This window comes from Sarcophilus harrisii, chromosome 1 (genome assembly GCF_902635505.1).
Source record: "Sarcophilus harrisii chromosome 1, mSarHar1.11, whole genome shotgun sequence".
NCBI lineage: Eukaryota > Metazoa > Chordata > Mammalia > Dasyuromorphia > Dasyuridae > Sarcophilus > Sarcophilus harrisii.
Window position 1 is genome coordinate 463,803,134 of NC_045426.1, and position 144,179 is coordinate 463,947,312.

At 33.9% G+C, this 144,179-nt stretch overlaps 1 protein-coding gene across 2 annotated transcripts; it reads right to left on the minus strand.

Moving 5' to 3' along the window:
- Positions 1–16,206: 16,206 nt before the first annotated feature.
- UBXN2B (UBX domain protein 2B) lies at positions 16,207–54,236 on the minus strand. 2 transcript variants are annotated; one of them, XM_031946376.1, is made up of 8 exons: positions 53,750–54,232; positions 47,372–47,478; positions 40,794–40,953; positions 39,710–39,793; positions 31,185–31,294; positions 19,418–19,555; positions 18,844–19,005; positions 16,207–18,238 (listed from the first exon to the last, which is right to left on the minus strand). In XM_031946376.1, exons 1-8 carry the CDS (start codon positions 53,906–53,908, stop codon positions 18,076–18,078), a joined length of 1,083 nt encoding a protein of 360 aa, XP_031802236.1. In that variant the 5' UTR covers positions 53,909–54,232; the 3' UTR covers positions 16,207–18,075. The 2 variants fall into 2 exon arrangements, with proteins under 2 accessions (XP_031802236.1, XP_031802237.1); XM_031946377.1 differs by lacking the exons at positions 16,207–18,238; positions 18,844–19,005 and adding an exon at positions 30,623–30,712 and having other exon boundaries at positions 19,434–19,555; positions 53,750–54,236.
- Between the last annotated feature and the right edge of the window lie 89,943 nt (positions 54,237–144,179).

The window sequence follows — 144,179 nt, forward strand, 5'->3', positions numbered from 1 at the left end:
GGGAATATAAGCTTATTTAAATTTAGTATAGGGGTAGGTAGGTAGCACCATAATGCTGAGAGTACTAGGTTTGGAGTCAGGAAGATTGATCTTCCTGAGTTTAAATCTGGCCTCAGATGCTTACTTAGCTATGTGACCTTGGGGAAGTCATTTAATTATGTTTGCCTCAATTTCCTCATCTGTAAAATAACCTAGAGAAGGAAATGGCAAACCACTCTGGTATCGCTGCAAAGAAAACTTCAAATGGGATCACAAAGAGTCAGACATGATTAAAATAACTGACAAACCTAGTATCTCTTCTAGTAATTTAACAGTGTTTTGCACATAGTAGATACTAGTAAATGTCTTTTAAAAGTATATGTTTGAATTTTTATTTTAGTAATAGATAAACTGAATAGATTTAATAGACTGAAGTCAAAGAAGGAATTGAATAAGCAATTGAGTTTAACTTGAGTGGGAAGATTAGGAAGTATAGGGAAATGATACTCCAGTTTTTGCATGCATTCATTGGTTTCTCTTGCCAGCTGCCTTGGCATTTTAACTTCCATGGTGGGTTGGCGATAACTCAGATTTGGCTAGTATTAAGAACACACTTAAATGAAAACACCTAGCAGGTGGAGACTGGAAGAAGAAATCCCTGTGTTTTGAAGCAAAAACTGTGGTCATGCTGTTTTGTTCACTTAGCCTGTACTGCCTTCAGGAGATATTCCTAGAATGACCCAAACTTTTTTATTGCATCAGTGTGAAGTCATTCCAGCCCAGTCATTGGTAAATAAAAAGCTCTGAATCAAAGCTATAGGGAACAAAAGGGAACTGAATGTCTGAGTTGACATTTTTTATTTTTTATATATTTTTATTATATATTATATATATTTTTAATCCCCCTGCTCCTCACTTCCTCCTCCAGTTTGGAGAACTACTTTGAGCCCTAAAGGGACAGGAGCTAGATATAATCACATTGGGTGGAATTGGTAATAATTTATTATGATTTGTACCCTGTAGTAGTCAAATGCCCTTTTAGAATAAATTCTTGTAAACTTAAATTAAACACAAGCAAGAGATGAAGGAAGGTCTCATTTCTTGTCAGCTACACTGCTTTTAAACTTCTCTTAAATTGCCTAACATTTTATAGACCTGGCCTTATGGTTTCCTTTTTCTCTTTTTCCCTCCTTTTCCAGCTTCTTTTTATGCATAGTCTTCCTCCACTGTATTGTAAGCTTTTTAATGCAAGGGCTACCTATATTTATTTATATTTGTGTTTTTAATCCTTACCTCAGTACCTGACACATAGTGCCTAGACACTTAAAAAGTTTATTGATCAATTGAGTTAGTGGGACTGGCCAATGAGTGGATTGGGTCAGAACTTGAGGGAGCATACAAGCTAAGAGTTCTGATAGGAAGCCATAGATATACTCCTAAACTGAAATAACCTAATTTTAACCACAATGAGGCAGAGCTAAGGGATGCCTGACAGCTAGCTATTTAGATTAGCTACAAGAGACACAGAAAGGCTCTTTAGCACAGAATGCCCTCTTGTGGTAGATGGTACACCATGCTATGTAATATTCTAGGTATTTTGGAGATACAGAATCAAAAAAATAGTTTAAAATGTAATTCAAGAAAGACATTAAGAGAAACAATATAATATAATATAATTATAATATAATATAATATAATTAGTAGAGACTTTTTCTGGTTACATTCTTGAAAGAAAAAAAAAAGCAAGTAAAAAAAAGAGGAAAGTAATGGCTTTCAGTAAAAGGAGACCTAAAGAGATTTATGGCTAAGCAAGATAATCAAGTAGAATTAATGACTATTTTTACTTACCGATAGCCACAAGCTACTAGAGATTGATGTTATTGCTTTAAAAGGTCGAGAACAAATAGAAAGGAATAAATGTGGAATGAAAGTTCAAAAATGACTCCTTTTTCAAAGACTACCTAGTAAGAGCACCAAACAAGCAAATACCGTTAATAAGATTAATTTCAGAGGGAAGTTTAAAAAAAAACAAGAAAGGGGAGAGAAGCCAAAGATTCCTGAGTGCCAGTAAAGAGGAAAATCATACAAATGACTTGAAAATTCTAAGAATGTGTAGTAATAATAAGAGCTCATGTTGACATGGGGTTTTAAAACTAAGTTTTCCTTATGAAAACCCTTGAGGTAAGTAGCACCATTTTACAAATGAGGAAACTGATGTTCTTCCTACAATATCTTCCTATTATATAGCATCTATGAGCATGACAACAGTAAGTGAGAAGCTTAAGGAAACTAAAAGCTTCATAAATTTGAGTGACATAGAGATTAAATGACTTTCTGGATGTCATCTAGAGAGTAAGTGTCTATGGCCAAATTTAGACTTTAGGCCTTCCTGACTCCAGGCCCATTCATGTGAATTCTATTCATGTGAAGCTACTGAGGCTTCTTTAGATGAGTACTACAACTATTATTACTACTACTTCTCTTTTTCCTCTTCCTCCTCTTTCTTCTCCTTCTCTGTTTTCTTCTTTTTCTTTTCCTTCTTTATCCATTTTGACATTTAAGCCAGGGGCATACAGAATTCTAATACTTTTCATAGATTAGAACTAGAGAAATTCAGAGCTGGAAAGGATCTTGGAGGCAAAATAATAAAACTCATTCTTAATGATAAAATGGAGACATGGAAACATAAAGAGGAGAAATAAGTTTGTCAAACTCCCAGTTATCCCATGCAATTTAGGTGAATTGAAGCAAGGATTTGGATTACCTTAAATTTGGATAACCTTATATCTTCATATTAGCAAATGCTTTTGCTCTCCTCATTCTAATTTTTCAGAACAATGCAAATAAACTTGAGTGTCTAAGTGCATTTACATAGCACTTTTAAGATTTGCAAAGTGCCTTACAGATATTATTTCATTTGACGCTACCAACAAAAGTATCTTATTTGCCCTTAAAATATTCATATGAAGTAGGTGATAGTATTATACTATTTTTTTAAACAAATGAAAAGACTGAGGCAGACAGGGATTAAATCATTCACCCAGTGTCTTGCAGCTACTAAGTGTCTGTGGCAGGACTCTTTAAGTTTCACACTCTAGCCACTGTGTCACTTAGTTGTCAACTGAATAGTGCTCTATTTTATAACTAGCTTTCCTATTCATTTTCTCATATGATCTTCACAATAACCCTATTGTTAATTTCAAAATTCCTTAAAATGAATCAGCTTCTCTAGATGAAAAGGAAAAGCCTGGATGTCACCTTGGCTGGAGCTGTCCAAAGCATGTCATACCAGCCAGAAGAGTATCTCCTTCCTCAGAATTCACAGGATTCCTTCCTTATTCCTTCCACACAACTGGTAGGAAAACCACACAAGCAAAGGAAACGGTTATGGGAATGTGCTCTCCTGTATTATCTCCTATTTGTCCTCAAGTAGTTCTAGGAAGGAGCCGTTGGATTTTTTAGCAGGAATTGTGGGAAAAGACCCATCTGGATTTAGATTTGTTCTTACCTGAGAGTTTTGCCTACACACATTTTCAGAGATACAAGTGAAGATAAAATGGGAAAAGATAGGAATCACAGAGTTTGTGCGTTGAACAACCTCTACATGAAAGGAATCTCCACCATAATATACTGGACATCTGACCTCCACTTAAAGACTTCCAGTAAAGGTGAACCCATCACTTCTCAAAGTAGGAATTTACCTTTATTGTGTAACAATACAGGAATAAGATCTACGATTTCCTTTTCGTTATGGATTGACATTTAAAAACCAGAACTTAGGTCTTTTATCATCTTATGCTCTTCCTCTTGCATGGAGTTCATGTTTCCTATTGGACCCTGATGCTCAGAAGCTTGTCTTTAGTATCTTTCCACCTCCTCACAATTCTTATACCTCTTCTACATTTTTGGTGCTTCTAATTCTAGTGTTCTGAGATTTCCCAAAGTAGCATAACCCACCAAGCCTGCCATCTAAAAGAAAGTAACATATGGGAAACTCCCACTCAACCCCAGTAAAAATTTCAGTTCTTACTGTAGCTTACTTTTCAACTAGATATTAAAAAAGAAAAAATCTGATAAAATAATTCAGATCAAGGCCATATTAACTAATCTCAGCATTAGTATTATTCTTGTCTGTTATATCAATATTTTGAAAGAACTCTTTGGAAGGCAATATCTTAATCAAAAGAATAACACTGTGAAATTTTATGCAGTCTCTTTGTCAAGGAGTGAGGTGGGAAGGATACTAGGGAAGGCATTTTTGATAGAGTTCCTCAGTTTAAATGGCTGATGTATAGGATTAGATCTACTACAATTTATCACTTATAGACAGTACCTTTAAGGCCTATGAAGCCAACTTTCTTTTTTGTGTGTGATATGGGAACATAATCCTGAAATAGGTAGAATATTTATGATATTTGCTCATTCACAGTTTGACTATAGGAAAGGAAAAAAGCATAATATGCTCAAAATGAGTAATAAATTTAAAGTTGGATAAAGATCTGAATTCTGAATTGAATATTTTAGCCCACTTATTAATTGACCATAAGTAAGCCATACCCTCTTCATGGGCCTGAGCTTCTTTATCTGTAAAATAAGATGGTTGAGTTAGATGATCTAAAGAGCCAAGCACTCAGGGAAAATGGAGAGATGATAATAAGGTTAAAGAAAATTAATATATCAGATAATTTGATTTTTTAAATATCATTGCATCTTGAATGCCAGTTGACTAAGCAAATTAAACCTCATCCTTCAAATGCAGTACTGAGTGTTCAGAAAAATAGGACTTATTTGTAAATCATTGTCAAAGTGAAATAAGTGAACCTCTGTGTATTTACTTCTTGAATTTTTTGGATAGCAAAAAGGTAGTTTGAAATAGAAATGGATCAAGAGATTTAGCAAAAAATATCAAAAGACTGTAGAACTTGGTTCAAGTAAGTGAAAAAGGCAAGGAGAATTTTGTTGTGATCTGCAAAGAGAACTATTGGACAAAAATATCCCTTATATAAACATTCTATATCCTGACTTTGTCTCCCATAACACTCCCTGTAAGAGGTCCTGCCTGACTTCCTTCAATTATTGGTACCCCTCAAATTACTCTGTATTTTTTGTCTTCTCCCCCTCAACATGTATATTTTTTATTTATATATTTTATACATAAGGTCTCTGTCTTCCTTTATCCCCCAGCTAAGTGTAAGCTCTTTGAGGACAGAAACTACTTTTATTTTAGTCTTTGTATCCTTAGGACTTAACACAATGTTTGGTACATAGAAGGTATTCAAGAAATGCTTGAGTTCAAGAATTGAACTGGAAAAAAATCAAAATCATACACTTAATTATGAATTTTTACAAGTATTTTGAACTTTTATTGTGGAGTGTAAGAATAATGACCTACTCCTTTAGCTCTTTTCAGAAATTCAGTCACCTTAAGAAGTTTGCCATGTAATTTTTTAATATGTCAGGTTTTTTCCCTTCCAGGGATAGCTGTTATTGTAAACTGTTTTCCAGCTCTATTTCTCTCTCTCTCTCTCTCTCTTTTTTTTTTTTTTTTTGGAAGCAATAATAGTTAAGTGACTTGATGAGGGTCACATAGCTAATTAATAAGTATCTGAGGCTGGCTTTAAATTCAGATCCTCCTGACTCTAGGGCTGGTGTTCTATCATCTCATCCTTATTCTTAAACCAGTTTATCACATCCCTTTTTCACCTGGACTACTACAATAGCTTTTTAAAGTAATTAAATTCAATAAATCTTTAATATGCTATGCCTTCAAAAAGTTTACAATCAAATGGGGAAAGATAATACAAAAAAGCAACCTGGAAAGGATTTGGGGAAGAAACTTACAGGTATATAGAATTGAAACCAAGCAGAACTGCCTAGGGAAAGCCACATAGCTTTCAAAATATTTTCCAGAGGTTTAGGCAGCATGCTTATTCACTCTTTTGTTCAACAATCATCCGTGATTCCCTTTTAACTTCAAGATACAAACTCTTTAACCAGTCCCTGAATAATATAGTTATAGTTATCTTTCCAGGTTTATTTTGCATGACTCCCCTAAATACTCTAAATACCCTAGCCAAGCTGAACTATTATCTATTTTGGAAATTGATGTTCCATCTTTCTTACTTCTGGGCATTCGCATGAACTAGCTCAAACCTGGAACAAGCTTTCTTCTTGCTGGTTATTTAGAATCCTTTTCTTTTTTTAAAGAAATACTTCAGGTGCTACCTCCTCTAAGTCTTTCCCTTATTACCATAGTCATTGATACTTCCTTTTTCAATTACCTTATATTTATCTGTATCCATATTGTCTTCTCCACTAGAATGTTAATTTCTTGAGGACATCCACTTATTTTTCATCTTTGAATCTCTAACAGCTACCACAGTTTAGATTCTAAATATGGTTCTGGATAGGTATGGTTTATTTCAAAGAAACAGAGTAGCTAAAAATACTATTGTATACTAAGAACATAAACTCTTGCAAAAAAATCTAGGCGGGTAGGTGGTTCAGCAGATAGAATGCTGGAATCAAGAATCAGTGCTGGAATCTTCCTGGAATCAGGTAAAACTAAGGTCAAATCCAGCCTTTTGTGCCTCCTAGATGTTTGATCCTGATTAAGTCACTTAACTTGTCTGCCTCAGTTTCCTCATCTATAAAATGTGGCTAATAGTAACTTTTAACTCCCAAGTAGTTGTGAGAGTATGAGATAATTATCATAACACATTTTACAAACCTGAAAGTACTTTATAAATGCTAACTATTAATTATTAAATCTAGTTACCAGATGGAAACATGGTGAAGATCATTGTGGGAAGAAACAAGTAATTTTGTAATTATAACATATTACAGACCATGGGGGCAGAAAGAGGCAATAGATTAGAAATTATGATCCTAGAACAGAAACATCAGATCATAGAAAAGAGAAATTTCAGTTACAGATTTATCAGTCCAGACATGAACTAGAGCTCTGTCTTTGCTAAAAAGAGAGCAGTTAATAGGGTCTTGCTTGCTTGAATGATAATTTCATCCTTTAAAATGCAAAAGTACTAACTAGAGGAAATTCTACTATGTATCTGATTCTCTCTAATAGTGAGAAATTGCTTGCTGGGATGGCACTCAAAGAGAAGTTGTTTTAATGGTTCAAAGTCAACTTGGCAGGTTTCCATTGGAATGCCTCAGGCACCTGTTCTTGGCCTTGCATGATTTAGTTATTTTTTTAAAAAATGAATTAAGCAAAAAAAAAAAAAAAAAGAATTAAGCACATTCTTATTGAAATATTTAGTTGTATGATAGATTTTTTATTAAAGCTTTTTATTTTCATAATATATGTATGGATAATTTTCAACATTTATCTTTGCAAAACTTTGTGTTCTAAATTTTTTCCCTCCTTTCCTCCTGACCCCCTCCCTTAGACAGCAAATAATCCAATATATGTTAAACATGTGTAATTTCCCTATACATATTTCCACAATTATCATGCTGCATAAGAAAAATCAGATCAAAAAGGAAAAAATGAGAAAGAAAACAAAATGCAAACAAACAACAACGAAAAGAGTAAAAATACTATGTTGTAATTCACACTCAGTTCCTATAGTCCTCTCTCTCAGGGCAGATGGCTCTCTTCATCACAAGACTATTGAAAATGACCTGAATCATGATACAGATTTTTAAAATACATTTTCTTAGAGGGCTGAAACTCCAAAAAGGTGTGTTTAAATCAGACATTGAGCACTTAAGGCTAATTATCTATTCTGCTGTGAGACAATGACTCTATTATATGTTTGGATAAATGGCTCTTCTCACTGTTGGGTGCTTGCTGAATGTTTGGTGTTAACATAATTATAGGCAAGAATTGGAGGTCAGAGAGAGAGAGAGGGGCTAGAGAGTCACTTGGTGGCAGGACAAGGAGGAGAGAGGCTGGACTCAGGACTCCAGGATCCAGGAGAGATCTTTGGCAAGCCTCGTGGCAGTTTGTCTGCCTCCTTCACTTTTCCCCCTAAAGACCAAGGACTTTAATTTATTCTGACTCTGGCTGACTCTGAAGCCCTCCAGGAAGCTAGCCCGTACTTTACACATTTTATTTCATTAAAATTCAACATGAAGAGAGAAATTATAACACCAAAACTTCCTCTCTTGTGATTATATTAGATTCTAAATTTATATTAATTTCAATTCAATAGCATTCATTTTTTTCAATCAGTATTCTCAGATTTACATAATTTTTACATTTTTCAACTAGTTAAATCTTTATATGCTTTTAAAAATCTTTATATACTTTTAAAAATCATACCTTGAGCCAACAAATGTCTTCATTAAATTTCTTGTGATGTTGTTCAAGAATAAAATCTCAAAAATATAAAGCACCAATAGATATCAGATGCCACATTACTTGGAGATTTCAGAATAAAATTGGCGATAGAATGCTTCTTTAATGAAATCTTCAGTCAAAATTGGACCTAAAATAAAAGCCAAAACAGTGTTCCAACCACCTGATTTTTAAGCAGATTTTTAAGTTTAGAAACATTAAGAAAGAGAGGTTCATTTATAAATATGCAAGGAACAAAATACCACCAATCCTGAGTCAAAATAATATTGTTAAGAGAGAAATATAAAATTTAAGCTAATTTTGCTAGATCCCACAGTTACATAATTCCCTCAGCATTTGCTGAGAATGTTGACTCTTGAAAGTGGAATATGGAAATTGCATAGAACTTTCATGTAACACTGCCAACACAGTCCATTATTAAGTAAAATATACTGTAGAAAAATCGGTGGCCCCAATCCTATCCTGCCCACTACTAACCTTGCCAATTACACATAAAAGAGAACAGATATATGAGAGAGACCATAAAAGACACAAAAAGATCCACCATGATCTGAATTAAGATTCGAACCTAGGTTTTTTCCTCTCAAAGGTAAAAGTCTAGTGTCAGCTCCCTGTAACACATTGCTCATTTTATAAAAAGAGAGAGGGAATCACTGAGCTTAAGGAACTAAAGATACTGGGAGCAAAAATAATGATCCAAACTCAAAATTTGTAACAGGCAATCATTAGATGTAGTAATCCTTAATTTTCTTAAGAATATAAAATTTGTAACTCTCAAGGAAAAGAAACTTTTATGTTAAATAGGAATTCCTGACTGATCCATAAACAAAACACTCCCTTTGGGCTTTGGATATTTTCTTTGAGTTATTCCCCCATGTCTGGAATGCTCTTCCTTCTACATACCAACTACTGATTTTCCTGTCTTCCTTTAAATCCCAACTAAAGTCCCACTTTTTATAGAAAGACTTCCCCAATCCTTAATTCTAAGGTCTTCCCTCAATTATATCCTATTAATCTGGCTTATAGCTTAATTTGTATTTATTTTTATGTACTTCAAAATAAGTATACTATGATAATACCTGGGGCTTTCCACATCTACAAGATGGTGGGTATCTAAAGCATTTAATAGAAATTAATTAGAAAACTGCCATCATTATTTGTGTTTGCTTTTTGTATTTTTCTTAATCAACTCTGCTGTTGCTATTGATTCTCAGCAAAACTATTAATGAAATAGTATTGAACTGAGTAATCTGGCAATCAAGACACTAAAGCCCCTCAGTCTTTTGGATTAATGAAAATAATCCATTTAGACAGACATGTAGAACTGTGATTTACAAAGACAAAGTCACACATTTTTCAGGCTTAAAACCTTTTCCAAGAAGATTATTGCGAGAGATCTGACTTACATTAATTTCAGAACTAATTTAAGAAAATTCTGGTTCTGGAGGGATGTAACTAGTCCAATAATCTGGACTGATTTTATTAGATTGATCTAATAACCCAAAGGAGTCAATGGTGATGTAGTGGATAGAACCTGGTTTCAAGTCATAAATTCCATTCACTCAAGTAACATTATTTGCAATTAACATCATCTTCCATGTAGGAAAAAAATGCATCTTTAGCTGCTAGATCAAGCTCACTTATCAGAATTTCCAGGATCTGATATGGCTGATAGCTGATTAATATTTAACTAGAAAATCCAGAGTATATAAGTAAAAGCAATCAAAATTCATACACCTCATACAACTGTTGTCCAATCATGTCTTTGTGATTCCATTTGGGGTTTTCTTGGCAAAGATACTGGAGTGGTTTGCCATTTCCTTCTCCAGCTCATTTTACAGATGAGGAAACAAAGACAAAGAGGGTTAAGTGATTTGTGTAGAGTTACACAATATGTGGCTGAGGTGCAATTTGAACTCAACTCTTTTTGATTCCAGGCCTGGAGTTCTATTTAGATGCTGTCTAGCTTCTCCATACAATGTGCTGCTTCTTTTGGGAAAATTTCATTAAGGAATTCTATTTCTTCATAAAAATTCCTGTGTGGGTACCCTTGGTGGAAAGTTTTTATGAAACTTTTATGAAAAGAAACTTTTAATTGAGTTAAATATACTGCATTCTGTAGCAAGTTCCAGCAAGGAGATTAGTGCTCTCAAATTCAGTGATTGTATGATTTCTTAATACCAAGTTTTGTTGAGAAAGATTATATATTCTGAATACTATTTGAACTACTTTTTGACTAGCACAGATCTTTAGTACTTAATTAACTGTTGATTTTGAGATTTTTAAAATAAGAAAATGTTGCATTGTAAACAACCAAAATAATTATATTATATAATAAACAATAATAATCATATAAGAACACCAATATTAATGTAACTACATAATTTTTTTAAAGTAAAAACATGGAAACTAACATGCATTGATCTTCGCTCTTTGGAAATTTCTAACTACAGGTTATTATTATTTTTTTTTTTACTGCTTGCGTAGAAGATTAAGCAATGAATTCAATTTAAAAAGAGAATGACAAACAAATCATGACAAGTGGCAATCTCTTCATAAGATCAGCCAAAGGGACTTGTTGACAAAGCCAACATTCACTTCAAGCTGGCTTGACTTCTATGTTATGAGTCACACATGACTGCAGCTGCAGTGTCATTTGATTTTCTACAACACTGTGTTTATTTTTAAGTTATTGTCTGTACTTTAGCACAGTTTATTAGCACTAACCGTTATTAACCTTATATTGATTTGAGATACCAGAAGAAAAGTCATAAAACATAAATTACTAATAAAATATCAGTGATTTCAAGTGATATAGTATTTGAAAAAGGAAATTAAAAATATTACCTAAATAGTAGCTGGGACAACTCCTGCCCATCATGTGTCATCCCCAGAAAAGTTATCTCAAGTTTAAGGAACTCTCCAGAGTCATATTCACATGAACTTGATTTTCTCCCACAACTGTCTTTACTTTCACCAGTTACTCAAAGGACACAGCTAGTTAAAATTAAATGCATTTAATGAAATAGCAGTACTTGCTTTAAAGTAATAGTAGAATATTTCCCTCTTCTCCCACATACACACACTAGGAAGAACGTACACACTTAAGAATGGACACACCTTAGGAACAATTATGAAGGGCAAACAATTATTAAAGAGCATTCAAGATCATGTTGTATACATGTAGGGAGCACTGATGAAATGAAAATTAGTTGCCAGATATATATGTGAAGAAACAAAGAATGTTTCTAATACCATAGGACTGCTGATGTATTCTTGGTGATAATTATGCCTTTCACATTATTGCTGGGCTTATATGGTGTGCAGTCTCTTCTTGATAATGCTTCATTAGTCTAATGATTATTGATGGTTAATACTCTAATAGTTTTATAATCACTGCCAGGTGGAATTCCATTAGAATAATATGGAAGGAAACACACAGTTAATTTTAACTGTGAATGTGCATGGGATGAAAGCAGAAGTAGACAGCTGACTGGATTAGAAACCATAAGCCAACAATGTTCAGTTTATAAGAAACACACATGGAACAGAAATATACCCACAGAATTAAAATAAAGAGACTGGCACAGAATCTTTTATGCTTCTGAAGGAAAAAATGTGGAGGTAGTTGTTACGATCTGAAACAAAGTAGAAGCAAAAATAAACCCAGTTAAAAAGATAAATAGGGAAAGTACATTTTTTTAAAAGATAGTTTTAGACAATAAATTGATATCAATGCTGAACAGATAAGCACCAAATGGCATAGCATCTAAATTATTAGAGGAAAAGTTAAATGCAATACAGAGAGAAATTGTAATATTATAATGGGATGGGGACCTCTTTTAATCCCTCTCAGACTTAGGTAATTATTAGCCATAAAATAAGAAAGATGTAAGAGATGAATAGAATATGATCAGAACAGATATGATAGCTATCTGAAGAATACTGAGTGGAAATAGAAGAGAGTCTACTATTCTCAGGCAATGTAGCACAACATAAAAATCTCACCACTGTAGAATTAAATAAAATTAAAGGTGATTACAGTAATATATAACAAAGATAATACATCATGACTAAGCTTATACTAGGAACATAAATCTGGTTCAATATTAGGAAACTATAAGCAAAATTGACAATACAGATAACCAACCCCCATTCCAAATCATATGATTGTTGATAGAGAAGAAACTTTTGACAAAATAAAATATCCATTCCTATTGGTTGATTATTTAGTTGTTGAACTTTGATCTTGAAGATGACTTCAAGTTACAGTGTCTATGACTATGATCAGACTAATGTGAGCTTAGAATGCTCTATCACAGGTCAGACATAGTCCATGTGAACACTTGGGGTGGATTCTTTAAATTTGTGTATCTCATGTTTCTTTTTGAGCTGCTGTAATTCTACTTTGTTCACAGAGTATAGTGCCTTCTTTGAAGCAGACATGTCATGCTGGACAGTCTTTTGCCAGCATCTCTCATGTCACACAATCAATTCTTCAGCGACTTCTTAAAAAGACTTGTATTGCTTCTGTTGATCACCATGAGAGTAACTTACTTGCATGAGTTCTCTTTAAAATAGCCTTTTAGGCAAGTCGTTTAGAAGGCAATGGAATAAATGGAGGTTTCCTTAAAATGCTAAGTTATATCTATCTAAAGTCAATTGTAAGCATTGACTATATTATGGATAATACAGGAGCCTGTTCCAAAGGATCAGAAATGAAGCAAGCATGTCTATTATCACCATAATTATTCAATATTGTACTAGAAATGCCACCTATTGATATAAGACATTAAAAAGAAATTTAAAAGAATAAGTGTAAACAATGAAAGGAAGAAAAAACTATTACTTTTACAATGATATGATAGTTTACTTGGAGAATCCTAGAGAATCAATTAAAAAACTAAAACACTAACTTCAGAAAAGTTTCAGAATATAAAATAAACTTACACAAATAATCAAAAACAGTATACTCAGAGGAATTATATGAATACAGTTACAAAACATTCCATACAAATAAGGCCACAATGAAATAATTGGAGAAATATTAATTGCTCATGAATAGATGAAACCAATATAACAATAGTACCTAAATTAACTTATTCAGTACTATGTGTGGGGAAAATATCTTATTATTAATAAATTGAACCCATCTTTCTCCTATCATTTCAGTTGTGTTGGACTCTTCATGGAATCATTTAGGGTTTTCTTGGCAAAGAATGGATTGCCATCTTCTTCTCCAGCTCATTTTCCAGAGAAAGAGCTGAGGCAAACAGGGTTAAGTGACTTGTCCAAGGTCACACAGCTTGTTAATAAACTGAGGCTAGAATTGAACCTGACTCCAGGACTGATACTATATACACTGTGCCATATAGCTGCCTATGAAACTAGCTTAATGTCATTTAAAGTTATTTAATCTGGACATGTTGACCTCAGAGATATTCTGGGGAAATTCTTGTTTTTGGATCAACCCAAAACACTTATGTTTTTAGCCATCCAACCCGGGGCTTAGGTCCATCCAAAAGATTGGTGATTTTATGTTGTCCAAATTTTATTGAATATTTATATTTATATTCTGATATACATCTCAAGCTACCTTACCTGGAAGTTGCCCTTTTCTGGAGAATGTCTATTTCCTATATATGAGTCTACCAGCTGCTTGTCCTTAATGTTCTTGTTTGAACTTCATACAGTGTGAAAGTAAGAAAGACTCTATGAGACACACTTTTTTCCCCCTCTTCTTGGCTCTTTCCTCTATTCAATTAATTTAATAAAATTCTTTTTAAAAAGTTTCTTAGATTTGGCTTTTGTTCTCAACTAACATTTGTAAGGTTAGCAATGGGATCTTTAAGAGCTTATTCCCATTGGCAGGATGACCACTATGGAATCAAATTGGGCACTGCAAGAACCCTGTGAGTAGATTGATACTTGGGTGGGTTGAGAACTAGCCATTATTCTTATCAGCGAATTAGTAGTTTTCTTGCATTTTGTTTCTATACACAAATAATGTTGAAATGTGTTTTGTATGCCATATTTGTATATTTGTAACAAATTTTGTTTTCCTTGCTTTTTCAATGGATGGAATATGAGAAAGGAGGTATATGGAACAGAAAAAATAATTTTTTAAAATGATAGTAAATTTTATATTCGATTCTGGAGGTACCAGAAAAAAACTGGAATTTATTAAGTGGGTAAGTAACACAGACTTACATTTTAAGAATAATACTTGGGCAACTGGAGGATGAATAGGAGTAGGGAAAAGATAAAGCAAATAAAGGCACTAGAAGACTACTGCAATAGTCTGGGTGAGACATAATGAAGGCCTATATTCATAATTAATAAGCATTAGACTTCTGAGCATTCTAAAAACTTGGCCTTTAAGAAATTTCTCAATCTATAAGCACATATTCAAACACACACACACATACATATGAGTATGTACGTGTATATCTATCTATCTATCTATCCTCTCTCCTAGTTTTAAATTGAAATCAGCAAGTTAGCATAACACATATTTGACTTGGTTTGGTGGATCATGCATTTAAAGCTTCAAAGGAACTTAGAATCTACCAATTCCATTTATTTGGAATTTTACCTCATTTTACAGATGAGGAAGCTTAAATCTAAGGGAGTAGAGTGACCTCATAATTTCTGAATGGTAGAGCCAGAGTTCACACAGAGGATTCTAAATTTCTATATTCCATAATAATGCCTTTTAATAATTTAGTTCCTTTACTTCATGTTAGTTATGTTAGTTGCAAGAAATGTTAGAATGTTAGCTATGATTATCTTCATGATGGTTTTTTAATGTATACTTATCAACAAAGGCAAGATGATTAAAGGTCCCATGAAATAGTTGCAGTTAGATGTTCAATGAGATGAACTTGTTCAACTTTTACTTTTCTCTAAGTTGAACTTGTAAGTTCTTCTATTCAGTTGAAATTAAAAAAGAAATTAATCTCATTAAAGTGAGCATATCAGTAGTGTTGAATGAATAAAGAGCTCTTATTAAATATTTAAAGTAAATATTAAATATTTACATAATATTTGCCAGGCATTGTGCTAATGACTGGGGAAACAGATACAAAAGCAAGATAGTCCCTGCATTCAAGGAATTATACCTTAGGGAAAACAATACAAATAATGGAGTAGTGGTCAGGGAAAAGTGTGGGCCTGGAAAGTCACTAGACTGGTTGTAATCAATTGATAATTACTTTCCAGAATCAATGGTAGTGTTTATTCAGTCACAATTTCCAGAGCTAGAGAAAGCTGAAAATATGTATAGATAAAGATTGGAAGCCTGGAAAATGATTAGAGACAAGAAGAGACAATATATAGTGAAGTTTCACTAATCAGGACACCCCTTCCAATAATCTACAACTACACAAAGATTCTCTAAAGCTTGTCAACTCAACTTGGAATATGAACAGCTGGTTTCTATACTGTTTATCAATATACAGATAGTTTTGTTCTTAGGATACTATACACCTCTTTCCACCACCTTGTTACTAGCACTACAGAAATGAAATAGGACTATAAAGGACATTTTCTTTCTTTTGTTATTGCTGGCTTTATGAGCTGCTGTAGTTAAATAATTCAGGTAATAACCTTATGTTATTTCTTCTAGGTCTTTAGTGTTTGGACAGTAGGCTGAGTCTGGGGCTGGGACTATATTCAAATTCTTTTCAACTTAATAAAATCTAACAAAGCCTGTGTTTTGCACATCTTGGATCTATCCTAATGATGTATCAAAGCAAAGTTTTTGTTGAAGACAATTATCATATATTTTGAACAATTAATTAAATATACATACCTGCATATATACATCTAATGATTTAATCTGAATCCATTCAAATAAAAATACATATCAAAGAAAGTTTGAGTAAGAGAAACCAGTGAATTTATTAAGTACAAACGTCTTTATTGATTAGCATAAACTCAAAAACATTGTTTATCATGCAAAACAACTATGACCTATTTTTTGAGGTCCAAATTTCAAATAAATTATATTAACTCAATAAGTAAAAGATCCTTCAGGAAAACAACATTCAACAAAGTAAAATAATATAAAGTATATGGTAAAGTTATCTCTTTTGAGGGAACGATTTTCTCTTCTTCCATGGGTCCAAGTATTTAGGAAGACTGTTAATTCACAAACATGATAGCCAATTTTATACATTCAGTTATGGCCACTCTCATCAAATGTAGAAAGAAACCCACAAAAATGAAATTTCAAAGAATAGGATTTGGGTTAAATTTCTTCACAAATTTTCATTTGCTTTTCACCAAAATGGTTCTTTCAAACTATTGGCAAAGTGTCAAGTGTCTCCTCTACTCTGAATATAATTTGGGGATGAGAGGAGAGGGAATTCTCTCTCAAAGGGAAAGATTAGTGGTCTCATTATTAAACTTTCTTGTAGAGCCAGGATGTTTATGTCCAAAGAAAGAAAAAAAAATGAACTGCTTTCATAATAGCTTTGTAAAGCTCACTTGCCCCAGTATTACAAATTTAGTAAAATGGCAGTGACAAAGCAGAGACCTACATTCCTAAATGCCCTTCTCATAGAAAGTGCTGGGGAAAGTTATATAAGCAAAAATGGTAACTTGGAAAAAAAAACAACAACAAGAATTTAAACCAACATTTCACATGTAGCCATTCATAGTCACTTATTCCTCCCATTTCATTTCTAGTAACTTTTTAAAATATCTATGTGGACAGTATTTCAGATTAGAAGTAACTGAAAAGGACTACTATAATAGTAAATTTCAAAGCAGCTATAGGAGTTAGCTCTTTTTCTGGCAGTTCTGTTTGGGGTGGGGTAGGGCAGGAGGTAGTGTGTCCTAAGTTTGAACATGACTATAGATGACTTTAGGAAACAGTACATAGTTCTACTGGTTTATAGAATTTGCCCACATCTCTACCTCTAGTACTGTTAACATTTATGTATTTTTGTTTGGTGTCTGAAATAGTAAAATAGAATGGAGAAAAATTATATATGCTTGAAGATCAAACTAGATTATTTGATATCACCAATATACCCAGTGCTTGATGGAGATACATATGTAAAAACTTAATGTGTTGAAAAATGACTTTGCATAATCAATCTGCTTCTAAATCAGAATATAGCTATATTTTCAATATAAATTATGGTAAAATTAAATTTCATTTAAGCTGATCAAGAAAGTTTTAAATGGCTTTTTGTCAACATAGCATCAAAATACTTTAGCATAAATCTTACTATATATAAGGTATATATTCAAAAACATGGTTCTAGTTTGTAAGAGTTATGCACATTTTAAAAAAAACTGTCATGTCACTGTGGAAGTAATTAATTTTTAATCCAGGAATATGGAATTTATAAACATAAGAAGGCTCAGTTATAAAAAAAGTCTAAAAATCCGAATGAATAATTACTGTATTGGACCAAATATTGGCTACTCCTGGATACAAGCTGTATCCCTCCTTTTTTCCCGTTCAAAAAGATCTATAGCTGAATATTGGGGGAAAACTATAAGCTACATTCAGGTATTATGCAAGCCATATTTGGAGGGAAAGTGTGGCCTTTATTTGAACCAACACAGAATAGAAAAAGTCTATTCATAAAATGGATTTAGGTACGCTGGAGCTGGAAGACAGAACAATAAAACTAAGATTGATCTGGGAAAAATAGTTATGGTGATCCTATTTTTTTTCTGCTGAAATGCTTTTTTTTTCTTTTAAAAAATATGGCACATTATTTATCCCACATGCTATTGCAGAGATAGGAGCAAGATTACTTTAGCTGTTGAAGAATCACAGTGTTAAGAATATCTGCTTCTTGAAGTGTCAGACTTTCATCAGTTAGCTCTTTGTTTGGAAATGATGTAACAAGAACAAAGCCAAGAGTTGCAAATTCAGGGCGGGATTGTACAATAAATTCTCGGACATCCATGATCCTGAAGAAAGAACATCATAAGTTATGATTGAAAAGTGATTTTTTATTTTAAAGAGATTGAAGGTATTTGAAAATAGAACCACAAATGTTTTACTAATCTTATTTTATATGACTAATTTTCACTGTGTAGATTTTACCAAAAAAAAAAAAAAAAAAGAAACAAAAGAAAAACAAGTTCAAATCAGTCGATTTTAGATTGATCATAAATTTTCAATTAGTGAAGTTCAAAATTAATAAGAGTTACATTATTAAACAATGATTCATATATTTATAATTCCTAAATATTTAATTCATCAATAATGTCTTTATATATTCTAGATCTCATATTTTGGAATTTATGGGGAAACTACATTCTTTCTTGCTTTATTTTTGTCTACGTACTAAGATGCAGAAAACTACTTGTCATGTGTAAAAACATTTGCTTCTTACACACTTAAATACACTTTTATTTTTCATTTTTTCAATGAATATTTATTTCAAAGGTAGTATACAAACCATTTATATGTTTCTATACTATTAAAGTCATTTACTATTTTGTACAATTTTAAATCAGCATAATATATATGTATTTTATCTGATAGTTTAGACAGTACTATATTAGCTTACCTATGTGTGTGGTTGAATCTTTGTATCAAGCGGCTTCCATCTGCTAACCTGATTTGAATTTTTGTTGTTGGCACTGAATCATCAACAAGAACAACTGCATTTACTATTGACTTTTCCTCCTCTTCAGGGGAGGAAGGTGTACTGACTATTTCAGGTGTAAGGCTAGGAGAAAACAGAAAGTAAAAAGATTTCTGAATCAAAATTTGCAAGAAGCTAAAATTTTAAGCAAAAATATAATTAAATAAAACACTAACATTTCAGAAGAGAGAATTCAATCCCCCTCCCTCAATTAATGTAGGAAAACTGATGTCTCAATCCTCCCCTACCCCCCGGGAAATTGTTATACACAATGCAACTTCTGATTTTGCTGTTTTTCACTCTCTTCTTAGATTTTCAAACATAAATTTCATGGAATGGCTTTCATAATTCAAGAACAATGTCTCATCATTGATATTTTTATTTTTCCTCTTTATTCCCTCCCCCTATGCCATACATACACATCTATCCCCTGTGCCATACACAGCTATCTATCTATCTGTCTGTCTATAAAGAATTGTCTTTTTTCATGTTTTACCTTCCAAGTTTTTGCCCTTCTCCACTAAAAGCCTTGAATCGCAACCTAGGTTTTATGTATTCTTGTTCTTGGTGATCTTCCATATCCAAATTCACTTGTCCACCATGAACCAGTCGCTGAAGCTCCAGAGGAATTTCGCTGGGAAGGGGTTGGAATTTAATGATTATTATAACCAAATGGGGTGATGAGATAAAAAATTATTAACACAGTAGTATTAAGTATAAATTTTCCATAAGGAAATTACAGATTGATAATATTCATTTCCTGAAACTATACTGGTTCATTAGATCATTCTAGAAGCTACCTTTAATTTTTAGCAGAACAAGTTATATTTGAATTTTTACTGATAAAAAAATTATGGCAAAATTCTGATTGATTTGAAAAAAAACTATTTTGTGATATAAGAATAACTCACATAGTTCACATGAGGTCACTTAGATTTACACATTATATTATGCCAACCCATGTTTTTCCTGTCTCTCACCATTCCTCTCTTCAGTGTCAATTCCTATTGCAGTGAGAAAGCATCATACTTGCTATTCACTTAGTAGCTGACTAGCTGAAGACTAGCATTGACCTGCTTCCAATCCCTGGTGCTGTCCCAGGCCACGACTGCTCCTAGTGAGCCTCTATATCCAAAAGGCTGAAGAACAACTCTTCAGTCTTGGTTCCTGGTAGTAACTAAGTGGTTTATTGAGTATCACTATTTGATAATGGCAGGACGGGTTAGGAATTAGAAAAATATTAAGGATCTCTTGTAGCTTGTTCACAAGCATTTTTACTTGGGAAAAGAGTTCTAAAAGTTAAAGGTGAATTTAAATAGGGAGTTAATATGGCACTCTATTTACCTCAGTTCAAAAACTCTGGATCCTCAATCTGTATTTCTTTCTAAAGACGCTTAACTAAACTTTCCTTATGTTTCATTGACAGTGTTAGCAAAGAGATTATTAATATATATTTAAAACATCAAACAGAAATGAATAAGGTTTAAATATAAGAACAGTGTAGTTAGCAGATACCTTCAAGATTGATTAAAGTACAAATTCAAATCAAAAAGTTCCTGATAATTTGTGGGAAAGGAATATTTCTAGTGTTTGAGATCTACTGATGAAAGTTGAAACTAAACCAAAGTATTCAGTCTCAAAAACAATGCTTAAAAGTCTTAAACTGAATTGAACTTTTTTATTTATTAACTCTCTCACACCTATCATTTACCCTCACTGAGATGTCTAGTCCCTTGACTTCTCTCCACTCTGTCTTTTACTCAGTTCCTCTGCTCCATTTTTTTTTTTCTGGCTTTATTCTGTTAAAATTTAAATTTGGCTACTTTTAAAACTCTCAATATCACTTGCCCTTGGATTTTTCTGCCACATCTTTTTTGCTAATTCCTAGCCCCATACAACCTCAACTTGCATGAGTATTGCTCTGAAGACAGTGATTCATTAGTCTACTGCAAATTCATGCTATCTGGTCTCAGCTGAGGAGCCTCAATGAAGCTCTAAAGCTTTCATTAACTTTGATTAACTGTTTCGTGTTTCCAACATCAGCTATTCTAAAAGTTTTACTCTCTCCTTCAGTCTCTCTAATGCTACCCTTATATATTTTTGGGATTTTCTGAGCATATTCCTTCCTTACATAACATCCCAAATGTTTCATAGACCTAAAAACAAACTACTGGGATAAGGCCTCTCTAGTCAACAACAACTGACAGGAAAACTGGAAAGCCTTTTTAGCAGAAATTAAGTTTAGATCAGCACCTTTTACACCATAAAGCATGATAAGCTCAAAATGTACCTGAAATGAAATATTGCCCCCCAAAGTTTTTACAAGAGAATGGAAGGAAATATCTTGCATGGCTACACTTAGGAAGATAATTCTTCTGATGAAGTATTTTATATTTTCTTCTATTTTTAATTTTTTTGGTTTTGTTTGATTCTTGATGCCTCATTGAGTTATTCACTTTGATTTGTTCCATTCTAATTTTTAGTGAATTACTTTCTTCAGTTAGCTTTTTAAATCTCCTATTGCATTTGACCAGCTGAACTATTAAATCAGTTGCCTTCTTCATTGAACTTTTTTCCCCATTTCACAAATTTTGCTTTTCAGAAAGTTGTTTTCTTTTTCCTTTTCACCAAAATTATTTAAGGAGTGATTTTCTTCAGACAATTTCTGTTTCCTTTCCAAAAGCTTTCCCCATTTTTCTTCTTGTTTAAGATCCTTTTTGAATTCTTCCAAAAGAACCTTTTGAGATAAAGACCAACTTATATCACCCTTTGAGGCTTCATTTGGAGACATTTCGCTTTTAGTGCCCTCAGGATTTGAAGTCTGTCCTTCCCTGTCTCCACAAAAGCTGTCTATAGTCAGAGCTCTTTTTTTGCTCATTTTAAAAGGTTGAGATCTGCTCTTAAAGCAAAGGGGATATTATCTCAAGCATCCTCTACAGGAGACTACATAGCTGCCCTGGTGCCACCAGCTTCCATCTCTACTGGGTAAGTGTGGCTAAGTTCCACTTATACTGAGCTGTAGGAGCTCACTATTTGCCTTTTGCAGTTGTGTTGGAGGTCTCATAGCTAGTCTGCTGATCCATTAGCTTCTGAACCAGCTCAAAGTAACAAATGCTATTTTGGCTAAGAGCCTCTCACTAGATTCCCTCTGCTTGCAGAGGTCTCTCTACCCTGTATCTCAATCTCTATGACTAGTTATGCTACATCTGCACTAGGCTGCCATCCACCCCCTGCCTGACTGAGACAAACCTTTCCTGAAATGCTTTCAAAATATCTTCGGCTGGAAATTTTTTACATTCCAAATATTTGTAGGTTTGGTCACTCTAAAACCCATTCAGAAGGGAAAGCTCAAAGACCTGTTTACTCCCTGCCATCTTGGCTCCACTCCAGGAAAATAATTCTTAATCAAATATGGCATACATGGAAGTAAATATAAAAAGTTACCCAAAGTAAAGGGCTTGAAAGAAAAGCAATTCAGATAGAATGAAAAGTCTTCAAAGCAAGTATCTTTGATAAAAACTAAATATCCAAGACATATAGGGAACTGAAACAGATATATATAAGAACATGAACAATTTTCCAAAATTTAAGTGGCCACAGGATTATAAAGAAATACACTATCAACAATCATCAGGAAGAATGCTCCAAATCACTAAAAATAAGTTAAATGCAAACTTAGACAACTCTTGAGATTTCAACTTATACCCATTACACTATCAAAAGTGAAAAAAAAAAGACGAAAATGTTAAATGTTGGAGGGACTGTGGAATACAGGTTCTTTAATTTACTGTGAGTACAATTAAAAATTTATTCAACCATTTTGAAAAAAAAACTGTAAATATGCTAGAAGCCACTAAATTGTACATACCATCTAACCTATCACTATCACTGGCACATAGGCCATCAAGGTCAATGACAAGAGAAAAGAAAAATTAACACAGAGAATCATCATAATTCTAATCAATGAAGCTTTCAAATCTTGATTTCAAAAGAAATAATGCACAATGACCAGGAGTAGAATTTATTAGAAAATAGGTATAGTAATCATTGATTTCAGACAAAGTCAAACTTTAAAAAGACTCAATCACAGAAATTGAGGCATATTAATATTGTTTTGGATGTATGTATGCTTTCTTCAAATGAAAATTTTGATTGTTACATATTTTGAAATTTCCTGATTTTTTTCTGGGCGTAAGACAATATTTTTTCCTTTTTCTGTCTTTTTTTTCTTTTTCTATTTCTTTTTTTTTTAATTCTGTATTTAAGTTTTAAATAAATGCCTTAAGAATGGGGGAAAAGAATGATTCATTACTTCTCAAAAAAAAAGATGACCATCTGTAGATGTGCAATGTGATGCACGTTAGTCTTGATTTATTCTGCCTAACTGTACACTTATAAAAGGGAAGGTGGAGAGGGAAGTATCACCAGAAAGTGACAGACAGTTTTATTTTATTTATTTATTTGTTTTGTGCTGAGGCAATTGGGGTTAAGTGACTTGCAGAGGGTCACAAAGCCAGGAAGTGGTAAGTGCCTGAGACTAGATTTGAACTCAGGTCTTCCTGATTTCAGGGCTGGTGCTCTATCCACTGCACCACCTAGCTGCCCCAAGAGACAGTTTTAAAAAGAATTCTAAAATATTAATGAAAATTAATTTTAGAAAAGTATACAAATTCAAAATTTCACAATATTTTCTTCAAATATATCCATTTCCTTCCCTCCTAAGAGAATTGTCTCTTACATATTTTCCCAGACCAATCCCTCCGATTTATACTCTTTAAAAATATTTATATAAGTATGTGTGTATATATGTATGTATATAAATATATACATACATATGTACACACACATATATACATGCCTGTATGTATAGGGGTGTGTGTGTGTGTGTATTCTTTCTTCTCTCAATTTGGGCAGCCAGATGGTACAGTGGCTAGAATGCTGGACCTGGAGTCAAGAAGAGGAGTCTTCCTCAATTCAAATGTGATCAGATGCTTACTAGTTGTAAGACCCTGGGCAAATCACTTAATCCCATTTTCCTTAGTTTCCTCATCTGTGAAATGAGCTGGGGAAGAAAATGGCAAATTACTCTGGTATCTTTACCAAGAAAACCCCAAATGGAGCCATGAAGAGTCAGATGTAACTGAAATGATCGAAGAAACCAAATAACAACCCCCACCCCACCATTTTTCTTCCCAATTCAGAATGGAAGAAAAACAAAACTTCTGTTACAAATAAATATAGTCAAGCAAACTAAATTTCCACATTTGCCATAGTAAAAAGGTAAAAAAGTCTCTTTCTGTACTCTGAATCCTTTAGATCTCTATTAAGAAATGAATAGCGTGTTTTGTTATTAATCTTCTGAAATTTTGGTTTATCTTTATATTAGGTTCCTAATTCTTTCAGAGTTGCTTGTCTTTACCATGTTGATTGTCACTGTATTTGAACTGTTTTTGTGGCTTTTGTCCCTTTACCTGTATCAGTTTATATAAGTATTCCCAGGTTTCTCTGAAACTGTCTTCTTTATCACTGTTTAGAATACAATAATGTTCCATCACATTTGAATACTATTACTTGTTTGATCATTCCCCAGTTGGTGGATACCCTGTCAGATTCCATTCTTTGCCATCTCAGAGGAGTTACAGATATTTTTGCATATTCACTGTTGAATCTGTTTTGCTTAGGACTAATATTTTTCCTTCATTTAGCCTTCTTCTAGGATTCTCATTCTTTTCTTCTCCTTCTTTTCCTCTGATGAATAAAATGTATTTTTATATAATATACATATGCATGTGTGTGTATTCTTCCCTTTAATGACCAATTTGGTCTGAAGATGTCAAGTGCTCTTCCCAACCCTTCCTCTTTCTTTGTAAATGTTTACTGTGTAACTATAAGAATGTCTTTTGCCTGCTATTTTAAACTTTTTATTCTTTTATAGTGGAAGCTGCTAATTCATATGTGAACTTTCTTTTTGGCTGCTTGTAATATTTTTTAATTTGACCTGGAAACTCCCGATATTGGTTATAATGTTTCCAGAATTTTCATTTTGGGGTAACAACTAGGAGTGACCAGTGAGAATCCTGTTATTTCTATTTTGTTTATGGTTCTAAGATATCTTAATAGTTTTCTTTTTAAAATTTCTTAAAACTTTGAAGGGAGGGAGAATATGGCTTCAGGTAATAAAACGATCTTTAATTTTTTTTTTCTCATTAGATTTTCTTTAAAATTTCTTTCCCTGAACAATCCAATATATTCTTTTCCCTCTTTTTTCCATTCATCTCCTGATTATGAAGATGTTAACAGAATTCCCAGCTCTTATTTAATTAGACCTGTTTCTAAGATCATTGATGAAGAAAGAGTTCTAAAAGAACACATCTATCAGCTCCCCATATCGTAGTTTAACATTGTTTAGTCCCTTGAAATTGTCCATTGATATTTAATTTTTATGTTTCCCCTTGATTTTTGTATTTGAACTTCAGAGTTTTTATGTATTTCTGGTCTTTTCACCAGAAATGTTTGGAAGACCTCTATTTCATTAAAGATTCATTTCCCCCCTCCGGGATTATACTTGGTTTTGATGTACAAGTTATTCTTGGCTGTAAGAGTATGTTCTTCACCTTTTATTCTACAGCTTTTTCATTCTTTTATAGTGTTAGCTGCTAAATCATATACGATAATTCTTTCTGGCTGCTTGTAATATTTTCTAATTTAACCTGAAAGTTCTGGATATTGGTTATGATGTTCCCAGGAATTTTCATTTTGGGGTATCTACTAGGAAATGATCACTGGGAGTCCTATTTTCACTTTGTCTATGGTTCTAAGAAATCTTGTCAGTTTTTTTAAAAGATTTCTTAAAACTCTATTTTTTTTTTTGGACATGGCTTTCAAGTAGTTCAATGATTCTTCAATTTTTTTCTCCTTTTTCCTTTTTGTAGGTCAACTGTATCTGCCATAAGATCTTACATTTTTGTCTCCTACCCCAGTTATTTTGTCTTTGTCATAACATTTCTTGTTGTCTCATAGTCACTGACTTCTATTTGGTCCATCCTAATTTTCAGGGAGTTTGTGAATGGGATAAGGTCTTTATGGTAAAATAATCTAAGATAATCTCCCATGCCAAACTCGGAATTCTTTTTTCAATTCTTTGTTCTATAGCTCTTATTTCTTTTCCATTTTTTTCTTTCAGTAAGCACTCTTATTGAATTGATAAAAACATTTTAATTCTTTTTTAAAACTTTTACTTCAACTCTTCCAGGAATTGTAAACTTGTGCCTAGGAAAATTTGTGGAGAGTTCTTTTTATATTAATTACTATGTTAATTAGGCCTCGGTTTCATTATTTTCCTTCGGTCTCTCTCTTCACTGGAATCAGCAAGGTATAGTAGTTTGTTTGAATAATGATTATGAATTCTAAGAATTTAAGTTCAAATCTTGCATATAACAATGGACAAAATCAGTGATCTCCAGGGATTTCAGGCAGTGATACAGTCAGTCCGGCCGTGATACATTCAGGCAGTCAGTCATCAAGGATTTATTAAATGCTTTACTAAAGAAAAGCACAAGCATATTATTTCTTTCTTTCTAATGAACTGAAATTGTAATGAGGGAGTCACTGTGCAAAAACAAAGAAACAAACAAACAAAAAAAAACTATACACATCAGATAAAGAGTAAGTGGAAGATAATCTCAGAGGGAAATCTCTAATTGGAGGTGGTGAAGAAAAGGAAACCCAAAAGGCCTCTTGTAGAAGGTGGGATTGGAGCTGAACCTAAAAAGAATATGAGAAGTCAGGAGGTAGAATTAAGAAGAGAGAATGTTACAGCCATGGGGGATAACCAGTGAAAAGAAACAGAGTTGGAAGATGGAGTTTGTGATAAAGAGCAAGAAACTAAGTGTTGCTTGATCATAAGAATATTATATGAAGAGTATGAAGAGGGACAGCTAGTGGATAGTGCACCAGCTCTGAAATCAGGAGGACCTGAGTTCAAATCTGAACTCAGACACTTAACACTTTCTGGTTGTGTGACCCTAGGCAAGTCACTTAACCCCAATTGCCTCAGGAAAAAAAAAAAGAATATATGAAGAGTAAAATTTAAAAAGGCTGAAAAGTTAGAAACAGATTCAGGCTAGGAAGGATTTTAAAAGTAAAAAAGATTTTAAGTTTGCCCCAGGAGGTAATAGGGAGGCATTGGTGCTTACTATATAAAAGATAGAAGAATTAGGTGACAAGGTCAGATTTATACTTTAGTAAAAGCCTTAAAGGGTGTTATACTAAATGGTCTGTAAAGTCCTTCCTAGTTTAATATCTATTATCCTAAAAAATTATCCATTCTATAAGAAACAAGAAATGAATTTCCAGGAATATTTGGAATCAATGGTTCTACAGGTACTCAAATTGTTTTTTGCAAATCTAGATTAGATAAAATATAAAAAGAAAAGTTATTTTCCATATCTTTCTATATTTTATAGGTATAAATATGTTTATTGCTAGCAATGTTAATTTTAAAAACCAAATCTATATTTCTTGTCTCATTCAGTTTGTAGAACATAAATTTAATAGATCTAGGACTTATTTTCTCCTTTTTTCTTAGTTATTCAATTATTACTATGATAGAACAAAACTTTAATTAAAACTCTTTTTTAATACATAAATAAGCAAAATTAAATTTGAGAAACTACCAAATAGAAAACCTTTACTGTTAATGGAAAGAGTTTATTAATATTTGTTTAAATTAATATTTATATTTTAAAACAGCTGTGGTAAGATTCTACCAAGGTTTCTCCTTCTACCAGGCCAGGGAAAGATTAAGGTTAATAATCTTGAGTAATAAAAGTTAAACTAGGAAAATTGGGGAGTTGTTAATCCAAGTGAGTTCTTACTCCTGGTACCCTGGACTTCTGATTTATAAGCATTTTAAACATAATTTTAAGTTGTTTGATTCAAACCCAACATGCCATTTCTTAGCTATCTCTCTTATCAATTTCATACTCACATTTATCTTTTGTATAAACAGTTTTGAATGCAAAAATCAAATCTATACTACAATCCTGAAAGGTTTGTCAATAAATTACCCTGTGATTCTTATCCTCTGACTTTTCTGTCCAAAATGATTCACCTTCCACTAAAATATAAGCTTCTTGAGGGGAGAGACTTACAGTCAACAACCTTTTGCTAGGAACACTCAATATAACTATTTCTAGTCATATGAAAAGATGCTCCAAGTCATTATTAATCAGAGAAATGCAAATTAAGACAACTCTAAGATACCACTACACACCTGTCAGATTGGCTAAGATGACAGGAAAAAATAATGATGATTGTTGGAGGGGATGTGGGAAAACTGGGACATTGATGCATTGTTGGTGGAGCTGTGAACGAATCCAACCATTTTGGAGAGTAGTTTGGAACTATGCTCAAAAAGTTATCAAACTGTGCATACCCTTAGATCCAGCAGTGTTACTACTGGGCTTATATCCCAAAGAGATTATAAAGAAGGGAAAGGGACCTGTATGTGCACAAATGTTTGTGGCAGCCCTTTTTGTAGTGGCTAGAAACTGGAAACTGAATGGATGTCCATCAATTGGAGAATGGCTGAATAAATTGTGGTATATGAATATTATGGAATATTACTGTTCTGTAAGAAATGACCAACAGGATGATTTCAGAAAGGCCTGGAGAGACTTACACGAACTGATGCTGAGTGAAATGAGCAGGACCAGGAGATCATTGTATACTTCAACAACAATACTATATGATGACCAGTTCTGATGGACCTGGCCATCCTCAGCAACGAGATCAACCAAATCATTTCCAATGGAGCAGTAATGAACTGAGCCAACTATGCCCAGAGAAAGAACTTTGGGAGATAACTAAAAACCATTACATTGAATTCCCAATCCCTATATTTATGCCCACCTGCATTTTTGATTTCCTTCACAAGCTAATTGTACAATATTTCAGAGTCTGATTCTTTTTATACAGCAAAATAATGTTTTGGTCATGTATACTTATTGTGTATCTAATTTATATTTTAATGTATTTAACATCTACTGGTCATCCTGCCATCTAGTGGGGGGGGGGGGTAAGAGGTGAAAAATTGGAACAAGAGGTTTGGCAATTGTTAACGCTGTAAAGTTATCCATGCATATAACCTGTAAATAAAAGGCTATTAAAAAAAAAAAAGCCTAATTACAAAAAAAAAAAAAAAAAAGAGGTTTTGGCAATTGTTAACGCTGTAAAGTTATCCATGCATATAACCTGTAAATAAAAGGCTATTAAATAAATAATAAAAAAAAGGAACACTCAATATATGCCTGGCATTGTGCTAAACAATGAGGATACAGAGTAAAAACAAACAAAAAACCAGTTATTGCTCTCAAGGAACTAACCATCTAATGAGGGAAACAACATGCAAATAACTATGTACAAACAAAAACTGGGAGAAAGTTTCAAAGGAAAGGCACTAATATCAAGGAGGTCTGGAGAAAGGCTTCTTGCAGAAGTTAGGTCTTTCACTGAGACTTGAAGGAAACCAGGGAAACCAAGAAGCAGAAAGTTACAGGGATGGGAAATATTCAGAATTCAAAGATGGAATATCCTGTATAATATATAATAAAGAGAACAATATCCCCGGATCACAGAGTACATGGGGGTGGGTAAGATGTGAAAAGACTGAAAAAGTAGGAGAGTTCCAAGTTATGAAGGGTTGTAAAAGCCAAAACAAGGTTTTTGTATTTCATCTAGAGATAACATGGAAAGGCAAATTAAAACAACTCTGAGGTACCATGTCACATCCATTAGATTTGCAAAAATTACCGAAAAGGAAAATGACAAATGCTGGAGAGGATAATAGAAAATAAGTATGCCAATACAATGCTGGTGAAGCTTTAATGGTGAATTAATCCAACTATTCCAGAAAACAGTTTGGAACTATGTCCCAAATGCTAAGAAACTGCTGATAACTTCAGATCCAGCAATACTGCTTATGGGCTTATTACCCTAAGAGATGAAAGAATGAGCAAATGGACTCATTTGTCCTTTTTCATAGCAATTCATATTCATATCAGTTTTTTCATGGTGGCAAAAAATTAGAAACTAAGGGATGATCATCAATTATGGAATAATTGATGTAGTCTTGACATATTACTATTGTACTGTAAAAAATGTTGATAGTCATGATTTCAGAAAAAATATGGGAAGACAAATGAACTGATACAAAGTGAAGTGAGCAGAACCAGATCTACATAGTAACATCAATTTTATAAATAAAATCAACTGTGAAAGACTTAGTAATTATTATCAACATGATGACGCAACATGATTCCAAAAGACACTGAAAAATGTTTTTTCACCTCTGTAAGGAAAACTGATGAGTGAAGCATAATTTCTCTCTTTCTCAGAAAATGACTAATGTGGAAATTTGTTTTATACAAGTTTGCATATGCAATGGGTTTTATATTTCTTACCTTCTCAATGGATGGAAGGAGGTTGTAGGGAAGTGAGAGAAAATTTAAAACCAAAAATAACATAAAACTGAATGAAAAAAATATGGTGCAGCACAAATTACATTATTATCAATTCATATTTGATAAGGGCTTCAAAATAACCTCTTTACAAATCCCTAACTACAGAGTATCTGAGTATAATTTGATTACATTTTTAAAAACTGAAAATATCTAACATTATATCCTCTTCTCGCACTAACCTTTTGAAATCTTCTGCCAGTAGTAAATGCCACTTAATAGATTTCTAAATAAGTTGCTGAATTTCAGGCATACATGCACTGAGAGTCACCCTGTCAACAGTAAGCAGGACAGTGGCTTAGTGGATGGGAAGCTACATACTAATCATTTAGTGAATAGTATTAAATCAGCAAGATCAAACAGATTTGGCATAAAAGAAACAAAGTACTTTTTATGAAACAATTTTTTTGTGAATTTTCAGGAAATGGCAATAATTCTCCCTCCTACTTCCCAAAGTTATTTACATTAACTCTGATATAGTTCCTATAGCATATAAGCATTTATAACATTGGCAACTTTATGGTAAATAAATTAAAGAGTAAAATAAATTATATATTTAGGCAGTAACCTCTTGATTAGGAAGAAACATATAATGATTGTTCCTAGTATACCAAAAGCTTGACGTTTCAGTTGCCACTTCGTGAAAACTCTTAAGTACACTATTGAATCATATGGTTTAACTAAAAAAAATCCCCATTTTTCAATACTGAATAAAAGACAGAATATCACTAATATATATCTTACCCTCTTTTAACAGACTCCAGGAATTGAGCATTTGTTGGATCAGTATAAGATCTTAATTCTCCATCATCTAAACTAAAGCCATTGCTCCAAAGTTTGAGCAAAATTTGCACCTATTGAGCAAAAACAAATAATTGAAATTTATTGTAAAAACAATAAATTTTGATCAAATAACTATCTATATTTCAAATATAAACTTACTTAACAACAAACTGAGTAATTAATTTTTAGGATGCACTGATATTTATGTCAGTGCCAAGAGACAAAACATTAAAAAACATTCTTTTTCTTGACAGATTATATATATCTAAATTGCAGGATAGATATATTTTGCCAAAATTATTTGTGAGTCATAGAGTCCTGGATAATGTCTTTAGATGCAAAACTATGTAATAAACTACACATCTTGCTCATAAAATTAACATTAATTTCATTTTTTACAATCAATAACTTGGATATCTTATAAGGGTAGATTTTATTAAAATATGCACTTCATCAAATAAGTGATACTTTTTTTGGTACTGTGTTTTTTATTCTAATCTGTACTGAAATATATACATACTTTCAAATTCATAATTTTCTAGTATATCAGAGTTGGAAGAGACCTCAGTGTTCAACCTGGTAAATTATAAAGTTGAAAAAGAATTCCTTATATAATACCATAGTACTTGATCATTCAGCCTGTTTCAAAATCTCTAGATATATCATTCTTTCAAACTTGAGTGAACTAGATCTTTTTTCTCTTTAAAAATAAAAAAAAAACTCCCAAAATGAAGTACCCAAACTAAAACATGCTCTAGCCCCCAAAAGAAAAAATATTAATAATCCTTTTTGTTATTTGTCATTTTCTCCATCAGTCTCAGCTCATTTTAAGCTTTTAGCACTCTGAACACTATTATTACAATATCATGTCACACATTTATGCTCATGTATCACATTCTACATAGTCTTTTCTGATTCTCCAACTACTAGTGCCCTCAGTCCTTAATTAATACATATTTACTCTCTCTATACTTACATATGTACTTTTTCCCATTAGAATATATACTCCTTGAGTGTAAGGATTGTTTAATTTTTGGTATTTGTATGCATAGTGCCTAGGACAGGGGCTGGCACAGAGTACAAATTTATTGTTTGTTGAATGAAATTATTTTTTGTGTTTTGTTCTAGCTTTTGTGCAAGAACATTTATAAGTCCACCAACACAAAGTTTTATTCTGATGTTCTTAAGGGTAGACAAGTAGAGCATAATCTCTGGCAGATTCTATTATGGTGGGAAGGCTCAGCATATAGGTTTGGCACCAGAAAGCGTCTATTTTGCAGTCAGTCTAGTTAACTAATGAAAGTCATAAAGAAGTAGCCAGGCCACCTGGTAATGAATCTGTTTGGTTTAGGAAGCAAAGAAACAAAGAAAAAAGTGGCTTTTAGTTTTCTGCAGCCTGCTTCTACATTTTTAATGATGGTAGCAGAGAGGTAAAACATATTGAAGGGTGTGAAAAAAATCAGTTTTCAATATGTCAACAAACTTTAATTTGCCTTTGTTATTCTAAATTGTGAGATGCCTGTCAAATGACCAAATGAGAACATATTGCTGAAAAAATCCAATGAAATCAATCTAGACATTCTTGTTATAAATGAAAATAGAAGAAAGGAGGAAGGTATGGCAAAATGGAGGAATGGTTTATTGCTAAAGTTGCTGAAGATGAAAAGAAAGGAGTTAATGGAGAGGATTTTACCATATACATCAAGATAACAAGAAACACAAGAAATTTATCATCAATTTATTATAGCACAAATAATAAATATTTGTTAAAAGGCCAACATGAAAATAACTGCAGTTTACCAAACAGATTTGTAAGGATGGAGATCTAGATTAATTCTGAAAAGAAACTTCCACAAAAGAGATCAGAAAGAGTACACAAAGCAAATTAGTTAGCCACAACAACCTTACTTGCCAATTACATGATGATGGCTATCAACCATCTGTAAGACAAAACTAAGGAAGAATAAAAACTAATTTGTAAACTCTCACAGAGGATGATGGACAATTATGAGCAGCATTATTTCATAAAGCAAGAGATTCAGTATAGGATAAAAACCAGTTTAATAAAAATTGGCAAGATATCCAATTAATCAAAATTACTTCAAGTGCATTAAAGAAATGAAAATAGACTATAAACAGAAGAAAAGTGGGGAAGATCTTTAGAAATAAATTAAGTTTTAATCATCAAGAACAAAGAAATCACTGTATTTGGATCCTAATACCACAGACCCCGACATTCTTTTAAAGAAAATAGAAATAGCATTATAGAGAACAAAGATGAGGAAAGCAACTGGAATATATCAAATGTTAGAGGGGAGATCCATGCTGAAGGAGATGTAATTATGAGGACAATGAAGGTCCTAAAAGCAGAAAAAGTTAAAAGGAGGGAAAATTTTCTAGATTTTATTCATATTGAAAAAGGCAACTGAGAGAATATCAATAACTGTTAAATTATACCCCTAATGTCTTATCTAAACAAAATCCTTACGAGAGTCATCTACACACAATTGGGAGTATCTTTGTTATGGATATTAGTAGGGAACAAACAGGTTTATGCAAATAATATTCAACAATAAATCATATATAGATTCCTGTGCTTACTGGATGCTGATTATTAAAAAGCATTTGAATTAGAAGAACAAAATGCTTCCTTAAATTTTATAACAGATTGTTTTCCTTCCATTCATCAAAATCATTCAAGACTCTTTGGAAGACTTAATAAAAGAAATAAACCTCTTCAATAGTCACTTGAGAATAAACATCAGGCGAGGCATAAAATAGGAAGATGTATGCTCACCAAAAGTATTCACTACTGTGAAGAAAAGAGATTTAGTGCAGAGTCCAGGTCAAAGAGAGATTTCTTAGGGATGGTGAGATCCTCCATATGCTTCTGTCTGCAGACTGACACTGTGCTGATTGCATCAAGCCCCAAAACATTGCAGGATCTCCTGGAAGAGATCTATAATCACTTAAGAGAATTTGTCTACCATGCACATAGGTAAAATCAGACTGATGAAGAATTTTATTGTTCAGGACATAAACATATCTGAACAAACAACTTGTAAAGTTTGTTCATCAGAATCTATTATCTGGAATAGACAACATAGGTGCATGATGAGTTTGGTTCCAAATTAAACAGGAGGAGGAAAATAACTTGGATGATATTCAGAAAATTTGCAAAGTTCCTTTACTGACCTCAAAATTTACATGTAAGCAAAGGGCTACCTTTTAATATCTGCATTCTACCTAGTACTGCTATATGGGAGTAAGACATGGAACATGATGTTATCCAGTGATTTAACAAATGAATGCTTTGATAAGAGCAATGGAGAAGCTTGTATGATGTGAAGAAGCTACCACACTTAACCAGTAAAGAATTTGAAGAAAGCAGGAGTAAAAGATACCATCAAAGGATTGATAAGAAGAGAAGATGGTCTGGTTATATGGCAAGAGCAAGGGATGGCAGAGAGTCAGCAGGAATGCCTTACTGTTGTCTTCATACTGTCAGGACTGTTAAGGAAGGTGGTTTGAACACTGGGTAGACAGCCAGTAGCAAATTTATGTGAAAGCATGGACAAGACTTGCACAAGAGGAAAGGCATATGTGGGCAGCAATATGCTTCATTGAAGGAAACTTCTATATGAGTGTGATCAAAGATTTGAATTATTTAAAATCTAATTTAAATAGAACACTGAATAGAAACTGAATTAGCAGCAACACTGGTCTCATTAGACAATTCCTCTATTTCTTCCTCATTAGGATTGTTTCTTTTTAAGTCTAGAGGATTTCATTCTTCAGAGTTTGTCATCCCTCCTAGGCAGAATTCCCTTGTAGTACATTAGGTCAAAGGATTGCATCTATCCTTTGTTTTTTGAAATCTTTAAAATATGCTCTCCAAAATATAAGATACATATTGAATCATTTCTAATTTTCCTTTCTTTTTCTGTCACAAATTTTAAGACAAAGTGGCCAATTTCTCCTCAAGGGTCTTACCATTTATAGCTAAGAAACCAGTTCTTCCCTGTTGGTTAAACAGATACAAGAAAGATTGATGGTTGTTCTTCAGCTTTTTGAAGGATGAAATAATCATTAAGGAAACCACAGAAGGCACTCTAACATATATACTTGAAAGATGGAACATATAATATGGATAGTCTGGCCCACAGAGCATGCATAGAAAGTCTCTGCTTTGGTCCAGTTTACCATATGAAACTTTGGGTGCCTGCTTTTTGGCCATTTGTGACTGAAAGACTTATACTATGAGATGATGAAGAGTCCCAAAATTGGCTGCTGAGCTAGAAGAGCAGATGACTCAAGAATTTGCAATGGGAGATGTCAAAAAATTCTCAAATCAGTTGTGAGCCAGAACTCAATAGATACACAATAGGAGCAACTTGCCTCTCTGTACTATTTTTTCCTTCACGGCTATGACTGAGCTACTTCCCAAGAATTAGATGGGGGAGGGGGAGGGATAGTAAGCTTCTTTCTTTCATATGATTGTGGCAACCACAAACACATTACTACCCTGCTTTGTACTCATTCCTTTTTGAATTTCAGTAAACAAGCAGCTCAGGATTAGAAATGTCCAGGCAACTGTGAAAAGTATGAATATTCTGATAAAATTTTGATGTGGTAGTTGTGGTATCCCAGCATTGGCAGTAGCTGATGACAGGGGAAATGTCTGAAGTGAGAATAAAGAGAAACAATAAAGTCATATGGGTGTACAGAAAAGTTACCCAAGGAATGCAACTCTTGTAGGAAACACAACTTCTCACAACAGAGAAAAATACTGGTTATATACCCAAGAAAGGAACTGATCCTTGAGATCCATATGAATAATCTGCCCATCAGAGAGCTACGTTCAGGAAGAAATGTATGTGGATTCTATAAAGGAAGAAAGGTTATCAGCAGTACCAGGAGTTGTGATTTATCCGTCTGTCACAAGTATTCCTCACTTCATGTGCTTTACTGCCATTGTACTCTTAAGTTTGAATCTACTCTTTCCATGGATGCAGTGTATATTTGTGAAAGAATAAGGCAAGGACTGGAAGGCAAATGTTCTATACTAAGTGTTCTTACTATGTCATTTTGATAAATATCTTTCTTAAAAGCTAGTTAAGCTTATTGATTATTTGTTAGAGGGAAGCATATTAGTGGAGGTAAAAAAAAATATAGGTTGAGAAGTACAACCCTATAAAGTTATCCCTAGAACCTGAGAAGAGCAGGTATCCGCTTAGGTTCCAACATTAGAGAGAGAACTGGGGGAGTGATAGAGGAGAGGGTATTAAATAGTAAGCAGGTATAAAATTTATGAAATGTATTGTTCCCTTGGGCAAATCACTAATCTCTAAAATAAAGGTACTAGACTTGATACCTCTGGGGTCCGTTCCAGCTCTAGATCTCTGATTCAATGATGGGAAGCTCATCACCTTACAAGAAAACCATCTCTATTTATGGATAGCCTTATTAGTAAGTTCTTTCTTACTTCTGCCTCTCTGTGTTTTTTACCTATTAATTAACCTTATTCTTATCCCTTGCAGCTATATAAAATGCTTAATCCTTTTTCTGGATAGTTCCTTTAATAATAGTAGTATTGATATAGCATTATAAGGTATTGCAAAGTGCTTTACATATACCATTTCATTTGGTCCTCATGACAATCCTAAAAGATAGGTGCTATAATTATCTCATTTGCAGATGAAAAAGTGAGGCATAAAAATTAAATGACTTGCCTAGGGTCACACAGTTAATATATGTCTAAGGTAACATTCAAACAGATCTTCTATGCACTATACTACCTTGCTAACTACAATATTTGAAACAGATGTTAGAACCCACTGAAGTCTTTAGCTTAGGCTAAAGAAACTTAGTTCCTTTAAGTATTTTTCATCACCTGGTTTCAAGTCAATTACTTAATGTAATTAAGCAATCAAGAGTAAACATTCAACTTTTTATTATTCAGAGCCAATTTAAACTAATGAAGCAGATGATGTAGATACATTTTAAAAATAATTTATAAATTATTCCCTTACATCTCTCGGAAATAGGCAGTACAAAAATATTAATTATATAAATTATATTTCATCTTCTTCAAATTATTACCTTTCAAAGTTCCTGAATGATAATATTGGAAAAGGACTGCAAAGAGTAGTTTTTACAAACATTAGTCACAAGATGAAACTTCAGTCCCACCACCCCTACTATGAAGCCTCTAAGGTCTTTGGGGATATATAGCATAGAATAGGGATTTTTTTTTTTAAAGGGAGGCCTTCAATGGTACAAAAAGTTCTAGTTGGGGAAACATCCTATAACAGTGATAATGGGCAATTAAAAACTAAGAAGTTCTGCATTAGCATGTATTGGCATGACACTGACATAATTAAGATTCCAGACTCAAGTTTTTTATTCCCTCTGATTCTCTTCTTTTTATTTTAATTTTTACATTTTTCTTTTGCTTCTTAGCACCAAAATTTTTTCTCCAATCAGAAGGCAAACTCATTATTTGCACAATTCATTTATTTACCTTGATAGAGCATAATATTAAAATTTGCTTAGAAATTTAAACTTTGTTCCACTTTAAAATTGTACTTAACATTCTTCCTTAACTGGAACATTAAACTATGACTATTTTATTTAGGAATCATTAAAGAATCTTAAAATTCTTTAAAGAATTAAATTAAGTTGATCAGATAATTTACAGTTAATGGAGACCATTATATTTTAAAAGCATCATCTCTTATGTCCAACCATCTCAAGTCCAGTTTAAACTTAAGCCCATGACTCAGTCTAAGAACTAACCAATGGTCCTCTAAGATGCCATTTTATAGTATTATCTTCCTATGATATTTGGATTTTGCAAGATTTGGAATTCCTGCTATCAACTTTCAAAACCATTTTGATAAATGGTGGAATACTGCAGAAACAATAGCATCTCTTCTCATAAGCCAAGATCCTGGGACAAACAGATTTTAATGCATAATACATTATTTCCTACTAGCTTCACTGTAAGAAAATGCAAACTGTTGAAAAGATATAAGGCAAGCTAATATTCTGCTACAACAGTACTTATAATAAATGAAAGCAACCAGTATGTTGTCACAAACAAAAAAATTGAGAAAATTACAAATATATACTTGAGTATAATAGATTTACAGTTTGAAGTGACTTTGAAATCAGTCTTAGAACACAATTCTCAGAGTACTTGTCTTGGTATCAGGAAGTTCTAAGTTTAAGTTCTCAGGCTGACTTTGTTATATGCAATTCATTTAAACTTTTTGGTTCATTTTCTCAGTTGTTATATGGGCATCATAACTCTAGCATTTATTTCAAAGTTGTTATAAGGATTAAATTACACACACATGCATACACACAGACTCTACAAGCTTTAAAAAAGTGCTATATGAATATTGTTTATTTTTTAAAATATTATAGTAACTGATTTGATTAGCTTAGGTTTGGTAGTATTTTGGAAATATTATAAGACATATGTAAGTTCCTTAAACATTTTTAATGATTTATTTATATCACTTAAAAATATTAGGTTCTCCCTCCCCCCAAAATTTTTGAAATATTTTTTGCAGTAAAAGTTGTGAGTTTCATCTAGAATCTTGATAGCTTTTTCTACAGAGTTAAAGCAGATAATGATAAGATTAAACTTCGAATATCAGCTGGGATTAAATATATGGAACGACATCTTTAAACCCCCTCCCATAATGAAGGACTTCAATATCAATAGGCAGCCTAAGATTATGGAGTACTTATTTAAGCCTTTATCTTTACAACTGGAAACAATAAATAACAATAAAAAACAAAACAAAACAAAAACAAAACACAGACTTGAAAAGTATATAGCTTATAAATTATTTTTAATTATTAATTTTACTTTGGGGGCAGCTAGGTGATGCAGTGAATAGAGCATCAGCCCCGAAATCAGGAGGACTTGAATTCAAACTTGGCCTCAGACACTTGACAATTTCTAGCCATTTGACACTGGACAAGTCATTTAACTCCAATTGCCTCAGGGGAAAAAAATCATTAAAAAATTTACAATGAACAATTTTAAAAAGAAGACAACAGTAGTAGGGATTCAATATATCTATGTGTGTGTGTATATTTTTAGGAAAAGTGTAATATAAAGTGTACTACTTTGTAGTAAAAAAATCTAAGTTCCAAATTCTAATTTTTCTATTATTCTCATTATGATTTTTAGCAAATCCCTTATCCTCCTTGGCCTAAGTTTCTGCATGTATAAAAATGAATGGGAGGAATAAAATGGCCTAGTGACTTCAGCTCTAATTCTAAATTCTAAGATCCTGTAAAAAATTCAAAAATACTATAAACATTCTTAAGTAGATAAAACAAACCAGAACCCCCAACCAAACAAAATCTTCCATCTATAGAAAAATCATGATATTCTTTAAATCATAAAATACTGGTAACTACAAGTCAATTTTTAAAAATTTGTAAATTTAAAATATTTCACTTACATCTTGCAGCTGATTTTCTCCATAGACATATTCTGATCTCTTTCGAGAAGAATCACCCAATCGATATCCACCACCCAAAAATGACTAAAAAAATTAAATTTATGTGTAAGCTCAAATTTTATTTAGTTTCAATGTTAATTAACACAACAATTTAAGAATTAAAATTATTTGTAATTAGGTATGTCTAATTAAATAAAAAAGCTTAATGTGAGGTCAGAGATCTGTGATAAAGCATTAAGCTAATTTTTCTGTGGAGAAAAAAACAAGAGACTTAAAAGTTGATGATTCAGTTTAAAAAATCTTAAACACTGAAAAGGGAATGAAGTAAATACTAACATTTATTTACTATGTATATTGTATATCAAATTAAATTAACTGTAAAAAACTTTAAAAGTAATGGTTTTAGAATAATAAATATCTCAAATTTGATTGAGATACCACAGAAAAGCGCCAATTTTACATGTAGTTTTTACAAGTTATTGGAAAACTGACATTGAACTTATTTTTAAAAATAGTTTTATTTCAATGTGATGACTCAGCTATATCTGCAGTTTTTCAAATTTAAGGTAATATAGTTTATGAGGTAAAAACAAGTCATATGTAATGAAATCATCTACCTTATATTCATAATTTATGTTCTTGAAGATGGTTACTGAATAATTCTAAATTGATTCTTCTTCAGACCACATTTAGTTATTCTTCAACACTGACAAGAAATTATTTAAAATTCTTAATAGAATATTTCAATGTGATCGTTAACAGTGAACTGAAAACTAAAACTTAAACTTCATTTGTAGCATATAAATTATGCAAGCACTGAGATAATGAGCATTCTTCACAATGCTCATGGAACAATCTTAATAATTATGAAACCACCATAGACAGTTTGAATGAAATGAAATATTTTAAATGTCTGTAAGAACAAAAAAGAAACATATATAAAAATAATAAAATGAACATGTATAAAAATACTGCATTATAATGCACAAAGATTACAAAAGTGGAAGAAGTAATCCAAATGAAAATCTTGTACCTTCTAGATTTCAATTAAGGTCTAGTTAAAAACATTATATTTGTCACTTACTTTAGATTTGTTACTATCACCTGAAGCTCTTGTGTTTTCATTTAGAGGAACTGCTCCATGTTCCTTTGCCTCTTTGAAAAGTTCATTCACAATTTTTCCAGTTGTCTTTGAGGATCCTGATATATGTAGCCCACTGTACTCTTGTTCACTTGAGTATAATCTTTAAATATATGAATATGAATAGAAACTATTAACAGTAAAAGTAAATTACTTTTTAATGAAAACACCTAACTTTCCATCATATTAACAAATGTTAATTTGTAACAAATCACTCTGTAAAATAAGAGTCATTTAATTAATTTTCTTGGTACCTTGTAATGTACAATGTTTATTAAAGCCTGTGAAGAATAACAAATTATTTTCTGAGTTTACTAGAAAGCTGGCAGAGGGCACAAACTGACATGTTTGTATAGAAAACATCATAAGAAAAGGTATAATTTTGAGATTCTTTACTAGTACAGCTACTTTTTTTGCTTTCATCTACATATTTGGAGCTAAAGCTTAGGTAGGTGACTATTTGTGTATGCAGACGTAAAAATATGTAACAAAGTTATGGAAGCCAAAGCAAAAATTCAGATTATCAGATTATTCAATTTACTATTAGGCTTAGTTTCCTTGGATTATAGGACATCATCAATCAATCAATCAATATTTGTTACAGCCACCTAAGTGTCAGGCATTAAAACGGATTTTAATATCAAGCCAAGATTCATAGATTAAGCATTAAATTTATTTAAATATCATATCTTATTTGAGGAACAAGGAAAACACATTAAATAAAAAAAGAGAAAAGGCCAATATTCTAATGAATAGGTATGAGATATATTTACAACTTTTTATCTTTTCAGATTCATGTCTCACTCTTATCAAAGATTTCAGATCCTTGCTCTGCTTATCTTTCAATATTTTAATGTTGTTGTCTAAAAACCTTTGTTATTTGGGTACCTTTGATGAATCATTTCTGAACGTTCAGTCACCCAAAGTTGGTGTAATCTTCAGGCTGTCACCCATAAATGTGATGTCACTATTACTATGTTATTTCTAAGATCCTGAACTCTGAAATGCCTTTCTCTGATCATAATTTCCTGCCCTTCCATCTATCCCTTTGGCTCATTCCCCCAAACTCACTTTGTCTTCACAATGATCTCCAGTCCTTTCATTCCTCCCCTTTTCACTAGTCTAACACTGTTGCTCTATTCTCACTTGTCTTTTTCATTCTTGATCCTGTATGAACCTATTAATCTATGTATGTAGTGCTCAAACACTGACATCCTCCACCTCAATCCCATGTACTGAGATTACTCATATCCGCCTTGATAAATCTCAGGTTATCCTCATCATCTGCCTTTGACACAGAATTATTGATATTATGAAATTGATCACTGGATGCTAACATCTTGTTACAACATTCATGTCTCATCGTCTAGGATTACATCAATGAAACCATGGCAGGAGGTAGAAATTGCAAAATTCCCTGTGTACATTAGCTCTGACAAAATATTGATTCATAATGAAATTTAGCTTCTAGTTAAAGAAATTTAGATTAAGTTCTTCCTTTCTTCTCTCTTTTCTTTTGACCTTTTAAAACTTGTCTAAGTATGCTATTTTTATAATTACCTTTAAACTTCAAAAATTTTAAAAATAGCTTTCAAATACTGACTTCATTACATATTTTAAAATTTATATTCGTTTACTTTTATAGCTTTTCTTTCTGGTTGTTGTCTGATGAGTTTATATTGTTAAATGCTTTACTCATATCAGTTTATTGTTTCCAAAGAAGACTCAAATTCCTCTCTTTTCTTGAATATACACCTTTTTGATGATCAAGCTTAGATTTGTAGCCTAAGTTATATGGAGATGGAATTGAATTTTGTTTTTTAGAGTATATTATAATTTTTTTCCTTTGATTTTGGCAAAGCAATAATTATTTTTTGAGATTTGACTTTATTATTCTTAACACATAAAGGGCTTTCCAGATGTCAATGACATTTTGACACTATATTTCTGAAGTTTGACCACACTGTTTCTCAGTAATTTTTATTATCTTTCTGTAGCTTACTATTAGGCTTAGTTTCCTTGGTTTACAGGACACCATCAATCAATCAATGTTTGTTACAGCCTACTAAGTGTCAGGCACTAAGTAAGCATAGAGGATACAAAAAAAAGAGCAAAAGTCAATCTTTGCTCTCAAGGATCTTAAACTCTAAACAAAACAACATACAAACAAATATATGCAAAGCAAGCTATATAGAAGGTAAATAGGAAAAAAAACTGAAGAAAGACCCTGGAATTAAAAGGAAAGGAGTAAAGTTTCCTATAAAAATGGGATTTTAGTTGGGACTCTAAGGAAACGAAGTAGAGAAAGAAGAACATTCCAAACATGAAAGACACCTGGAGAAAATGCCTAGAGCTGAAAGATGGAGTCTCTTGTTCATGGAAAGCCCAGGAGGTCAGTGTCACTGAACTCAAGGGAGTAAGGTATTAAAAAGATTTGATAAGTTAGGTTATACAGGATATATATATAGGATAAGTTAGGATATATATAGGATCATATATATATATATATATATATATATGTATAATGCCAACATACAACTTTGTATTTGTTCCTGAAGGCAAACAGAAAGCCACTAGGGTTATATTGGGGGGGGGGGGGAATGAAGTGATCAAGCTCTCATTTTAGTAGCTGAATGGGGTATAGACTGGAATGGGAAAAAGCTTGAGGCAGGAGGGAGGTATTGATGGTTTGCCCTAAAATAATGTCTGTAAAGGAGGAAGAAGGGGAGTTTTGGAGAAATTTTGCAAAGGTGAAGTTGACAAGCCTTAGCAACAGATTGGATCAAGGGTATGTGTGTGAGACATACTGAGGAATTCAGGATGACTCCTGGGTTACCAAGCACAAGGGACTAAAAAGATGGTGGTATCCTTTACAATCATGCATTCATTTTTCCAAAAGCATCTTTGTTTTGGTCTTCATATTTTCTTTCCATCTCTGCATATTTTAAATATCAAATCAATTTATGTTTTCTTCTTTCAGGAAATATGCTGTTTTGGAGAGGTTTTCTTATATTGTGTACTTTAAATCCTCTATTATCTTGTTTGTTTTTCTTAGCTCCTTCTTTGAGATCTTTAATTTCTTTCACCCTGACAGCCATAATTGATTGTAAAATTGAATCTAAGATTTCTTTCATGCCACAGCATTTATCATAACTAATGTTTTTCTAATTGGTTTGCTGTGTTCCTCCTCCTTTATCAATCTCTATTTTTATTTTTTTCTGGTGGTATCCTTAAATTCTTTGTTTTTTGCTAATATTGATTTTTTCTATTTGGTGCAATATTTCTTTCTTTAAGTTGGTGATTTCTTATACTTGATCACCTAGCCAGAAGTCAATGAAGTCTCGATGAAGTATTTTTCATGCAGCACGGTACAATGACTAGAGGGCTCTTTGAAAATATTACCCTGGGATACTTAAATTATTTTTATCTTCTTTAAAATTCTGGTTAAGTAACAGTAATTAGAAATCTTTTCATAAAATATTAAGATTCTTGCTAAGTCAAAATGGTTTCTTTGATCTCTTTTATAATTATATTCCATTTCCTTTTGTAAGTTGTTTTAAAACAATAAATATTTTAAATACATTGTCTTTTTTTTTTTTTTAACAACAGCCTAATGAATTGTTATAACCCATAATACGGGTTTACAATCCATTAACAATCTTATAGTTATTTTCATATATAGAGATTTCTTTATCTCATCTTTAGTATAAAATACAGAATATTCAAACTCTTACTTCTAAAAGGACCTAATGGAGGTCACAGTATAAAGTGAGATTAATAAGATATGTCTGGGCCCTGGGAATCCTACTTTACAAGATCTCCAGAGGAAACCAGAAAGGTAAGAAGTGGGAAAGTGAGGTACAGAAACACCTCAGTCTACTAGGTTCACAGTTCAAGAAACTGTATCAATGCTGGGCAGACCCAGATTCTTCTCTATTCTACTTCTAACACTCCCTATATTCCCAGGATTATATACAAAATATTTCCAAATATTAGGGGGGAAATAATTGTGTAGGAGAATCTGACTATGGTCACAGTCTGAGAAATATCCATTTAGTCTTCACAGAAATATCTATATGCTTTAAACTGATGAGGGTGTGGTCCTTAGTACTTTATTCCTTAAATGAGTACTGGTCAGAAAGATACCATATCTTCCATGCCACAGATGGTCAAAGGAGGATCCCCAGATCTTATACCTATGAGACCATCTATGCTAGAACAAGGAAATCATGCAACTTAAAAGAAGAATATATAGTCAGTTTAAACTTAGAAGAAAAGCTCTGTGTCTATTCAGTAGCCAGAGAGGAATTCTAACGGATCAGAAAAATGAAAGGTATATAGTTTCCTGGGCTTTTCTTCCACAGTTTACAGCCAAAGTATGACAGACAAGGTTCTCTTTACCTTCTGAAAGTTCAAAGGTGTGACTATGAAAATTGGGTACAGGACTAACAGTGACATAGATTTCATTTGTGCATTTCTTTTCAACTCATATAGAGTTAACTGGCTTATTTTCCTAACTCTTCTTATATGTTCTCCAGTCTTAATACTTCACAATTACAGTATCATGTAAATGGCCTGGACAAGGGTTAAATATAAAAGCTATTTATTTCTACATTTCTTCCTCTTCTTCAGTACCGAAAAGGTAGTGACTATATAATTTCTGAATTGATGGTAAGAAAATATTTTCAGAGCTTCTCAGTGAGGTAAGTTAACTGGCTTCAAATTGCTTTGTTTTTGTTCACAAAACCTTTGTCAAATACTACTAAGTGATACTCTACGTTATAGGTATATCCCTCATCATCCTTTGTCAATTGAATCAATTTATACTTTTTATCTGGCTTTGTCTTCTCTATAATAGCTGGTATGTTTTCTCAATAGGAATAGGAATTAATTACAATCTAGCACTTCTCCCTTTCTCACATTGTCTAATTCTAGGCTTTCAGAGATGTACCCCTGGAAGCTTGGGTTTCATCTGCTGTATCAGGATAATTTAGTACTTTGTCAACAGAATTTCACATTTCCAAGAAAGACAGTATAATTGCCAAAGACAAAGACTCAGAATTGAGATACCAGAAATGTTAATCAGACTGAGCCTCAAAGAATCCCATACAATGTGAGGAAACAGATGAATTCTTTCAGTAAAATATTCAGTAAGCTGCTTCACAGCTCTAGAAGTCACTCAATATCAGGAAGCCATCCAACTTGATTAAGAAGCTCTCCACATTGGAATTACAAAATCCTCTTAGAAATAGAACAAAGTTGAAGAGAAAAAAATCTAGATTTGGCAGAAAGGGTGAGCATGGCCATAGGGGTCCTCACTGGCTCACACCCATCTTGTTCTAATGGATGAATCCCTATGGAACTCAATGATCTGTTTACAACTCATAAGACCAGGGCCAAAATCAAGTCTATTGGGGAAGACTGCTCTTGGTACCTTATCAGAAATTCAGGATCTCTTCTCTAGGACCTATATATTTTCATATGATCTCTCATTACAACAATCCTTTGAAGGAGTAGGTACTCCAGTTATTATCATCACTCCAGATATTATCCTCCATAGAGATTAAGAAACTGAAGCTCAGAGAAGTTAAGTGACTTGAGACTAGGACCCTCTTCACTCCAAAACTAACATTCACTCCATACCACACTGAAATGAAAAGAACATATTTCAGGAAATCAGGTAAGAAAATTTCTCCAAAATACTGAAAATAAAAGGCAGATTGTAAATTGATAGAACTCATAACTTGCAAGGATTAGGCTAGAAGTAGAATGATGCTGATGATTTCAGTAGTTTTGGGTTTACTCATTTGTTCACAGCAGTTAAGTGGAATTGCTATTGGTAGTAGTGGAGATGTTGAAACTTTTTTCCCCAAAAGGATGGCTCCCTCCGATCCTGTCTGCAAAGATCTCAAGGCTATTTATAAGGCTCTTGCTTTTATTATCTTAAGTTATCTTCATTACAAGCTGAGAGGATACAGTGGGTCAAGGTGATTTGATACATCATATGTTTGGTACCTCCTTTCTATCTTAGGATGTTTTGCTGTTTCAGCTAGCCTGGTTCGCCTACTTTGTCAATAGTATTTAGTCATTGGTTGTTATTTAGGGATGATAAATCCTTTCTTCACAGTCACAACCTTGATTAATATTGCAAGGACTATTATGGACACAGAGACAGGACACTAAGGAAACTGTTATTCCTGAAACTTTTGAGATTACTTATCTCTTTGTGGTACTTGATTGCTCGTGTAATAAGGGTAATAAATGCTTTAATTGACAAGGATCTTTACAAATATGGAAAGAAATGACTGATATCAAACAGAAATGGGGTTACCAAAAGGATTTTTAAAAATGGAAATAATATGTTGCCTATGTTGTCATATGTAAAAATCTAGGATACTGGGATGACTCATGCTTATCATGCTTTAGTGAAAAATGACTTGAAGTTATTTTTTCCTAGTCTAAATTTCTAAACTTATTACAAACAGAATAATAAAAAACTTTAGGACTTAAAGAATACTTACCTTTGAGGTGGTGTTCTTGGACTTTTAAATACTTTAGCTTTGGGTTTGTCAGACTGAAATGATGATCTGCACTTAACTTCATCTTCATATAATTCTGCTAAGGCCAACTACAAGATAGAAAATGCTTGTTGTAAATGTATTTTACACTAGAAATAAACTTTTCTGGTCATGTAAAAAGTCAAAGACACACAAAAAATATATATTACTAATGAAATGGTAAAGGTTCCTTCTCAATCAGAACATGAATACTTGACCCAACATATATGAGAAGAGAAGAACATTTTTCTTTAAGATATAAATATAACTACTACTGAATGAGTTAGTTTAGAAATACACCATGAAGAAAAAATTAATAATATTGTTATATTTAATTTAATGCTTAATGTTTCCAAATTCTAAAATATAGTAAAAATGATGTTACTTTTAACTAAAGAAGTTTTTACTCTCTTAAATGCCTTTGTAAATTTTTTTCTAGATTCTAAGATTAAATTTTTTCCTCTCAAATTCCATAAAATTATTTAATTAAGCTATTAATTACTGAAGTATAAATACTAAATAAACTCTAAGGTATTTGAATAATTTAGTATTCATATTTTATCTGTCATATTTAAGTTTAAGAAAATAAGTATTTAATAACAATACATGTAGTTATAATAATATACAACCATCTTACCACAAAGGCATAGCCTAGTTCAGAGTACCACTTCATGTTTAAAACAATATAGAAGCCTTCTAACTGATCCCCCTTCCTTCGATTCTCTCCCTTCTTTCACAAAGCTACCAAAATAAAAAATTTCCTAAGGAATAAATCTGATCATGTATTCCTCTGTTCAAAAAAATCTTCCAAAATTCCTCTGAGCTAATAGGATAAAATAGAAACCTCTTAGTCTGGCAGACCTGGCTATTGCTTAACTTACTAGTGCTTTTTCACCTTATTCTACTTCAATCAATCAATTAGGATTTATTATTTATCATGAGCCAGGAACTGAGGATAAAGGACAAAAAATAAAACTATATCTGTCCTCAAGGAGCTCACCTTGTATTGGAGAAATCAACATGCATCTATAAATATGTACAAAATAAATATAAGATAACTTGGGGATGAACTTGGGGATGGAAGGAAATTATGGACTCTTAAAAATCAGAGGTGAGGAGAAAGTGAATTTACCGAATGGAGATGGTAGATGGAGTATCCTGTACATACAATGAGCAAAAATGCCAGTTTGGCTGGACAGTACCGAATGGGAAGCGGAGTAAAATATATAAGACTACAAAAGTGAGTTGGGACTGGGTTATAAAAGGTTTTAAAAATAAATGGAGGAGTTTAGATTTCATCCTAAGGGAGCCACATGAATTTATTAAATAAAGGAGGGCCATGATTAATCCTAGGTGATTTGAAAGATGAACTGAAGTGGGAACAAGAGACTTGAAACAGAGAAACCAAAGAGAAGGCTATTACAATAGTAAAGAGAAAAGGTAAATGCTCCATGCTTTATGTGGACTAAAGTACTAACTGTTCACCAAACCTGTCATAATATCTCCTTCATGTAATCATGAATGTACTCCCTCCTCATCACACCTTTCAAAATATTTCTCACTTGAGTTCTGGTGTTACAACTGTGATCTTCCAGGTGAAAATGTTCCTTACCTCTTCATATTTTCCTTTAATACTTGGTTTTTATTTCTCCTTTATGCTCCCAATATCTTGTACAATACTTATTTACATATATCTCTTCCTCCTCTTCCAACCAAGCATAAAATAAACTCTTTGTGGGGAGGGACTATGTCATTTTTTTCATCATTGAAGTTCTAGCATCTGGCACAGCATGTACAGAGTCATTGCTTAACAAATATCTGTAGAGTGAATGGATCCAAATATTTACATACAGAAGTAAAGATAAATTTGGTTTTGAAATTGAAATTCAAGAAGGTTTTTTATATATAATACATAAATGTATATATATGTATTTACATATGTATACACACATAAATATATGATTGTATACTATATCTGAACAGAGTATAAAATAGAAACTGAAAATAAAACTCTGGTTCTGGGAAAAGCCTTTAGGATCATCTAACTAATTTCCTTACTTAACAAGGGAAGAAACTGAGGCCCAGAAAGGTGATTTGCCCAAATTCACATAGCTAGTTAATTAGTAAGAAAGATTCCAAATAGGTAAAGGAGAGTGAAAAATTGAAGAATGCTGAGATTATGAACCTGACTGATTGGAAAGATGATGGTACCTTTGACAAAGAAGGAAATCTATAAGAGAGGAAAGTTTCAGGGAGATAGAGAATGAATTTAGTCTAAATGGGTTTAAGAGTCTTTAGTATATCCAATTTTAAATGTCCAATGAGAAATATGGGCAGCTAGCTGGTATAGTAGACCACCCTGTAGACAGGAGAATCTGAGTTGAAATTCAGCCTCAGACATTTATTTAGCTGTGTGATTTTGAACAAGTCATCTAACCCTGTTTGCCTTAGGTTCCTCATCTGTCAAATGAGCTGAAGAAGGAAATGGTAAACTGATCTAGTATCTTTACCAAGAAAATCCCAAACAAATTCACAAAAAGTCAAATATAATGAAAATGATTCCATAACCACAAAAATATGAGACTGAAGTTCAGGGAGAGACTTGTGCTAGATATAGCTGATGAGATTACTTAGAGGGAAAAGGCCTAAAAAAGAACCTTGAAGAACTTTCACACTTAGGGGGATGGTATAAATAATGAGGCAGCAAAGGAGACTAAGAAGTAACAGAGAGGTAAGAGGCAAACTAGTAGAGAATAGTGTCATGAAAATCCAGGGGAAAGACAAGTAGAAGAAAGTGGTTAACAGACTCAAATTTGACAGGTTGATTAAAAGGAATCAGAACTAAGAAAAAAAAAAAACTATTAGATTTGGCAGTCTTTGCTCATTTGAAGAGAATCAATTCAGTTAAAAGTCAGATTGTAGAGGAGGGACAAGGGGAAGTGGCAGGAACAAGCTTAATTAATTATTCAAGCAAGGCAATTTTTTAAAAAGGCGTTTGGGTGAAAAAAGCAAAAGAAACACAAGATAACTGTTTTGGGAGATAATGAGATCTAGTGAAGGTTTTTTTTTTAAATAACTTTTTACTGACAGAACCCATGCCAGAGTAATTTTTTACAACATTATCCCTTGCACTCACTTCTGTTCTGATTTTTCCCCTCCCTCCCTCCATTCTCTCCCCCAGATGGCAAGTAGTCCTATACATGTTAAATAGGTTACAGTAGATCTTGGATACAATATATGTGTGCAGAACCGAACAGTTCTCTTGTTGCTCAAGGAGAATTGAATTTAGAAGGTATAAATAACCTGGGAAGGAGAACAAAAATGCAAGCAGTTTACATTCATTCCCTAGTGTTCTTTCTTTGAGTGTAGCTGCTTCTGTCCATCCTTGATCAATTGAAACTAAGTTAGATCTTCTCTTTGTTGAAGAAATCCACTTCCTTCAGAATACATCCTCATACAGTATCGTTGTTGAGGTATATAATGATCTCCTGGTTCTGCTCATTTAGTGAAGGTTTTTTAAAGATGGGAAGACGAGAATGTTTGAAGGCAATAGGAAAAAAAAAAAAAACTAGTTGATTAAGAAAGGCTGGCTATTTGGAGGAAGATGTCAATGATTGAGGATGCAGATTATTGTGTATAGTTGTCCTTAGAAGAAGATAGTGTACTGGGCTTAGAATCAGAATAACTCATCTTCTTGAGTTCAAATTTAATCTCAGACATTTACTAACAGTGTGAGGGGTAAAGTCACTTAACCCAGTTTGCCTCAATTTCGTCATCCATAAAATGAGTTGGAAGAGTAAAGGGCAAATCACTGTAGTATCTGCCAAGAAAAACCCAGGGAGGGTTACAAAGAGTCAAACAAGACTAAAATGACTCAATAAAATTATATATATGTATGTGTATATATATATATGCATAAATATGTATATCACAGCATGGTTCAAAGGTTCCAGAAAAGCCTTTCTTCCTGAGCCTAACTAATTCAAAAATCTATTCAACAGAACATTAAATCAGGTAGAAAACTTTTGATGCCCTCCTTCCCCGCCCCACCTCTAAAGTGTTGAGAGGGTAAAAGACAATCTAGTAAGCTAGTAGGCTACCAAAACCATATTAGACAGTTAAGGAATTGAATTCAGAGTCAGAACTACTTTTATTTCCTGGATGAATATGTCATGAGAAAGTAATGATAATTTAAAAAGTGATGAAGTCATAATTTATTCAAAACACAGTATTAAAAGAGAAAAATAATTTGTGGGGCTTTAACAGTTAAGTCTGATGCCAAATTGATAGACTGCAAATTGTCATTCTATACCTATGTCCTGCCTTAACAAAACACTACTCCAAAAACAGCAACTTAGAAAAAAATTAGGGAGGGTACAGTGTATTTAAAATTTTTTCTTTTCTTGAAAAATATTCACCACAAAAAAGTTTTTATGTAGCAAATTCACTGCAAAATGCCGACTAACAAAACTAAAAATAAAATAAATTGAGCAACACAACTATATTTATAGCACAATGGAATCATATTAGATTGTGAAGTTTTACAGTCTGATACATCAAAAAAATTATCTGAGTGGCTATATGAAGGATGTCCTCTACCAAATGAGTGCTGCTGGCACTCTTTCCTCATCAGAACACATCTGGAATATTATATTCAGTCCTGGGCACCACATTTTAAATAGAATTATTCTAAGGTATGGGAGGATCTAACTAAAAATTACATGGAATAAAAAGGGTTGGATAAATTGAAAAGAATATATATTAATGAGAATATGAATAACCTAAAGATTTTTTTTTTATTTAAGAATTGTACTTAATTCAATAGTAGATTACTGACGTAAACTGAATGCTTTTCCCTGAGATACAGACTTTCAAGGCCCAAAATTGTAACTAGATAATGAACGTTACTTAGTAGAGAAGGTAAAGTTTTGAATTTTACTATACTGTGAGCTTCTTTCCCCCTTCCCTCTCCCCCATGCTGGCATTTGTATATAACAACTCTATAGTATGAAACTGTTTCTCTCAAGGATGTTTTCCAATCCAACTATGTTTCTCTCAACTGTATTCAAGGCTCATACTTATAGACTTTGACTTCATTTCTTTAAATTTATGAGCTGGTGGTGATGGCGGTGGATCAGCTAGATGGTAAAGGGCTATATAGATGCAAAGATTGTCACTGAACTTATTAATTTCAATAGTGGAATTTGAACCCAGATCTTCCCTATCAGAAACTCTATCCACTACTTTTCTGTCTATTGGTTTCCTTAAAATCTCAAACAAAATGTCATCTTATATAGGACACCTTTTCTAGCCCCTCAATCCTAATGCCCTCCTCCTCTTAATTATTTCTTATATTTCCTGTATATAGCTTATTTGTGCACATTTATTATTTATTAAATTATGAATTCCATAAGGGCACGACTTGTCTTTTCCCTTTTTATATACATGCCCAGCGTTTAGTACCACTGTCTGAATTCCAGCAGACAATAAATGTGTACTGATTGACCAGGAACGCTACCCCTTGAGCCTCTCAAGGCTCAGCTATCACCTACTAAAATGGAAGGAAAAAAGGTTATCTAGGAAAGCCCCTAAATTACTTTAAAAAATTTCACAGCTTTAAAACAAAAGGCTACAGAAAAAACCAATAATTGTTTTTTAAGTAGTAATGCTTCTATATGTCATTTTCTACATGAAAGTTTTTTTCTGGATAAAATTTGTAGAATCCGTGAGATCATGAAATTGGGGCCATAAAATATTCCAAAAAAAAGCTTCTAATCCGGTTTCGACAACGGCATATAGAGATAAAATATGTTGAGCTTAGAGGAATAGGAAGAGATGAGAAAATAAGATCCACGATCTAATTTCCACTAAGTTTTAACTTCCATAAGGTGACACTGGCCCTCATTCCTCCGGACACACACACGGATTATAACACGGCGACGGTGACAATGGAAAAGGCTCCGGGTGCCAGGGAGAGACCCCGGCCTGCACTTTCCCGCGTGTTCCTATGGAGTTCAGTCGGTATCTGAACCACTACCCAACCCCGTGCCCGTACCCGTGCCCACTGGGAGCCCGATAGGTGGATGAAGAGGGTGAATAAAGCCACGAGCCGGGGGCGAGGAGGGGCTCGCCGCGTAGGAAAGAGGGAAGGAAGGCGGATTTCTGCGCAAGACTTGAACCCCAATCCCAGCCGGGTGCAGGAAGAGGAGAGGGCACCCGCTCGTGGGGGGAGGGGAGGAGGGTGGGCGGGAACCGCAGCCCCTCCCCTCTCTCAGCCTTCTCCCTTCCCAGGCTGGGCCCCGCTCCGCCGAGGCCGGCTCCGGTGCTCCTTTCCTTCCCTACCTGCAAATCGCGGGCGGTGGGGGGCCTGGGCCCAGCCCGCGACCCCGACGGCTTCTTTTCCTGGCGGTGCCCGCCGGGAGTCGGCGGGGCCGAGGCCCGGGCCGCTGCAGCCTCCTCCTCCCGGTCTTCGCCCGGGGGAGCTGCCCCGCCCTCCGCCATCTTCCGCAGGCACCGGAGCCGCCGCAGCGGATGCCGCTGCCACTGCCGCGGGTCAGGCTGCCTTCCTCGGGACTCTGGGGACTTCCGGTAGTGGGTTACCCAGGCAACCGCCGCCTCCCCAGCAGGAGGACGCACCTGCTCCCCGTGGGAGGACTCCTCCTCCCCTAATCCCGCCTTCCCTCTACTTCCCTCCTCCTGGAAGAGCTGGGACCGAGAGGAATCTTCCCCCACCGGTCTCTGTTCCCGAGTCTATTTCCCCGCTTTTTCGGGGCTACAGTGGGGGGAGAAGAGGGTGAAGGGAAGAATAGTACACTGCTCTGGCTTCACCTTCCTAGAATGTCTGGGGGGGACACCCAGAAAACTCTTACGTCATCCCACCTGTCTCCTGGCTCCGCCCCCTCGGGGCTCCTGCCCTACTTCTGGCTGCGGGCGTTGGGGAAGCGCGCTTTATGGGCGAGGAGTTGGGCAGGGGGCGAATTTATCCGGGTACAGAACTTCTGAGTTTGTAGATCGTTTCTCTCAAGTACAACTCCTGAGCTTGTGTCCGACCACCTTCTGGTCTTTTTTGGATATCTCCTTTTATCAGTCTGGTAAAGCAAGCCTATGGACTCCTGCTTCATATTTTTAATAGAAAGTAGCCTTTCTTTTTATAATAAACATAATAAACATAAAAATTTTTTGTGGTGAATATTTTTCAAGCAAAGAATTATGTTGAAATATAATAACCTATATGTATATGTATGTATGTGTACACACACATAATATACACATCCACACACTCACACTCACAAATGTATTTTACAAAGAATTCCTCAACTGGTTTCAAAGCACATGCATATATTGTATACTGAAAGTAGGGACCAGTATGTGATAGAGTTTCTAGCTTAGGTTGTGTGCTTCGGGTAATAATAAAGCAATCATTTTTTGCCTGATAAGAAATCATTACTTCTTCAGGGATATTTATAGATACATTGTATTGCCATGTAAAGTCTCAGACAAAAATGCAAACCACAAGACAATGGATTAGACCCCTATGTTAATCTTCCTTATTGGAAAGGCATTTGATACCTTTAACCTAGTCTTTACCAAAATCAATCAATCAACCAACCAGTAAGTAATTATACCTAGACTCTGGAGACATCAATACAATGAATCAAAGAAACCCAATTTTCAGTGGATTTACATACATTTTTTTTCTTTTAACCCAACAGCATTTGTTAAATACATTTTGTCTATGAAGCCCTGTACCTGTTAATAAAGATGCAGAGATTAAATAAACATAGTTGAGGGCAGGAGGGTAGAAGTAACAAAATAAATATACAAGTATCATATGTGGTAGTATGAGATTTGAGAAGAGATAAATTGCTTACATAACCATAATGATTATGTATGTCCACAAGGGTAGTCTAAATATAGTTTGCAGGGAGGCATAGATATCTCTATTTGGAATCTGATGTATCCTTATCCAAAACAAACTGTGACTCATGCCTTAAGGGGAACAGTAGAAGGGCCAAGACTGGCCACTCTATTTTCCTCAAAGATCTTATCAGACTAGATTTGAGGAATTCAAAATGGCTTCAGGAAGGAGATGATACCTGACCTAAAACTTAAAAGAAGGGAAGGATTTCAACAGGCACAGATGAAGTTGGGACATGGTGGAGAGGATTCTTTTTCAGGAATGAAAAAAGTTGGAGGAGTTAGAAGAACTTATAGAGGACAAAAGGAATGGAAAATTTCAGTCCAGTTTACTTGATTCATAAAGTATGTGAAAGAGTGCTGACATTATGAACCTGTGAAACTGGAAAGTTGGCAGTGCTTTTGATAGAAATAGGGAAGTTAGGAAGAGGGAAAGGTAATGAATTCAATTAAAGTGCCTCCTCTGTGCCAGGCATTGTACCTAAGCACCATGGATACAAAGAAAAGCACCCCTCCTAAAGATAAACAGAAACAAAACAGGAGCTCACAGGAATGGACATATATAGTTTGAAATGTCCAATAGGCAATTTGAGACTTAAACTTAAGGTATCCAGTTGCATAGAAATGGCAGTTAAATCCATAGGAGCTGATAAGATTACTGAAAAAGTGGCCCTAGCTCATTTGTTGCCCCCCTAAGAGCATTATTATTATTAGAGAAACAAAATGATATAAAAAGAATCCCAGATTTAAAGTTGAGAGACAAGTTCAATTATTAATTCTGATATTGGTATGACTTCTTATTTTCTTATTTTCCTCATCTGTAAAATGGGAATAATAATACCTTTACTTAACAAGATTATTATAAGTCTTAAGGGAGGTAATGTATTTTGAGTGCTTTGAAAACTTAAATTTTTTTTTCCTTTGAAAATTTTAAGATGTCAATTACCCATATAAGAGAGGCACCATGTTACAGTACATAAAATCAGCATTGGAATCTGAAAGAATTGGTTCAAAGTCTTCCTCTGATACACACTAGCTTTGTGATTTTAGATAAATATTTAACCTCTGTGTGTGGTCTAATGAACTCCATAAGATTCTAAGTTACATAGTTGTTGTATGAAAGAAATTGTACCAGTTATTATCATTACCATCCCTACTCTTTGTATGAGGAAACTGAGGCTAATGGAGATTATGACTTATGCTATATTACCTCTCATTTTGATGAGTTAGTGGATATGCGGAATGTAGAGAAAGGGAAAATCAAAAATGGCCCTAAGGTTTTGTGATTTTCTGTGAGACTATTTAAGCTATCAGCAGAAATAGGGAAACTCATGGGGTTAAAGGAGAGGCTGTTGAATTGAGTGTGATGATGAGTTTAGTCTTGGACATATTGACTAAAGTAATACTAGTAATCCAAGGTACAGATTACCAGCAGTTAGTTGGAAATGTAGGATTAGATAAAGTTCAGGTAGAATGTTTAGAGATTTAAATATGGTATTTGTGTTGAGATAGTAACTGAATTCATTGATGTAAATAAAGTTCCCCAAATGAGGGAATATACTGAAGAGAAAACTTTGGGGAATACTCAATTAAGGGCGATGAGGAGGAAGAATAGAACCTAAAAGATATAAAAAGAATATGATGATAAAGAATATTCTTTCTATACACTAGTACTGTTTGTCTATAGCATCAAAAAGCAGATTAACCACCTATGGCTAGGATTGACTATATGATTTCTGTATGTTCTTAGCGTGTTTCATTTGAATTGGGATTTAGCTAAAACAGTGATCAATTTAACTGCCAACATGTATAAACTCCAGTAATGCAAAGAGGGATAGATTAATTTAAATAAAAATTATAAAAACTTTCCTTCTTTTCTTCTTTAGTTTTTCCTTTCCAAAACACTTTGCACATGTTATCTCAATTGATCTTTACTAGAATTCTGTAAGACCTGTGTGATTATTACCCCATTTGACATATGATGAAACTGAACCAGAGAGATATAAAGTGATTTGGCCAAGGCCACACAGCTCCTCAGTTTCTGTATCTTATTAGTCACAGGATTATTGTAAGGATCAAATAAGATAGTGGGTCCATGAATATTTGTGTGGAGATTTCTATTCACACATATCAGAATCTCTCCATGCCTTTTCACGCAGAATGATCTTATGTTTTTCTATTTACTCTTCATATAGAATCTCCCCAACTATCTAGAAGTCTTTCTCTTGTTCATTTAATGTCTCTGGGGTGACAGATTCATTTTACTTTGTTCAAAAATGCTTTCAAAATTGCAGAAGAGGCAATTGCCATTGAGCAGCAAAAATCAGGTGGCTCAGTATATAGAATTTGGACTTGAAATCAGGATGCTACCTGATTCAGAATTCTACCTTAGATACTTATTAAGCTGTATGGTCCTGGGTAAATGACTTAACTTTTCAGCTTCAGTTACCTTATATGTAAAATAAATGTATCCAGATTAAGTGAGATGTTTATAAGTGTTTTTCAAAGCTTAAAATGCTATATAAATGCTAGCTGTTATTATAAGCTCTGTTAATGAGTGATTAACAGTCATGCTGAAAAAGCAAATCTTACTTTAATGAGCTTCATGGAAGGATTATTATTATTTTTTTTTGTGTGTGTGGGCAGCCTCAGACATTTGCTAAGGGATTGGACAGCAATGGGGAATGTTGTGATTCTTCTGTATCATATCTCTGGACCAGCTTTTTAAGACCTCATAGGTAGCTTTGGTCTTAGGTCTTCTTAGGAGAACTATCAAAGTATGGGGTAGTATCAAAGATGATTCTTAAGCTTTTCTGTTTGATATAGGAAAGACCTCATATTTGTTATATGACAATAATATTTCAATGTTTCATCAGCACTTCCCCTCACTTTTTTGGGGTGCTGGAATAGTGATTGGTGAAGCAAAAAGGTAATGTCTTTCACCTCTATTCCCAGATCTATGATTTGGAAATGATGAGTAAATATTTATTAAGAAACTACTATGTATCAACTACTACACCAGATTATGGGGATATGAATATGAAAGTGAAATAGTCTTATGATTACTTACTGATATCAGCATCTTTCTAAAAAAAGGAAAATAATGTTTTTCAAGAAGATTTTTTAAAAAACCAATCTCTTATCAGTAATTAAATAAAAAAATAAAGATTTTTATTCACTTTTAGGGTCTTTTCAGCATTAACTAGGTTATCACAGTATGTCAGATGCTGGACAATATCCATTAACAAAACCATATGTGAATTATAGCTGAGGTAATGTAACTGTAGTTGGAGAGGAAAAGACTTTTGTGTGTTTTTTATCATCTATTTTTTTCACTTAGAAACAAATTGGATAACTTGAGACCATAAGTGAAAATATTTTCTAAATGCCTTGAATTATATTTTAATAATACCTCCTAATTTGAAAACCAGCAAACTTAAAAGATCTGTTGACAAGATTTGCTGTAATTTCCGCATTTTAAAAGCTGAGTTACAGAAGTTATTAATATAAAGAATTATTAATATAAAATAATATATTATAAAATATATTATATATTATATAATATAATATGATTATAAAGTTATTAATATACAAACATTTATGTTTGTATAACACTGCACAAAATACACTTGCTAAGCACTCTTCTCATAATAACCTTGTGAGAGATAAAATTCTACTAACTTCAGTTTACAGATGAAGAAACTGAGGCTCTGGGAAATCAATTTATTTATTTATAATGATGTACACAGGGTCTGAGACAACTTAAACCTGGGAAGGCATTGTGAACTGCAAACTTATTTTCTTAACTTTGCAATATGGCAACCAAAGCAAAAAAAAAAAAAAAAAATTGTATTTTTAGACTTCACTAATTTGCATTTATATAGCTTTTCAGTACTTACAAAAGGCTTTTTTTTTTTTTCTCACAACTCTGCAGCTTCAATTTGATCTTCACTATCACAAAATTGTAGCAAGGGAGAATCCTTTTTGTTCTTTCTTGATGTTACCACACTCACATTCACCACACTTTCAACTCTTTTCTTCCTCTTCAAGACTCCTTCTTCACTTCCTTTTGCCAACCCCTTTCATCTTCCTCAACTGTAAGCCCAAACTGTTACTTTTGGAGAAAATATCTGTGGCAAACTCCCTCATCTTCCCTTCCCTTTATCTTGTAACTCCACTATCCCCCAGTTCTCTTTTCCTTTCTACTCTGGGAAAACACTTCCAAGATGACCCTATTTCTGGTGCCCTTGATCCTTTACATTTCCATCTCCTTTGTGAGCTTGCTGCTTGGATGATAGCTCTGTGTCTCTGTTTCTCCATTTTTAATCTTTTATTCCCAGTATAATGACTCTTTTGTGACCACAGAAGTATAGCAATATCTCCCATCCTTCAAAGACTTCACTTAATTGTGACAGTCCTTCAAGCTATCAATTCTGTATATCTTCTTTTCACAGCCAGATACCTGGCAAAAATCATCTATACTTGTTGCTTCTTCCTTATATCCTGCTCACTTCTCAGCCCCCTTATAATCTGCTTTTCTAGCTAAAACTTATTTCAATTACTAACAATCTCTTAAATGATCAATCCCATAGTCTTTTTTCAGTGCTCATGCTACTTAAATTTTCTGTAGCTGTTGACACTGTTAATCATTCTTCCTTCTGAATTGTCTTTTTTTCCTTTGGATTCCATGACAGATCCATATTAGTTACCTTCCTTCCTATCTGACCATTTCAGATTCCTTTGCCTTCTTTTTCATTCATTCATAGTAGGTTTTTAATGAATGCTTGAAGATTGAGAAGATTAAAAAAGGTAGGCACAGACTTTAATTCATTTTTTAGAACATTACATTTTTTTTTTGCCCCTCAAAAGATATTAGTTCCCTGGAACAAGATAGACTTTTATTCTCTCTTTTTAAAAATTTTCTTTTAAAAATACTGAATTTAAAAAACACATACACAAAAAGACAATAATACAAAGAACAGAATTATATGTGAAGCTGCAAATCTTTATTATGTACAGCTGGCCTTTTGAAAATAACATATAACAAATTCAGCACATCATTTTCAATTATTTTGCTTGTTTGTTTCCCTCTGTGATTTAAAAAATGCTTCAATAATCTCCTTTCTTTCCTTTTTTTTTGGGGGGGCAACACTATTGCTAGTTCCCCTCTCCTCTGCCTCCCACATAAAGAAAAAAAAAATCCTCACAATTCTTATAGCAGATAAGCATAATGAAGCACACACACACACACACACAAAAAAAAAAAAAAAAAGAAAAGAAAAGAAAAAAAGAAAAGCTGTACTTATTTGCCTTGTGCAAAAATGTATGTCTTGTACTCCTTGACTCTATCACCCTGGTATTAACAGGTGAGTTCTAAGGAGTCCTGCTTGATCATTATATCAGTGAGAATTTTTCAGTTTTTCAAAGCTGTTTCTTTATAATGTTGTTACTGTTTAAAGTGTACTTCCGGTTCCACTGCTAAATGGTGTAATCAGTTAGAATAGAGGTTAGCCAATTAGTGGATATCCTGAGAAACGATTTGTTAAGATATTAGATGCAGAATAGGATTAAAAGGCCCAGTCTTACAGAAAAGTACCTTTCTTATTACTCGTTATCCCTTGTGATTTTCCTATCCAGTTTTGAGACTGATAAATGAATCTTACCTACACTGGAAATGACATTTTTTTTTCAGAGAGATTTAATGGAGTTCCAGACATCTGGGAATAGAAATTTGCCAACCTTCACTGTCACTTTAATTTGCATAACATTAATATGGCCAGTATTTTCTTCACACATTTTTAGAGCAGTTAATTACAACTTGGCAGCTCTTTTCCCTACTTGAAAAATTAACCTATGTGTTTCTTGGTTTCTTAAATACTTTAAAATGATCTCATTTATATTTTCCCAAAGAGAAAGTGAGAGAGATGCTTTATAAAATGGAAATCTGTAGTGCACATTTGTAGCAATAATTCTGAAAAAGGGACCTTAATTTGGATGTAATTAACTTCTAATTATCTTTGATAATGGAGAAGAATATTTAGCATGGATGGCTGAAAATAGTGAATAATCTATCTTGGACTACTCTTAATCAAAGAATTGTACCTTATTCCCAAAGTCAGAAAAGTCAGATTGTGAAAGAATGAACCAGAGGAAGCAATTCTTAAATCAAAAGATTTTCAAATTTGAAAGGACCTAGACATAATTTAGTAACCTAACGTTACAGATTTAAAAAATTCCACCTCTCTGGTACAGGTCCTCATCATCTCATACCTAGATTATTAGTTGATCTCCCTGATTCAAATTTGACTTTCCTATTCCAATCTATTTCCCACTCAAGTATCAAAGTGAATTTCCTTAAAAGAGATCTAACTATATTGCCCTCTAGTCAGTAAATTCCATTGAGTCCCTTTTTCTTCCAGATAAAATGTGAAATTCTGTATCACTCAAAAATCCTTCATAACTTGGCTTTCTTTCTCCTACCCTTCCAGTCTTTTTTACATCTTATTCCTTACCCACATACACCACACCCCTAGTTCTGTGATGTAGAGATTCCATGGTCTTTGGATCAGCAAGCAATCTGTCTTGCTGTTCTTCAAATATTAACACTCCCATTTCCTCATCCTTAAGTGTTTTCATGGGTTATCTCCAATGTCTGAAATTGTCTCCCTTCTTATTTAAACTTCTTAGCTTCCTTGACTTTCTTCAAATCTCAGTTAAAATCTCAGCTTCTGAAAGTTTTTCTTGATAACTTAAATGCTAATGCTTTCCCACTGCAGAATATATCAATTTATCCTGCACATATCTTCTTTGCATATAGTGATTTGTTTACAAATTGTGATCTTTATTAGAATGAGTTCCTTTAGAGCTTACTTTGTACTCAGGATTTAGCACAGGGCCTAGTACTCAGTAGGCCCTTCATAAATGCTTGTTGACTTAACTTGATGAGTCCCAGAAGGATGAAATGATTTATCTAGAGTCACATGAGTGGTTAATGGCTGTTAAGACACAGGTCTCCTGATTACCAATCCGGTGTTTTTCCCATTTTGCCCACCATATTTGACATTTGAAAGAAGAATAAAGATTAAAGTGAGTAAGAAAAATTTATCCTTGTAAATACTTTCTACTTTTTTTTTTTTTTTTTGGCTTGTATTCTCTTTTTGAGGTTAATTAAGGTCAAACAATCCTTTTGCATTTGTACGAAATGTTCCTGCTGTGTGATTCTCTGGATTTTCTTTGGACAACAATTCATTAATGTAGCCAAATGTAACAAAAGAGCATTGACCCAGGGTTACTGGGGATACAATCTCCACACTAAGAATACTCAACTTTGGGCACAGACCGGGACTTAGAGAAGCCTGGCCTCCAATGAGACCTCTCTGGATTTTATGATCTCTCAATCTTTATTCCTCCCTTCTGGATCCCTGAGGAAAATCATTTTAAATTTAATTTTGACTCAAGTTGGCCCCAAAATGTATCAAAAAGCTAATCTACAATACAAGACAACTTTTCATTTTCTCCATATAAAAGAAATACTTTGAACACAAAAGACTCATAAGCATGCAGTTACAAAGACTTAAAATATGAAACTGAAAATCATAACACCTATTGTACTTTTTTGGAAGACTGACACAGTCAGTCTTAGTAAGATTGCTAAACAATCATTTTACCTTCACTTTGGCTTTACACTGTCTGCATAACTCTCTCAAGGTGCATATCTCCTGAAAAAATAAGGGATGGCTTGGGTTCATCTTCCTGCCTTTGGCCATTTTTTTTTTGAGAAAAATAGTCATCCAGAAGTCTGAAACCCTGCCTTATGCCCCATGCACATTCTCCAGTATGTTTAACTCTATTATATGAGCTTTAGCTTGGTTATTAGAAGAATAAAATAGGAGAATGTGAAAGAAAAAAAAAACTATTTAATTTTCTCCTTGATCTGGGAACATTAAGACATTGCTTGAGTTAGATACAACTTATGTCTCTCTATTATTCTCCCCATTGAGATCAGTTCTAGTACTCTTTCCCAGTACCATTTCATTGTAGTTTACCCCTCCTCCAGTCCACTGAATGGGATGTCTGGAATGTTCAGGGAATATTAACACCACTGGTATATAACATATTTTTATGCATGTTCATGACAAGCTTCTCTCTTTAATTATCTGGAGACTGGTATATCTCCTTCTGGGGTGGCATTTTTGTAAGGCTGTCAGTTGGTATTGTTGAGAGAACAGAATTCTGGCATTTCTAAGTGTGGAGAATTCAGGAGTCTGATTATCTAAGTTTATGATAAAAGGAAACTATCAAAGTTAATGTTGTCAAAGTTAAATTTATGATAAAAAATTTACAATAAATTTTTGATAAAATGTCAAAGTTAATATCCCAAAGCAAGTAGTTATCAGCTTTTTTGCCAGTTTTGTGACATATACATATTTATTAGCAAGTGTTTATCAGTTTAAGGGGATAGACGTCATCAGAAATTATCAAATTTGCGTGTCACCCATTATTGCCAGTTACCACTCAAATCTTATCTTATTATAGAAAAACAGGTTATGTAATAACTACTTAGTCTGTAACATAACATCCATGCTTAGCTGATGATTTACCTTTGCTTTTACTAACTAGGAGATTGTTATTTAGACTTATAATTCTTTTTTTAATTAAAGCTTTTTATTTTCAAAAGATAAACATGGATAATTTTTCAACATTAATCCTTGCAAAACTTGGTGTTCCAATTTTCCTCCCTTCCCCCCCATCCCTCCCCTAGATGGTAAGTAATCCAATATATGCTAAACATGGTAAAAATATGTTAAATCCAATATATGCATATATATTTTTACAATTATCTTACTGCACAAGAAAAACCAAATAAAAAAGGAAAAAATGAGAAAGAAAATAAAATGCAAGCAAACAAGAGCAAAAAGAGCAAAAAATGCCATAGTATGATCCATCTTCAGTTCCCACAGCCCTGTCTCTTAGTGTAGATGGCTCTCTTCATCACAGGTCATTGGAACTGGTCTGCATCATCTCATTGTTGAAAAGAGCCAATCTGTCAGAATTGATCATCATATAATTTTATTGTTGCTGAGTACAATGATCTTCTGGTACTGTTCATTTTACTTAGAATCAGTTCATGTAAGCCTCTCCAGATCTCTCTGAAATCATCCTGAAATCATTTATTATAGAATAATAATATGCCATAACATTCATATACTATAACTTATTCAGCTATTCTCCAACTGATGGAAATCTACTCAGTTTCCAATTTCTTACCACTACAAAAAGGGCTGCCACAAACATTTCCGCACATGTGGGTCCCTTTCTGTTCTTTAAGATCTCTTTGGGATATGAGCCCAGTAGAAACCCTGCTGGATCAAAGGGTGTGTACATTTTGATAGCCCTTTGGACATAGAACGGAATTGTTTTTCAGAATGGTTGGACCAGTTCCAACTCCACCAACAATGTATTAGTGTCCCAGTTTTCTCATATCCCCTCCAAAATTCTAGACTTATAATTCTTTATGCAGACAAACATTTTTAATTAAAGAATGCAGGCAGTGTCTTTCTCTAGGAACAAATTGCCAACTTGATTCTTTGAAGTTCCAGTAAGCTTCTTTCATAGCCAGTTTAAAAGAAGATTTCCTAGTCAAGCCTTATGTAAATAATCTGATATCTAAGGACCTCAAGTAAGTTTTTCATTCTTTTAACTACACATGTTCCTAAATTGCTTGCCATATACTTTATTGTTAGCTTGTTACATGAATTATTGATAACGTCATCATTGGTAGAGATCAATCTGCTTTCTGGGGAAGGGGCCAATAAAGGAGAGTTGAGTTGGTGAGAACAGATTAAGGAAATCTTCAGTCTCAGAATTCAAGTCCTTTCTGGTTTATAGCTTCAAAAGAGAAGATAGATCCTATTAATCCCATCTTGTCCATCTTCTCCCTTGAAGCTAGAATCTGGAAGCCAAGAGTTCAAAGTGAATCGAAGAAACTAAAGAGACATAAAAACTCCCAAAGAGATTGAAACTCTCCTTCCTCCAGCTCTCATCAAATCTATTGATCTGTATCAATGAAAAGAGAGTCTTACATCCATAAACTTTTGGACTGTGGTTACATACAGTTGAAAAAACAATCAGGTAGAAGTTAACCTGCTCAAAGTCACAGAAGTAGGAAAAAATCATAGGCAAGATTTGAACCCAGTAAATCAACCATCAAACATTTATTATTTGTACTAGTTCCAGGTACTATCATAATCACTGTATATACAGAAAAAACAAAAACAAAATTCTTGTCTTCAAGGAGAGCAGAGAGAGAGAAAAATATGCAAACATCTATATACATATATTTTGTTGTTGAGTTGTTTCCATCATGTCTAACTCTTCATGATACCATTTGCCATTCTTGTCAAAGATACTGGAATGGTTTAACATTCCCTTGTCCAGCTCATCTTACAGATGAGGAAGCTGATATAAACAGTGTTAAATGGATTGTCCAGGGTCACATGGCTAGAAAGAGTCTGAGGCCAGATTTGAAACTCAGGAAGATGTCTTCTTGACCTCAGGCCTGGTACTGTTGCCTATAAAAGATAAATAATCTTTCCCAAATTCTTCCCCAATTATGTAGAAGGCCAAAACTCTGAAAAGGTGTACTTAAATCTAGCATGGTGCTTATAATTAAGCATCTACTTAGTATGAGATAATGGTTCTCTATGATGATGTAATGGTTGCACATGCTCAGTATGTTGTAGTGATATAATTGTACTGAGGTATTTAAGGAAGTCTCAGACACAGAAGACTCTCTCAGCTACAGCCACAGAGAAGACTTAAGGCTCCAGACTCCAGATCCCAGACTTCATTTTTGACCAGCCTTGTGATGGCTCTCCTGCCTCCTTCACTCCTCCTCTAAGACCAAGGACTCAGGCTGATCCTGAGGTTCTCCAGAGAGCTAGTCTGGACACTGCACAATTACATTTTAATCTAGTTTTAAAAGGGACTATGTATGACATCCTCCATATTAAAGTACTTAAATTGGACACAATTATCATAGCTGTGCTAGATATCATTATTGTAGACTCTTGAAGGAGTGATGAGTTGCCTGAAAACTGGAACATATATTTAGAATACCTTTCTTTGAAAAAAAAAAAAAGGAAAATGAATGTTGATCCTGAAAATACTCATCAACTCAACTTCTATGTTTGGAAAAATCCTGGCCCAAATGGCTTTGTATAGCTGGTATTAATTTTTACAAGCAAGAAACCAAAAGACAATGAAACATCCATGGATTTATTTGTAAATTTTGTCCTCTCACTTTTGTAGATCCTTGGTATTTATATGGAAACTTATTAGATGGATGAGCTTGATTTAGTTTGGTTATGAGTTTAATAATAGTTTATTAAGAATAGGACAGTAAAATGAATTAGTTCTCACTAGAGTCTAATAAGATATTTTCATATTAGTTATTTAGTCTTTTAGTATACAAACTTTTTTTCCTTCATAAATGACAAAATTATATCAAAATATTATAGGATAAGAGAGTAACCTGAGAAAAGATGCAAAAATGGTAAAGACCTTGATTTATGTGCTTGTTCTATAGTGGCAAGACTGTGGGTTTGGGATTAAGAAATGTGAATATGTATCCCCAAATTCAGAGTTTATGAGCTATCTTGAGAGAAAGAAAGGAAAGGGACTGGGAAAGGATTCCTATAGCATCAATTTCTTCTGACCATAGTAGATAGTAAACTTAGATATAGATAACTATCTTATACTCTGTCCAATGTCTAGATGGAAGAGAAATAGGGAGAAGACTGATGCAAAATAAGGGAGCTGAGACTCCATGCTCTGGGACTGCTTGCTTAAGCCATAATATTCTCAGAAGAGTCTCAGAGGGATCTGAGTTTTCTGCATTGAATCAATGACAAGTCTAATAGCTGACGGCCTACAAACTGATCAATGTAAGGTTTTTTTTTTTTGATTATTAGTAAAAAGCCCCTGAATAAACATCCTCGCTGGATCCTTCTGGGAATGAATGGGGAATGGAGCTAAGCTTCCAAGTTTTCAATTTACATGTCAGTGGAGGGTTCATGTGAGAAATAAAAGAAGATTCATTGATGTTAACTTAATTTGATTAATTTCTGTTTTCCAATTAGAAAGACTAAGCATGATTTCATAGGAACCTTAAAAGAAATACAAAGGTCAGTTTCCCTAAATAAAATGAAAGCTGAGTAGTTAATTAGATTATCTATATAAACCTAGGAGGGAGGAGGAGAGAGGGAGAGAGACATAGTGGTGGGGAAAGGGAGAAGGAAAGAGTGAGAGAAAGAGAAAAGATAAAGAGGGAGAGAAAGATAGAAGAAGAAAGAGAGGGAGAGGAAGAAGGAGAGGGAGAAGGAGAGGAAGAGAAAGAGAAAGAGAGAGAGGGAGAAGAAGAGGGAGGAGAAAGAGGAGAGAGATAGAGGAAGAGAGGGAGATAGGGGAAGAGAAAGAGAGAGAGAGAGAGACAGATAGACAGATAGACAGACAGAGAGACAGTGAGCCAGAGAAACAAGAGAGACAGAGAGTGAGGGAGGGATCCCACCATCTCATAAGATATAACAAAGAAATGACTGGCAGGCCACTCTTAGTATGAAAACAAAGGGAGCTTCAAAGTTATCACTACAATGCCCTCTATTGTTGTTTGTTGGGTATGACAGAATGGGCTTAATATTGGTGCTAGATGCTGAGCAGGACCAGGCATTGATGGTAAAACCCTGACCCCTCTTTTGGGCATTTTGTCTGGCTGTCCCCTATGCCTAAAATGTTTTCTTTCCTCTAACTAATGACTTCCCATTCCCAAATAATACCCCTTCTTGGGATTCCTTTTCCAATCCTTCTTAATTTTAGTGTCTTTCCTCTGTTAATTATTTCCTATTATTCTGTATATAACCAATGTTATACATATTTGTTTTCTTGTGTCACTCCCATTATATTATACGCTCCCTAAGGACAGGGACTATCTTTTGCCTCTTTTTGTATCACCACTTTAACACAGACCAAGAACATAATAAGTACTTAATAAATGTTTATTAATAGATAGATTGATGGTATTACATGATGGTCAATTAGTATAGGCAAAATAATCTTAAAATGAAAATTTAAAAATTATAATATCTCTGCAGATGACTTCAGCTACAACTTAGATTGAACTTTGAGATATGCCAAAATGGGTTTTGTCTTCCTCTTCCCTAGCTATTCTCAGTTTCTCTTCACAGAAAGTACCATTATCAAGTTTAAAGACTATATAAGAAAATAAAAGAAAAATATCTTGGTTTACTATAATAAAAAAAAGCACTGATTTTGGAGGCAGAAGAATTAAATTCAAGTCTCACTTATGATTATTACTGTATGGGACTAAGTTTTTCTTTCTGAGTTATCAAAATCCAGTGATAGGACAAAAGTCTCATTTACAGTATGTGAAGACATGTAAATCTTCCTCTCCAATAACTTATTGAGAATCCTCTACATGTAGTTCATAATCTGTAACCTGACTCAGTTTAGTTATAGAGTTTGACCAAGTTTGTTTCCTTTGGGAATATGTGAGATTATGAATGTATTACTTAAATTTAACTTTTATGACATTGAAGAAAGTATGAAATTATAGATCTTCTCTTTAACTTTTATAGCCTAAGAAGGAGTGCATGAGATTGCATCATATGAAAGAATTATGTAATTTAAGTCATAAGAAGCCTCACCAGAATCCTCGTGATTATTCAGTGCTGTATTTTCACTGGTTTCTGCTGTACTGTCTTAATGATGATTCATACTGATTTCTGGGCCCATAGTCTCAGCTGACCATTACTCTGTACTTTTCATCATATTTACTGGGATGCAGTCTCTTTTGGGTGTTACTTTTATCTGCTATCAGCTTCTGAGCTTTATCTTTTCATGGGCACTTGGGAACATTCCAGCTTCATTTTGCTAGAGAACAGTAGCTAGAATAGAGCAGGCTGGTAGTTCTTTAATTCATTATCCTCTAACAAAAGCCAGGCAGAATGACCCCAGGCTAAGATTAAGTTTTTTTTTTTTTTTTTTTAATCTCTCTGCAGGGGAAGAAATCACAATCTTTTGTCCCATATCATTATCTGTCAAGTTTAGAAATTCCCAAGATTCATTTTGGTGGAGAATGCAAATTAATTTAAACTAAAATAAAAAATAAGCAAATATGGCAAACCCATTCTTGCCTTTGTTATATATTTATCATTCATCAATAAAACTTTAACTATGGTTTTACATTTAGCATTACTGTTTCCCTATGTTGCTAAATATTGTGGACTTTCTTAGTCATTATTCTCCTTGTTATCTATCTCTCTACTTTTTAACACTACTAACCATTTTCTCCTTCCAGAGAGAATTTCTTTCCTTGACTTCCTTGATGGTGTTCACACCTGCCTCTCCTTTTTGCTTGTCTAACTACTCTTTAAAAGAAAGCAAAACAAAACAAAAAATAAAACAAAGCAAAAACTTCTTTGGTAGGTCTTCTCTATGTAGTTTACCTTATTTCATTGTGTGTGCAATTATAATTTTTATTCAGATGACTCCAAAATTTATATGTCTATCTTCAATTTCTCTTCTTGACTACTTCTTTTCCTCTCCATCTGTATATACTACCAGCAACTCAAACTCATGTCCAAAGCTACTCATCACCTTGTTTCTGTTGAATGCCCAATCATTCTCTTTGTTATCTAGGTTCTTAGCCTCTATATGATACTTGTCTTTTCTACTATCAATCATTAAATAATGTTGGTTTTATCCAAATCTCTTGAATCTATACCTTTATTTCTATCCAGAAAGTTACAAAATTTCAGTCAGAAGAGACCTCAGAGGCCATCTAATCTTTCATGCCTGAAAAATTATCCTTTCTATAATGTTAGAAGCATGTCTACAAAAGACCATGGAAACACTAAGATACTACAAATTACACATAGCTCCAGAAAAAATTCAAAGACATGCTCCTTTTCAATCTTTAGGATATGAAGTATATCCTAAGGTGCTCACAGTATAAAAACTTTCCTTAAGAACAGAAAAGTTAAACACCTTAAATGATTTTCAGAAATTGATAGGAGATATCCAATGGATGCATCCAATGTTAGGCTTGACTACCTATCAATTGCAACCATTATATGACATTTTAAGAGGAGACAGTGCTTTAAACTCACCACTCCAGCTTACAAAAGAAGCTCAAGAGGCTTTGAGAGAAGTTGAACTGGCTTTATCCAATGTGGTTGAAAGAGTCACTCAAAAACCCTTGGAAATATCAATTTTTGCTACACAAGAGGCACCCACAGCAGTCCTTCATCAAGGAGACAGTGTGATAGAATGGGTGAACCAGTGCTTGTGGCTAGAATTTTATTAAAGGCCATTAAGCGAGCAGTACAATTATCTGGGATAAGACCTGACAAGATATACACCTTTTATGCTAATGCATAAATTAATGTATGCTGTGAAACCATCCCAGAGTGGCAAATTTTATTAGCCATGGCTCCAAATTTTGCACATGGGTCTCCATTAAAGATAATCAGACTATTACATAATTGGTAATGGATTCTTGAAGAGAAGATTTCTAAAGTTCCTCTTAAAGGACCAACTATCTTTACAGATGCATCCAAACATAATATTTGTGCTGTATACTCTCATGACTTAACTACAAAGAGAGTAGTCAAAACTTCTTTTCAGTCCACTCAGCAGAATGAATTATATGCAATTATTCTAGCTCTTACTTATTATCCAGGAGATATAAATACAATATCTGATTTTGGCCTATTCAGTAGATGTGGTACAAAGAATTTCCACAGCCCAATTAAAATTTGTAGCCTCTAATGTATATCAGCTCTTCAAGGAACTTCAAGAGCAAGTGAGAAAGCATCCAGGTAAGATTTATATTTTGCATGTCCACTCTCATAGTGGACTTCCAGGTCCAATTTTTGATGGTAATTCAAAGGCAGATAGCCTTCTAACTATGCTGGCCAATACTCCTTTATTTCAAGAAGCCGAAGAATCTCATTTTAAATATCATTAGGCTGCTCGAGCTTTACGTTTGCAACTTGGAATAACAAGAGAGGAAGCAAGAAGCATAGTAAAAGCCTGTACAACTTGCCTTCCTTTCCATGCTCCTACACTGCCTCCAGGGAAAAACCCTCGTGGTTTGAGACCCAATGAAATTTGGCAAATGGATGGGACCCATTATAAATCTTTTGGTTGTCTGTCTTTTATCCATGTTGTGGTAGATACTTTTTCAAAATTCATTTTTGTGATTCTAGCAGCAAAAGAGAGAGCCCGAGTGGTCACTGAGTTCCTTATTCAAACATTTGCAATTATGGGGGTGCCAGAAGCCATAAAAACAGACAATGGACCTGCATATACTTCTAAACATTTTGCACACTTTTGTGCACAGTATAAGATTTTACACACCATTGGCAGATCCTTTATGCCTCAAGAACAGGCAATAGTAGAGAGGAGAAACAGAGACATTAAGACTCTCTTCCAAAAACAGAAGAAAGGGGGAGCTAAAGGTAACCCTAGAAAACTTCTAAATCTAGCTCTTTATACTATTAATTTCTTGATTTTTGACAAAGATGCACTGGCTCCGGCTGACAGGTTTTATAACCCACCAGAAGGGCAGTGTCCAGTGCAAGCAGTCCACTATCTTTAGATAATTGCCAGGTGATGTGGAGAGACCCAGAAAATGGTGAATGGAAGGGACCAGGTAGACTAACTGCTTGGGGGAGAGGGTTTGCTTGTATTTTACAGGTGGAGAAGGAATCAGATGGGTGCCAATGAGCCATATTCGCCTTGTCCATTGGAGAGAGACGGAGCAGACCCTTGAAACAAAGGAGAAGACCCAAGAAACATCAGATGGTTCCATTGCTGACTGTGCCCACCACTGAAAGAGCATGGCAGTTATGGCGTTTGACTCATGGACATCAAAAATTGTTAGACTTCAAAACCCTCAGGAATCATTGGATTCTCTGAGACACGATAAGACTGTTGTAGGACTTGAAAACCCTCAGGAAACATTGGATTTTCTGAGAAATGATAAGACTATTGCAGGACTTCAAAATCTGCTGGGATCATTGGATTCCCTAACACATGAAAAGACTGTTGCAGGACTTCACAAAAACTTGCAGAGATTATTGGGTTCCCCCTCACATGAAGCAACGGACCATAATAGCCTCTGTGTTATTGCTGTGTGCTCGTGTAATACCTCCCATGCTGAAGGGTTTGTGCATACAATACCTAATATTTCTAATAAGAGCCTTCAGCCCAGAAACCTGCTAGCAATCCCCACTTCCCTTTGGTGCTTTTCATCTCCCTTCCTGAGATGTCAGGGGGGACGCAATCACCTCCTTTTTGGTGTTTTCACCTCTTTTCCTGAGAAGTTAGGGAGGGTGTGATCACCTCCTTTTGAGGGCTCTCACCATCCTGAGAAGTCAGGGATGGCACAGAACCACCTATATTCTAAAACAAAAGAAAGTGGGAGATGTAAAGGTCTGAAACTATTGGGTTGATGCACTGAAGTCCAGACTGCTGAGCACTTGAGGCTAACTACTGATTGGGCAATACTCTATGGGCATATGCTTGGAAAATGGTCCTTTCTACTATCTGTACTGGCTCAATGAATGGTGTATAGAGGATTGTAAGAGGGACTAGGGGATGGAGTAAGATGAGCCAGGGACACACTCTTGGAGGTAGATGTGGGTGAAGGGGTCATGGAGATTCTGCTTCCATCCTGTTCAATCCTCCGTCTAAGACCAAGAATAAATACGGACTTTTGCTTATCCTGACTACGACTGATTCTGGGGTGTCCTGGCTGCTAGCACGGTCGTTACACTATAACATTCCCAAAAAATGGTTGACAACCTTTTTATAAACTCCTAGTGAGGGAGAAATCACTTACCATGACATTCCATTTCATTTTTGAAAAATATCAATTGTTAAAAATTTCCCCCATATTTACTGAAGCCCAATTATGGCTTTCTACAATTTTTACCTAGTTTACCTTCTGGAATCAAGTAAAAAAAAAATCTAATCCTTTTTCAACAAATCAGATTTCAAATACTTGATGACTCATATCTTGTCTAACCTGTTTTCCTTCCTCTAGGCTAAACATACTCAGGTCCTTTGGATTTACTTGTGCATGGTATGTTTTACTGTTCTCTCACCATCCTAGTTACTATCTTCTGGACACACTCAAAGTTTTCTAGTTATTTGCAAAAAAAAAATGCTGCTATAAATAAACACAATGCTCCAGATGCAGAGAAGAATAATGTGGAGTTATAACCTCCTGTTTCTGGACATGCTTTTCATTTCATGTAGTCTGTAGCATTGATTCTTTTGGCTACCATGTCATAATGTTGCCTCATTTTGAGCAAATAGTATATTAAATTCCACAAATCTTTTTCATATAATGTCTAGAAGACATATTAAAGTATCTTTATCTTTCTCCCTGAACCTCCCTTCTTCCAATCTTTTCTGCCAAGGGTATCACCACCTCCCCAGCCCCTTAGACTCATCCTTGATTCCTCATTATTTCTCACCCCCCTTTATATCAATTCTGTTGCCAAAGGCTATCAATTTTACCTTCTGCAACATCTATTAAATACATTCCCTTTTTTTTGTAATATTGTTATACCTTATCTCCTCATGCCTGGAGTATTGTAAATATGTTGGTGAAAGGAAAATTTTTCATTTGAACTTTCACCCTGATTAATGTTGTGAAACTCAGTACAAATAGAATTAAAGGGGGTTAAATATCAAAGTATCTAAATTGAGGGGTTGATCACTAGAGAACAATAATGGTTTCAAGATGACAGTTTTTGTTGATAATTTTTGTGGTGAGATAAAGACAATTCATATAGATTCATATCATAAGAAGAGGTTGGGCCTTTCATCTTAGTTCCTCCTCAAGGTAGCAAGTAAATAACAATTTCCAAATAGGGATACAGTTGGCATAGATAGGCGTATGAGACAAAGAGCAGGTAATGCAAAAATCTGCAGATTCAGTGTTCCCCCAAAACCTTTTTAACAAAACCTGATTGACAAATAGGCCTGAGATCAATGGGTCACTGAGTCAGTATAACTTTAAATATTTCCCCCATTTGTTGCTACCTATGAATGGAAACGATTGAACAGCTAAACAAACTACATATGGTTTAGCACCTCATTTAGGCTTATATCACATCTTTATCCCCAATTCCATCAGCCTAATTTATGTTGTTTGTACCAAACCAGTGGTACAAATGGCACAATGCTTAAGCAAGCCTTAGTAACTATAAATTGGAGGACTTAAACTTGCAAAAGGAAACAAGTGTACTGTGTCCATAAGTAACACAAATCATGATCCTATATTTCCATCAATGTCATAAAGTTAAATAAACTTTGATACAGAGTCACAATTTCATGGATCCCTCAAAGAGACAAACCTTGTCAAAGAGGCTCTGTGTGTAAACTAAAGCAAATGAGAGATCAAGCCATTTAGAAAACATATCATTTACTAATTTTCAAGATGAGAGATACATATCACTAAGATGACCAAGAAACTCAGTAAACATAAATGACATGAAACAAATGATGAAAGTGATAGAATAATGATCATGAAAATCAAATAGCATTGATATTCCTTATAGCCTAGTAATCAACTCCTAATATTCAATTAATCAGTACATTTTATCTTCTAGAGTTATAAGAAGAATCACTTTAGGAGCTCATAAGCCACTTGAAACATCAAAGATTTCCGTTATCATATATCACTTAATGTTTTTGTCATCTTCTTTATAATTATCAATGCAATTTTATTTGTAAAATCCTGAACCCAATTTCTAGAACTTCTTTTCATAACATGCACAAGGTTGTACATCTTAAAGACACATAATCATTTATAGCTGACATAAAATTATCTGATTTTGTTATTTTTTCAAAATTTTCCACTCTTGTTAGTTTTCCCTTTAGGAAAAGGATATATTTCAAGTCTCCACTTGTATAAATGAATACATATCTAGTTCTTATGGTAAGTAAATGCTTCTCAATCCTAGGTTTACATTATACAAATGAATTTGTTTTTAAGATGCTTAATAACAAACAATAAATTACTTGGCATGGAATGTGTAAATCCAAAATTGTATACCGTTTATATGAAAGTTTATATAAAACAACAGATAAAATGTGTTCAAATGGATATAAATTTAGACTACTGCCCTTTACACAATGGGAACATCTTTAATCTACTTTTGAGTAGTTGTGCTCATTTCAGGACATATTCTGCAAAAAGATTCTACTTCAAGTTTAAATAAAAACCCTAACCTGGAGAAACTTACATGAACTGATGCTAAGTGAAATGAGCAGAACCAGGAAATCATTATGCACTGCAAACAACAAGACTATATGATGATCAATTCTGATGGAAGTGACTCTTTCCAACAATGAGATGATTCAGGCCAGTTCCAATGATTTCATGATGAAGAGAACCATCTATACCCAGAGAGAGGACTGTGGGAACTGAGTGTGTATCATAACATAATATTCTCACTCTTTTTGTTGTTGTTGTTCATTTGCATTTTGTTTTCTTATTCATTTTCTTTCCTTTTTGACCTGATCAAAACATATATATATATATTTGTAAAATAATACTTTTCACATACCTAATTCACTCACTGGATTATTGGGAGGCTCCAATGGAATGATTAGCATAAAGTGTTTTGTGAACTTTAAAGCAATATATATATATATATATAATTTACATATAACATATATCAGATTACTTGCCATCTAGGGGAAGGGGTGGGGAAGAGAGGAAAATATGGAACACAAGGCTATGCAAGGATCAATGTTGGAAAATTATCCTTGAATATGTTTTGAAAATAAAAAACTTAAATAATAATAAAAAAGCGGAAAAATAATAACCCTAAATAAAATCAGATTTCCCATTATAAGTTACTTTCTACTAAGTCAACTGATTATACTGAATTTCTATTCCTTAAAACAAAAACAGAAGAGATTTCTGACTAAACTCACAAATTAATATTTATCTTTGTTTCATAAGCTTCTTTGTGTTTGTCTAACTTTTCTCATATTGTTCTGAAAAAAATGATAAGCTTGAGGATTTAATCTTAAACATGACAAGTTTAAGTACCAATCTAATTCTTGCTTGAGCCATGGAATGATGACAAATTCAAATTGAAAACAGTAAGATCTTTGTCACCTTCAGGCTATTATAGAAGTCTTAGTATTAATCTAATATTTACTGCAATGACTAACTTCCAGTCTTTGCCTACCCTGATAATAACAATTTGCTATGAGAGGAAGAAGCAGGGACATAGTTATAACAGTATCAAAACTTGTCCTTTAGGCCTAACCCCAAGGACACAGTGTGACTCAATATAGGTATACCAGGATAAAATATTCTTAGCTCTGTTTGAATTCAGATAAGAGTCATAGTTAAGTTTCTGGCAAAGTCCCACTTTAATTTTCAGAGTGCCAAAGCCAGACCCAATATTTAACCAGGTGAGAAACATTCCTATTCAAAAGGAATTAATAAAATGGGGAAACTGAATCAAGGAGCTTCTATATTCAGTTATGCCAAGGTTGTCCTCTCAGACTCTCCCAGATATAGATATCCCACTTGGAATAGTTCCCAGACTGCAGTCTCTCTGGATGGTACATGACATAGTGACAGTACAGACAACCACCTGAAATCAAAGTAATATCAGATTACAGTCTCACAAGATTTCTACTCCAATAGCAAGTTTTACTAAATGAAGCTTAGAGATGTTACTATTATTCTCTGATGGTATTGCAATAATAAGTTTACCAAGCCTTTAAAATTTTACTCAATAACTATTTCTTTCTTTTGTCTTCTCCTAGAATTTAAAGACATATTGTTATAAAATCTAGAAAATTTTCTGATATTAGAATCATTCTGGAATCCCATATAGATAGCGAATATATGATAGTTTACTCAAAACCCTAAAAAAGCAATACTGGCAATTGCTACAAACAACTATTGACAGATATGTTCATTTCTTGAGATACTGTATATTCACTTCTTAAAGCAAAATAATCTTTAAGACTGGAGTTTGTTAAAACTATGTTGGATCATGATGTAACTTTAACAATATGATTCTAGTACATATATTGTTTTTAAAAAACAATGCAGAGAAGAGAGAGAAAAGCTAGAAAGAGCAATAAATAAATAGGATAGTTAAAAACTACAGACTGCGGTTTTCATATACTTGTAGAAGCAATCTGTACATAGTCACAATCTGCAGTCTCATATATAATCTTTTATGTCTATCTGAATGCTAATTTTATTTGGTGTTTGTTAAATTCAGAATAAAAATAAACTTTAGTATATATATAGACATATGCTATTCTAATATATACTAAACTTAGAAGCTTCATAAGTGATAGGCAAATAACCTTAGATGAAATTCACTCTGTTATAAGCAGCCTATAACATTTCACCTTCATTTTGTGCAAGGAGTATTTGTATCTTATTTACTCAGTAGGAATTTCACAACACAGCAAACTTTTGCACAGGGGTGATAAGAGTTTACAACATAATGATCCCAAGAAATCTTATAAGTTTACAAAGATTTTATAAAATCTTTTCTTTGCATCTTTCCCTACACAGTAATTATACATAAATAAATAAAAGTACATACAAAATAATTGGAGTTGGGAGAATATTTGAGACAATTAGGAAAGGTCTTTGACAGAAGTTAAGCTGAGCCTTAGTGGGAGAAAGGGGCTCCAAGAGACAGAGGCAAGAAAGTAGATCATTCTAAATAGAGAAACAGTCTTTGCACTACCAGCCTTAAGAATTGGAATGCTGAGTGTGGAGGAAGAGCAAATAGGCCAATTTTATTAGAGTGCCAAGTGTGTTCTGGGAGTAATGTATAATCAACCTGGAAAGATTGGCTGGGACCTTTGTGTAAAAGGCTTTAACACAACAAACAATTGATTTGTATTTTATATTGGAGTCAATAGGGAGTCACTAAGTTGAACTGAATGTGTTCAAAAGGTGTCTGGAATCTGCTTAGTAAAAACCAGGAAGTCACTCAGCTATAGCTATAGATCCTGAAACTATCTTGTGCTGTTTCTTTCAGAGACAAGGGTAGGGAAGTGATACAGTAGCTAACCAAAGCAACGTAGGAGCTATATTCTTATATCCTCTATGTGCCATGTGGTGTATTATTGAAAAGTCTAGTAGGTAAGAATATAAGAGGGAGCTGTGCCTCTATTCCTTGTGATCCAGTCTGAAATAGTTCATTTGGTGAAAGAATAAAATTTCAGAAAATAAACCCAATTTCCTCACTAAAAATGAAAGGCAAGGAGCCTGTTACTCCAGTAGTATGTCTTCCAGTTTAGGGGAGTTCTGGTTTACTATTTCCCATTAATCTCAGTTATTCATCACCTTTCCATCTTACTGTGGCTCAATTTTATTATTAAAACTTTCTACTGGTAATCCTTTCCTCTATTCTCAGATGAGCACTTCACTCTTTGTTTTTACTCTGGGGTTACTAATTTGGATTTTGGATGTATATCATATTTAAACATACACATTTTTTATTTTTTTAATACACCAAAAACAATAGCCCTGTAATATCTACCACTTAGTTGTACACTACAATCTGAAGAGTATTATCTACCTTTCCAAGGAGCTTTCCACAGAAATCTGGAAAGGATTTCAAAGAAAAAGAAAATATTTCCTCTTGTCCTTTTTTTAAAATTTTTTATTGGTGAGGCAATTGGGGTAAAGTAACTGGCAGAGAGTCACACAGCTAGTAAGTGTTAAGTATTAAATGTCTGAGGTCAGATTGGAATTCAGGTCCTCTAGACTTTAGGTCACACAGCACTATCTAGCCACCCCTTGTTTCTTAATATCTTTAAGGAAACTAAAATGGTGGATTTAAATACATTTCCACAACAAAAGAGCGGGTTTTTTTTTTGGTTTTTTTTTTTTTTGTTTTTTTTTTTTTAAGAGAGTGACAGAGAGGAGAAAGAGAAAATGGATTTTTGTTAATTGAAAAAAAAAAAAACTTTCCTTTAGTGCGGTTGGATAAGAGTCCTATTGGGAAAAGTAATCTGGCAGAGTCCATACTGGGGTTGAGAAAAAAAACTGTATTAAACATATTTTGGGGGACTTTCCATGTAGTTGAGTCACCTCCACCACACTGGATATGATCACCATGTCAAAGAAAAACAAGGATGAAGCCTCTAGCTAACTTCCTATAATTGAGCAAGTCAATTTAGAATATGCAGTTCACAGTTCTGAGGCTTCATATACAAAACTTTGATATGTTTTTTATCAAGTTGATTAATATTGATTGGAATAGAATAGGGGTCCAAATGAATTATTTCTCACACACTAAATAGCTCATTTTTTATCAGATTAATTGCTATCTTTTGTGCCTGGATAAAATTTAAGAAAACCTATCAAGTTGGCAAAATTTAGAAAAATGAAAATAGTAATTGTGAAGAGCTAGGGAACAAGAGTATGATGGCTCTTATTTTTTCATCTTTTGCCCTCCTGCTTTGTTATCTTGCATGTTTCATTTTCTTTTGAAGGGTCAGAAATTGTATATTCATCTCAGCCTTCTCCACTCTAAATTAAACCTCCACTAGCACCACTTAAAGGAGAGCAGGGGAGCATCTTAGAATTAGATCACCCAATTTTTTTGATAGTTTGTACTATTTCCTCTGCCTAATGGAAGAAGAAGCCTGTCCATCTTGTGTGTAGATACACCTTACTTCATTCAACTTGTGATCCTGCTGACATATTATTTTGCTTATTTTAGCTTATGCATTGCATGTCAATCGAATTATCCTGTATTTGGTATAGATAGCTATTCTTGAATGTCTGGACATCTAGCCCCCTAAAAAAATTAGGTTCCTGGAAGGAGAAGGCATCTCAGATCATGAGGAAGATCTTCTGTCCACTTCATTGGAGCTGATCATGAACAGTTTAATAAAGTGCCATTGGCTTCCAGCTCTGCCTCAGTCTCTTTTATTATAGGTGGGGTAATTTTAATCCCCACCAATGTGTCACAAGCTCATTATGAGTCAAGCATCAAGAACATCATGTAAGTACTAAAATAATGAGACAAAACAAATTTCTACAAATTTTGTATTGATAAAATTCAAAATATAATAATCGAATGCATTTTTTGGTAATTCAAATGAGAAGAATGGAATTCTTTTTTTGAAGATAACATTTTGCTTAATGGGACTTAAAATGAATATTCCTTATCATCAAAATTGATTGCAAATGTTCATCTGTTAATGCTGATCAGCAACGTAATTTTATGTATTTCATCTTTGAAAATGTCTTTTTACACAGATTGGTGTTGCCAAATACTTATATCAGTCTGTGAATGTATGATTTTAATTGAGCATCTTCATCATTTGGAAGACATTTATAGAATTCTAATAGATTCCTTTTTTGATATTTGCCTTTTAACATGTCATTCCATTGCAGATTAATCACTTCCAATTGAAGATCAGGTGGGAACTCCTCAAAAGCACAGTTAAATGGTTTTTAAAATATGGAAATTTCCTCTGCATTTGCATGGAGGTCTGAAAAACACAGCTGGAACTGTAGAATGAGCCCAGAAAAAATATCTGCTGCACATTCATGTAGAAAGGGAGATCTTGCTTCTCTTAACTTTTGACAACCGGAAAAGTATGTAAAGCAGCTGGACAATAGTTGAGATTCAAATATTAGTTATTGTTGAATTGACTTTGTCATACAAATTTTGCATATAAGTGCAGGTTTGTTTTGTAATTTTAGGTTGAAATCATTAAGAAATATTATTGAGTCTGCAGTAAAAAATAATTTCCCAAGCCATTTGGTATTCAATAATAGAGGTGGAAATGTTTCCTCTTATTAAAAAAAAATTCAGCTTTAGCTCTGAACTTAAAAAAAGCATAATAAAACATTTTATTTATATCTGTCTCTATGGATATATAGACTTCACTTGATCTATATATTTAGATATACAATTATTATGGATAATATGTATAAATATGTACATACAGAAAAAGAATAGATGTGTGTGAATTCTACATGTATCTTGCTTGGATCTCAGACTTTTATCAGTAATATTTGATGAAACCATTTTTCCTAACTGATGATTTTTTCTCAACTACAAAACATCCCTTACAGAAATAACTAATTTCCTTAGTTTTGTTTGTAACAAAGCTTTTAAATTGTATGCACTTGAAGCAATCTATTTCAGTTTTTTATGATCACCTACATCTATTGTTTCTCTTAGTCTATTGAAGCTATTAAAGGTTGTTTCTTTCCATTCTTTTCTACTTTTTAATTATATGATTTTAAGATATTCAGGTCACATCCATTTGGAGCTTGTTATAGAATATGATGTAAGGTATTTGTTTGAAACATAATTTCTATTGCACTGCTTTCCAGTTTCCCTAATTGTTCTCGTTAAATAGAGGGTTCCCCTATTAATTTATGTGGTTGGCTTTATTCAATAATAGGTTTTCATTTTCTCTTCTTCTTGGTTCTTACTTAGTCTATTCCAATGATCTACTTTTTTTGCTTAAAAAAAAAACCATTACCAAATAATTTTGATAATTGCTTCTTTATAACATAGTTTGCCACACAATAATACTACATTTCCTTCTTCCTTTTTTTGTTTCATTATTCCCCTTATGATTCTAAAACTTTTGCTCTTCCAAAAGAGTTTTGTTATTGTTTTGTGTAGTTTTGTAAGTTCTCTTTGATAACTAGATGAATAAAATTAGTACTACATTTATAAACTAAATCAGTACAAATCACCATTTTAATATATTAATAGTACAACCATGGCAATGGACATTTCTCTAGCTGTTTTAAGTCTTCCTTATTTCTATAAATAATATTCTGTAATTATATATTTAAGGAACTGCTTCTTTTTTTATAGTGACATTGATAGAAAGGGGAAGGAAAAAAGGGTATTCATGTGACAAAAGGAATTTGAGACAGTTCTGAGATATTCAGATAAATGTACTGAAAATGCCTTATTTGAAAGCAGCTCAGAAGCATACATACTAATTAAAGATGGAGATGACTCCTAGGCATTGACGTCCATAAATTCAGGACTGCTTGAAGACAATGGGAATGGTAACTAAATCTAGAGTCTAGGAGATTTGAGTTAAAATCCAGTTTCAGATACTTATTAGCTATATAACCTGGGCAAGTCACTTAACCTTTTTTTTTTTTTTGCCTCAGTTTCCTCAATTGTACAATGGAGATAATAATAAGTATCTATCTCAGGATATTTGTGAGAATCAAATGAAATAATTTTTGTAAAAAATTTACTTAGCACAGTGCTTGACACATAGTAGGTACTATAAAAATATTTTTTTCCTCTTTCTTCCCTATTAGACTTCAGTCAACTGTCAAATTTATTTCCAACTTATTAGAGATTTACAAAGAGGCATTGTTTTTAAGTATTAGAAGTTAATAGGAGGTGAGAAACTGAGAAAACAGGAGGAAAAGTCATAGCAGCTATTGGAAGAAAGAAGCTGGGTTTAGAGATTCCCCCTTGCTATTTGAAAGTAGTAAATAAGAAGAGAATTAGAATATAATACCCAGTTTTTTAAGAAGAATCAGTTGATAGAACCTGCTTAAGCCAAACAAACTTTGTAATTGCTGGAAGCTCATTGGAGAAAAAGAGTTTGCAACTTGTGTGAAAAAGCAAGTTTATTGCAGTTTCTTCCCATCTAGAGCCAAAACAGAGGGGAAATCTTAAATTGCCTTGCATTTGTTGTTCTTTACTGACCTCTATGGCTTAAGAGGGAGAAGCAAAGTTCACTTTGCTGAACTGAACTGATTGGCGAAGTAGCATTGCTTTGTTGAGAACTAAATATATATTTAAAAAAACTTAACAAAAAGATGCCAGCAGCATTGTATTATCATTCTCTCTACCAATCAGAACTCTTAATCTGCATACTTAGTGGCATGCAGAATTGAATGGATAGAACACTTCTTTCCACATTGCAGGGTTTAGCGGCTCAGCTCCCCAGGTATCTGGAAATAGTGTAAATTATTTTGGCTCTCCCTTCATACCAGAAAAGAAGCCATGATATATTGAAATAATGATAGGGAAAGTTGTAATATAGATGGGAAAACTGAATAGGCAGCAAGGTGTCATAGTCTCTATATTATTTAAGTAAGTAAATCTTTATTTTAAATCCTGTCTTAACACTAATTAGCTATGTGACCCTGAGAAAGTCACCTAAGCTTCAAAACATGATTTTAGAGGACCACTGATAAAGAATGCCTTCATATCTCCTAAAAGGGACAATAGACTTGACATGCAGAATAAGACATGCATTTTTTGAAATGGCTAATGTGGAAATTCTGGTTGTTATGAGGGTTTGTTTTTCTTTATTTTCTCTCCCCCTCCCCCACAGTAATTGGGGAATAAGTGGAAGGAAGAAAAACAATTTTTGTTTTTGAAAAAATTGCTTATAAAAAATTAAATGGGAATGATAATGTTGCTGTAGGTACCAAATGAGATATCAGATATAAGGCATTTTGCAAATGTAAGTTGCTGCATAAAAGATAATTATAATTATTGATAGTAATAGTAGTAAGTTCATTAAATTAGAAGGTAAAATTAGTTACAAAAATATTATTGATATAGTTTGCAGGCTAGTAAACCCACCAATAAGATAAGTTTGTGGGTAGACTGCTTATAAATAAAATAGTGCTTTTAAATGAATGGCATACTGAAGGTATAATTATAAGGCTGTGTCATTTTTGATAATGGATCGACCCCCAGTGGATATATAGGAGCCATAGGAAAGACTAGAGGAATACTGTCACAAAGATTATGTCTGAACATTGTAGAAAGTAACCAAATGACAGAAGATCAGGCAAACCTGACCACTTAATGCCTTTTTGGCTACCTTAGCTTGGTCAGACTGTTCCCACACTGTTATCATTCAAGAGCAGAAAGGAACTTCCTGGACTTATAAACAGTGTTGGGAGGTCACTGATAGATAGTTGTATAGGTAGGCTTTCTCAATCTGAGTCAATCAGTTTTAATAAACATTCAATAGATTCTTACTATGTTCCAGGCAGCACTGGGGGTACAAAGAAAAGTAAAAGACAATCCCTACCTTCCAGGAGCTCACGGTCCCATGGCGTTAGACAATATGTTAAACAAACAAACAAACAAACAAAACAACTATATACAATCTATTCACGAGATAAATCAGAAATAATCAACAGAAGTAAGGCACTAGAATCAAGAGGTTAGGAAAAGACTTCTTGTAGAAGGCAGAATTTTAGTTGGGGTTTGAAGGAAGCCAAATAAACTAGGCAGAGATTTGAGGAGAGAGAGCATTTCAAGGATGGGAAATAGTGAAAACATCCAGAGTCAGGAGATGAAGTGTTTTGCTCCAGGAACAGCAAGGAAACTAAGGTCATTGGATGGAAAATTACTTAGGAGGAAGTTGGAAGAAAGGCATGAAAAGACTGGAGAGTGAGGCAGGTGAAAGATGAAATGACTGAGGAAACAAATGTTCAAGTTTCTAGGCATAGCGATTTATTAAGCAATACATGCCAATTGCACAACAAATTGGGACCAGGCATTCCTCAACTTTGGCACTCAAATACAGGGGGAGACAGACTTTTATGCATCAAAAATTAAACAAGACCAAGTAATTTAAAGAAAACAACCAGGATACAAAATTAGATAATCTTTTTTTTCCTAATTGGAAAAATGATTAGGAGCTTTCTACATAGGGAAGAGGAGAATGAACAGATACAGTTTCCTCAAATCAGAAAAAAAGAGATGTTCTACTCCCCCCAATATCTGGATTCAGTCATAGGAACAAGGAAACAATAACTTTTTTTTTTTTTTTACCAGTACAAGGTGAATTTTCAGATAAGACATAGGTAATTTGAGATGTATATTTGTGAGAAAACTTCTTGCATCATGATGTCTTTGGATCTCATTGGGTTTCTGGTTAGCATAACCCAGATCCTTACTTAAAGGGCTTTAAACAGCAAGTAGAGGTAGTCTAACTTCTCAACTATGCAGGACTGAGCTCAAACAATGCAATCAAATTTTCTCACAATTCCCATAATTGAATAGAATTTTCTCACAAGATAGAGATTGGACTAGATCCATAATTGATTAGCAACCTAGATACATGAACTAGATCCAAAATTCAGTCATAATATAGAATCAACGTGGTTCATTCGGTTCTCATAATTCTCCCAAGAGATAGAGAAGGGGAGTCAGGTTATGAGGACTGGCAGAGGATTTTATATTTGATCCTGGATAGGATAGGAAGCCACTGGAATTTGTGGAGGAGGGAGATGACATGAATACTGCTTGTACTTAAAGAAGATCATTCTGACAGTTGAGTGAAGGATGAACTGGATGTGGGGAGAGACTTGTGGCAGAGAAATTAGCAGGAAATACCCTCCAATAGTATAGGTATAAGGTAAAAAATATCTGAACCAATTAAACAATGAATAAACATTTATTAAGCACCAACTATGTATCAGGTACTGTCCTAAGTGCTAGGGATACAAAAAGAAGCAAAAGTTAATTCCTGTCCTCAAGGAGTTTACAATCCATATGAGGGAGACAGCATGCAAACAAATATATACAAAACAAGCTTATATACAGAATAAATAGAAAATATATTTTTTAAAATAATGAAATAAAATAGGTAAATAATAAAATATAATAATAATTTTTAAAAGTAAAGCACTGGAATAAAGAGGGATTAAAGAAGGCTTCCTATAGAAGGTGGGATTTTAGTTATCACTTAAAGGAAGTCAGAGATGTCAGGAGTCAAAACAGAGGAGGGAGAACATCTCAATATTAAAGAGGGAAAGCAGAAGAATTAAGCAGGATTAGGGAAGGCTTCCTGTAGAAGGTAGGATTTTAATTGGGGCTTAAAGGAAGCCAGGGAGGTCAATATGCCAAGATGAAGGGAGAGAGAATTCCAAGGATGGGGGCCAGAAAATGCCTGGATTCAATGGGACTGTGGAAAGGGACAGAGTAGTAAGAAGGGATGATGCATTTCCTTTAAGATACTTTATTTAAATTTTATTATATTATTTTGTTTTTATAACATGCTTATTTCTGAATATAAATCTTCCCCCTCTGTCTTTCATTTTCTTGTAACAAAGAATAAAAAAGAAGGGGGAAAAGCAGTTTAGAAGAACCAAATGTCTGATTCTATGTGCAATAGAAAAATACATTAAGAAGGGATTGATAATGTATCTGGAAATACCTTAGCAGCTAACATCTTTTTCTTTGTTTCTTTCACTAACGATTTAATTTGGTATGTCTGCCTGTCTCATTTTTGACTTTGAAAGATCAAAATTAGTTACCCAATCCATATATTTGCAACTTTGGAGATGAATTTACCAATCTAATAAAGCTCAGAAAATGCTAAGAAAGTAACAAGATTTAAAATAAACCCACACAAATCATGTCTTTCTGTTTATTGCAAAAAACCAAAACCAACTAAATATAAATCATAGAGAAGAGAGAAGAATTCTACTCACAAGTACTATAGCATATATAAAATATTTTGGAATCTGCCTTATAAGACATATAACAACTATGTAAATAGAGATATAAAATACTTTTTATGGAATAAATACATATCTAAATAAATGAAGAGATGTTAATGGCTCATGGTTGGGCTGAGCCAAGATAATAAGGTACCTAGTAGTACTAACTCTTAAATGTTACTGCAAAGCAGTAATTCTCAAAAACATTTGGTATTGATTAAAAAATAGAAAAATAGATTAATGGAATAGATCAATTATGCAATAAAAAATTAGTGATTGACTAATCCAGAGATTCTAACTATTGGGATAAGAATCTATTATTTAACAAAAACTGCTGGGAAAAAAACAAACTGGAAAGCAGCCTTTCAGAATAAAGTTCATCTAAATTTAGAACAACAATTCATAACATATATGATAATAATTTCCAAATGATAAATAACTTAGATATTAAAAATTATATCCTAAAGAAATTAGAAGAGCAAAGAAGAAATTATTTCTTTTAATTGTTGATAGGGGAAGAATATCATAGGACAAGGAATAGAAATGGACAATTTTGATTATGTAAAATTGAATGTTTTTGCATAGAATCAATATACTTAAAATTATTTTTTATTCTGAATTTACCAAACATAAACTGAGTACTTCTATAAGCAAAATAGAACACACAAAAAATTTACACATGAAATATAGTTAAAATTAGAAGGAGACAGTTAACCCAGGAAAATCTTTTCTGCAAGTTTCTTTGACAAAAAATTTTGACAAAGTTCTGGGAATTTTTGATTTTCTTTTTTATTAATTAGATCTTAGACACAGTTCTTGCAATTTTGGTTACATCAAAACTTGTCTTAATATTACTCTCACTTGATGAAAACTTGTCCCTTGGGATGTGAAAATTTATTTAAGCTCCTTAATTCTTCTTTAGATAAGAAGCCTATTACAATCTTCTAAATGTAGTTTAATTTCTAACCTCACCTAGTTTACCTGTGGAGTTTGTTTGATGAAGTTTGTTCCCTTAGGAGAAATATGAGGTTATGAATAGCTAAGTTTGTTCAAATTTTATGACATTAAAAGAAATATGGCACTATAGAGCTATCTTCTCTGATGATCTAATGGGAATATACAAGATTGTTATAAGTAAAAAAATTATTTCTTTCCCACTCTGATGCAATTTTGCCTATAAGAAGCCTTGTTAGTATCTTCATCATTGTTCAGGTTTTCTCTGAGGCCTGAACTTATACGTGAATAAAATGATAAAACCCAAGTTTTTAACCTGCATAATTTCTGTGTTATGGTAAATATATATACCTATATACATATAAATTTGGCAGCAGTTACTCATGTGAATTGAAATATTTAAAATTATCTCAGTGAGAGATTTCTCCCTTAATATATAATATTAATATAATATATAATATAGGTATATTAGGTATAATATAGGTATAATATAGGTATCTAATATATAATATAGGTAAGGAACTGATTCAGATACTTAAGAATGACAGTCCAATGCATACTTATTTTGTATTTAATTTATACTTTAACAAAATTAACATGTATTGGTCAACCTGCCATGGGGGGAGGAGGACGAGGGGAAAAACTGGAGCAAAAGGTTTGGCAATTGTCAGTGCTATAAAATTACCCATCCATATAATTTCTAAATAAAAAGCTATAATAATAATAAAAAAGAATGACAGTTCAATAGATAAATGCTCAAAGAACACAAACAGTTCTCAACTGAAGAAACTTAAACTATCAATAGATATGAAAAAATGCTCCAAATAATTAATGATGAGAGAAATTCAAGTTAAAACAATTCTGAGATTCCATTTCATAATGAAATCAGATTGTTAAAGATGAGAAAAAGGGAAAATGACATTTATTTGGAGGAGCTGTGGGAAGATAGACACAGTATTGACTGTGTAGTTTTGAGTTAGTCTGGCCATTTTGGAAAACAATATAGAACTCTGTCTCAAATGTCACTGAGTTATACTTGGATTGTATCCTAGCAAATACCACTGCTAGGCCTACACCCCAAAGAAACCAGAGAAAGAGGGAAAATATCTTTATATGCAAAAGAATTTATAATAGTTCAAGAAACAAAAGAGGCACCCATCCATCGGGAAATGGCTGAACAAATTATTTTATTTGAATGTAATTATTATTCAGATGTTAGAAAAGGATGGTTTCAAAGAGATCTAGGAAAACATGAATGTTCAGAATCAGGAGAATAATTTTAACAATAAACAACTTTGAAATACTTAAGAACTCTGATCATTGTAATAAGCAATCATAACTTCAGAGGACAGATCTTACCTATCCTTGGAGGAATGATAGCATCAAGGTAGAGAAAAACACATCCTTTTTTGTTTGTTTTTTGTTTTGTTTTGTTTTTTGTTTTTGGACATGGCTAGTATATGTTTTTATTTTGCTTGATTGTAATTGTCTGATACAAAGATTGGACTTTCCTTTTGTATTTGAAGAATAAATCTGGAAAATTTGGGAGAAGAGTTTAAAAATAAATAAAAATTTTAAAGTGCTAAGGATGAAAAACAAAGAGTTAATGATTCTCAGGAATAAATGGTTGGATTAGATGAATTAAAATGTGATGAGTTGAGTGTCCTAATAACAACAGTTCTGATATAGGATCCTCTGTCTTGGACTTATAACTAAATTTTTTTGCCTATAAGATCTAAGATATGGCAAGAGAACAAGGAGATGGGATAGCTAGATGACACCATGGATAGAGCATGGACCTGAAGTTAGGAGGACCTAAATTCAAATCTACCCCTAGACACTTGACAATTATTAGCTGTGTCATCTTGAGAAAGTCATTTAACTCACCTCCTCCCAAGGGAAAAAAAAAGAGAGAGGAAAGAGTGAAAAAATTTTCTGTCAACGTGGAATCAGTGAGAGATTGCAGATGATGGTGTTGGGGTAGGGTTAAAGGCTCTGAGAATTCCTGAGAAGATATGAGTAAAATTCTCTCAGCAATTTTCTTTCTATTACTCATTTGGCAAATATATTGCAATTGCCTTTGGAAATTCTCTTTTGTTTTAAAATGTGTTCTGGGTGTTTTATCATTTTTTAGGAGACAAAAAATGGGTTACAGGATTGAATACTAATAATAGAAAAATCAAGAAGTAAAATATTCTAATTCTGCAAGTTTCTTTGTGTAAACTGAGAGCAAATGATTTCGGTTGGAATCAGTTACTTAGGGATTAGATTTGATGAGTGGAATATCCATAAAACACTTATTGCTTTATGGGTTTGATTTTCAGAATAGTAAATAAACATTTGTTAAACACCCACGATGTTCTATGGGTTGATTTTAGTTCAGTGTAGCCATTATTATAGTCAAATGCTTATAGAGCATATTTTACTATTCAAGTGACCTACAGACTTTCTACAACCCCCTTTCTCTGGCCTTTTGGATCCAAGATGTTTTAATCTCTGCCATTTCATTCTTTTCCATTTTTCTGAATGCTGAGGTAGCAAGCTTGTGCTTGCCAAGATGAAGTATAGTGGATGCTGAAGAAAATGAAGATTAATAGAAAATAGGAAGAAATTATTATTCAAGGGAAAACAACTGTGGAATTTTGTTGATCCTAGAAGCACATTTGGGTCATGGGAATAACTGAGGAAAATTTATAGGAAGGTTCACGATCACAGAGTTCTTGATTTACAAAAAATAAAACCACCCAATTCCTTACCCCCAGCAAAACAAAACCTTCTGCCATTCTCCTGGATTCAAATAAATAACACTTCTTAACATTGCATTTTGTTTGACCCTCTGTCTTAATTTGACATATAGTGCTCTACTAGGATTGTGTCTTGAGACCTGCTCATTCTGTAATGTCCTAAACCCTATTTCCCTGTCTTTTTGATCTGCTTCTTATTTCAGAGCTGATAGATTTCACTTTGAGCCATCACATAAATACTTCCAGAATGGTTTTCTTCTTCCAAAGGCTCAAACTTCACCCTTCCATGAGTCTCTAACAAAACTCTTTATAGGCTTTTTTTGTGTCACGGATACATAAAATAAAATATGTAGGACTAAAAAGGTAACCAATTATAATTGGAATTCAGTCATCAAAATATTTAAAACTTAAATATTCACTAGCGGTCCTAGGCTAAGGACTCCTGTCTAGTGCTGTATCCTTCAATGCCTCTATGGGGACAATACTCTTCAGTACCAATTTCTAACCTTTGTGGCATGTTTCAGTAATCCTAAATTAACTCAAGATTCTAACCATCTTTCCTCCACATAATGTACTTCCTATTTACTAGTTCTAGCTTCTTTGTATCCTCATTTTCCCATAGATTTCTCTACCACAGACTCATTAATGTTTCAGGATTAGTCATTCCACTAATTGGATTCACCACATGGGATTGAGCGCTGAAATTTGGGGCATATAAAATTAAAACAACACTACCACCAGAATGTTTTCTGTCTAAAACTAAAATAACTAAAATAAATGTAAATAAAACCCAAACTACCCAGAATTCTCAAAGAATGGATGTCATTATGGATAATGGAGTTTTGTGTGTGATTATATCTGGTTTGTTATGGAAGTACTTTAGTATTTTTTTAAAGTGGCAATTGACCACTAGAGGGAGTCTGTTGCTTGAAGATATTGATTGTAGTTCTACAATGTCTATGAATTCCAGAAATTTAATTCACTATAAGGAGCTGGGATTAAGAATGTGTGGTCTAGACCCAGTCTTTCATTGGTATCCTTTAATTTTCTAGTCATGGGCCAAACTCCTAACTCATTCCCATAGAATTTTCTCTTTCTATACCATGTCAGAGGAACCTGATCAATATGGAAACTCATTCCATCTCTGGACTATTTTCATATTGTAAATACCTTCTAACTCTGAGAGCTCAGGTTCTTATGAGTTTGTTCTTTTCAGAACTTCTATTTTAAGGAGAATGCCCATGTCTCAATTCTTCTCCAGGAGATACTTCTGATTCATTTCCAAAGGACTTTCTCTCCCATCCCATCTCCTGGGATAATTTCATTCCCCTTTTCCTACTTCCTTTTCAGTTTTTTTTTTAAAGAAAAAAAATATATTATCTTCCCCCATTAACCTCCTCTGGGATGGCTCGGTGGCATAGCATGAAGTTTAGAGTCAAATTCATACTGCTGAATTTAAATCTGGCCTCAGACACTAATTGTATGACCCTGAGCAATTACTTAACCCTGTTTGCCTCAGTTCTTTATCTGTAAAATGAGCTGGAGAAGGAAATGGAAAACTACTCCAGTATCTTTGCCAAGAAATCTCACAAGGGCTCGTGAAGAGTCTGTCATGATTAAAATGACTGAAGAACAATAACAAAATTAACCTCTGGTAGAATGTAAGCTTCTCTAGGTCAGCTTCTTTCTTTTCTTTTTTTTCTTTCTTTTCTTTCTTTCTTTTCTTTCTTTCTTTCTTTTCTTTCTTTCTTCCTTCCTTCCTTTCTTTCTTTCTTTCTTTCTCCAAATTTAATACCTTCCTTCCTTCTCCCATCTCTGAGACAATAAACAATTCGATATAGGCTCTACATATAAAATCATGTAAAGCATTTCCATATTAATCATTTTGTACTAGAAGACTTTGAACAAAAAAGAAGGAATAAAAGGAAGGAAGGAAGGAAGGAAGGAAGGAAGGAAGGAAGGAAGGAAGGAAGGAAGGAAGAAAGGAAGGAAGGAAAGAAAGGACGGAGGGAGGGAGGAAGGGAGAGAAGGAGGAAGGAAGGGAAGGAAAGAGGAAGGGAGGAAGAAAAGAAGAAGGAGCAAGAAGTAGTATATTTCATTCCATATTCAGATACCAGTTTTTTTCCTCTGGAAGGCAGGAAATGGACTTTTGGATTTACTCTATTCTATAGTTGTTGCCTGACATGGGTTTTACAACTTCATAAAACAAGGTGCCCTTTACTGGAGTACTTCCCACCTTTTCTGACTCTTTTTGTGTTAAAAGAGTCAGAAAAGAGAGAGTCCTTCTCTCTCTCTCCCTCTATTAGATTATAAGCTTTTTGAGAGTCTTTCTTTTACTAATTGTATCCCCAGCACTTAGAATATGCCTGGTACATAGTAGACATTTAATAAATATTTATTGGAAGAAGATCCTTAATTTTACAATAGTATTTCCTAGAGATATACTTTAATATTAATGCATCAAGGTGTGAATAAAATGGCCTTGTCTATTGTCTGTGTGCTGTGTGTTAGCTACATGCCTCATTGATTTCAGATGACAAAGCATTTGAAAAAATTACTATGTTTAAAGCAGAACTAATTAACTTTCCCTCAAATCTCCTTTTTTGAACCTTCCTCTTAATGACCAACTTCTCAGTTATGGAGGTTTGCAACTTTAATGTTCAACCCACATAGCCAAACTGTTGCCAGTCCCTGTCAACTCTACCCTTGAAACATCTCACCTTCTTTCCATATATGTAACTGCAGTCTTGGTTAGTTGGTTGGTTGGAAAAGGACCAAAATGACATTGCTTTGTTAAGAGTTAAGTTAGAGTGTCCAACTGTGGCTGATCAGACCATTATGAGCTCAGAATGCTCTGCTAAAGGTCGTTTGTATGAACATTTGGTGGATTCTCTAACTGTGAACATCTCATATTTTTTCTCTGAGTTAATTCAATTCTGCTTTGGTCATAGAGCAGAGCATCTCTAATAAGAGCATGTAAGGCTGGATGGTCCTATGCCAGTGTCTCTCATGTTGTGCAAATTTCTTAAGAGAGAACTTGAGAGTACCCTCATACCACTTTTCCTGACATCCACACGAGACTTGTCCTGTGTGAGTTCTTCATAAAATAGTCTTTTTGGCAAGGGTACATTTGACACTTGAACAGTGTGGCCAGCCTAACGGAGTTATGCTCTCTGCAGTAAAGTTTGAATGGTTGGCAGTATAGTTCAAGAAAGGTCCTGAATATCTGGTATCTTATCCTTCCAGGTGATCCTCAGAACTTCATCAACTCACCTCTAGAGTATTTCAATAACTTGGTTGATTTTCCTGCCTTAGAATCCAATCCATCCTCCATTCAGCTGCCTAAGAGTTCTACCTAAAGTGTATTTCTGACCATTTCATTTCATTCTTACTAAACTCAAGAGGTTCCTTATTATGAACTATAAAGTACTCTGTCTGGATTTTAAAGACTTTTATAACTTGAACCCTTCCTACCCTTATTCTTAGCCTTTTAATCCTCCCCATGTATTATATGATTTGATAGTGACCTTTTTGGCTGTACTTTGTGTATGACATTCCTAATCTTTTCTGTGGCTGTCTCTTATACTTGGAATTTTTTCCTACCTCACTTTTAACTGCTGCCTTCTTTAGAATTCTTTAAAATTTAACTTAAATAAAAATCTCCCCTTCTGTATGAGGCTTTTACTATTTTCTGTCCAACACTAGAACCTTCTCTCTGAAATATCTGATTTACATTATATGTACACAATGATCTACATGTTACTTCCTCCACTAGAATGTGTACTCTTGAAGTAAAGAATCATGCTTTTTGCCTTTTATTGTATCCCTGGTACACTACACAGTATCTGATATGTCTGTAATCACTAAATATATATTTTTCAGCTACAGTTTTACTCTATGGATTATTTTGACATGGAAGAAAAATCTTTGAAAGGAAAGAAAAGAAAGAAAAGAAATAGCTAGATATATTGAGAGGATTAATACTATGAATCCATTTAAAAAGATTAGAGATAGATTCATTCTGGAAGCAAGGTTATTTTTGTACCTCATTTAAAGAAAACTAGATATATAAAAAGTTTTTCACACAAAATTGATAAATTATACAGTGATTATTTGTATTACAAGTAAATACTTTGCATTGGAATTTATCTTAAAGATCTTTAATTTAAATCCAACAAGAATTTATTAAAGACCTATTCTGGGCTCCATGTCAGGCTCCATGTTAGGCAACAGAATATTTTATACAAAATTTTTTGAAAGAATTTAAATTGATATAACTTACAGAAATTTGATTCACACATATACCTCAAAAATATTTTGTGCAAATAAAAAATTAACTTTTAAAGTGTGTCATAATATGAATATTATGTATATATCATTTTCTTCCATAAATTTATTTTTGCTGCCATTCTGATGAAAAGATGACTAGAAATCATAAGTTATTAATGTTATTACTGTTACTTTTTTTTTTTTTTTTTTTTGCAAGGGAGTAGGTGTGGTGGAGCAAGAATAAAACCATTTTTTTTCAGGAAACCTCAATTTTTAAAAGATTTTTTTTGAGAATTGATGATGATGATGACAATATTTATAGTATTGATTGTATGCCAGGAACTAGGAGAAATGTTTTATAATTATTATCTCAATTGATCTTCACAAAAACCCTGGGAAGTAGGTGCTATTATTATCCCCTTTACAGATGAGGAAACTGGAGCAAAGATTAAGTGATTTGTCCAGAGTCACACAGCTTCAGCTCATTTAAAATTGTATCATCTTCAGCATAGACAGCTTCTGTCTTGGTCTAGTCAAATTTTTCTTCCTCTCTTTCTTTTATCTTTTTTTCATTTTCACTTCCTCATGTAGTAACACATGGACTTATAATAACTAACATACAAATGGAATGACTCTAATTTCATTGATGATAAAAAGTTTGTTATGAAAATCTTTACATATTTTCCATTTTCTGTCTTTTTTTTAACCTCCTTTCAGTTTTGTCTTTAAATATTCTTGGCATGAATTAGTTTATCTGGGTACTCTTGCCAAGTTTTTTTAATGCTCTTTTTTTTCTTCCCACCAGTTCCGACTGTTTTATAAAACCACGTTGTTTCTAATCTTCTACTGTATAATTTCTTGTTTATTTGTTTTTTTTTTTTGACAGGCATTTGGGGTTAAGTGATTTGTCCAAGGTCATCTATAAACCTTGGTGAGCTGAATGTGGTCACTTAGGATATGAAAGATTAAACACTGATACCTTGGATATCAGTGAATTTAAATGGGAATGGATGGATTTAATATAGTTGATCATTACATATGCTATTGAAGGCAAGAATCCCTTAGAAGAAATGAAATAGCCTTCATAGTCAATAAAGGAGTAAGAAAAGAATTACTAGAGAATGATCTCAAAAGTAACAAAATGATATCTGTTCAAATCCAAAGCAAACTGTTCAACATTACAGTAATACAAATTTATGTTCCACAAACTGATGCCAAAGAAGGTTGCTAATTTCTGTGAAGACCTAGAACAACTTTTAAAAATAACATTTCCCAAAAGTCACATTTATCATAGGAGATTAGAATCTAATGAAAGAAATCAAAAGATAAGTCTAATAACAGACAAGTTTAGCATTAGAATGTAAAATGAAGTGGGACAGAGATGAACTGAGTTTTGTCAAGATAACTTGCTGGTCATAGCAATCACTTTTCTAACAACCCAAAAGAAAATGCTACAAGTGGACATCACCAGATGGTCAATATTGAAATCATATTGATTACTTCAGCCAAAGGTGGAGAAACTGCATACATTTAATTAAAACAAGACCTAGAACTGACTGTGGCTCAGATCATGAGCTTCATATTGCAAAATTCAGACTTAATTGAAGAGAGTAGGGAAAACCATGACATTGTATAGGTATGACCTAAATAATATCCTTTATAAATATGAAGTGGAATTGGTGAATAGATTTAAAGGATTAGATCTGGCAGACAGAGTGCCTGAAGAACTGTGGACAAAGGTCCACAATATTGTATAGAAGGTAACAACAAGAAAAATTCTGAAGAAAAAAGAACAAGAAAGCAAAATGGCTCTCATTAGTCTTTATAAATATCTGAGGAAAGAAGAAAAGTGAAAGGAAAAAGGAGAGAGGGAAAGATATACTCGACTGAATGCAGAATTCCAGAGAATAGCAAGGAGAGATAACATAAATAACAATGCAAAGAAAGAGAAGAAAGCAATAGAATGAAAAAGGTGAGCTTTAAGAAAATTGGAGATTTCAAAAGAATTTTCATACAAAAATGGGCATGATAAAAGACCAAAAATGGTTGGAATTCAACAGAAGTAGAAAATATTAAGAAAATGTGGTAAGATTATACAAGAAGGATTTTAAAACACTAATATCCACAACGGTATAGTAAATCAGTAGGTTTAGAGCCAGATATTCTAAAAAATGAAATCAAATGGGTCATGGGAAGCATTGCTAACAATAAAGCTAACGGAGGTAACAGAATTTCAGCTGAGTTTTTTAAAATCCTAAAAGATGATGCAATTAAAAGAACTGCACTCAATAAACCTACAAATTTGGAGAACTCACCAGTGACCACAGATTGGAAACGATAAGTAAATATCCCCAATACTAAAGAAGAGAAATGCCCAAAGAATGTTTAAATTGCTGAAAAATTATACTAATTTACATGCCAGCAAGGTTATGTTTGAGAATTTGCAAGCTAGACTTTAGCAATATGTGAACCTAAAATGACCAGAAGTGCAGGCTAGTTTTCAAAGAGACAGAGAAGCTAGAGCTTAAATTGCTAGTATTTATTGGATTATGGAAAAGGCAAAGGACTTTCAGATAACTTTTACTTCTGTTTCATTGACCACAGTAAAGCCTTTGTGTGTAAATCACAATAAAATGTGGCAAATCCTCAAAGAGATAAGAATAACAAATTATTTGACTTGTCTCTATGTGGGTCAAGAAACACCAGTCAGAACTGAATGAGGAACAACTGATAGGCTTAAAATTGAGAAAGGGAAACAACAATGCTAGATATTGTCATCTTATTTATTTAATTTATATGCACAGTGTATCATGAGAAATACCAGAGTAGACAAATCAAAAGGCAAGATTGCCAAGAAAAATAACAACAATCTCAGATATGCAGAAGATACCATTCTAATGGCAGAAAGTGAAAGAGAATTAAGAAGTCTCTTGATGAGGCTGAAAGAAGACAGTATAAAATCTTGCTTGAAGCTTAACAAATAAAAAAAAAAATAAGATCATGACAGGTGCTCCCATCACTTCATGGAAAATAGAGAGAGAAGAAATGGAAGTAGGGTTAGATTTTTTATGTTTGGGATCAATGGTCTTTGTAGACAGGGCAACAGCCATGAAATAAAAAGATCTTCACTCCTTGAAAGGAAAGTTATAGCAAATCTGGGCATCATATTCAAAAGTAGAAATATCACCTTGCTTCAAAGATCTGTATAATCAAAACTATAGTTTTTTTTTTTTTTTTTTTTTTTTTTCAGTAGCAATGTATGACCGTGACAAGGTGAAAGGAAAAGCTAAGCACTTCAGAATTGATACTTTCAAATAGTAGATGTTAGAGAAGATTTTTAAGATTCCTTTGGACAGCAAGGAGATCAAATAAAAATTCATTCAGACTGCTTATTGGAAGGACAAAAACTAAATTTGAAACAAGATATTTTCATCACATATTGACAGGGCTCATTAGAAAAGACCCTGATTTTGAGAATGATTGAGGGAAAAAAGGAGAAAGATACAGCAGAGGATAATATGGACAGGTAATGTCACGGAAGCAAGGAACATGAGTTTGGATAGCCTTCAGGAGATAGTAGAGGATGGAAAGGTTCATGGAGCCATGGACTAAACAACAACAACAGGAATTAGATTGCCTTTTTTACATTGATGAGATTATGTTTGAATATTCCAGGAAAATGCATAATTTGAACAATTCTGACCCCAAAGACAAAAATCCAATTAAACTTCAAAGAACAATAATAGTTCATATTTCCATTAAAATTTATGCTCTGAAAAATCTTTCCTTATAACGATTGTATGAAATAAATGGTAAAAATTATTTTCTCATTTTACATTGTGAAGAAGCAGAGACTGAGAAATTTAGTGACTTGCTCAAGATTACATAGCCAGCAAATGTCAGACTAGGAAGCAAACCCTGTTTTTCCAAAGTTTGTTTCTATTTACTTAAATATCTACTTTATCTCTTAAACTAGCGATTATTATAAATACTTTTAAATAACTCACATTTCTAACCTACAATATGTATTTTTTTTGCTCAAATGCCAATTAAGAAGGGCAATTAGACAGAAGCCTTGAAATGGAGAGAAATAAATTTTAAACTACAGTGTTTTGTCAGAATAAGATACCTCTCTGGGGGTTCAAAGCCATAGAAAGAAAAATCATTGATTCCAACTTTCATATACATCAGAATATTTTTATAATTGTCTTAAAGGGGAAGGAGCAAGGTTGTGTCTGAGGTTGGGAGAAGTCTTATTCTAAGGTGGAGTAATTGCTGCTAACAGCTCAGCATTACCTTAAACCACATCTAGACTACCTCTAACATCATACTACTGCTGGTAGAAAGGAAACCTAGATTTCAGCCCTGATTTTATAGTTAGTTAACTATGTCACCTTCAGCAAGGCACTTAATGAATCTGAGCTCATCTTTCTCACATTTAAAATCAAAGGATTAGCTAGATAATGTCTAAAGCCCCAGTTTAAAAATCTTACAATTCCAAAATAGAAGAAACTTCCCCAATTTAGTTCACCACTAGGTGGTGGTATTACAATGCTAAAATAGGGGTTATTCCAATGATCTAATGTAACTTCTCCTTGGTTATTTACTTCAAGAAGATTCTCTCTCTTTTTCTAAGTATAAGATATTTAATAGGCTGTATACAAGGAGGGCATTTTTTAAACTTATCACTCATCATAACTTGTAATCTAATATCTACTGCTAAAATGTCAGCATGCTAATGTGTTTTTTCCCAGCCTATAGAAATTGATTTTGAAATCCAAACAGAAGAATTAAATAATATGACTATTGAGCAAATATCTTTCAAAGTTCTCTTGATTTTGCTATTTTTCTAAGAACATCTAATGTTGGCTAAATAGGATGATTAAAGTGAATCCATTTCTTTGACCTTACTAAAGGAGGTTATAGATATATCTTATTTGATTTTATAGTATTTTGTGTTAATATACTAGATCACACCCTTAAATCCCTGGTATAAATGTTTCCCAGGGAAGGAAGATCAACCAATGAAGATCAGCATTTACTTGAAATTTCCTTATCCAGAGTCATACAACCTGTGTGTCCCAAGAGAAATTTGTATTATCCTATCTGTGACATGCAGATAGTTCACAATGTTAGTCCATCATTATATCTTGAACAGATCCTACACACAGTCAGTGAGCTAAGCCCAGAACTGTGTAGAGGGGAGCCTGGGCTACATTGCATTTAGGAAGTGATCTCAAGCTCCTCACTACTACAAAAGCTCCTCTCTTTAACACTGCTTATGTCCCAATGGTGCTGTAAGTCTATGAATCATGAATACCCCAATTTAAGAAAAACCAAAATTATAAGTGATTCAGAAAGAGAGGGAATACACATTTATTAAGTAGTTACTAAATGCCAGGTTTTGTGCTAAGCATTTAAGCATTTGATCCTCACAAGAACTGTGGGAGGTAAGTTTTTATTATTAACTCTATTTTACAGTGTGAGGCTCCAAAGGAAAATATGGAAGAGAAGAGGTATTAAATTGCCTACCAAGCTGAAGTTCTTCAGAACTGTTAATGCTGATCTCATGGTTGTATTCTTGGGAAACCTAGATAGTATACCATTGCCATCTCAGGAAACCAAATCCCTGACATTTGGATTGTCTTAGGAAACTCTTGAAATTCACCTGGCAAGATAAGGTACCAGACATTTAGGTCCTTTCTTGAACTGAACTGTCAAGAATTCAAATTCTATGGTAGATAATGCAACTTTGATGGGCTGGCCATGTTGTTTTAATGCCAACTCTACATTTACTTAAAAAATATTTTATGAAGAACCAACACAAGGCAAGTCTTCACATGGTGATCAGAAGGACACTCTCAATGTCTCTGAAGAACTTTGAAATCAATAGTGTGACATGGGAGACACTGACACAGGGTCACCCAACATCGCACATCCACATCAAAGAAGGCACTGTGTTCTATAAGCAAATAAGAATTGCAGTAGACTAATAGAAACATGAAATGCACAAATTTAGAGATATCCCTATTCCAAATATTAATATGGACTATTGGTGCCTGACTTGTAGTAGAGAATTCTGAGTTTAAATTAATCTGATCAGCCACAGTCAGACACAGTATAACTTGACTCCAACAGAATATTGTCATTTTGGCCCTCTTCAAGAATGAGGAACAACAATTAACCAATTAACCAACCATTTTATAGTTGAGGAACCTGAGGTAGAGAAAGATTAAGTGACTTCCCTGGGGTGGAGGGGGTCACAAAAATAAGTGTTTGACTGGTTTTGAACTCATCTTCACAACTCCAGACCCAGAAGTATTTCCAGGTGCTTCTAAGTAAATGGAAAGAAGCATGGTAGCTATAATAATAGTGATACATTTAGAAGGACAATATAATAAAGAAGTGGCAAAAAGACAATAGCAAAGAAATATGGAACAAGAAAAGAAGATACCATAGATGGGCCAGCTCTGTGGTAAAAATGAGAGGCAATTGATTGGCAGATTATGTGCTATTATGCTCATGATATTGAAACAGTCACTAGGAACACTTAGCATTGAGTGGAACCTGGATGAGAGATTTATAGAAGGGAGTGTCAGGAATCATTGAGCTTAAGGTGGTATGGATGAATTTGGGAGGCAGTACCCACAGAGATGAGATCCCAATTCCATCTAAACAAAGCCTTAGGCCATATTTTTCATTTCAATAATCATTTCACCTGCTAAACAATTCAGAGGAGTGACATACATTCTATTTTCTATAGAAAGAACATTTTTTTGGAGGGGAAGGGAGAGAATTATGCTGAAATGAGACTACATTTTCTTTAGTTCTAGCAAATCATTTCTCATTGTAATCTGGTTCTTCCTTACTTAAATCAAATTCATTTTCAATCTTGTCATTGTACTTAATTAGACATTGGATCAAAGTTCAATGAAGATCCAAAGTCAAGAAAACTACTGTATATGGTTTCTATTGACCTTTCCCTTTTAACAAAATGTGGCAGAGGCAGCTAGGTGGTGCAGTGGATAGAGCATCAGCCCTGACGTCAGAAGGACCTGAATTAAAATCTGGTCTCAGACATTTAAACACTTTCTAGCTGTGTGACTCTGGGCAAGTCACTTAATCCCAATTGCCTCAGGGAAAACAAAACCAAAAAATGTGGCAGATATTTTGCTATTATGTATTTTTTATAGGGTTAAGCATTTAGGTCGATCACAGTCTTGGTTGTTCATTATTTAATAAACAATAAGTTCCTCTATGAGCCAGGAACTAAATTATTATTACAAAAAGCCAGATGGCACAGTGGTAGAGTGCTAAAACTAGAGTCAAATAAATCAAATTCAAATCCAAACTCAGACGCTACCCAGCTATGTGACCTAAACTAAATCTAGAAATTTAATAAGAGATTTTATAAAACCAGAATTTATTGAGATAATATTTATTTAGTGTGTAGCATAGTGCTTGAAATGCACTTAATAGATTCTTAATAAATATTTCTTCCTCCCCCTCTTCTTTCCTCAAAGGATCGAGATTGTCCAAGAGCTGTTTGAAAATGATGGTCTAGGTATTACCACTTATCTTGACTCTTCTTACAAGAATTCCTAAAAAAGTTTATCTATCAGGAGAAGTTAGTGTATTGGAGTCAAATGAAACCAGTTAGAGAGTGGTTGCGAAATTTTCAGTGTGGGCATTTCCATTTTAGATCCCATTAAAAGATACGAATTGAGGCTTGATTTATTTTATTGATTGTCAAGACTTAAGAAGTACCAGATACTTTATTAGCTGTGAACCTAGAAAAGTCATTTTACCCTGTTTGCCTCATTTTTTTTTTTTTTAATTGTAAAATGGGCTGGAGAAAAAAATGCTAAAACACTTCAGTGTCTTTGCCAAGAAAACAGCAAATGGCATCACAAAGAGTCAGACATGACTGAAAAACAACTGAACAGACTTAGGAAAGGAATGGTGAAAAATGTTAATGTAGATTAAACCTTAAACATATATATATTTTTCTTTTCTTTTCTTTCCTTTCTTTCTTTCTTTCTTTCTTTCTTTCTTTCTTTCTTTCTTTCTTTCTTTCTTTCTTTCTTTCTTTCTTTCTTTCTTTCTTTCTTTCTTTCTTTCTTTCTTTCCCTGTTATTATTTGGAGAGTGAGGATAACTAACTCTGCTTAGGTGATTAAATTTGCCTTGAGACAAGGTGGTGATGATTGGTAGTATCTGGCTATATCTTAAATGCCACAGTGCTGATTTCAAGGAAGATTTTTGCTTTCTGCTTGAAGGAACAGAAATTTGTTTCCCTTTTCAGCATAGCATCTGGCACATAATATCTAATCTAATCTTTTAAAGCAGTTGTTGCTTCAGTTTTGTGGTATATAGAGGAGTTATAGAGGTCAATTGAGTCCTAAGGATTGTGCTAAAAATACCCTGGATACTTCATTATTCCAGATAACATCTCATTCTACACTGGGTGAACATTTTTACATGGTGATTGGATGCAAAAGAATAGTAAACGAGATCATGTGTCTAAGTGGACAAGAGTGAAAGCCTTTAGCTAATTACTGACAGGCACTCTAATAGTAGCTATTTCTTGTCTTTTCTGATGGGGTTCTGATAGAAATAAGCCTAGAAATACTGCCATTATCCTTTTATATTTAATATTTCATGGACTATTGAATAAGTGACTAAAATAAGTTATTTTTGTCATTGAATAAAAGCATTGGGATTACAAATTCGTCCTCTGTAAGCTTACCACAAGCCTCCTTGGCACTCTTTCAGTACTAGAGAACTCAACAGGCGTAATATGTACCTCCTGCTGTTCCTACATGATTTTGATCTCCCCTATTTGATTTCAAACTTAATCATCTGAAATTTCCTGCCATGTAGCTTGGAGATTATCAGTACATTTCATGGCAACATAATAATGTTCTTAAATTTTTATGCATTTATATTATGTCTGGGACTTTCTGGGCAACAGTTTGTTTTCTCATAATGGTCTGGTTCCATTATAGTTAATTGGTTGTGTTCTCCAGGATAGTGAGGGGTCTGTCTTTGTAGTGTGGTGATTTTTTTCCTTTTGTCTATGAAATATAATGAATACCTTCTAGTCAACTGGTTGTATCTTGTTAAGTTTTTGGTAGGTCAGTCAGATAATAAATGTTTATTAAGTACCTACTATGGGCCAAGTTGGGATAGCTAGCTAATGTACTGGAGAGAATGTAGGACTTACTGTCAAAAAGACCTGAATTCAAATCCAGCCTTAGATATGTTTCCTGAGCAAATCACTTCACCCAGTTTGCCTCAGTTTCCTCATCTATAAAATGAGTTGGAGAAGGAAATGGCAAATCACTACAATACCTTTGCTAAGAAAACCACAAAAGAGAGTCACAAAAGAGTCAGATTTGACTGAAAAACAACTTAAAAAGGTGCTAGGTCTCATGCTAAGCTGAGAATACAAAAAGAGGCAAAAGGTAATTCCTGCCATCATAAAGCTCATAGCTAGGTGCTGAGATTTCTTAGCTTGAGGAAATATGTTTCACAATTTTTGTTGTTGTTGTTGTTTTATTGAAGCATTTTGTTTTTACATTACAAACATTTCCTCTGTGACATCTGCCTTATAACAAAGTAAAACAATTAAGCCAAATTAATAATGCAATGATCCCATCTGAAAGTGAATGCAATATTCCATATCTCTAGTTCCCTCAATCTTTCTATTTTAAATGGTCATTAAAAATTAATAATAGCAATAACAAACAGCAATTGATAACATTTATATAATGCTTACTATGTGCCAGGCACTGGGCTAAGCATTTTCAAATTGTTGTTGTTTGTCCTTTGTTTTCAAAGAGAGCCAATGTCATCACAGATGATGTCTTTGAATTGCATTTAAATGGGGCAAAGTTGTGCAGAGTTGTCAGTCTCACAGTGTCATTGATGTTCAGTGGTAAGACAAATGTCAAGATGACTGATGATTGCCTGGGATGCAGTGTATGACCTTAGTATTTTTGATGTCTGAAGTTCTAAAGTGCTTCACAGGGCCTACTTCAGCTATTTTCATGGCCATTAGAATAAATTGTTCCCATCTGCCCATTTTGCCAGGAGAAGTCTTCATATGTTCAACATAGGTATTTCCTAACTTACTGATGGATTTACTTTGAATATAGTTTAGCCCTTCTGCCAAGATAGCTCTGGCCATGTGCAACTTGGAACTCCAGGTGAGAGTCGGGTGACAGGTAGATACCAAAGATGAGCAGCCCTGAAAAGGCTTCTGAAAGCCTTCACACCATACCTTAGTTCTCCCTGAACACCTATCCATTGGGCAACCTCGTTAATAGAAATCTCTTTTCTGCTTACCTGCCATCCCACTGAAACAACAAAGAAAAGAAAAACAAATTTCTTGTTAACAAGTCATTTTCATAGTAAAGCAAAACAGATTCTCTTATTCCTTTAAAAATCTGCACTAATATATATATAAACCTTGTCTCCTTAAAGATAAATTTTTCTTAATTTCTGGTAGCAATGATCTGGTCTTTTATCACTCTCAGGAACCCTGACATTTTTATGAATTAAAAGCTATTTGACTGCATTCCTCTAGGTATTGTCCATGATAAGTCCTTTGATTCTACTCTTGGATTTTAGCATTCTCCTAGGCTCTGCCTAGAGATAAAAGGATCATTTACATTCAATAAGCCCAGTGCTGTATTCTATATCATACTTTACTTGCTCTGTGAAGTAATATCTGTTAAAAAAAATAGTTCCTCATGTTTTTAACCTGTTTATTTTATTGTCAGAGAATACAGGCCTCTTCCTTCTTTTTGACAAGTAAGTTTGTTTTTCTTCTGCTTACCTTGGGGTGAAAGACTCTTTGTTTCATCAACATTTTATAAATTTTTATGTGGATTCTTTCTAAATCCTACATCACAGTAGTATTGTAATCAATATTATTGATTGTTATGGAGTGAATAACTTAATCTTCTAACCTCTAGTTCAAATATTTTCCTCATGGAAATTCAGATTTTTCTTTCATTTTGTTTTCAGACAAAAAAAGAATAGGCCTTAATTTCTTATTTTCTTCCTCTGTGCCTTAACCCAACTAACATACTGAATTATGTTTGTGTTTTGTATGGCTTAGTTTTATCGCTATCTGCTCTTTCATGTACTCTGCAATACTGGCCTATTTCCAGTGCACATTATGCAATCTATCTTTTGATCTTTAGAGTTTGCATTGGCTTTCTCCCATTCCTGGAATTCTCTTTCTCCTCATCTCTATCTTCTAACTTCCTTGGCTTCCTTCAAGTATCAGCTAAAATCCTATCTTCTGCAAAAAGTCTTTCTTAGTGTGACTTAGTATTAGTGCTTTCTCATTGAAATTATCCTTAATTTATTCTATTTGTATATAATTGTTAATGTATTATCTCCCACCCCCAATCATACTGAGCTCTTTAAAAGCAGGGATCATCTTTGTCTTTCTTAGTATCTATAATACTTAGCACATTGATTGATCTCTAGTAGCTGCTTAGTGAACACTAGTTGAATGACTAATTTTAGACAGATAACATATTATTAACGTGGCTGACTGGTACCCAAGAGGAATTATCAGGTTACCTGCCATATGTGTCAAAAAATTTCACTTTTTACTCCTCTCTGGAGTAAACACACATTTGTATATATACAATATATATTTGTAATATGTATATGTATGTGTATAGCAACTAGTTGGTACAGTGGATAGAGTCAGGGAGACTCATTTTTCTAAGTTCAAATCTGATCTTAAAACACTTACTAGCTATGTGACCCTGAGCAAGTCATTTAACTCTATTTCCTTCAGTTTCCTTACCATTGAGTTGGAAAAGGAAATAGCAAACTATTCCAATGTCTTTGCCAAGAAAATCCCAAAAGGAGTCACAAAGGATCAGATGTAATTGGAAAACAATTGAACAACAAATATATATATATGTGTGTGTGTGTGTGTGTGTGTGTACAGTGAGACACATATATACATATATATATATATATATATATACACACATCCATCTCTCTGTCTATAGGTGTGTATGAATTACACACATCCCCATATCATACTTTCACAAAAAAGTTTTAATATATAGGATTACTAATTGAAAGGAGACTTATTTCTCTATTTACTCCAAGAATATCCTGATGAGATATCTGTCCTTCCTTTGTAGCTTAGTTATATATGATACAGAATTATGAACTTTCTCAATCTTATTCTTAGACTTTGAGATTTCTATTTACTAGTTTAAGAATGAGGGCTATTTCAAAATTATCATTTATTTCTTAAAGTGGTAGTGCTTCTGAGACTCTGCAAATTAAAAAAAAATGAATTCATCTGATATTGTATAGTCAGATGGGAACTTCTTAACCCAATAGGCCCAGTTCAGGTCAGTTGAATTAGCGTTTATTGAATGTATCCTGGATATGCCAGTCAGAATTCTAGAGATTAATTCTATTTAGATAAAATTACACACATAGGTAAGTATACTACTACTAGCTTACATTTATAAAGTATCTTATTGTGGGCTAAGCACCTTGTAAATATTATATCCCTTGATCTTCACAATAACCTTATAAGTTAGGTGCTATTATTAATCCAATTTTGCAGATAACATAACTGAGTTGAACAAAAGATAATGATTTGCTTATAGTCATGAAGTTAGTCATACAGATATTAAGTATATGAGGTTAGATTTGAACTCAGGTCTTCCTATTCACCTTACAACTTAGCTGTCCCCAAATATTTTGGATTTAACCTTATTTCAATGCTGTAGTAAACTTTTGGTAAATCTGTTTCTTCTGCTAATATAGATCAATGCCTGCTGTGTAACTTTTAGTCTTAATAGTTATAGCCTAATGCAATGTAATTTGGGGTGGGGATTGTGAAATTGTTAACAGCTACAAATAAAAGAAAAACTTTCATGTTTTAGACACATTATATAGTGGCCTACAGAGCTTTTATTGGAACACAGAATATTTCATCTTTTCAGCAGGGTTCCTGATTCAAGCTTTAGGCTATGACATTGTAATGCTCACAGGACATTTTTCTTGCAGGGAGGTATCACTCACTGATTATGAGAACCAGTCATCTATTTGGAAAAAACAAAACAAATAACACCAAGTAGAGCAATAAAAAGCAACCAAAATGGCCCTTAAAATAAAACTAACTAAAATTTTAGCAATCCGATGTTACATAAACTAGCATAGGACATCTTAGCATACCAACATAAGAAAAAACAGACTCCTGGAAAACCCTTCTGATTAGGAAACTTCTTCAGTTAATCAAGAAGTTATTTCTTATGTACCTACTATTGCTAGAGCTTTACAAGGTGCTAGAATACAAAGAACAAAACAAATCCTACCTACTAGGACCTTACACCTTAATAGAGGAGACAATGAGAATATTTATAAGCTTATAAAGTAAAAATATACAGAGAATAAATACCAAGAAGTTAAATACAGAGGAGGATGCTTATAGTTGAAGGGATCAGGCTTGGTTTCATGTGGAAGGTAGTGCTTGAACCTTGTCTTGTGAGGTGAATGTCAAGATGAAATGCCTTCCAGGCATGAAAGACAACTATGCAAAGGTACTGAATGGGAAATGGAATAATTTATGAGAGGAACAGAGAAGGACAGTTTGGCTGAATCAGAGTAGAAGAGGGAGAATATGTCCAATAAGGTTTTTCAAAGAAACAGACAGCTTAATCTAAATGTGAGGCATATCTCCAGGTTTAAATTATTGTGAATACAGCTAATAATTTTTGAGATCCAGTAAAATGGCTTTAAAACAGCTGTCCCACAAGGCTCGTTCCACATCCAGCAATATACTTCACATATTTTAAATGAACCAGATTGTCTATTGTTTATTAATTTATTCTTTTGATGGTGAAAAAAAAGTAAGGGCTGCCCTGTTCGGTTGCCTTAGAAGCCAGAGGAGGCACTCAGTAGTGCCTTGGTTCTTGGGCTTGGGTTATTGCCAGCATACAGGATAGACGATGTTAAAGCTTGGAATGTGAGTGCTAAAAAAAATGTCTTAATGGGAGCTGTGCTAATGATTCCACTTTTAGAAAACTCTCCTTACTCTCAGTCTTCCTCTAATGGGCCAGTCCCCAAAGACTTGCTCCAGCCAGATGGTTCGCTTGCACCAGTGATAAAAGCAGGCACAAAAGGGATCGCAAGACTGGAATTTATTTGAGCAGAGTTGTTTTGTATATATGTAGAAATTGCATGTGCTTAGTTTGTCACTCAGATGTCTGGCTGGTGAACTGCTGTAGATTTTTTTTTTTAAGGAACATCATTAAGCTGAAATTTGGCACCTACAAATGGGCCAGCATCTGATTAGCTTATTTGAAAGCTGAGATCTTGGTTAGAACTTCAAGGTTTTGCATTTTTATTATTTAAAAAAACAAAAACAAAAAACAGTGTGCGTGTGTGTGTGTGTGTGTGTGTGTGTATTTTGGGGGGACATGAACTACTAAGTAATGTGTGTTTGATTTTGATGGAGCAGTGGGGAGCAGGGAAGGAAAATTACTAAAAAAAAAAAAAATGAAACAACTACAGGCTATGTTAATTACTTATAGTGGAACTTGCAAGATAGAAGCATATGCAGGAAAAAATCTAGTCAGGCCAGCTAGTAGCATTTATATGTTGCTCTCTAAGGGGCATAGTAGGATTACAAAGAAAGTTGGTACAAAAGGAAGTTATTCTGCCATTTTAGGAGCTAGTAGTCCAAGAACTTAAAGCTACTAAACAGATAACTAAGGGGATATTTTGCTAGAATCAAGCAATCCAAGGTAGGAAACCTTTCTCCTGTTTTCACAATACACATAGGAGTTAAAAATCCTGACTTTTGGGAAATAATATTTGAAAGACCTTTCCTAGTTCTTCCTGGGACGATTGTTTATTAGGCAGAAAAGGGAAATGGAGTCAAAAATTTAATTCTCATCCTTCTCTTTGTGTGTGACTTGGACTCCTTCAGTGGTGACAAATGCATCTACAACATAGAAGTTTTGTTAAAGAGGTTCCTCTCAGAACTATTTTCCTTGAAATTCTGCTTTGCCGTTGACATTTTCATGGAATTCAGGAATTCGAAGTATAAAGATAGGCTTTGAGATTTTAGTAATAGAAGAAATGCTTCATTTATCTAGAGGGCATTCATTCAGCAAATGTTTACTTAGGGTCGACTAGGTGTAAGAATTTATGTAAGCTGCTGAGGTGGATGCAAAGATATAGAAGGCATAATTCATGAGCTCATGGAACTAACAACTTTAACTATCTTATTCCCTGACCACAAACCAGGAAATAAATGAAAAAAGCTTCTTAGAAGCAGAAAGCTGCCACAGTGTCAATGTGGATGACTATATAAGTAAGGATTAGCTACCTCCTATTATACTTCACAGGAGACAGAGTAAAAGTTTGGGAATAATAGGACACATTGGCAGCAGATAGAAAAAAAATATCTGATAATAAAAAAGAAGGTAAAAAATGATTTTAAAAGGCCATAAAATCAGAGAGTCAATTATTGTAAAGATAATAACCTTTGATAGTCATTCTGTCCCAGATCAAACTAATTTTCTTTCCTTTCTTCTTAACTTTCTTATTAGTGTTGGGGATGCTACCATCCTTCCATATATGCAGGCTGTATTTTAGAAAGATTTCATGTGAACTTTTGTTGTTCAACTATTAGGAACATTCCTTTATGTGAAAATATTCTAATGATGCTAAATAAATGAGGTATCATTGTGTACCAACAATAATGCTTTATATTTATTATAACACCTAAGTTTTTCATTATTTTTATTTTAATTTTATCATAATATTTTATATTTTTATTTTATCATATTATTTTATCATCATAACTTTCCTCATAAGTTGGTAGGACTGGTATTAATATGTTTGATATTTGACATTCCTGAATAGTGAAGTAACTTGTTTAAATTCATGAAGAAAGTTAATGGAAAGGCTGCACCAAAACCCAAGTTTTATAACTTTCAGAAATCTTTTTATCATAGCGGTTTCCAGGCTCATCTTTTGAATTCTTCTACTAGGGTGTGATAAGACAACTACAAGCTTGAAGGTCATAACTTGAGTTCAATATAATTTCATACAATTTGAAACAAATTTGATAAAAATTAGTTGTATATCACAATTTCACCTGTGTTAAAATCATTTAATGACTATAATTGCCAAAGTAAAACATTCATTCAACAAATATTTGTTGAATACCTGCCATGTGCAAGGTACTATACTCATTGCCAGAGTGAATACAAAGAGGAGTGAAAGTTCAATCTGGGCCCTTAGTATTTAACCAGGGATTTAAATGTCCTTTGGTGTAATATTCTAAAACTCCAGAAGATGGGGATAACATACCATGGAAGAAGAAGATAAAAGTGACCATGATGTAAGTAAAATTTTTTTTAAATTCTGAAAGACAAATTCACCCTACATTTTATTCAGTTCTAGAAATCACAACAAAACATGCTGAGAAAAAAAGTAAAAGGCAAATTAGGAAAATCAGTAATGTATAGGAAGCCTCTTAGAGATTATTTTAAAATTACCTTCTTGAAAGTTGAGGATTATAGACTCATGAATCTTATAGATGGAAGAGATTTTAGATTCCTTTCAATTCAGGAACCTCCCCTACAAAACCCTTAAATCATTTATGGGAAACTGAATTAAATGGGGTGGGAAGTGGGAAATGAGGCAATGGAAGGAAGTATAGAGGCTTATAATCTTAACATAGCTGATCTATTAGAATGGGATGGGTCTATTTTGTAAATTTTCTTTGTATCCTCAGTAGTTAGCATAGTACCTGGCAAGTGGTCAGTACTTATAAAATGATTATTGATGACAGTTAACTGGACAAATCAAGGGAGTACATTTCAGGGAAAAGGATCTGTCTGTCTCTGTCTTTGTTTTCTGTTTCTCGCGTGTGCATGCTCACACACACACACAAAATATGGTGTCTTCAGTTATGTTAAGAATAGGAAGAAATCCATGAGTTCTCTTTATACTTCACCACTTAATGAAATAGACATAGAATCCTGAGTAATACTGACTTTTCATTTATTTTTGTTTCCTTTCTTCTGCCTATCTTTTGTTAAAATCTTCAGCTATTAGGAGCCACTCTAAAATTAAGAAAATGTATTTTGTATCCTTTAAATTATAGGGACATTCTGACAGCTTCTGCTAAGAGGAGTTCATAAATTTCATAAGTTTCTAAGGAGTATTTTAATTTATATATTTAACCCACATACACTTTGTTTGTAAATGGTTGTTTACATGTTGTTTTTGCTACTAGATTATGATTTTTTTTTGGGAACAAGAACTGTTTTGGCATTTCTTTGTATTTCCAGAATTTAGCAACTTGCTGGGCACATAGTATGTGCCCTTAATATGTAATTGCTAATTTGATTTGACTGAATTCCTACTTTAGTAATGCTTAAATACTCTGGTACATTCATGGGTGTGGATTTCTTCTTTGTTCACTACAACTCCTTCATATCTTTTTACTAGATTTTTGCCTCTATGTTAACATAAATGGCTCATTCTTTTTGTGTCTCAACAATACCAATGTACAGGGTTGTGCTGGAGCCAGTTCATACTGGGCACTCACAAGGAGTCAGTGTTTATTTATTGTTTTGTTGTATCAATTTAACAAAGCGATAGAGAAAATGTTAATGCAGATTAAACTTAATAGTATGTCATACATTCTTTTTTCCCCCAGAGAATTTGTTGTTAAACAACATTATCAGTTAAACAAAATTATCAGTGCACTAATGGCTAGCATAACATTTGGACTGTCTGTCTATTATCATTCCTTCTCTCTACATTATCAGGTACCTTCTTTTGAAGTCATCCATATCTTTATGTTTTTTACTCTACTTTCAAGTCCAGAAACTGACATATTGTACCTTGACCCTGACAATTATGTCATTTGATCCTCTTTAAGCATGAAAAATAACAACCAACCAATCAACATCTTGTTCTTTCAAGTGAATTTTGTTATTATCTTTTTCTAGCTCAATGAAATTCTATTTTTTGGGGGGTGGTGGTAATAAATTTAATTGAAATAGCATTGAATAAGTAGGTTAATTTAGGTAGAATTGTCATTTTTATTATATTGGTCCAGCCTACCCATGAACAATTAATATTACTCCAATCATTTAAATCTGACTTTATTTATATAAAATTTAACAATTATATTCCTATATTTCCTGGATTTATCTTGGCACATATACTTCCAGATATTTTATATTGTCTTATTTTAAATGAAATGTCCCTTACAAGTTCTTCTTACTGGGTTTTATTGGTGATATTCCTTGAGTCCTGACTGACTCAGATTGAATGTAAATAGCAATCATTTCTGCTTTGACCAGAAATCTTGAGGATCTTCCCCTCCCAGATTCATTCATTTATTTATTTATATTTTTTTGGACTAAGTGAAAGAGGAGATTCTTTGTCTCAATTGCTACCTAATCTTAATCACTGAATGGGTATGGCCTCAGTCAAATTGAGACCTGTTAAAGACCTTAACTTAAAAAGAGTAAGGTCTCCCATTTCATCCAGGGCCATTTCCACTTGTCCTGATTTAAAAAAAATTTAGGGCTGGATCTAGATGGCTCTGGAAGGGAAAATAAGGCAGGTGACCTTCTACAGCCCTCCCTCACTTAAATCCAATTCACTTGGCATGTCATAGCATCATCTCCCTAATGCCATGGTCCTCTTCGAGAACAAAAGACAAACAATAACCCCTGTTAGTAATATACATAGAAATGCTGATGTCTTCTGTGGGTTTATTTGATATTCTCCTACTTTGCTCAAGTTATTAATTATTTCAATTAACTTCTTAGTTAAATCTAGGATTTTCTAAGTATATCATCATATCATCTACAGAGAGAGTTTTACTACCTCATTGCCCATTTTGATTCTATAAATTTATTTTTCTTTTCTTATTGCTATTGCTAGCATTTACAGCACAATATTGAATAATATTGGTGATAATGGGCATTCTTGTTTCATTCTTGATCTTACTGAGAAGACTTCTAGCTTATCCTCATTACAGATAATGTATTGTATTTTCTGTACATATTGATGTAATTGTTTGATTTTTGTTTACTTTTGTTATTGATATAATAATAAATTACATTAAAATGTTTTCTTATATTGAACCAACTCTACATTCCTTGATCATTTGATCACAATATATATCATTTGATCACAACATATAATCTTTGTGATATTTCATTGTGGTTTCCTAACCAGTATTTTATTTTGAATTTTTGCATCAGTAATCATTAGTGAAATTCATCTATAATTTTCTTTCTCTGTTTTTACTCTTCCTGGTTTAGGTATCAGCACCATATTTGTTTCATAGAAGGAGTTTGGTGGGACTCTTTCTCTGCCTATTATTCCAAATTATTTATTTACCATAAGAATTAGTTGATCTTTAATTGTTTGGTAGAATTCACTTGTAAATATCCATCTGGTCCTGATACTTTTTTTCTTAGGAAGTTAACTTATAGCCTATTCAATTTCTTTTTCTAAAATAGATTTATTTAGATATTTGATTTTCTCTTCCATTAATCTGAGCAAATTATATTTTTATAAATACTTTTGCATTTCACTTAAACTGGTAAATATATATATATATATATATATATATATATATGTTTAATGTTGATATTACTTTATTATCTATGGTACCTTCTAACATAATATAGTTTCCCTGTTTATCTCTTTTAATTAAATCTATTTTTATCTATAACTTTGTCTGAGATAATGACTATTGCCCCTGCTTTATTTTTTACTTTATGTGTATCTCTCATTTTTAAATGTGTTTCTTGTAAACAACATGGTGTCAGGTTCTGGTTTTTGATTCATTCTGGTATCAATTTCTGTTTTATGGGTAAATTTATCCTATTTACATTCAAACAGAATATTGTGGATTTCCTTCCATCCTATTTTTTCCTCACTGTTTATCCTTCTCTCTCTTTTTACTCTTTCCCCCCTCAGAAATCTAATTTATTTCTGATCACTGCCTCCCTAATGTTCTAAGAATCCCTCCATTATATTATCCTCTTTCCCTCCTACTTCTCTATAGGTTAAGAAAACTTGTATACCCTACTAAATATATACATTATTCCCTCTTTAACCCAGTTCCAATGAGAATAAGGTTTTCTCACTGTACCCTCCACCTTTTCCTCTACTCCAGTGTAATAGCTTTTCCATTCCATACCTATTACATGAGATCATTTCTTCCATTTTGCTTCTCTGTATCCAATTTTATGTTTTAGGACCTTCCCATCATAATCAATTCAACCCCAAGTTTTCAATCTATGTATAATCTTTTGACCCACCTTAGCAATGATAAAATTCTTTTTTCTATACTAAGTATGTTATTTTTTCTTTGAGGCAAATTTGATGAGATTAAGGTTAAAACAATATTCATTTCTCTCCCTTCTTTTCCTCTTCTGTAATAGGTCTTTTGTGCCTCTTCATGTGATATAATTTAGCCCATTTTACCTCCCCTTTCCTCTCCAATACAATCCTTTTTCTACCCCTAATTTTTTTTTTTTGGTATTATCTAAAGTCAACTTATACCTATATCCTCTGTCTGTGTATACTTCTTCTATCTGCCCTGACAAAGATAGTTCTCAAGAGTTACAAGTATCATCTTCCCATATAGGGATGTAAACATTTTAACCTTTAAAAACCAGAGTTGAATTTTTTTCTTCCCCATTTACCTTTTTATGCTTCTCTTGAGTCTTGTATTTGAAGATCAGATTTTCTGTACAGCTCTGGTCTTTTCATCACAAATAATGGAAAATTCCCTATTTCACTGAGTAGTGCCTTTCAGTATTTTCTCCTTGATCTGATAATTCTGGAATTTTTCTACAAGATTGCTTGGAGTTTTCATTTTGGGGTCTCTTTCAGGGGGTAATTGGTGGATTGTTTCAATGACTGTTTTAGCCTCTAAGAGTTCTTGAATATCAGGTCAGTTTTTCTGGATGATTTCTTGAAAGATGTTCAGGTTCTTTTTTTTTTTTTTTTTTTTTTTTTTGAGATCATGGCTTTCAGGTAGTGCAATAATTCTTAGATTGTCTCTCCTGGATCTTTTTTCCAGGTCAGTTGCTTTTCCAATGAAGCATTTTACATTTTCTTTTATTTTTTCATTTAAAAACATTTGTTTGACTGATTCTTAATGCCTCATTGAATTATTCTCTTCCATTTCTCCAATTCTAATTTTTGTGAAGTATTTTCTTTGGTTAGCTTTTTTACCTTTTCTTGCATCTGACCAATTATACTATTAAAGGAATTGTTTTGTTTAGACGATTTTCCTCCCCATTTCCCCATTTTTTTTAAGGAGCTGTTTTCTTTTTTCTATCTCATCAATTCTAGTTTTTAAGGAGTTGATTTCTTTAGTATATTTCCCCCCATTTTACCAAATTTACTTTTTAATGAGTTATTTTCTTAGTATTTTTTTTCCTTTTTCATCAAATTTATTTTTTGTGGAATTTTTTTCTTCAATCAATTTCTGTGCTTCCTTTTCTAAGCTGTTGGTTTCCTTCCCCCGAACTTTCATAATTCTCCTGCATAGATCTCATTTCTTTCCCCCATTTTTCTTCTATCTCTCTTTAAAGATCCTTTTTGAGCTCTTTCAAGAGAACATTTTGATCTTGAGACCATCTTTTAGGCTTCACATGTATGCATTTTACGATTGCTGTCCTCTTCTGGATTTGTGTTTTGATTGTCCCTCTCACCATAGAAGTTTTCCATGGTTTTTTTGCTCATTTTTTAAAAAAAAGTTAAGCTCTGTAAAATAATCACAAGCACAAAAAGAGTTCTCAGAAGAGTTTTTAAAAGATTTTAAAGATCAAATAAGAGAAGTTCAGGAAAAATTGGAAAAAGAAATGAGTAATGCAAGAAAATTAAAAATGAAAAGAAAGTTAATGAATTAGCAAAAGGTATCTAAAAACTTACAAAAGATAATAACTCCTTCATAATTAGAATTGGATAAGGAAAAAAAACTAGTGATATCATAAGATAAACAATAAAGCAAAATTAAAAGAATGAAAAAATAGAGGTGCTTCTCTCATCTCCTGAGCCATGATAAGGGCTATCAACACTATTACCACTATACATAATTTTACTCTTGCTCGCTGTAGCTCCTCAGGCATTTCTGTTTATTTTTCTGCCCTGGAATCAAAACTAGATACCCAGACCTCATTCATCAGTTATGTTCACTCCCTGCCCACAGCTATAGTTTGGGATTGCATCTGGTCAATGTAGCTGGGCCCTGAGTCCACTTCCAATATTACACCTCCCATTCCCAGCAATATTTTCTTGACCAACCCTGGGACCCTCCACACTATCTAGGATATCCATGAGAGTGTAAATTCTGAAACCTAAAACTGCAGTCAATACAGCTGACTCAGGGCTTGCTCTTTGCTATTTCAGAGATATCTGCCCAATGGTATCTGTATTTCACCAAGACCAGACCAGCACTCTCAGTGGTCAGATCTTTGCTAATGTCTTTCCAAGTTGTCTTAGGCTGGCTGACTGCTTTACCCTTACTTTTGCTTATTCTGCTGTTGTAAATTCACTTAATTCACTTTCAGGAATTTTTTTTTTTTTTGGGGGGGGGGAGGGAGATTTGGGAGAACCAGGCAATTTCCTGTCTTTTTCAGCCACCTTCACATTTCCTTCTGGCCTTCTCCTTTCAAATCCTAAAGTCATAGTTGTTGGCAGAGAAAACAGCAGCAAAATTAAAATTGAGCAGCTCTCTCTTCTGTCTCTAGTTATCTTTATCTCCTTGCTGAACAATTCTTCCCTTGTTCTTCCTCTTTTTATAGTTAAAAAACCCCCACTTTTTTTGTTGTATTTAGCTTCCATTCTGAGATTAATGGTTCTAAAAATATTCTTTAAAATTTTTTTTATTCTTTATTTGACAAATATCAAATAGAATGGATATTTATATATCTATATCTATAATACATATGTATGTACATATAAAAGGATTGTACATGAAATTATAGAAATCTATTGTGTATAGCTTGTTTTTCTTTTTAAATATATGAGGAATTTGACATTTAACTTTGAAAATTTTTATGTTTGTGGTTCTTTATGACCTTCTCTTTAGTTTATTTATTTTTCAAAAGAATGTATTCATGATCTTTTCTTTCTTATTTTATGCTACTTATTTTGCTATTGGCTTTCTTCCTCTCTTCTAACCCTGACTCTACCATGGGAAAAAGAAAAAGAACATGTAACAAATATACATAGTCAAGGAAAACACATTTCCAAACTGATCATAAGCAAAAATCAATTGCTGATTCTGCATCTGTCATCAGTTAAATAGCATACTTCACAATCAGTTCTCTAGAATCATGATTGGTCATTGCATAACAAAATTCTTTAGTCTTTCAAAGTATTTTAATTATGACATTATTATTGTATACGATTCACCTAATTCTGCTCACTCCATTCTGCATAATTCCATTGAAAATTTCCTAGATTTCTCTGAAATTAATGCTTTTTTTCATTTCTTATTGATCAAAATTGTATTTCATTAAATTTGGATGCCATGATTTGTTTAGCCATTCCCAACTGATGAGCATACTTTTAGTTCCCAATTATATATATATATATATATATATATTCATAGTTTTCCTCTTTCTTTGATGTCTTTGAGAATATGAGTATAGTAGCATCTTAGGGTATTTTGGGGGCATAGTTATATTACTTTGCAGAAAAGTTGGACTAATTCATAGCTCCATTAAAAATATATTAGTTTGCCTATTTCCCCAAAGCTCTTCAACATTTCTCATTTTATTTTTTGTCATTTCTGCTAGACTGAACAGTTTAAGGTAGAACCTGAGGGTTATTTTAATTTGCATTTTTCCAATTATTAGTCAACTGGAGCATTTTTTTAATTGATAACTTGGATTTCTTCCTTTGAAACTTCTTTGTTCACATTCTTTGATTATTTACTTATTGAGGAATGGCAATGATGATAAATTTGAATTATTTCCTTATATATTTTGAGATTAAATCCTCATATTCTGCTAATACTACCCATCTTGCACTTTTCCATGTTACTCTTGCTTCCATCTTTTCTACATTTGTTTTAAAAATCTAAGTTGGTTGATGGGTTCTCAGTGGATTTGCATTCATCTCTTCAAACAATTCTTTCTTTTTCTTCTCACCAGAATTTTATTCTCTGTGTCACAGGATTTTATTCTTTAGAACTTTCTATCTCTTCACTGTAGAATTTTAATTCTTGGTATCCTATTTACCTTTCCTCTGGATCTTTTGAAACTGATAGGTTGGCTGCCAGATTTTAGTCAAATTACCTCTTCTTTATGATAAACTCTAAGAAGTACTCCTCTCCAAGGTACCCATCATTTCTAGTTCATCAGGTGATAAGTATTTATTAAATGCTTATTACATATCAGGTAACATGCTACACACTGGGGATAAAGGAAAGACAATCTAATGGAGGAGACAGTATGCAAACAACTAGAAACCAATAAGATATACGTAGTATAAATTTGAGATAGGTGATAGAGAGAATGTGCTATTTTTCAGGAAGATCTAGGATTGTGAAAGTAAGATTTTTAGCTGGTATCTAAAGGAAACCGGAAAATCTGGGGGTGGGAGGGATGAAGAGTGAAAGAATGCAGTTATTCAAGTAAACAGTTTCTTCCTATTGGTAAAATTAGGTTCCAAGTAGAATTTCTCATTTATTCCTCTATTTTTTGAAGGATAAAAATATTGCTAGTGAAAATTAATAAAAAATTCATTTACTACTAACTCTGTGGTGTGTGTGTGTGTGTGAGAGAGAGAGAGAGAGAGAGAGAGAGAGAGAGAGAGAGAGAAGAGAGAGACACACAGACAGACAAAGAGAGAGAGAGACAGACAGACAGACAGACAGAGACAGTCAGATAGATGGGGCAGAGAGAGACCTTTAAAGACCCAGCAGATGTCTAGATAATGGAATTCTATTATTGCCACTAAATCATGTCTCAGTGTAGAATTATGATTTATTTAGTGAACTGATCATTTATATCTTCTTTCTATCATGATAGCCTATAGTATACTCTGATAACAAAATAATTTCTGTTTCATCCTCATCAATTATATGCTCTCTCCTACATTTTCCTTCTTTGCCTATATTTCCTCAAACGAGTATCACTTTTTAATGTAATTAATAAAATTTATAATGTTATATATCTTTATCCTTTTTATTGCTTACAGAACCAAATTTCAGTATTTTTTAAAGTAAGTCTCAGTGCTACCTGTGAGTTCAAATTTGCTTTTTTGGGGTTAAGACCTCTAGATGTTTGTTGCCCATACTTTCTTTCTTGAGTTTTGTCTCTTGTATAATTCTAGATGTCAAATGATATTTACCCCTCATTCCTTACTCCCAAGATTTTAGTTTGTTTTTTTTAAAATATCTATCTTGGTGGATATACATAAGCAAAATTCTTTCTGCATCTTCCATTTTTGTTTAAAGTCCCTTTGATGAAATTTGAAAGATCCTTGGCTAGTATATTCTTACTAATCTCATTCAGTTCATTTCAAATCCAATTAAGAACCTCCCATTTTGGTTTTTGAAGCAGTTGAGCAGTGAGTCAACAAATAATTAGATGCCTGTGTTAGGTACTAGGAAGACAGTAAATAGAGGAGACAGAAGTAATCTCAAACATCTAAGAGAATAATGACACTTACCATGATACTTTGTTAAGTGCTGTTCTTAATGGATTTCCTTTTGCATAGGTTAGAAAAATAGATTACAAAATAGCTACATGCCTATTAAAGAAAAACATAATGTTTAACCTTTTAAACCATATTGCTTGGAGTTTTTGTTTACTTTTCAGTTACTGAGCTTTACATTTTTCTTTTCTTTTATGCATTAGAAGACTTTAATAATCTAGGAGTTGGAATTTAAAATAAAGGTTAATACCACTCAGAGGAATACTGCATTTTGGGCCCTGGGAGATTTGTCTAAACTGAATTAATTTACCTATTATTTTACAAGTACTATAGAGTTGAAAATAATAGAAATGTGGAAGCAATTTTTTTTTTGTTATTGTTTAGAAACTAAAGTGATCCAGGTATTTTAAAAAAAGAAAGCAATTTAGAAAATGACAAAAAGGGACAAATTAAGATACCTGGGCTCTAATTATTAAATGTCTGTATACACAAATTTTAAAGTCTGGACTAGCTCTCTAGAGGATCTCAATACCAGCCTAAGTCCTTGATCTTAGAAAAGGATTAAAGAGACAGGATCCACATAGAGGGTCTACCATGGAGTCTGTTTATTCCATAGTCTCTCAGTCTTATATACTCTAATATCCTTACATAACTATAATACACTGTCATGCTCTAACTATGTAGTGCGCATGTGGGACCACATAAACAACTTGCTATTATGTGTAGATGACTCTTTGCCACTTGATATCATTCTACTTTAATTACAACACAAGTTGTCACTGCCCTCTGACTTCTCAGGAAAGCTTTTAGAGGAGATGAGGAGCCAAATCAGACAGTGTGAGCAGGGTTCCTTTTATTGGAATAAAGTCCAGTATACCTTGACCAGGGTTCCCCACTCTCTGTGGCCTTCTACAAGAAATACCACATAAAGGGATGCTTGCATACCATAGAATGCTAATGTTTTATCCTCTGTTTAGTATCCATCATAAGAAATTGTGATTCAAAATAAGAAATTTTACTCCATAATAATTTGTTATGGCAGAAAAAGAAAAAAAATTAATGAATAAAATATTACTTTGGAAGTAGATTTTAAAAAGTGTATTTCAAGTATTTGGGATATTTGTGAGTAAATTCTTTACACTCTTTGGTTCATGCTGATATGTTTAACACTAACACTGTCCAAGGATGCTTTTAAAGTTCATTTTTATTTATTTATTAAAGCAAAGTGACTTTTTATTTACTAAAACAATAAAAAAAATAAATTTGTTCCTTTACAACTCTCACCTCCTGTTGAGCAAATTAAACAACAACAACAACAACAACAACAACAAATCTTTCAAAACATCTTTACATTGTATATGTCTTTTTTCTTCTTAAAATGTTTGAAGAATTTTTACTGTGGCTGCTGGGTGATAGAGTCCTATTATTTTTCATTCCTGACTCCTTACTTGTATTATGAACCCCATTAAAATGAAACAAAGGATCTGATTTTAACTGAATAAATTGAGGAAATTAATACTGAAAATTTCATGTAATTTTCTTAAGATTTAGCTAAAGTGATTTTTTTTTATTTCCTTAAACATAAATCCAATATTCTTATACTAGAATGTCTTTAACTATTGAACTATCCTTATCCTGAAAAGTTTTGTGTTTACATTTAATTCCCACACCTATCTCCTAGTACTGAAACATTGATAGTAATCAGAGTTTAAAAGTTTCTCATAAAAACCAATTGTATTGATTATTGTTGAAGGTGGAGAGTCAGGTTACAGAAGCTATAAAGTATAATAATAATAATAATAATAATAGCTAACATTTATATAGTGCCAACAATGTATTACATATCATACTATTAAGTATGAGTCATCATTCAGATTCTATTCTTCTTAATTTTAGATCCTGTATTTTTTCCATTACAACTCATTGGCTATGAGAGTAGTGTGTTTAGTAAAGAATTTGAATACTTCAAGATTCTCTGGTTCCATTGGCAAATCTACTAGATGTAGGCTCTGACCCTTTCACAACTTAATTGGAAATCTTCATGAGTTGTCATGGCTGAAAAAATCCATCACTTGCTTTCCATTTTTCTAATAGTAAGATGTGTAACATTTAATTTGAATGACAGACAGGCACTATGTTAACCTCTTTACAAATATTATCTCATTGGATCCTCACAACATTTCTAAAAAGTAAGTGCTATTATTATCCTCATTTTATACATGAAGAAACTGACCAAATAGAGTTTTAGTTACTTACTTAGGGTCACATAGCTAGTTAATATATGAGGAACTCAGGTCTTCCTGACTCTAGGATTAGTGCTTTTCCACTGCAGCACTTTGCTGTTCCTAGTATATAGAGTTTCATAATTTGATATTGTAATGAATCTGACATTTCTCATTGTGGATACTTCCTTTACCAGTGCAGATTATGACCCATCTTTACCTTTTCATCCTATATAATTTTTGCCCATGTTTTTCCATAATCCTTCACTGAAGTACTCTGGAGACCTTTCTCTAGTTTTTTGTTTTTTAATATTTCATGGCTATCATTGTAGCACTATGTTATTCACCTAATATATGACTGGATCTTGTTATGTGACTGGACCATCTCCTTTTATTTTCATATCCAACCTTGATGAGTGTGATATACACAGTTGACATTCATAAATCCTAAGGGTTTAAGAATATTTATATTCCTTCTCTCATTTCAGTCTCACAAAAATGCTGTAAGGTATTATTATACTCATTTTACAAATCAGGAAGCTAAGGCTCAGAGAGGTTGAGTACCTGTCCATTGTTAAATACACACAAACACACACATCCACTAAGTATGAGGCAGATTTCAAACTTTGTCCTCTCTTGATATTAGGATAATATCTGATAATATGTGTTTAATAAATAATTTGAACATTTCAAAACTCTACAATTGCATTAGTGTACCTACTCTAGCCACATAGATGTACACTATAACCCTGTCATGCCTTAGTTGGAAGTCTTCATGAATTGCCATGACTGAAAAAATCCATCACCTGTATGCCATTCTTCTATTGGTGGATTGTTCTATGTTTAACTAGAATGGTCCTTAGATGACAGCCAGGTTGTCTACCTCTAGATCTCTCTATATGAAGCATTTTCAGATGGTTTTGACTTAACAGAATTTGCATTTTATTGGTATAACCTTCAAGAAGTCAGGGTAACTTCTATGTCAAGATGTAACTTCATTAAATGTGTTGTTTAATTGGGATTTTACTAAATCCCATCCTAGAAAAATGACATTTAAAAAATCCTATTAAGGCTGAATCTGTACACATACACATACACAGACACACATACATATATTATATATAAAGAGAAATGGAAAGAGAGTTCAATTTTTATAAGACATCAAAAGATTAGAAAACTCTTTATTAGTTTGTATATTCAATTCAGAGATTGTATTGAAAACGAGGGAAACTTTCGTGTGTGTGTGTGTTGCAATATATGGCTTCAATTCCCAAGCAGAAATTTTTCATTCAATGGTATAGTTATAATTTTCAAATTATGAATCATGAATCATACTGCACTAATCACCTTGGTGTCTTTGGGACCTTAATTTTCAGGTTAATCAAACTAGATGTAGTTTTTAAATGATTAGGTTAAGCAAATTGAAGATGTGGGCTAGATTAGACATTCAAAGTTTCTAATAAGACAACAAGAGAATTACAAGGTGATCATTGAGGTGTATTTTGCATCATTTATTTAAAGGAACAAAGCCAAAAACCAGATGAGTTTCCAAACATAAAATGAGAAGAGGAAAAGTGAAAAACATTTGGTTTTTAAATTTTAAATTTATTTATTTATTTAACATTTCCCCAGTTACATTCAAAATAATTTTTTTTTATTATAGCTTTTTATTTACAAGATATATGCATGGGTAATTTTTTAGCATTGACCCTTGCAAAACCTTCTGTTCCAATTTTTCCTGCCCTTCCTCCTACCCTCTCCCCTAGATGGCAGATAGACCAATACTTGTTAAATACATTAAAGTATGTGTTAAATACAATATATGTATACTTATCCATAAAATTATTTTGCTGCATAAGAAAAATCCGACTTACAAATAAGGTAAAAATAACCTGAGAAGGAAATCAAAAATGCAAACGGATTGTAACGACCATGCTAGCACCCAGGATGCCCCAGAATCAGCCGGAGTCAGGATAAACAAAAGTCCTCAATCTTTATTCTTGGTCCCTCAGACTCAAGATTGAACAGGATGGAAGCAGATTCTCTGCGACCGCCTTCCCCCTTTCTACCTTGGAAAGTGTGTCTGGCTAGTCTTACTCCACCCCCTAGCCCCTCCTACAATCCTCTATAAACAAATCATTGAGTCACTATGGATAGTGGAAAGGACCATTTTTCAAGCATATGGCCCATAGAGTATTGTCCAATCAGTAGTTAGCCTCAAGCACTCAGCAGTCCTGACTTCAGTGCATCATCCCAATAGTTTCATTGGACAAAAACAGAGGGAGTGGAAATGCTATGTTGTGGTTCATACTCATTTCCCAGAGTTCTTTCACTGGATGTAGCTGGTTCTTTTCATTATTGAACAAATGGAATTGATTTGGTTCATCTCATTGTTGAAGAGGGCCACATCTATCAGAATTGATCATCATATAGTATTGTTGTTGAAGTACATAATGATCTCCTGGTCCTATTCATTTCACTCATCATCAGTTCATGTAAGTCTCTCCAGGCCTTTCTGAAATCATCCTGCTGGTCATTTCTTACAGAACAATAATATTCCATAATATTCATATACCACAATTTATTCAGCCATTCTTTCTGTATTTGAAAATCATATTTTCCATTTAGCTCTGGTCTTTTCACCATGAATGCTTGAAAATCCTCTCTTTCATTTAATTCCTCTAAAGAAAAGAAAAAGAAAAATTTAGCTTGGTAGGTAACTCTGATTCTTGGTTGCAATCCTAGCTCCATTGCCTTCCAGAATATCATATTCCAAGCTCTCTGGTCCTTTAATGTAGAAGCTGCTAAATCTTGTATTATTCTGACTGTGGCTCCTCTATACTTGAATTGTTTCTTTCTGGATGCTAGCAATATTTTCTCCTGACTTGGGAATTCTAGAATTTGGCTATAACATTCCTGGAAGTTTCTATTTTGGGATCTCTTTCAGGAAGTGATTGGTGGATTCTTTCAATTTCTACTTTACCTTCTGGTTCTAGAATAGAAGGACAGTTTTCCTTGATAATTCCTTGAAAGATAAGGTCCAGGCTCTTTTTTGATCATGACTTTCAGGTAGAACAATATTTTTTAAATGATCTCTCCTGGATCTACTTTCCAGATCAGTTGTTCTTTCAATGAGATATTTCACATTTTCTCCTTATTTAAAATTTTTTTTTGGTTTTGCTTTATTGTATCTTAATTTCTTATAAAATCATTAGTTTCCATTTGCTATTTTCCTCAATGAACTGTTGTATCTCCTTTCTCAATTGGCCAATTTTGCTTTTTAAGGTATTTTTCTCATTAGTTTTTTGTATTTCCTTTTGTATCTCTCTCAATTCTTTCCTTAATTTTTCCTCTATTTCTCTTACTTGATTTTCAAAGTTCCTTTTGAGCTCTTCCTTGCTTTGAACCCAATTCTTATTTTTTCTTGGAGGCCTTGGATGTAGGAATTTTGACTTTGTTATCATTTTGTCACCATAATAACTTTAAATGATCAGAAACTTTTTTTGTTTTCTGCTTATTTTCTTAGTTTATTATTTTGCTTTTAACTGTTAAAGAAACCCGCTTCTAGGATTGAGGGTGCACAGTCCCAAGCTTCAGGAATTTTGTGCAGCTGTTTTATGAAATACCTTTAGGAATCTGACCACAAGCACTCTGTTCTGCCTTGGAACTATTAGATGTGTCCTTACCCCATTGTAGCTGTAAGATTTAGTGTGCTAGTGGGGATTGGGGTTCCACTGGTCAGGGCTACATTGGGACTGCACACCAGGCTTCCACCTTGTTGCACAGACCCCTTCCACTGACCTTCTGAGTTCTCCTTGGTGTCCCTAGGTTGAGAGATCCAGAAACCTCCAGCACTGCTGTTGATTCAGAAGTCCCACCCCACTAGCATGGATACTGACACTCACAGAGCTGGGTTTGCACTGAGATTGCACATTAGGGTCCCACTCTGGTTCCACAGACCTTTTCTGTTCACTTTCTAATCCTCTTTGGTGTCTCTGGGCTAAGAGGTGTGTAAACCACTAGCACTCACTGATTCAGAGGTTGGCCCGGGCTTGGATGAGGCTGGGTCTGGAGCTGCACCAGCACACCCTGTACCCAGACTTCAGGTTGGATTCCACCCCCCCCCCCCAACTCCCTCACCCCCATGTTAAAGACTTTTTCAGCTAAGCTTCTAAGTTGCCTTTCACTGGAAAATGTTCTACTCCATCTTTTTGAGTGTTCAAATGCTCTAAAATTTGTTTAGAGCCATTATTTAAAGGAATTTGGAGCAGTTTGGGAGAGAGTTTGGGCAGATTTCTGCCTTTATTCCACCATCTTGGTTCTGTCATGAAAAACATTTGTAACAGATATCATTACTGGTAAGGAATTCTGGGGGAAAAAAAAGCTTGAAATACAGATTGTGTCCATGCATTCCCTAGTGATTAGTGATATGAAGCAAGAATTGCATTTAGAATCTCACCTTAAAAATCTTACATTCCACTCATCCAGTCATATTAAATACCTATTCCATGCTGTAGATATCCTTCAAAGAGGTGGTTTAGTGGATTTTGAGGGAGGAGTCATAAATAGGTAAGATATAAAGTGGGTTGTAATAAGGGCAAGGGAAAGCAAGACAAAGTATTTTAAGACATTTGAAGAGAGACATACTACTTTTACCTTTTTATCACAAGAAAGGCTATATGGAAGAAGTGGTATCTGAATTGGACCTTGAAGGAAGTAATAAGATTCAGCAGGTAGAGATGATAGACAGAGTTTATTATGAGAATGGGAATGAGGAGAATAATATGAGTAAAAACTCTCCCCAGCTTTTTCAGTTGGAAAAGCTGGGGAGAAAAAAGTCCACCTGAAAAGAGCCTAAAATACTAAATATATGTAATAAAGCTGGTTGGATAGTCCGGAGTTCAAATGCCAAGGTAGGGTTTTAAACTTTATCTTGCATATAATAGGAAACCACTGAAGATTTAAATGAGAAAATTTTTATGAATATAGGACATTAGAAAGATTATTGTGGTGGTGATTCATGATCTTCTTGGAGGCAGGAAGATCACTTAGGAAGTTATTACAATAGGCTAGGTAAGAAGAGAAGAGGGTCGGAAGTAGAGAAGTGATAGTGAGTGTAGGAGTGAGGAGAAGAAACCACATAGATGCAAGCAATATATAGAGATAGAAATAATAGTATTTAGCAATTGAATAGATGTTTTGTGAGAACAACAGAGAAAATTCAAAGATAACTTCAAGACAACTCCAGGTCTAAATAATTGAGAGAATAAGAGTACAAAATAATCAGTCATACTAGGCACTATGCTAAGCACAAATGGAGATGTCAGAGAAAAGGAATGGATTTATGGTGAAGGAGATGTTAAAATTTAGAAATATTGAGTTGGATTGTGAGTTGTCTATTTAGGGTTAAATAGAAATATGGACATGGGGATCTTTGGAGAGGTTGGAGAGAGAGAGATATAGATTTGATATAGAGTCATCTGCAGAGGGACACTTAAAATCAGGGAAATAGAAGAGATCACCATCAATGGAAAATAGAGAGTGGACTTAAGGTTAAAGATTTGAGAAGAAGCTAGGACAAGAAATGGAAAGACAAGAAGCTAGCAAAGAAGTCAGAGTGGTTAAAGAGGTTGGAGAATTGCAAAAATGTAATGTGATTGAAGCCAAGGGAAGAGAAGATATTGGAAATGGAGAGAGAAGAAGATGGAAAGGGAAAGGGAGAAAGAGGAAGAAAGAGAATGAGTGAGAAAGGGAGGAAGGAAAGAAAGGAGGGAAGGAAGGAGGAATTGAGAGAAGGAAGGAGGGAGATGGGATAGGATGGGAGAGAGGGTGATGTTTCAAAATAATTAGTAATTGTAAAGACAAAAGTTCATTAGAACTTTTTGTTTCTTAGAGCTAGAAAGCAATCATCTAACCTAAACCCCTTTTCCTGATTAGGAAATTGAGTATCAGAAAGGTTAAATAATTTGCCAAAGAGTAGTAACAGAACTCAAACTAACTCATAGTTTGTTTTTCTTTCCACTGTACTATCCTCCCCTAAATTGTTCTGATCTCTTGAATGCTTTCTTTAATAATAGCAAAAATTCACATAAATATTAAAACTTTCTTGAGAAGGTTGTTGATTTGAATATTGTGGGAAAGTTCTTTTTTTGGGGGGTGGAAGAGCTGTAATTTCATTAATATAAGAAAAATCCCATTGTGGAAATTCCCTCCATCACCGTAAATTGACAAACTGTTCTCCACATCTTGAATGTTTTCCCCGATGATCCTCAACTCTTAGAATCCTTTGTTTTCTTCACCTCTTACAAAAGGACTTTCCTGATTTCCTCAGCTGCTAGTGCATCCTTACCTAGAAATCATATTGTATTCATTTTGGTGTTGTGTCCTGCTTTCTAGAGCCCCCAAATTGGGGTGACAAAACATATCATGCTTTCTAGAGCCCCCATGCCGGGTTGATTAAAATATACTGTCTTAATGGAGAAGTGATGAGGCAGGACTCCTGAGGATAGTGGGAAAATGGAGTCTGTTTGTTCCAAGGACTTTCCCCTTTTTTATACCCTCATACCCTTATGTAACCAAAATACTTGACATGTGCCAAGTATATTCTGCAGCATGTGGGACCACATAAACAACTTGCTATTGTATGTAGATAACTCTCTGCCATTTGGTATCACCACCCCCTGACTTCTCAGGAAGGCCTAAAGCCCTTAGGGGACATGGGAAGCTGAACCAGACATTGTGTGCAGGTTCCCTCTGGGCTGAAGGGTCTTATACCTCACCCAGAGTTTCCCCACTGTCTGTGACCCCCTACATTTCAGTCATATTTTGTTTGTAGTTATGTGTGTGACTCTCAATAAAATGTAAACTCCTTGAAGACAAATTTTGGTTTTTCTTTGGTATTTGTATAATTAACATCTAATACAGTATCTGCTAGTACAATAAGTACTTAATAAATGCTTGTTGATGGACCAACTGACAGATTGTCAGAAATGTATTTTTGATACATTGAAATAAGACACAATTAGGTTTTCTGCAAATGCTTATGGCAGTATATCTTATTGTTGATATATTCTTTTCTCCAATCCCAGGCTTATGCCCATTTTTCAGTATGTCAGTTATTAACTCTAACTCCCAACCCATGCCTAGGCTGATCAATAGTCAGCATAATTCCTCTTGGCTAGTACCAATGCTTTCTGTACAAAACAAATTGAGAATTTTTATTCAGCTTAAAGTGCTGTGTTTGCTTGGGACTTGACAGAAAGTATTTCTTGATATATAATGCAAAGACTGGATGGGGCCAATTCTATCTTCCCAGAAAGTTAAGAGGCTATCTTTTTTAGAATTTGTATGAGAGTTAGACATTGCCAGAGTAAGTCACAAAGACAGTGAAACAGCATTGAGCAAAGATATGACCATTAGACTTCCCTGAGTTGAAGTTATAAATATCAGGACCCCTTGGAATAGATAACAGAAGGAAACAGAGATCATTATAAAACGAATAGCATGACATTATGACTAGGCCCTTCCCTGGCACCACCCAGTCTCTAACCCTTCTCCTCTCTACTTGGTTTTACCTCTTTCACTATTACTTTCTGTTTAAAATCTTGTTCTTTTGTTAAATAACCCTACTTTTCCCCTTCTCAGTTCTGAACTCAATTTGAGTTCAAGTTGCATTCCCTAATTAACTGTGTCATGTTGGATAAATTACTCGAACTTATCCAACCCTGTTTCCTTATTTGTATCATGTCAGTAATAGAACTTGACTAGAGTTGTGGTGAAGAAAACACAAAAATTCAATGGCAACAATCTTGGACCTATCTCTTCACTTCTTACTGCTCTTTACCCCAGATTTTCCCACTCACTGCTTCCTATAATGAAATATTCAAGAGACCTTGACACCTCCTTTTCAGAAAGAACGCTTGACTTGGAGTTCAAGACCTGGGTTGGCTATTTCTTGGACATTTTAGAGAAGAGCATTTAGCTTATCTGAGACTCCATTTCCTCTTCTGTAAAATAGATTTTTTTCAATATTTATAATGGCAATTTCACCTAGCCCTTGAAAGGAAATAACTGTAAAATGTAAAGCACTGAATAAATCTACCCAACAGTGTTGCTGAAACAATGTATGCAAAACACTTTATAGCCACAAAGTGATATGGAAATGCAAAAAGTAGTGACATTCTGAAGAAGAGAAAAAGTTACTTACCCTTTCCTGTTCCATTTTGGGGAAATTCAATGGAAAAAAAAGACCTTTATCTATAGTAATTATTCTGATATTTATCAATTTAAGTGAATATATGAATAATAAATAGATTTAGCTGAGTTCCTTCTCTCCCTTCCCCCCCCTCCCCAAAGACAAACAGTCACAACTGATATATTTACTTTTTCAACCTAGAATAAGTGCAGGAGATTCTAAATATGCATGTTTCCATCTGCCAGTTTAAAAGTTTATGGGGGAAAACTTGGTCCTTAGGAATTGCATAAAGCAAATGCTATATGAGTGTTAACTTCTTTATTGGATTTAATTGCTTTATATTTGGTAACTTTATATAGGTTTTAGATGTGACTAACATACAATACCAATGTTGAGATAAATGCATTGTGTGTGTGTGTAAAGTGAGATGTAAGTAAATTCAATTAAATTAAAGCTTCCTTAAGGAGGATAGTGCATAGAGTAAAGAGAGTCTCTTTCTTTTTCTTCCCCCTTTCCCCATTCCCTGACTGCACTGGGTTCAGAGGAGAGAACTCTAGTGGAAAGGGCCACCATGGTAGAATAGGAGAGGAGGCATCCTTCCACAGCCAAGGTAGCCAGATGATCAGAAATATCCCAATCAGGATCTTTATAGGACCATAACAATGTCACATGCAAGACCTAAGGGATTTAATAATTATTGCATTCAAGAGTGTTGAATGAAAAGGGCATTCAACAGAATGCTAGGGAAGGAGGAGTTCTTAGAGAAACTGAAAGAAAATAGGAGAAAATACTCAGGCCTGGACAACGAGACTGTGTTAAGGGTACATTTTGTAACAAATGCATGGCCATACATAAGCAGGAAGTTATGAAAAAATAGATGGAATAATAGGCCATTTGGAGACATTGGAGGAGGGATGATTTGGCCAAAATAAAAGTCTTCTGAGGATTAGGAGTGTCAGAAGCTAGATTTGTTTATGAATGGGAAAGATCCTCTAAATCCAGAAGAAGTAGATCATCAAACCAGTGATCTACTATCTAAAGGAATATGCCATAAGCTACTCAGGAGAATGTGATCCTGACTTGTTACATGTGTAAGTTCGTATCTGGGCAAGAGTTGTAAGGACGACCTTGACCTCTGTTGAGGTGGGATCCTTCTGACTCAGTTTCCCAGTGGTAAATAGGAACCCACCTGATTATTCCTGAGTCCAGCTTAAGGTAGAATTGTTGCTACATGATTACTGGGACAATTACCTGAAGTAAAACTGAGTTAAGGATGATTTATCCTGTATCATGTATGTGCTCTCAAGTCAAGACCTGAAGGACCAGTTTTGATGCTATTTAAATCATGTCTCTGCTTTTTCCTTTTATAGCAAATTTCTGTAATCAGAGTAAGTGGTCAGTGGAAGACATGAGGCACAATATAAATATGTAATTCAGGAGTCCTCAAACTATGGCCTGTGGGCCAGATGCAGCAGCTGAGGATATTTATCCCCCTCACCCAGGGCTATGAAGTTTCTTTATTTAAAGGCCCACAAAACAAAGTTTTTGTTTTTACTATAGTCCCGCCCTCCAACAGTCTGAGGGTCAGTGAACTGGCCCCCTATTTTAAAAGTTTGAGGACCCTGATAGATGATAGTTTGATTTGCAGCCCAGCCCTGTATTCTTTGGCTGCAGCCATAACCTTTAACCTTTAACTCACTTGCTGCCTGGGGCTAGAGTTTCTTGTTAGAAGGCCCACTTTGCATAAGTATTTAAGTCACCTCCTACCTTTCCTTTTGCTCAATGGGAGAGGAAGCAGACCTCTTAGCACATCCTGAGCAGACCAAGGTTTTTAGGATCCTGAAAGCTAATCTCCTGCCTAGAGCCTTTTACACTGTACATTGATGGAAGGCAAGGCTGGGTCCTAGGGGTCTCTGGAACCCTTTGCTTACTTCTCGAAGATCTATACTGTCTTCAACTATGTTTTTCATGTTTCGCATAATTATGGGAGCTATATGGAAAGAAAGAGGATTTTTGAAAACCAAATAATTCCCCCATTAAGGATGCAGGGGAACTATTACTGTGAGTTGTCCATGAACCTAAAGAGATTTCTGATGTTTCCTAAAGGAAGGGGAATTCACTTCAGGCCAAGGGAAATAGGATTACAGATTCAGCTGCTAGGGCTGCTGCCTGTTTGCCCCTGACCATGGCACTTTGATTCCCCAACTCCTAACTCATGCATTCCCTCATATAGTTCCCAGGCAAGTAAATTCTGAAAGGAAAGGACTGTTAAAAAGGCCTACACATATGTCTCCTTGGCTTCAAACTGCTTTTGGTTTTCACCTGTACTAATTGGGTAAAAGCTTTCCCTTGTAAGACTGAAAAGGACTCTAGGGTTTTTTTCTAAAGGAAAAGGCCATAATGTTCCACTCATTGCCCCTACTCCTTTGAGGAAACAAAAGCAGAAATTTAGGGAAAACATTCTTTGCTATTTATGCTAACAAGAGCTGTTTAGTTGAGGCATTAGTGATAGATCATCCCTCCTCCCCCAGTCTTCCTCTGGGTGGGGTTCCTTGGTTATTGTCCCTAGTAACCACCATGTTAACTAAACTTTTGTTTATTATTTTTCTTTTGCTCATAGTTGGTCCTTGTATTTTTAATATACTTGTCAAAATTGCTTCTTCTAACAACTTGGTCAACCTGAAAACACATTCAGCACCTGACACTGCTGCCGAGGCCTACAAGTCACTTCTGCCCCCTTTTCCATCCGGACCCCAGTGGGTAGGGCCACTCTATGCCCCTTCTCAGCCTGAAGCAGTTCCAGAAGATGAGACCTTCATCCCTTTGTCCCTAATGAGTCTGGGTCTGGACTGCTTGAGGTGGGAATGATGTGACAATGGCCCTGAGGCCCCCCAGGACCCCTCTATGGCCACCAGATGTCAATCTGTTGGTCTGATCTAGGTTTCTGATTCCTGATCATTGCTTTAAGCAGCATTATCCTATCACCAGCTTGCTTATGCGCTTAACCATTAGAGTAGTTTAAGATTTCTTAGCTAAAGTGGTTCCTGAAAGCTTCCACTGATGTGTGGGTGTTGGTTCTAAATGGTAGAGGGTGGATTACAATTAATGCTGAAGAGAGTGTGTCAAGCCCGAAGGCCTAGAAAACAAAGATGCCCTAGTGGAAGAAATATATCAGGATTAGTGTGAGAAATCTTCAAATGTATGAAAAAGAGGGAGGGACTGAATGGGATCAGGTGAACTTTTCTGAAAAAGTCTAGGAGATGGAGTAGGTCAGACCTTAGGCCAGTGGTCCTTAAACTTTTGTTTTCAGCATCTTTATCCTATTAAAAATTATTGAGGAGCTCTCCAAAGAGTTTCTGTTTATCTGGATTATATTTATAGACATTTACCATATTGGAAATAAAAACTGTTTTTGAATTTGTAGACCCTCTAAAAGGGTTTCAGAGATCCCCAGGATTCTCTAGATTCTACTTTGAGAACCACTGCTTAGGCCCAAGTTGCAGGAAGTCACATGATTTCTAGGCCTAGAGTCCTGTAGGGCAAGAAAGGTCAGAACCTAGGTCTAAGCTTCAGAAAATGACAGGACCCACAGGAAGTAGACAATTGTGTCAATAATAGTTACTTCCTTTTTAGTCCATCTAATGGAAAGATTTGGGTCTTTTGCTATTTAGCCAGCTTTACTGTTTCCAGCTTGCCAGGTCAGGTACATGTTGGGAGCTGGGAGGTGTGAGACTCTATGTCGTGTGTGGACCTCTTCTTGCAAGGCCTGAATAAATGCTTTCTCTTTGTATGTGAAGATGTCTGTGATTAGTTAATTTGGGTAAGGAGGTCTAGCAACTGTCCCACACAGCTATATTTATAAAAATAATTTTAAAGGTACCTTGACTTGAATGGGATATAGCAAGGAAGGAAAGTGATAGAAGAGAGGACATTTGGGGGAGGGAGTAATCAATAGCAAAACACTTTTGAGGAGGGACAGGGTGAAAGGAGAGAAAGAATATAATAAAAAATAAGTGAGCAATAGCAGTTGTAATAAGAATTTTGAAGCAAGTTTCTCTAATAAAGCCTCATTTCTCTCTCTCTCTCTCTCTCTCTTTTAATAGCCTTTTATTTACAAGCTATACATATGGGTAATTTTACAGCACTGACAATTGCCAAACCTCTTGTTCCAATTTTTCCCCTCCTTCCCCCCCCCCAGATGGCAAGATGACCAGTAGATGTTAAATATATTAAAATATAAATTAGATACACAATAAGTATACATGACCAAACCGTTATTTTACTGTACAAAAAGAATCGGACTCTGAAATATTGTACAATTAGCCTGTGAAGGAAATCCAAAATGCAGGTGGGCAAAAATATAGGGATTGGGAATTCAATGTAATGGTTTTTAGTTATCTCTCAGAGTTCTTTCATTGGGCGTAGGTGGTTCAGTTCATTACTGCTCCATTGGAACTGATTTGGTTCATCTCATTGCTGAAGATGGCTAGGTCCATCAGAACTGGTCATCATATAGTGTTGTTGTTGAAGTATATAATGATCTCTAGGCCCTGCTCGTTTCACTCAGCATCAGTTCGTGTAAGTCTAAAGCCTCATTTTTTCAAACAAAAAGGAAACTGAGACAAATTTATTAAGAATAAGAGCCATGCCCCAATTGATGAATGATCAACAGAAATGAACTATGCCCAAAGGGCTATAAAATAAGAGTATCTTTTGGCTTAACAATATCACTATTAGGCTTGAGTCCAAAAGAGATTTAAAAAAAAGAAAAAACAATCTATATGTACAAAAATAGTTACAGCAGCTCTCTTCTCAGGGAAAAAAAAATTGAGGGAATGCCCATCTATTGGACACTGTGGTATGGGATCATGATGGAATAATATTGTTCTATGGGAAATGATAAGCAGAATGCTCATAGAAAAACCTGGAAAGTCTACATGAACTCAAACTAAGTGAAATGTACTGCGTACAAAGTAATAGCATTGTTCTGGGATGATGAGCTATGAAAGACTTTGGTATTCTCAGCAGTACAATGATCCACAACTATGAAGGATTTATGATGAAAAATCCTACTATATTCAGAGAAAGAACTGATTGTGTCTGGATTAAACAGATCAAAGCATTTTCTCTCTCCCTTTTTTCTTGAGGTTTTTTTCTTTAGTGGGGGAATATGTTTTTTTTTTTTTTTTCACAGCATGACTTTTATGGAAATGTTTTGCATAACTTCATGTACTTTCTTAATGGGGACTGAGGTAGGGGAAAGAGAAAGTCTAGAACTCAAAATTTTAAAAGCAAATGTAAAAAATTGTTTTAAATTTAACTGGAGAGATAATAATGTTAAAATCTAAAAGTGCTCTAACTTTACATAAATTACCAAGATAATATTTTGGTCAATATTATCAAATCACATTTGAATTATAGAATCCCTGAATTTCAGAGTTGGAAGGGACTTGGGTAACTAAGTCATTTGACTTTACCTTTGTGCTTCAATGAAGAAGTTCCACTAGCTCCTAAAGTGGTTGATTGCAGTTTTAGAAAGCTCTAATTATGTGGAAGTTGTTCTTTTTATCAAACAGATTTGACTTTTCATAAGGTCTGGTGCTCAAATGTGCCATTCCCAGAAAATTGCTATTTCCTTCAAGTGGAGTTAAATTTAGAAACCCTATACCTTATTTTTAGAAATGTAGCTTAAGTTCATTCATTACTTTTACTGAAAAAAGTTTCTTTCCATTGAAATTTTGTATACCTTAACTCGCTGAATTTCCAAAGAGGATGCCTTGTGCTAATATCAAGAGATTTGGTTTGAATTTTAGTTCTGCAACTTACTTTTCCTGTGACTTTGAGTATGTTATTTCACTTCTTTGTGCCATAGTTTTCTCCTCTGTAAGACAACAGGATTGAAGCAGAGGTCCTATAGGGTTCCTTTAAGTTCCAAATCTATGATTTTATGTTGACTTATACTTCAAAATCCAATTCAAACACCACTTCTTCCAGGTACTCTTGGCTGATCCTATCTTAGTAATGACTTCTCTCAATTTTTATTTAGCATTTTGTTTTAAAGCCCTTTGCTGTACATTTTATGTAATATTGAGAATTATACTTATTTGTGTATTTAGCCTATCTTCCTTACAGAATGTACATTTCCTATATAAACTTCTTGTTTCCTCAGGACGCAGTGGAATGTTCTGTATATAGTAGTCACTAAGCAGATGTTTGTTGAGTTAATTGTTTTAAAATTTTCTATGAACAATTGAGAGGCAATATCATTTGATGGGAAAAAATGCTAGAGTTCAGTCCTATCTCTGCCACTAGTTACCTGTGTGACTCTAGACAAGTGACTTCACTTCTTTGTGTCTTAATTTTCTCATCTGCAAAATGAGTTAAGATACTTCTATTTCTAACATGGAGCACAGAAAAAATGACTTGGCCTCTGTAAACCTCAGATTTGTCATCTGTGTAAAGGGTATAATACCTGTCTCATAGGTTCCTGGGAAATTCAAATGGAATGATGCATGTAAAGAATTTTGCAAGCTCTAAAACACTGTATAAATGTCAGCTGCTGTTGTGAGGAATGACTGACATTTAGTCTTTAATCTTTTCATGGTTTTATCTATCCCATAAATTTACTCTCAACAACATATTATAATCTTAAAAATTAGGTTCCTTACACAATCTGGCAATCTGATGCAGCCTTTTATGAAAAATTTTGTTTAACATTGGTCATTTAAGAAAAAGAAGCAAGAATCATATTGTGAAATAATACATTGAAAATTTTTGTAATAAGAGCTTTTTCTGCCCAATTTTTCTGTTTGTCCCAAATCTGATTTTTCTGTTATAGCTCATTGGTTAAGATAATTAAAAAAGAAAACATCTTGGTATATAGAGATAGAAGCAACTTAAGAACTCACCCGGTTTAATCTTTTGATTTTATAGATGAAGCTGTGGCTCAGGTAGATAGTATTTGACATAGCAAAGGAGCAAGCTGTAAATAGAAATCATCTCATGACTGATGAGTGGGAAAGGAAGGAGATGGAGAAAGTGAGATGCTAAGTCCTGGAAATTGGATTATATTTTATTTTACTTCACTATTCATTTTATTTTATACCTTTGGGAAGGTAATTGGGTAGAGTTGCTATTCATAGTAGAATGGAAAGGAATTTGTAATTCTTCTAAAAAGACTTCTAAACAAAGAGCAGCCACGTTACAGAGGAAAGGGGCAGCTACATGGCAGAATAGATAGAGTGCTGTCTTCCTGAATTCAAATCTGATTTCAGACACTAGTTGTGTAATCCTGAGTCACTATGTGCCTCAGTTTCCTCATCTGTATAATGAGCCAGAGGAGGAAATAGCAAATTGCTTTAGTATCTTTGCCAAGAAAACTCCAAAAGGAGGTCATAAAGAGTCAGACCTAACTGAAAAATAACTGAACAAGAACAACAGACAAATAGCAATAGGGAGCAGTGAAGACCTTATATTTTTAAATCAGCAGGAGTCCGGAGTTCAGGTTAGGGGAAAATCGTCAGTCTTTATTCTCAGTGAAGAAGGATCGGAGGTGGAAGAGAATCAGCGATAGCAATATGTGCAGCTGAGTCAAGAAGCTAGCTAGATCACCAGCCACACGAGCAGCAGCTAGGAGAATAGACCCAGGGCCAATCTCTCCCAGCTTCTCTTCCCGTTCCTCTCTCTGCCTCCACCCACCAAAATCGTCATTTCCTGTACAACACATCAGGACTTGCACAGAGAGTGGGCAGGGACCATTCTTTATCTAATCATGTATATTAATAGAGTATAGTCCAATTACTATTTAGCCTCATGTACTTGGGACCTCAGTGCATCAACTCAAACCTCAGCCCATTACAGGGAGCCCTACCTCCTCCCATATACAGAAGTAGTGAGGCTCCATAGGAGGAAAAACAGATAAATTTCCTAATTTATGCTAAGGAAAAAACCGTATTCTTCAGAGTACATGGGATGGGCTTGATTTGAATTACTACTAAAGTTTTGTAATGTATTTATTAAATGAGTGTTTTGTGAATACTTAGGGTAGTATATCACTGTGAGTCAACATAGCTTCATTATGAACAAATAAAGTCAAGTAAATCTGATTTTCCCTTTTGACAGTTACTATACTGGGAGTTTAGGAGAATTCAGTACACACAGCAATTTTGTATTTTGATTCAGGCATTTTATAAGTATTTCATGATATTCTCTTATATGAGACAGAGATAGTTCAAGAAGGTAGATTAAGAACTAGTTTAATTAATGTGCCAGTGAGTGGTGATTAATGGACCATTGCCTGGAGGGAGGTCCTGGTTATTACCATTATCTTGAAAATGTTCTACTTCCTTATTAAAAATTTTTGACATTCCATTATTTGACCATAACTTCTTAACATTCAAACTCTTTATATACCTCATTTACTCTAAAAAATTTCTTTACCCCTCTCTTGACTTGAATTCCCTTCATCTCTCAGTGCTTTTTCAGGCCCTTTGCCCTATTTTGGCTTCATATTATCTTAATTATACTGTTTCCCATACTTTACTCTCAGTTCTTCACCCTTTGTCCTATTGCTGTTCATTCCTTGCAAAATATCATCCCTAAATACCCCCATTATATTCCTCCTTCATTCCTACTCAACTGATGCTAAACAGAACTAGAAAAATCAATCCACTGCAATGATGGAGTAATAAATTCATTAACCAGTTTCAACCTGGATCTCATTGTAGTATAGCAATACTTTTCTTTCTCTCCAATTGATTTCCTACCTTACTTCCTGCAGAATCTATTTCAAATCTTCTCTTCCTTCCCAGATCCAACTTCTCTCTGCTTCTCAGCTGAGGACCTTATCTAATGTGAGGTCATTTTGTGTGAGCAACTTTTTATTTTACCTTCATTCCAAAACCCTTTTCTCATCACTCCATCCTGTCTAACTCTTCTTTTCTTCTAGTCACTAATAATGATATGACCTTTCTCCCACACAAATCAACCCTTTTACATGTGCTCTTGATTACATCTTCTCCTATCTTCAATCACTCCCTCTCTCTGCAAAATCTCCCATAGCTTAAAATAAACAAATAAATAAATGCACTTTAACAAAGCCTTCTCATTACCCCACCTCATATCTCTCTTTTCTTTCTCAGCCAAATCCTAGAAAAAGTTGTCTGCATTATATCATTGTCTGTAAAATACCATTTTGATCACTCCACATGCATTCTGACTTCTAACTTCATCACTCAGCTGGAACTACTCTCTTTAAAGTTGGCATTCTCTCTCTCACACACTGTCATTCTTGATAGCTCTCAAAACTTATCTTCCTGGAACTATCTGTTGCATAGACAAAGTTGACCAGCCTCTTATCCTGGATGTTAACTATTGTCTCTCCTCCCTGGTTTTTTAAGACACCACTCTTATCTGCTTTTCTTCCTACCTTTCTAACCATTCCTTCCCAGTTTCCTATGCTGACTCATCTCCAATACCAGACTGTAAGTCCTGAGTTTGGCTCATCTGCTTCAGAGTGTTATCTGCTATGCATAATTTTTGGAATTTAGCTTTTCAGTGCCTCATTTTCTTCATCTGTAAAGTGAGAGTGTTGGATAGATCTAAGATCATTTGTACTTTTCTATCTTATGACCCTATGATGTTTTTTACAACTTTGCAAAAAATAGAAGGGATTACTTAATGTTAAGCAGAAACCAAATGATAATGGCAATATTGTTAGCAATATTGTAAGGCAATTTTTGTTGAGGAATGGATTTGATGATCTGCAAGGCCCTTTCTAACCTGATAATTTGTAGTTTTAAGCCACCTGTCAATGATCACATAGAGAGCTGATTTTGTAGGACAAACAGTACTTGAATCTGATTCATTTCTTGTTGCTTCTATTACACTCACCACAGTTGCCTCTTTGGGAGAACATAGAAAAAAGGATCTGAATTTATTTACTTCTTGCCTTCCTACATACAAAAGACTCATGTACCTTGGATATCACCATTTTCTCATCTCTTGGGCATAGAATGTGACAAAAAGCCACGTTTCATTGACTTTGAATCATTTAGCAGCCACATTTCTGCTTCAGCGATCTCAAAATGTTTCAAGGCTTTAGGATATATTATTTGAAGAACCAAAGTACATATTTTAGTAATTCCTTTTCTATCTAGATGGAAATAGAAACTCTGACTCATTGCTATCCTGTATCGCTTCATTTTCCATTCAGGCTCCCAAACCACATGCTGTCCATTGTCTGGTAGCTTGTTGCTACTTGACTTCTGTAGAATTCATATTCTATAGAATGTAAATGACTATTGATTATTTCTTAGCATACCTTATCTTTTATTCTGCTCAAGCTGGGATCCTTTTGATTCTAGTTCTTTTTAAATTTGATCTTTACAAAATAATAATAAGTATTTTCACCTGCTTAATAGAAGGGGATGAATTCATAATGCCACTTAATAATAACTGACATTTCTAAAAAACTTTAAAGTTTGCAAAGAGCATATATTATCTCACCGAAGCCCCACAACAATCCTGTAAACTGATAATAATATAACCATCAACATTTATATAGCACTTTAAGGTTTGCAAAGTATATTATTGCCACAGATTCAGTAATCATATTTTCTAATTCCTTCAGCATTACCTATATTTCATGACTCCATCCTGTTACATGGTAATAACTTTCCTGCCACCATATCCTAAGATATTCTGAGACAGCTTATAAAGGTCCATTTCCCATTTTCATTTTAGTTCCACTAAAGGTCTCATCTTGGTTCAGAAGTTAATTGTGACTTCTGAAAGCTTTGCCAGTAGAGCACAAATCTTGTTAATTCCTATCAAGCTGGAAAGAGTTCAGGTATGTGGTCAGTGGACATGTCTGTCATCCAAGATCTGCCTTAGCTAAGATTGTTATGGCTCATCACCAAAAGATTTGCAACTAGGTGATGAATTAGGTGTGGGTAAGGCACAGAAACCTCCATGACCTTCCCCAAAAGAGTAGAAAGGTTGCTATTGATGGAGTTAGTGCCCACACGATGTAAGTCCTGATGCTTGATGTATGGAGATAAGTATTGCTATTTAGAATCTATTTAAAATGTTAACTTTGTTTTTATCAAATGAGATTATATTTATAAAGCATTTAGCATAGTGCCTGGAATATGATTATTATCTTCTCTTCCCTTCTCTCCTTTTTTTTTTTTTGCTTCTCTTATGTTCAAAGAATTTTTATCTTGGCAAAGTTCTATGCAATAATAAAAATACCATCCTTCATATGGTATTCTGTTGCACTGATATTTATTCTTTTGTCTTACTCTTTTAGGTCATCAGGAGTCTCCTTACTGCCTTTCCAGATGCATTTGTTTAACTCAGCTGTTGGCCATTCTCTCCCTTTTCCATTTCCACTGAAGAGATCCATAACAAAGAAGTTCCTGGACTTTGTAGCACGCAGTTTATAATGATAACAGACTGAAATGTATTTCCAGGCTCTAGGGTATTGTGCTGTAGAAGAGCTGTCAAACTTGTAGGTGCCAAATAGGACTATGAAACTGGAGAGGATGCCAGAACCAGATTAAAATGTAATTGAAAAATGTTGAACAAAATAAATAAAAATATAATACATCATAGATAATGTTAGTTTGTAGTTTTCCAAGTCAGTATTTTCCCTGCCAGCTTCGGTTTCTAGTCAAACTCAAGTCAATATCAATGGCCTAGAAGCTATAAAATTAGACCAGACAAAATCCAATCTGTCATTCAACTTGACCACCATTCTTTCTTTCAAAGACTTCTAAGGAAAACTGAAAAAGAAAGGACCTGAGAGAACATCAGTCCAACATTTTTCTTCCTCATTTCTAAAATGAGGGACTTAAGGCCCAGAAAAATAAAGTAAATTGTTTTAGGTCACATAAGTAGTTACTACCAGAACTGTGGTGAGCACTAATATCTATATACTACATACTATGTTAAGCTTTAGGAGTCTATGAAATATAGTTTGAGAACTATTGAATTTAACATATTACATATTTATATGTATATTAATGTATGCCTATGTATGTGTATGTGTGTATGCATGAATGTGAAAATTTTAGCTAGATTTAATGCTGATGCTCTTGCATCACCAGCCAGAGCTGTTGAGACCTAAGATATTATTTGATGAAACAGACTTTGAACAATTTGAGTTATCTTTTTCTCCAGGAGTATTGACTTAGAACCCAACTGTAAGCTCTTTAAGGGCTTTGTGGACCCTTTGGGCAAAATGACATAAAAACAGCTCTAGGATTCTAGTCAGGGCACTCCTAAGACCCTAGGAAATTTTTTTACAAACTTCTTTTATTTCAATGTGGACAGTTTTAATCTGTTTCTTACATCCCTGCAGATTGGAAGTTTAATCTGGGGATTAATGAATATGCTTTCATTAAAGAAATTATATGTCTTAAATGTTAAGGTATCAGTGTATACCTTTGCAAACTTTGTCAAGGTCCACTGCAAAAGACATGAAACCACAGCCGGGGCATCCACTATTTTTTTTTTTGCTTTCTTTTTTTATTGAAGCTTTTTATTTTCAAAACATATTCAAGGATAATTTTTCACCTTTGACCTTTGTAAAACCTTGTGTTCCAATTTCCCCCTCCTTCTCCCCACTTCCTCTCCTAGATGGCAAGTAATCTATGCTAAACATGGTAAAATATATGTAAATCCAATATAGGCATATATATTTATACAATTATCTTGCTACACAAGAAAAATCAGATAAAAAAAGAAACAAATAAGGAAAAAAACCAAAATTCAAGTAAACAACAACAAAAAGAATGAAAATGCTATGTTGTGATCCACATTCAGGTTCCACAATCATCTTGATGTAGATGGTTCTCATCATAATATTATTGGAACTGACCCAAATCATCTCATTGTTGAAAAGAGCCATGTCCATCAGAATTGGTCATCAGATAATCTTGTTGCCGAGTACAATGAAATCCAAGTTCTGCTCATTTCACTTAGCATCAGTTCATACAAATCTCTCCAGGCCTTTCTGAAATCATCCTGATGGTCATTTCTTACAGAACAATAATATTCCATAACATTCATATACTACAACTTATTCAGCTATTCTCCAATTGATGGGAATCTACTCAATTTCCAGTTTCTAGCCATTACAAAAAGCTCTGCCACAAATATTTTGG

Excerpts from the sequence above, each read along its gene's own strand:
- UBXN2B (XM_031946376.1), bottom strand. The coding sequence starts at position 53,908 with ATGGCGGAGGGCGGGGCAGCTCCCCCGGGCGAAGACCGGGAGGAGGAG. Across the intron at positions 40,954-47,371 it reads CCAAGAACACCACCTCAAAG|ATTATACTCAAGTGAACAAG; the intron begins GTAAGTATTCTT and ends ATATATTTAAAG. Across the intron at positions 19,006-19,417 it reads GAAGGGCAAAAACTTGGAAG|CCTTACACCTGAAATAGTCA; the intron begins GTAAAACATGAA and ends GTTTTCTCCTAG.